At 43.3% G+C, this 141,998-nt stretch overlaps 2 protein-coding genes and 1 pseudogene across 7 annotated transcripts; 2 read left to right on the top strand and 1 right to left on the bottom strand.

Moving 5' to 3' along the window:
* The first annotated feature begins 17,223 nt into the window (after positions 1-17,223).
* Positions 17,224-18,174, top strand: LOC308439714 (small ribosomal subunit protein uS2-like; annotated as a pseudogene). The gene has a single exon. The product of its transcript is annotated as a small ribosomal subunit protein uS2-like (transcript).
* A 23,193-nt stretch (positions 18,175-41,367) lies between these two features.
* GRSF1 (G-rich RNA sequence binding factor 1) lies at positions 41,368-57,111 on the top strand. Of its 3 annotated transcripts, none has more exons than XM_080917405.1 (10): positions 41,368-41,856; positions 43,684-43,840; positions 44,799-44,954; positions 45,799-45,942; positions 46,640-46,775; positions 50,463-50,647; positions 51,815-51,936; positions 52,676-52,811; positions 53,332-53,407; positions 55,888-57,111. In XM_080917405.1, exons 1-9 carry the CDS (start codon positions 41,506-41,508, stop codon positions 53,379-53,381), a joined length of 1,437 nt encoding a protein of 478 aa, XP_080773531.1. In that variant the 5' UTR covers positions 41,368-41,505; the 3' UTR covers positions 53,382-53,407; positions 55,888-57,111. The 3 variants fall into 3 exon arrangements, with proteins under 3 accessions (XP_080773531.1, XP_080773530.1, XP_080773532.1); XM_080917404.1 differs by having other exon boundaries at positions 41,380-41,856; positions 53,332-53,421; XM_080917406.1 differs by lacking the exon at positions 41,368-41,856 and adding an exon at positions 41,926-42,120.
* A 7,636-nt stretch (positions 57,112-64,747) lies between these two features.
* RUFY3 (RUN and FYVE domain containing 3) lies at positions 64,748-138,025 on the bottom strand. 3 transcript variants are annotated; one of them, XM_080923067.1, is made up of 18 exons: positions 137,592-138,025; positions 98,662-98,835; positions 97,253-97,370; positions 96,262-96,363; positions 91,888-92,011; positions 89,184-89,245; positions 88,118-88,183; positions 85,505-85,574; positions 83,645-83,737; positions 81,365-81,448; positions 79,029-79,196; positions 77,625-77,722; positions 73,799-73,918; positions 72,573-72,669; positions 71,082-71,146; positions 68,365-68,392; positions 67,306-67,374; positions 64,748-66,008 (listed from the first exon to the last, which is right to left on the bottom strand). In XM_080923067.1, exons 1-18 carry the CDS (start codon positions 137,905-137,907, stop codon positions 65,856-65,858), a joined length of 2,007 nt encoding a protein of 668 aa, XP_080779193.1. In that variant the 5' UTR covers positions 137,908-138,025; the 3' UTR covers positions 64,748-65,855. The 3 variants fall into 3 exon arrangements, 2 of the variants coding, with proteins under 2 accessions (XP_080779193.1, XP_080779194.1); XR_013975164.1 differs by lacking the exons at positions 64,748-66,008; positions 67,306-67,374; positions 68,365-68,392 and having other exon boundaries at positions 71,101-71,146; positions 73,799-73,938; XM_080923068.1 differs by lacking the exons at positions 64,748-66,008; positions 67,306-67,374; positions 68,365-68,392; ... (1 more) ...; positions 72,573-72,669; positions 73,799-73,918 and adding an exon at positions 76,113-76,238.
* Between the last annotated feature and the right edge of the window lie 3,973 nt (positions 138,026-141,998).

Below are 141,998 nucleotides of genomic sequence, written 5' to 3'. Positions count from 1 at the left end.
TGTTGCTATGTTAGTGGCATTTAACTACTAAGCCATCTACCAGGATCTAAAGTTTTTATTTTATTTATGTGCATAAAAATAAGTGTGCACCTATGTGTTTGTTTATGCACCAGGTGTATGCAGGTGCCCTCAGAGATCAGAAGATGACAGTCAGTCCTTGGCATTAGAGTTATAGTTGGTTGTCAGTCTGATAAAGGTGCTATAAACCAAATCTGAGCCCTATGCAGGAGGAACAGTATCTTCAACTGCTGGACTATCTCCCTAACCCCCAAAGTTTAGGGTTTTTAGGAAGTTATTCTGTCAGCTTATAGAGCATGGGCAGGAGAAAAAGTAGCATCAGAAGAAGGCAGAAAAGACAGGGTCCTCAACCTGTAATCCAAGAGTGCTAAGAAGTCAACAAACATGATATAGATAACAATACAAATTTAGAATGATTTTAAAATATTGAACATATGCAGAAGGCCATAGGTTAATATACTAAGTCACCACACTGCTCATAATCAGCTTTGAACCCAATGAGCATTTCCTGTGGAAGTCACCGTTCCCTGTGGAGAACTGACTATTGGTATCCAGCATTTCTGAAGCTGTAACTTCTGAAATTTTTCAGTCAGTTCTCAGAAACTGAATTTATTTAAGATAGCATTGTTCATAGAAATAAGGAAAGAAAGGTGATGTAAAGACAGCTGTACTTGAAATTGGTGGGTAGGGATTAGTGGAAGAAAGGAATCAAAGGTGGCTGGGGTCTTTTACTTGGGTGATTAGTGGGTAGCGCTGCCATTTGTGATAGAGGAGATGTGAGTCAAATTAGGAAATACAACCAAAGACTCCATTCTGGACATGTCCACTTTGAGGTGTCTGTTGGGCACCCAGGTCAAGTTTTGACCTTCCTGTGATACCTAGGAGAAATCTGAATCCAAAACATCAATGTAGGAGACTTCAGTAATTGAACGGCTTTTAAAGTCTCAGAAGGAGCTTTAATAGGAAATTATGCCAGGTAAAAATAGACCAAGCAAGTGTTAAACATCTGTGTTTCTTCTTTCTTTAATTCTCTTCCCAAAATAGAAACAGTCTCATCAAGCCTCTAGATCTGATTTACCAACTCAAAAACTACAGGTGAGAAAAGGATGTTAAGTTTTTTTTTTAATTAAAATTATACCACATGCAATCAGCAAAATTCAGAATGTGGGGGAACTGTGCCAGACCTGATTCCATCAACAAAAGAAAGCCATGGAAGGAAAAACTAGTGGTCAGCTTTCTGTTACTGTGAAAAGATATTTGATAATCAGCCCACTGAGACTGAATTGTGTTCCTGTAGTCCTTGCCTAGAGAAGAAGCTTCTTTCTGTAGTAGAAAACAGTTAACTCATAACTGGTTAAAGAACTGAAAAACAGTGACTGGTAAATGTTCAGCCCAAGTGAGACATCTATAACAACTCACCACCGTACGTATGTAAAGATAAATTCATTCTGATTTTCCTTCCCAGCCTCTGCTCGCAGAATAACCACTCTGAGATTATTATTGAATGTGTTGGTCACAAGCTTTGGCTCATTTCTGACTAGCTCATAATGTATTTAACCCATTTAAACTATTCTATGTCTACCACTTGGTGAGTTACCTCCCCTTCAGTCCCAGCCCACTTCTTCCTTCCAGTCATCCTTACCATCTCCCTCAGCATCTCAGTTGAATCTCTTTTATACTCTCACTAGTTCCCACAATCCTCTCTGTTCCTGACAGTGTCCCACCTCCTATTTCCTGCCTCAGCTCATCTGCCATAGGCTTTTTTATTGACAGATGCTTGCAAGAGATTCTCTCTGCACACATGGCTCAGGAAACAAGGACTAAAAAGGATATAAGTGCTGGAGGGTGGGAAGGAATGCTGTGAAACAGTCTCCGGACATGACAGAGCCTCTGCGCTTGCAAACCCTGCAGCCTTGATTGCCGGATCATGCTATATGATCAAGCCTACATCAGTCAATCAACATTTCAGATGGCAGTGCTAACTGTACTCAGTGGGTTCAAAAATGAAGACAGGGAAGTGGAAAGGGGATATAGGGAAGGTAGAGTCCAGAGGAATTAGGGAATTGGGGTTAGATTTGCTCATGATGCATATATATAGATTTTAATTGTCAGTAATAAAAGATATTTTCATAAAACCGCTAGAAGTAATGATGCTTTTTGAACTAAAGGAATCATTATTCATCCCACACTAGCCAGCTTTGTCTGCCTTTATCTAAAGATAATCTTTCAACTACAAAACTAAAAGTAAACACTACTAATGTCAGAGGGAAGAAATGCTTATTTCAGCTCAAATTCTTAAAAATCCTTAAGAAGCTGTTCTCTTTTGATTCAGAAATGTGACCTGCTTCTGGAAGAATGGACATGGAAACCGCAAATCTAGAAAGAAAAAAAAAAGATCTGGTGACAAAGCCTTAGGAACCTGATAAGATGCATTGTGTCCTATAGGAATGTTTTGAATGTATAAATCTAGATAGATGTGGTAAATATTTACATCTAATTAGTTCATTACATAAGACTAGTTTTGCAGCTACCATTTATTGAATACTTCTATGAGCCAATGGCTTTAGGTTTTCACACATTCTATTTCTTTTTTTCTTTAATTTGGCTCATGTGTTGCTTTTCCCCTTTTGTAAACAATGGAAGACTAGATCACAGCTAGTAAGTACAATCTGAGCTTAGGAAACTCCATTTCTCCCACTCCCCGGCTCCCAGATAGACTCAATGTAAATGAATATATTCTAAGTAGCTTTGGCATGTTACACAATTCTTCTTCTTATAGCCTGACTTTGCTTCATCAAAGATAAACTGCAAGTATAAAAGCTTCTGAAGACAGTCATTTGATCTAGAATGGAGGCTTGAGCTAGAGGCTCAAGAATGACTACTGTGCAGACGTGGAGACCTGAGTTGGGTGCTCAGCACCCACATAAAGCCAAGCATAGTTGGTCTCATGGCGCATGCCTTTGATAACAGAACTCAGAAGGAAGAGGCATACAGATCCTCGGAGTCTCAAGCCAACCCTTGCTACATGATGAGATCCTGTCTCAAAACAACAACAATCAAACCCAGCAAACAACAAAGAACAAACATGGGTACATTGGTCATGGTCTACATCCACATCAGTGGGGCAAAGGAGGAGAAAGGAAGATTCAGGAGGTTGGGGGCTCTCTAGCCAATCCAACTAAAATGACCAGCTCCCAAATAAGTGGGAGATCTCACCACAAAAAGTGAGGGGAGTGGGCTAGGAAAACTAGTATTGACATAGGACCTGCACATGTGCACACATATGCAAGTACAGCTACACATGTGCACACACATTCAACACACAATGAAGCTCAAAAGGTTGCTGTCTCTTGATGTATTTATTAAAAAAAAATAAGCAGAATAAAAACTTATTTTAAATAAATCTTTGCTGAAGATGGAAGAAAACAAATCTCTTAGTCACAAACCTAATAAAATACTTCTATTTGAAGTCGTTCTTTCTTTGCAGATGGGGTCTGCGTATAGAATGGCTATATTTTAGGAAATAAGACACAATACATGTAACAAGTATTTATCGGTTACGAGGGCCTTCTATAGAAAAGAAGGGGCATGTATGAAAGACAGATCCCTGTGGGTTGTCCTGAAGCTGTTTGTATTTTAATGTTAATTCCACTTCCCCAAGAAGGGCTGCCCAGTCACGTACTCAAGAGGTGACATCATCTGAACCTTCCCATTTTAATTAGAAAATAAAAATAAAAGAAAGTCAGTGACTGGGTGGGGTGAGGGAGGTGGAGAGAGGATTGGTCTGGGGAGGTCAGAGGCAGAGGCCGAAACATGGATGTCTGAAAAGGCCAGCTAGATCCAGGTGGGATTGGTTGTGTTATAAGCTATGAACGTTAAGGATTTCATGGGTCTAATATCTCATATGGAAGGGCAGTTTGTATCGTTGTCTACTTGATGTACTCTTGTTATTTAGAGGGTTTATGGATTGAGAGTTGAACACATAAACCTGTATGAAAAGCTCTTGGGCTGTAGAGTTATGTTTGTATGGAATTTGGGGTGAATAAACAACCCGGGACGGAGGCAGAAAACAGGCAGTAGAAAACCACCAGGGAAGGGAGTTGTGCAAAATCAGTGAGACCCGGGTGACATCTTGGACCAAGTGAGGAGTGAGACCTCCGGTCATTAAAGAGATAAGCCCTTTTTATTTTTTAATATTTACTGCAACATATCCCCTGACTCATGAATCCTATAGCTAAAAATAAGTAAATAAGCATAATTTAAAATTATATTGTAGGGACTGGAGAGATGGCTCAGCCGTTAAGAGCACTGGCTGCTCTTCCAGAGGTCAGAGGTCCTGAGTTCAATTCCCAGCAACCACATGGCAGCTCACAACCATCTGTAATGGGATCTGATGCCCTCTGCTGGTGTGCCTGAAGACAGCTACAGTGCACTCATTTAAATAAAAAATAATTTTAAATTTTAAAAATATATTGTGAGAGAAATGTAACTTTAATTTGCCTGATGTAATTGTCATCTCCTAGACTTTCTGCCTTAATCGGTTAACTTAGGCCTAGTCTTGGAAGCTTCCAGCCACAATCTAATCTAAGCATAGGATGTTTTCAGTCTCTGAGACATAAACTGCTGAATCAACTCATCCTTTCCAGTTCTCTCTGAGCTCTGGCTGGCTAGGTCAAATCAGCTGATTCAACGTGGCTTCTCTTCCTCTCCCTCTCCTGAATTGCCTTGCTTGGCTTTGCATTAACTCCAGCAATCTGTTCTAGTCTTCTGGCTCATTCTGTGTTCACCAGTCGCTAGTTCTCTCTCCAATCTGTCTGTACAATTGTCTTGGTAAAATCTGCCTTCGGCCTCTCTGCACTGCCCCTTAAGTATCTTCCCTGTCCTCTCTCCTTTCATGAGGGCTGGACTTATCCTATCTTGTCAAATCTTTCTCTGATTCATTGCTTTCTCTGTCACTCAATTAGACATCACTTTCAAACATCCTTCTACAAACTAACTTTACCTTTATTATTTGGGATTAAAGATGTATATTAAGGGTGTGTCCATATCCAGCCAGAGGGATTAAAATGTGTGCTAATCTGAGCCACACCACAACTAGAAACAGCTTTTTTTTCCCAGTAAATAACACAATGTTGGTGTTCATGGTGTGACCAAGAAAAAGAAAAAGGGTTTTCTTTTTTCTGCAACAGAAAAAGGTTTGTGTTTATGTATGATTGTGTATTAAAGGGATATCTCTTGCCAGGTATGGGGGGACACACCTTTAATCCCAGCACTCAGGAGACAGAACCAGGTGGATCTCTGTGCATACTAGGCCAGCCAAGGCAACATAGTGAGATCTTAAATAAACAAAAAATGTCTCCTGTTTTGGTGATCATAGCTTTGGCTCCTGTCTCCTGTTTTGATGACCATAGCTTTGGCTCCTGTGTATTCAGAAATAAATAGTACATCTACCACAGATGTGACTCTGTGGTAGAGGGTTTGCCTGGCATGCCAGGCCCTGGGTTTAATCTGTAACAAGCTCTAAGAAGACTGGATACTTTGTGTGTTTACTTCTCACATTTAAATAACAGCTGCCTTTATTGGATTTATTGGAGAGCATGGTAGCTCATGATACCTGCACCTTAGAGGCAGAGGCGGGCAGGTGTCTTAGTTCCAGAACATCAAGAGCTAAACAGAGAAATCCTGTCTAGAAAAACCAAAAAGGAAAACATTACTGCTTGAATCTATAAACAGCATAACTTAATAAAAATAAGTTATAAATAATAAGCTACAAATACAAAATAAAAAAAGTAAAAAGATTTTTCATCATACTATGGTGTTTTGAAGCACACAGAGAAATTGATTCCACTCCCCCACTCCACAAGAGTCAGCTTCACAGGACTTTTTAGGAAATGCTATTTTTAGCCCAAGTTTGGGATATCAGTCCATAGGACATGGGAAGAGCTTTCATGTGAGCCAGAATTGTACTCAGTGGTAAGCCCAAGCCTAGATCAATCTCAACACCTGAAAAAAACAAAGTTACCACAATCTCAGGGTGGATGACATCACCTGCTGACCTGATTGAGAGAGAACTCCTGAACGTGTTTTCTAACTTGACACTCACACTGTGCCCCTTGCACAGTGGCACACATACCCTCCCCCTACACACACACACACACACACACACACACACACACACACACACACACCTTAAAATGTAAGATAAAATGGACCTTGTACTTTTTCAATAAATGATGACTTTCATTTCTCTGTCAAAAAGTTTAGTGTTGGTCAAATCTGTCTTCCCCACAAGAAACAAAAGCAATTACTCCTTTAGTATGTGGCATGTAGACGAGAAGAGAGAATCCTTTCAACGTTATCCAGAGTCACCTTTCACAAATGGGCAGGTCATTGCCAAGACCCCAAGTCTAATATTAACTTTACCAGCTGTGCTGCGGCTTGGGCTCGGGGACTCCGCTTGGTTCACTTGCTATTTCAACCCAGTCTATCTGCTTGAAGTGCATGTTGTGCACAGGACATGGTAACTAGGCAGCTCAGATATATATGGAGACTAAGCAAGTCTCTCCTTGAATCTCAGAAAAGCCTGGAAACGGTGTGGGGGATGGAGGAGTCACAGCTGAGTTTGCCAGAAAGGGGCTTAACTTTTAACCTTGTGGAAGCTTACCAGAAAGCAGACAGCTGATAGGCTGTCAGCGATCAAGAGATGCAGATGGCATTTCAAGGAGGCTCTGTTTTTAAGCCCATCATCTCCTGGAGGTCCTGTAGCCTGAAGGACCATATATAGACATACAGAGCATCCCAACTGGGTGCCACTTAAAAATACTGTAGGAACCAGCAGCTGTTGCTTTCACCAATGGCTGAGTAAAACCCCACTTGTTCTGAGAGCAGCTCCCCGTTGTGTGGTGTGCCCTGGGTTTGGGCTGTTTCCTCCTGCTCACTCTCTACCTCAGAATCACAGAAAGCAACCCCCACCCCAGGGCGAATGAAAGGAATTGGTTATGACAATGTAAGAGTTTGCATAAATATAGAGAAGGAAAGTGCCACCTTCCAGAGACAAAGCCTAGGTTATATAATGAGTTCCAGGGCAAAGAAAAGAGGGGGTAGGAATTGGGAAGGGGAAGGGAGGAGAGGGGGAACTGGGAAGGGAAAGGAAGGGAGAGGAGGAGAGGCCAAATGAAAAGGAAGGCATCTCTGCCTGTGAGACTGCTGGAATCCAAGGACCCCAGACACTTCCTCAGGACCATTTGTTCTCCCTCAGCAATGGCCGTTGCTACACCTGCTTCTTGGCATCTCTGCATATTTTTGTGTTTGTTTGTTTGTTGTTGGTCATAGTCATAACCATAGCAACCGGAAAGAGCTATAATCCTTAGACCTGGAGATGACATTCATTCCACCTTGTACAACACAATTACCCTGCCCTGACCCGTAAGAATCTGATCCCATAGAGCCAAACCATTTCTTCTACCTCAGCAGAAATACCTTCGATCCTCCCAGCTCTTACCATGTTGAGGACTCTAGGGTCTCAAAGGGCCAGGAATCCCTCTGATGTGCTTTATAAAAGCAAGGATATGTTTGGTAGAGAGTGGTACGGTGTGGAGGTACGGGGCACCTCAGCGGACCCCACAACCCAGGTACCAGGGTGTGTAGTATAGAATAGAGTTTATTTGGAGGCATGGGGAGGGGAGTTGAGAAGGGAGTAGAGGCAGAGAAAGAGAAGAGGGGGGGGAAAGGGATGGGGAGAGAGAGAAAGGGAGGGAAAGAATGGGGGGGATTCAGAGCAGAAAAAGCTGAGAAGCCAGATAGTACTACTTGGCTGTTGCTAGGTAACTGTTGGGCACAGCCTAGAAGGAAAGCTAAGGTGCTAACGCCCTTCCTGTCAGCCTCCCTCCAAATCAAAGTTATCCATTTTGAAATCTGATGTATTTTCAATTTTCTATCATTTAGATGCTATATTCTCTATTTTCCCATCCATCATTTACTTTCGAAAGAAAACCTTAGCTAGACCCAGTGGCAGACACCCATGATCCCAGCATTCCAGAGGCCAAAGCAGAACAGTTACAAGTTTAAGGCCTAGATCACACAGCAAAACCTAATCTGAAAAAACAATAAAGGCCCCGTTCCTTGCCTACTGCTGCCCTTCAGAGATCTGCCTGGCCCCTCGACAGGGCAGACAGTAAACTGTGGGACACAGTGACATATTGCAGCTTCCCCAGCGAGATGATATTTTTTTGGTTTTGCTCTTGTATTTTTAATTTTTATTTTTTGTTTTCTTTTGCAATGGAGGTTCCAAGGCATAGGGAGGCTATGGAGGGACAGGGAGATAAGTGGGGTTGGAGTACATGATATGAAATTTACAACGAATTGATGAAACATTATTTTGTTTTCTAACACTTCTAGCTTCCGAATGTAAAGAGGTCATCACAACATGACTCCTCAGAACAGGACCTTATACATAGGACTGTAGGTACCCAGCTGGGACAAGGGATTGCTTTAATGTGACTAGGAAGGAGGAGAGAAAAAAATTTTTTTTCAAATTTTCTCTTGCTTTTTTTTTTATGTTCTTTTTAAATATTTTTATTTAATTTACGCATCTGTGTATGTGCCTGAATACACGTACACAATATGCTTACAGAGGTCAGAAGAGTAAGTGGGGTTCCATGGAAATAGAGTTACAGTTGTTTGTGAGCTAGCTGACATGTTCGAGGATGTGAATCCGGGTCTTCTGAAAGCGCAGCAGACACGTGCTCTTAGCAGCTGAGCCATCTCTGCAGTCCCATCTTTCTATTTGTGTCTGTGTTGGGGGCGGTGCCAGTGCACTCAGAGACCAGCTGGCAAGCAAGCTCCTGAGATCGTCCTGTCTCCATCTCTTCAGCGCTGATGTTCGAGGAGACCGACCACAGCCAGCTTTTCACGTGCCGAATAGCTAAACCCGGGCAGGTCCCCATGTTTGTGCGACAAGTGCTTTGCCCACTGAGCCATCTCCCCAGCACAAAGAAGCAATCTTAAAAAATTAGTAGATCTCCAGGTGTGGAAAATTCAATGGCAAATAAAGGCAGAAGGAAGAACTGAGAATGTATAAAGCCCCAAAGAATAAAATACTTCCCGACCCAGGCATGGCAATGCACACCTGTAATCCAGACAGGCAGAACTGAGTTCAAAGCCAGCTGGGGCTACATAGAGCACATTCCAAGAAAACAAAGACACAAACCGTGTGTAGACAAAGAAAATACTGCCCACTACAGCCATGTACATATTAATGTGAACTCTCACTCAACAAATATTTCTTTTCCATGCGTTTATGTGCAGTGTGTGGATACATATGTGTCATACAGTCAGCCTGTACATGTGTACACATGCATGTAGTGTCTGGAAAGGGCATGTGTTGTTATATCAAAGATACCATCTACACTCTATTTTATTTTGACCATCTACACTCTATTCTATTTTGAGACAAAGTCTACCACTGGCCTGGAACTATCAAGTTAGGCCAGGACAGCTGGCCAAAAAAACCAAGGATTTACATCCACTTCCCCAGTGCTGGGATTAAAAGTATACTCAGGTCATCCATCTGTCTATCTGTCTGTCTGTCTACCTACCCTTTCCTCCTTTTTTTTTTAATTCCTTGATGTGGGTTCTACCTATGAAGCTCAGATCTTCACGTATTTTTATTCTTAACTGTGTATGTGCATAAGTGAAGCTCATGGAAGACAGAAGAGGGTGTTGGAACCCCTAGAGGCTGATATGGGTGCTGGAAACTAAAGCTAGGTGTCTGCAAATGCAGCAAGCAGCCTTACCACTGAGCCGTTTCTTCAGCTCCATGTCCTCATTTTTGCCTCTCTCCAGCCCTCAAAAAACATTTCTTAGCCAAGCGTGGGTGGTGCATGCCTTTAATGCCAACACTTGCTATGTAACTACAAGTAGATCTCGGTGAATTCAAGGTCGGCCTGGTTTACATACCAAATTCCAGGCTTCGACGGCCTGCATAGTATGAGACTATCTCAAAAAGAAAGGATGTATGCACATGTGTGCATATGTACATATAATGCAATATTATTATATATTGCACGTTACATATAATATGTGATATTATAATATAATATATATACATACATTACCCCTAACTCCTCTCAGACTCACCCCTCACATCCTCACTTTACCCACTTTGTGTCTTTTTTTAAATTTATATGGGTGTTTTGCTTACATGTACGTCTGTGCACCAAAGGCACGGCTGGAGCCTTGGGGGGGCCAGAAAAGGCGTCAGATTCCACAGAAGTAGATTTGCAGACAGTCCTGATCCACCTGTGGTTGCTGGGAGTCAGACTCATGTCCTCTGAAAAGGCAACCAGTGCCCTAAACCAGTGAATCATCTCTCCAGCCCCAATCTTAAAAACAAAGACAGCTCTTGGCCTCTCCTGCCCTTGTGCTCTTGCAGCCTTGCTCTACCATTTCCCTTCCCCCCTCTCTCCCACGTGCTCATGGCCGGCCTCTACTCCTCTACTTCTCTCTCTCTGCCTCTACCACCCTCTTAACTCTCCCATGACCTGAATAAACTCTATTCCGTACTAAAAAAAAAAAAAACAAAGACAAAACAAAAATCCAATTTGAGCTGCAACATACTCATGGTAATGCAGGTTATTCGGTAGAGCTTGGTTGACCTATCAGAAGCCACACCCTTAAAGAAAACTAACCCTGCCTCCCCCAGAAGCCATTACTGTCAATAATATCTCTGGGGGAGCGTGGCCATAAAATCATTTCTCTTCCATGGTGGAATGTTGTCTGGCTTGAGTTTTGCAGACATCCTAACTTGCTTTGCATCTATGAGCACAGTGTCATGCTGGAAATACACTGTATTGTTCCATCCTCTCCAATACATACAATCTTTCTACCCCCTCTTCTGCAATGCTCCTGAACTCCACGGGTAGTGAGGAGAGAGATGGCACGTTTGAGGCTGAGCACATTGACACTTATTCTCGGTACTTTGCCTAGTTATGGGATTCCGCATTAGCCATTACCTACTACACAAAAGAAACTTCTCTGATGGAGTAAGTCTGAGAGCTGATGGATAGGTAGTTACCAGTTTAGAGTGCAGTTTGATACTGTGTCTGTTTAGCAGAATAATGGTATAAGGTTCACCACTGGGGCTTGTGAGGTCCTCAACAATGGATTCTTATCCGGATTTACAGAACCAGGCATGTGTTTCCTCCTGTTGAGGGAGTCTTAGAATCCAATCAGAAAGTGGTTGGTTACCCTAGTTCATGCCACTATTGCATAAAGGCACACCTGGCACACCAGTCACTATTGTATCCCACCTGGCTCCAGCTGGGTAAGACAGCTGATGACTTTTCTCCCCAGGAAACATGCAAAGCACTTTCTAGAACTATAAAAGAAAAGCTAGCCTACAGAGAGGAAACTTTCTGGTCAATACCAGTTTGATTTCTGCATGTCCTGGGACCAAAGTGGATGCTGTCCTTAGCAACAGGGTCTTACCATCTAATTCTGATAGGCAACACCCTGTGTTGTTTTGGGGGGTATCTTTAGATCACCCCTTAACCAACAACTCAAGGAGAGATATCACACAGCTGGCACTGAACTGTTCATCTGGCAACCTGTGGTTTTTTGGAGGAGGATTATTGCTTGTGTAGGGTAACTCCATTGAAACTCTTTTCTGTGAAAATATAGTGGCTGGAGATATGGCTCAGAATTTAGGACTGCTCATTGCTCTTACAGAGAGAGGATGCAAGATTCATCTTCAGCTCTTCTGTGGAAGCTCCAGACAGTCTCTAATTCCTGCTCCGTGGGATCTGTGCTGTCTAGTTTTGTGTCAGCTTGACACAGCTACAGTCATGTGAGAGGAGGGAGCGCCAACTGAGAAAAATACCTCCATTAGATCTGGCTGTAGACAAGCCTGTAGGGAATTGTCTTAATTAGTGATTGATGGGAGGGGCCCAACCCATTGTGGGTGATCCCACCCCTGGGCTTGCTGGTCCTCTGTTCCATAAAAAAACAGGCTGAGCAAGCCAGGGGAACAGGCCAGTAAGCAGCCCCATTCCATAGCCCCTGCATCAGCTCCTGCCTCTATGCTCCTGTCCTGTCTGTTCCTATCCTGACTTCCTTCAATGATGAACAAAGATGGGGAAGTGCAAGCCCTTCCTTCCCCAAGTTGCTTTTGGTCATGGTGTTTCAAACATGTAGGCTAAATAAATAAATAAATTTTAAATAAATACTTTATAATTATTTACTTACATATATATGTGTATATGTCTGGATATGTGCATGTGCTTGAGGTTAGAGGTATTCCCAGCCTCCCAATAATAGTCCTCTTGAAAAGGGGGGGAAAAAAGCTAGCCGCCTTCCGAAATATATTTTCAAAATGAAGAAAAGGGGGAAGAAAAATAACATATGGGGTGTATAACACAGCGGAATAGCTTTTTCACAAGGCCTTTTAATCCCTCTTCTCCCTCTCTCTGCATTAACCCTCTCTGCATCTATACCTATGCTTCAATGCTTTTCTCTTTTAACACTGAGTTCTTGTCCACCCAGGAAACCACATAAGATTAGCACAGAGTATAATCTCCCCTTCTACGTGACTGTAATTCTCAGCTAGAGAAGCAGTGTAGTCATTGCTGCATAACAAGCTAAGGGAAGACTCATAGTCAAACCCCTCCCTGCTCCCAAACCAAGGTCACCGTGTTAGGTAGGGTTACTACTGCTCTCTAACCAAAAGCAAGCTGGGGAGGAAAAGGTTTACTTGGCTTACACTTCCCCATCACAATTCAGCATCTAAGGAAGTCAGGAGAACTCAAGCAGGTCTGAAATCTGGAGGCAGGAGCTGACGCAGAGGCCATGGAATGGGGCTGCTTACTGGCTTCTTCCTCTGGCTTGCTCAGTCTACTTTTTTATAGCACCCTGAACCTCCAGCCCAGGGATGGCCCCACCCACAATGGGCTGGGCCCTTCCCCATCAATCAATTGTTAAGAAAATGCCCTGCAGCTGCCCTTATGTCCAGCTCTTATGGAGGTGTTTTCATTCATTCTTTCTTTCTTTTGTTTGTTTCTTTTTAAAGATTTATTTACTTTATTAAATTTATATGTACACTGTAGCTGTCTTGAGACACACCAGAAGAGGGCATCAGATCGCATTACAGATGGTTATGAGCCACCATGTGGTTGCTGGGACTTGAACTCAGGACCCCAGGAAGAGCAGTCAGTGCTCTAACCACTGAGCCATCTCTCCAGCCCCTGGAGGTATTTTCTTAATTGAGGTTCCCTCCTTTCATTGTCAAGTTGATGTAAAACTATCCTGCATAATCACTATAGTATCACAAGACTCTTTTGGCTTCCCTTCTCATATAAAGTCTAATAAATACTGTAAAAAGAGACAAACCCCTTCAGTGGCCTTTGTGCTTTGTGACAGGGACAGAGAAAGGATTCCACCCTGTGAGTGCTTTTCCCACAGCATCTGCTGATCTGGATCCCTGGTCTGAAGATCTGTTCACATCCGAATCATACCCAGTGAGTCAGCTCTGCTGTATCCCACTGGCGGAAGTTCAAGAGAACTCAGGGGTCCTGTGGTAGAGCATCCAGAGTGATGAATAGTGAGAGTTGCTAGGAACTTTACACACTCCACCTCAATAGTCCATTGAGAGCGTTTGGCTCCCTTGACATAACTGTTTTAGTACAGGCCAGAAATCCTTGTCATCTGTGCTTCTGACTGAGGCAAAAAAAAAACCAGACAACCAAGCCAGGCAAACAATTGTGAGAATAGAAAGTAAATATTTCATCCTCACAGTGTAGAAAAGTGAATTAAATAGAATGAGGACACATGCATTCACCCCGGTACTTAGGAACTGGAGCTTCACAAAGGTCAGGAGTTCAAGGTTATCTACAGTTTCAGGCCAGCCTAGATTAACTACATGGCATACTGTCTCTGACAAGAAAAGAAACAAGCACATAGATTTATTTTTAAAAAACGATTAAAATCACCTTTCAATGTAATTTATCATCATACTTCTGTACTGTTGTCTGAAGTTGCCTGCCTATGGAGCCAAGGCTGGCCTGAATCATCCTACATCGCACAGGTTTGGCCTCAAGCTCATGCTCCTGCTTCAGTCTCCTGAGTGCTGGCATGGCAAGTCAATGCCATCATACCCAGACTGCAGCAGTTTTTAAAAAGACCGACAAAAAGCTGTGGCTCTTCACTGTTCAGTCGGCCAGGCTTGGAACGTGACTCGGGCTATAAAATTGGCATTACTTATTGTCCAGGCAGATTCGAGGAGCCTCAGGTTGGTCTGTTGCTTACTGTGGGGCAAGTGGACTATGTCATCAGACAGAAGAACTAGTAAGGTTGTGTGAGCTTGGACCCTGGAGTCTCAGAGACTTGAGATCCGCAGGAGTTGAACTCTCTGTCTGTTGATTTCTATACCTGCTCTGGAACATGTGACCACCATACTCCACTGAGAGGACCCTTACAATCAGTCACATTGGGAAAGCACCTGGAGTCCGTCCCCATGAAAATAGAGCATCATGGGCTGGAGAGATGGCTCAGTGGTTAGAGCACTGACTGCTCTTCCAGAGGTCCTGAGTTCAGATCCCAGCAACCACATGGTGGCTCACAACCATCTGTAATGGATCCAATGTCCTCTTCTGGTGTGTCTGAAGACAGCTACAGTGTACTTACATGAAATGAATAAATACATCTTTTCCCCCATTTTATTGGATATTCTCTGTATAAATAAATCTTAATAAATAAATAAATACTACTAAACTTATAAAAGTTTCCTCCATTAAAAAGGAAATAGAGCATCACCAACATCTCAGACTCAGCCACTAGGAAACACCTACCCTTAAATCCCACCCTACCCATCAACAGTTAGACAGCCCCTGTCCACATGGAATAAAGCACACACGTTTCAGAGGGTGGCTGTCTTACTGAGCTGTAACACTTGGGGAAGAGTTCTCTCACTGCTGGACCTTGGACCTGCCTGGCAGGCCAGGCTCACGCCACAGCCACCAGTCTTGCTGTATTTTTGCCACCGATGGATAAAACCAAGTGCTGAAAAGATCGTGACGATAAATTAGTGCCACACACAGGGGATTCCAATATTTTCTCGTTACTCAGATTATCTTGTTTTCTGGTCAGTTGCTTGGGGTGACTCAAGCTGACTCAGATGAAGTTATAGGGACCTCTATTTAACAGAATATGATAGAGGATAAAGAAGTAAATGGGGGGAAAGCCTATTGGAGTTATTACTGAGACCACAGATACTAATTTGTTTTCTCTCCATTGAAACATGAAACCAACAAGTTTTCTAACTTGGTTTCTAGCGCATGCAAGTAATAGCAGCAGCATGAGTGCCACATGCTAGCAAGAACACACCATATGAAGAAGCCACAGGTAAGGGCCTGAGACGCCGAGGTAGAGCTGCACCTGGTGGGGTATGCATGCCCGGAACTCCGGCTACTTGGGACCCCTAAGGCAGGATCGTATGTTCCAGGACAGCTTAGAGAGACACTGTGTACAGATTAAAAAAAATAATAAAAGAGCAGACAGCATATAGTTCAGTGGTGGAGTACTTGGCTAACATGCATGATGCCTTGAGTTCAATCCGCAGTTCCAATTAATAAACAAAACACCAAGGAAAAGTAAGAGGTTGTGACCACAATCTGAATGGCCCCTGTAGGCTCGCGTTTTGAGCACTTAGTCCCCAGTTTACGGCACTGGGATGAAGGGTGTGAGTCTTTACTACACGGGACTGGCTGCTGGAAGTGACCACTGGAACAGAGCTCCGGTTTCTTTCTGGTTCTCAGCTAGTTTGCTCTGCTTTCTGCCCTGTTCTCCTGCTACTTTGAACTCCGGTACCTGCCCCACATGATATGACACTCCGTGCTATACACCATTGCTCCCATGAGTCATTTCTTCCAGCGTCTTGTCACAGTAGTGACTAAAGAAGCTGAGATTCCATAGTATGAAGACAGCATACTGATTTGGAACATCCCACACGCTTACTCGGGAATTGGCTTTACCTTCCTTCCTCATTGGCCATCTTAGTTTTCCTAACTACAAAACAGATAATAACGGCTTTCTTAACACAGTGGTAAATCAAACAAAAGCAAAAAACAGTGCTTGGACATAGGAAAATTTTAATACAGGTTGATATCTCTTTATTAACTTAACTGCTACTAATACAAACTATATCAACCTAGGAAAGTTGCTTAATCACTTTGGAAGCCATTACTCTTAACTTATAGTATGTGACTGGGACAGAAAAGCTCAGTAAGAGTATATAAAACTATTTCAAGCTGTTATGTACTCAGTATATTTTGGGCAATTTTTAAATTAATACTTTTAAAGATTATTTACCTTATCTGATGCGTATAGTGTCAGATCCTTTGGAACTAGAGATGTAGATAGTTATGAGGCACTGTGTGGCTGACGCCAAGCAAACCTGGGTTCCCCGGAAGAATAGCCAGTGTTCTTCAACACTGAGCTCCAGCCCCCTCAATAATTCATTGTATTCTTAAAAGAACATATCACGGATGAAATAGAAAAAAGCTGAAGTTACCATGGTTACCAAAAGTTCTCTTAAGTTATCAAAAACATGCTCTGTGCTTAAACTAACTTATTCTTTCCTAAACAAACATTCACTAAGAAACCTCAGTGCGTTCTCTGCTAATCTAGGCTTTGCTGGCCTTATACCTGTAAGGACTTCTCATTACACGAAATACTTTCAATACAACCCTTTAAGTTCTATGATCTAGTTGAGAAGGAAAGAAAGCAATGTGAGCAGAGGACGTGCAGGCATCATAGTTGATTTCTATAGTCACTCCAAGTTCAAAGAGGAGAACGAAGGCAGATCTGGCCAAAATACGTTGAATATACGCATGAAATTGTCAAGGAATAAATAATTAAGGAACCTCACACACGAACAAATGCATGGACATGTGCACACGTGAACATGCGTGCTTGCATATATACATGCACCCACACACAAGCATACACACACACACTAATAATAATAATAGTAATTTCTTTTCATGGGCCACTGAGATGGGTCAGCAGGAAAGATGTTTGTCATCAAACCTGATGAGTTCAGTCACTACAGCCCACATCAAAAGGAGAGAATCGATCCTTTCCACGCTACCCGGGGACGGGTCCATACGGCGTTGTTCTTGGTTTCCATTGTAACTTAAAAGGGAAACTTACACAATGTCCGGAGCCCTTGATGTCCTGCAGATGAAGGAGGAGATGTCCTCAAATTCCTTACTGCAGGAACCCACTTAGGTGGCACCAACCTTGACTTTCAGATGGAGCAGTACATCTACAAAAGGAAAAGTGATGGTATCTACATCATAAATCTGAAGAGGACCTGGGAGAAACTGTTGCTTGCAGCTCGCGCTATTGTTGCCATTGAGAACCCCGCCGATGTCAGTGTCATCTCTTCCAGGAACACTGGCCAGCGAGCTGTGCTGAAGTTTGCTGCTGCCACAGGAGCCACTCCAATTGCTGGCCGCTTCACACCTGGGACCTTCACTAACCAGATCCAAGCAGCCTTCAGGGAGCCAAGGCTTCTAGTGGTGACTGATCCCAGGGCTGACCACCAGCCCCTCACAGAGGCCTCTTTTGTCAACCTGCCCACCATTGCTCTGTGTAACACAGACTCTCCCCTGCGCTATGTGGACATTGCCATCCCATGCAACAACAAGGGAGCTCACTCAGTGGGTCTGATGTGGTGCATGTTGGCCCGGGAGGTACTCCGCATGCGAGGTACTATTTCCCGTGAGCACCCATGGGAGGTTATGCCTGATCTTTACTTCTACAGAGACCCAGAGGAGATTGAGAAGGAGGAACAGGCTGCTGCTGAGAAGGCTGTGACCAAGGAGGAATTCCAGGGTGAATGGACCGCACCAGCTCCTGAGTTCACTGCTGCTCAGCCTGAGGTGGCTGATTGGTCTGAGGGTGTGCAGGTGCCCTCTGTGCCCATCCAGCAGTTCCCCACAGAAGACTGGAGTGCACAGCCAGCCACTGAGGACTGGTCAGCAGCTCCTACTGCGCAGGCCACTGAGTGGGTTGGAGCCACCACTGAGTGGTCCTGAGCTGCTCAGCAGACACCTGAAGAAAGGAAAAAAAGGTGGAAGGAAAATAAAGTTTCTAACAGAAAAAAAAAAAAAAAAGGAGAGAATCAACTACCACAGTTGTCCTCTGACTCTACATACGTGCCATGGCATTCACATGAACATGTACTGTGTACATACAAACAATAAAAAAAATGATGTTTAGAAAGCATTTGCTGCTTCCTATGGGTCAGACAGCATTCTGAATGGGTGTGGAGTCTGTTTTCTGCTGCTTCAACAGAATGCTTCAGACTGGGGATTGTATAGACAACAGAAGCTAATTTATCTTACAGCACAGGAGTCTGAGAAATTCAGGTCATAATGCAGCAGAAGGGCAAGTGAGGACAGTCAAGACAGAAAAGAAATGTGGCTAGACCTGTCCTTGTATCAGGGACTCACTCCTACCCTGCTTACTCCATGCACAAGGGCAGAGTCTTCTTACGCAATCACCGCTTAAAGGTTCCCTCCTCTTAATATTGTTGGAGGGGAACGAACTGTCAACATTCGATTTAGAGGGGACTTCCAGATCATGTCAGCAGGCTAGGGAAATGATGATAAACACAGGTAGGAAGTGAGGAAGATATGGGAAAGACAGGCAATTTAGGAAAATAAGGCGAGGCAGGTCGTGGTGGCAGATGCCTTTAACTCGAGCTCTCAGAGGCAGGCCGATCTCCATGAGTTCAAGGCCAGCCTGGTCTCAGAGTGAGTGCTGAGGCACAGAGGAACCTAGTTGAAGAAGAGGAGGAGGGGGAGGAGTAGAAGAAAATAAGATGGAGGCTTTGTGTGATTTAAAAGATTTGACCGATACTTAGAGTTAGGTCTTTGGGTTTGAAGAAATGGGAATAAAGGGCTGGGCATGTGGACATGACAGTGCCCACCTTAAATCCTAGTTCTCTGGAGGCAGAGCTGGTAGTGAGACACCACCGCACAAAAAGAAGAAGAAGAAGAAGAAGTAGGAGTGGTGTGTGTGTACATACATGAATTCAGTCAGGGATACATAGCTGGTGGGGCTCACCATGTCAGCAGGAATCTAAGGGCAAGAGCTATTATTCAGATAGAAATTAAGGGATTCCCTCCAGTTAGAAACCACAAATTACAACAGGCATCACAGGCATCTTTTAGCAGAGAACCTTGGCCTCCACCCCAAGTAGCGTTTCTGTGAATAGATCTAACTGTTGCTGGGCTCCAGTTTCCACTGACTTCAAAGCCGATGCCTGGGCAGGAGGATCCTGTTCACTTCCTCTTCAGAAAGTGAGCCATACTGAATCCTACCAACACCACACACTGTGATAGATTCTCCCCAAATGCAAAGGGGCATTGGATGATAAACAGGCATAAAACAAAGTGCAGCCGAAGCAAAATTTTAAACATGGAATGAGAAAACATCGAAATGTTGAACAGGTGAAACTGACAAGATCGTTTCTCCCATCTACAAAAAGAGGTGAATAACCAAACACTGCACAAGGTAGGAGTGTGTTAGGCATAGTTAGATGCTAAGATGCTCAGAAGATGGCTATAAACTTGTTAAAGTTATATTGGTCGGACTTTATTGAAAAAGAATTATCCTGCATTCTTCTGGTTTTTCTCCCTGAATACGTATTTCTTCTACTTTCTTGCATAATAGAAAATATAGGTATTCCTTAGTATTTAGCATAGTGGTGCTAAATCAACAGTTTATTATCTCTTACATATTTCTTTTATACCTAACAAATTTGGTGGATTACTTTATTGCTTAAGGTAATGGATTTTTTTTCTTCCATTTTTTAAAATGAAACATATAATTTGACAATTTCTTACAAGCATAGAATGTGTTCTGGTCCCCTTTATTCTCTACCATTTCCCAAGCCCCTCCCACCCACATCAGCATGCATTCCTCCTCTGTCTTCCATGCCTTGTTCTAGTTAACCAAGGCTACACAGTGAGATCCTGTCATAAAGCAACCAGAAGAAACAAACCGATGAAATCAGTGTCTCCAGCTCTGCCTCATTACTTAGCAGTTGTGTACTATCCTGTTTATACACTTTGGCTATGTTTTAAAAATTGTATTGAGGTCTTCAACGTACAGATTTCTGAGTGTTTTATGTGCCAAAGAAGTAAGTGCTATTCATGAGTATTGCCCTTTTCTCCTAATTTGTAGATTTTTAAAATTCTATGATTGGGCTAGGGAATGGCTAACTCAGTGCATCCTGATCACTTGTTTTCAAACCCCCTCTTCCATGTGCATCCGTAACCCCCGTCTTCCTCCCAGTTTTGTGCCTTGTTTTGGTTTTTATTTCATTCTGTGACCCACTTTACTCACCAGAGCAGTGCAGCTGGGCACAGAGCGATCCAGGGCACACAAGATACTAGTGGCTATGCCACTGAAGACAATGGGAGGGGACTTTAACTAGGGCAAGCATGGGGACTCTGTAGCCAAAGCTGGCCTGTAATTCCTTAAGTAGCACAGGCTAGCCTTGATGTCATAGAGACATGAATTTAGATCCCCAGCACCCACATAGAAGGCAGAGCATGGTACTGCGTGCTTGTTACCCCAGCTCTAAGGAGGCAGAGACAGGAGGGTGGGCGGGGCACTTATGTCCAGACAAAGTGGTCCAGTTGGAGAGCTCCAGTTTCAGGAATAAGGCAGACAGTAACTAAGGAAGACACTGCACTGATGTCAACACATGCATACGGGTGCCATACACACACACACACACACACACACATACACACACACACACACACATTCACACATGCACACACACACACTCACACACACTCACACACACTCACACACACACACACACACACACATGAACAACTTTGCATACACACAAAATTCTGTAATATTTCCACTGTTGTTGGAAGCATAGCACAAATATCTTTGCACCCACAGATCTTCAGAGAAACCAGGACGGTTAAGCAGGCAGTGGGAAAGATGAAAAACCTGTTCTCCCATCTAGAAAGTTTTGAATTGTAAGTGATGAACAGCTCCCACAAGCTCCCACTGCCAAGACCAGAGGTGGCTAGTAGCCAAATGACTTCCGCACTATCAATATGACAGAGAACCTTAGGCCCTTAAACTAGTACAGGTAGCTTGTCTCCAGAGCCCATCCTCTTGGAAGAAATGACACTAGCCTAGGTCGAGTTTTGATCTAGTTAAGCTTCCTTGTGCACCAGGAATTTGCTACATCACCCTGTATGCAACCTGCAGGGGCCCACTAACATTATTATTTGTGTTTATCAATATTTTGTTTTCATTAGAAAAAAAACTTTTTCCTAATGAGATTAAGATTATTGAAAAGTCTCTTCAAGGTGAGAATGTAATTTGCAACAATTGTTTACCAAGCATGTATGAGGCCCTAGCTTTCATCTATAGAGACAAAAGATAGAAATACATACACACACACTTTCTCTCTCTCATTCAATTTTTATTTTTGTTGTTGTTTTGTTTCTTCAAGACAGGGTCTCACTTTATAACCCAGGCTGAATTAACTCATTAAGTTGCTCAGGCTGACCTTGAACTCATGGCAACCCTCTTACCTCAGACTGGAAAATGCTCAGATTGCAGATGTGATTCACCACGTCCTGCTATTTTTCTCCTTTCTATTTTTTCTATTGCCCTACTTCTCGGTCAGGTGTTCAAAGACTATAACTTTATATGACTCCTTTCTCCCTATGCTCCTCCCTTCTAGAATTATCCGAGTCGAGTTTGCACATTTCAACCTTCCTGACAATCCTATTTTTAAATTTATTTTAAGTTAAATTTAACTTAGCTTTGGGCGAACACACATACACAGGGATGTGTATGTCTACTGGCTGGTTTTGTGTCAACTTGACACAAGCTGGAGTTAATCACAGAGAAAGGAGCCTCAGTTGAGGAAACGCCTCCATGAGATCCAGCTGTAAGGCATTTTCTCAACTAGTGATCAAAGGGGGAAGGGCCCAGCCCATTGTGGGTGGAGCCATCCCTGGGCTGGTAGACCTGGGTTCTAGAAGCTGGTTCTTGGCTGAGCAAGCCAGGGGAAGTAAGCCAGTAAGTGACATCCCTCCATGGCCCCTGCATCAGCTCCTGCTTCCTGACCTGCTTGAGTTACAGTCCTGACTTTGGTGATGAACAGAGATATGGAAGTGTAAGCTGAATAAACCCTTTCCTCCCCAACTTGCTTCTTGGTCATGATATTTGTGCAGGAATAGAAACACTGACTAAGACAGTATGTAAGTATTATCTGTCTCATACATAAATTAAAATGTAGGGCCCAATTGTGAGAAAACTGGTGGTGTTTGGTGCCCTGAGGTTTTGTTAGTTTTTGCTTAGTATAATGATCTCTAGTTTCATCCATGTTTTTGCAAATGTCAACCTTTCGGTTTCTTTTTTTATCTCCCCACCCCCTTTAAATTCGATTGTGCCTTGGGGCCACATGTTCTTGATCCACTCATCAGTTGCTGGGCATCTAGGTTGCCTGTTTCCTAGCTACTGTAATCCAGGCAGCAATAAGCATCTAGACACACATGATTCTGTGCTGTGTTGACTTGGGCTCTGTGTATAAGCAGGAGTGGTACAGTTGGGTAATTATGTAGCTCTATTTTTAGTTTTTTGATACACATTCATGCTGACTCCCACAGAGGCTTAACCAGTTTACTTTCCCACCAGCAGAGTTCCTTTTTCACACATCTTCACCAGCATTTTCTTTCAAAAAACAAAGCAAAAAACAATACTAGCCCATGCTATCTTCGTTGGGCAAAGGATGACGTTTGCATTTGCTTTGTTTGCAAAATGTCAGGAATACTTTGTTCACAATGTGTGGACGGTTCCAACTAGGAAGGAATTGTTGACAAGGTTGACAACAGCTGCTTGAGAGAAGATATACAAGGGCCAATTTATATTTTAATTAGGGCATCATTTTTGTAGACATTTGTAGACAAGCACATGATATCCTGGGCTCTTAAGCCACAGTGTCACAGATGCTGGGATCCCAGGTATGTGTACCTTACCCTATTACAGAGCACTAATATTTTCACACAATGTTTTCTCATTTATTTAAATCAATGCGTATTTTTTAAACGGGGATACTGTAATGTGAAACGATTCACATTGATTTTGAGTAACACTTGTCACAGACACCAAGAACAGTCTCTCCCGAAAGCTGGCCAGTTATCTCTCATGTTCCCCTCCCCTCAAATTATGAGTTATCAGTCAAACCATCTACCTTCATTATCCTGGCAGTTTTACTGACAAGTAATCTGGATAACCTTGCAGTTGGCAGCAGGACAGACGAAACTAAATCACCTGACCTAACTAAGGCCAGTGAGGGCAGAACACAGCTATAGTCTCCGAAGTTCTCCGAAGCAGCCTTGAGTCTAGCTAAAATGATTCACTACATCTCCTGAAGACAATTTTGGCCCTACCCAGGAATTACTTTTAACATTTCTTTGACATTTTTCTTCTCATTGATCTATGAGAGTTGATACAATAATCATTTATGAATGGTGTCGTTAAATAGAATTGTTACTCTTTGAGAACAATTTCCTTCAAGGAAAGATATGTTATAACTATGTATTTGTTGCCATGGTGACTTCTAGCTTGTTATCTCTTTTAAGTTATTCAGGGTGGTTAATAAACTTTAGAGACAAGCTGCATAAGCTGGGGCTGAGCCAATATTCACTGTTGACCTTGAGTGACTTCAGGCACACTTGCGGACAAAATCCAAAAGTAATAAATTTTCTAAAAATTTATATTTCTTTAAAGGTTTGGGGAGATTTTCTTTTTATTTTATGTATATAAGCATTTGCTCAAATGCATGGATGTACACCATGTGTGTGCAGTGCCCAAACAGACCTGAAAAGAGGCTGTCAGATCGTGGTTGTGAGCTGCCGTGTGGGTGCTGACAAGTAAACCTCTGGAACAGCAATAAATGCTCTTAACTGCTACATCATCTCTTCAGACCCCCGTTTTTCATTCTTTCTTTCTTTTTTTAATCCTTAAAACACCATTAGAAAAGAAAATAGGGTGAAATAAAATGAAAATGAATTTCATATATTTCAGTCCTGCACTTTTAAAGTTAGAATGCTTTTAGTTTTGATAGGAAACTTTGAGTACATTAATAACCATATATAAATAGTAAATTCTTATTTTTAGAGTTACTTTTCAAATAGCGTTTACTCAGAACAAACTTTCCAGCTTTATGTTTTCCCATAATACTTTTAGGTTTTCATCTTCTTAAAGTAGACTTTTCATCTAAAATTTTCCTTTAAATAAGTAGTTCTTCAAATGAGGTGATTTTCTGCCTCCTAGATATAGCTGTGAATTGTTAATCTGGTTTGAGCTCCCTCCTGGAGGGTGAGAGTCCTCAAGCTTCTAGCCACCCGCCAGAGCTCTGTGTGTTCGCAAATGAAAGACATACATGCACACGTATGCAGCATTATTTTTACTATGCCTTACTAGCTCAATGACTGGGCACTTCCTGACCTCCCCGCGGCTAACACGCGGCTGTTGGCTCTTTATTACTTAATTGAAAACCAATTGCGGACAGGGACCCTCAGCCTCGGGACATGCAGATTTCTGTGTGATTTGGGGAGTCAAACTAAGACAAAGCGTTAGAACCAGTCCCCGACACTTAGAGACACTGACAACGTCTAGGAATACTTTCGTTTTTTTTTGTAGCTGAGATGAGAGGTGAGAGACACATGCGCGAGTTGATAGAGAACAGAGATGCTGCTTACTAAGCCCTTTCTCCTGTAAGCTGCCTTGGTCGTGGTATCTTATCACAGAAACAGAAAAGTAACTGATAACCCCCTTCAGCCCCTATCTACTGCCTCTGACTTTCTTCCTACTCCCTAGTCTATACGGTCCCTGACTCTCAGGGATGCTGTTGATAAACACTGTCCTATTTAATATGGTAAATTGAAAAAGAACTTTCTTGATATGCGGTTTAATATTATATGATGCTGTTCCCCACTCCCTTAAAGCAGATTCTTCAATAAGAAGACGCCCTGGATGAGATGAATTCTACATGAGCTAAACAGTCCTAGAGACAAACTCTGGACCTACTGCTTACTAGGTTAAACTTCAGATGCAATTAGATTTTCTTATCATAAAACCGAGACAGTGTCATCTGAGTTACAGGCTGAATTAAGTGAGAATATAGAGTACTGGCAGAAATTACATGCAGATCATAAAAAATATTATTTCCTTTCATTTTTGAAGACTCTGGGGTCTGTTCCCAATTTTGGCCCATGTTCTCATGCGCTTCTGTGATTATATAAACTCTCTTTGGGCAGCTGTGGCCAAACAGCCACAATTGACCAGAGGCTATCACAGGGAACAAAGGGCTACTTTTACTTCTGTTCAGAGTAACCACACAGTTCTCCCAGGAGAGACCAGCCTTCGGTCTCAAGAGGGATGCAGATGATCAGGAAAAACTTAGGCAAATAATAAACAAAAGAACCCTGTGACAGTCACTGTAATAATCCGTGACAACTTATTCTTTCTGGAGATTGCCATAGCGGACAGGGACAATGGAGAGGCTGTGTTCTTAGAAAGAGATTGAGCTGTAGGTCCGTCTTCATGTGTATGCATGCATCCCTCCTTTGCTGTTAGGTGGGCCATTTGTGAATACAATCATTGACTTTGCAACTACTCTCAGAACCACCTGCAGGATGTGTTTGGGTGTGTGATTCTGTGTTACCATCTATAGATTCATTCTTTTTTTTAAGATGTATTTATTTTATGTATATAAGTACACTGTAGCTGTTGGAATTCTGTAAACCCCACTTCTCAATTACCTGGCAGTAGCCAGGTATGCTCTGCCCCAGTGACCTGACACTATAAAATGGGCTGCTTGCCCCCTCCTCTCTCTCTTGGCCTCTCTTGCCTCCTGGCTCTCTTGCTCTCCCAACTCTACCCCTTCTCTTCCCCTTCGCTTCCGCCCTCTCTCTCCACGTGCTCATGGCCGGCCTCTACTCCCCTATTCCTCTCTCTCTCTGCCTCTACCACCCTCTTAACTCTCCCATGACCTGAATAAACTCTATTCTGTACTATACCATTGTGTAGCTGGTCCCTCAGGGGGAAGGAATTCCCAACATGGACCCCCCAGAGGCATCTCCCTTGCCCCCAGGCCTTGCCGCACCTCCATGGGCCACATGCCCCCGACTCTCTTTGTCCTTCCCCTAACATTGGTGCTGAAACCCGGGATGTCATCTCTCCACAACATTGGTGCCCTGTGACTTTTCCTTTCAGTGACTTTTCCTTTCAGTAGCTGTCTTGAGACACACCAGAAGAGGGCACCAGATCCCATTACAGATGGTTGTGAGCCACCATGTGGTTGCTGGGAATTGACCTCAAGACCTCTGGAAGAGCAGTCAGTGCTCCTAACCCCTGAGCCATCTCTCCAGCCCAATTCATTTATTTTTATTCTATGTATATGAGTGTTTGCTTGCTTGCGTGTATTTATGTGTGTGTACCACATGCATGCCTGGTGCTCACAGAAGAGGACATCAGTCCCCTGGGGAGTTACAGATGGCTGTACCTGGCCATGTGGATGTTGGGAATTGAATCGAGGTCCTCTGGAAGAGAAGTCAATGCTCCTAACTGTTGAGATTTTTAAAATCTAAGACTCAAGTATCAAGTTCATAATTAAAGATAATTAAAATGCATTTTAATCACATTTAGGGAGTTTACGTACTATTTAAATAGAAAATTTTCCTACTAGAAGACACATTTGCCGGGGACATTTTTATACTGTATATCTCCAGTGTTGACCTATTTAACTATCACATATATATTATATACACACACATATATACATAAAACCTAAGTAACTATCATATATATATATATATGTTAGACACAGCACACATATATAACATAGGTAACTATCATATAGTCAAAAGTTAATATTTTAAGAAATATTTCCCAGCACTGAGAAATTAGAGGCAGGCAAATATCTGAGTTTGAGGCCAGCCAGTTTCGCATAGTGATATCAAGCCCAGCCAGGGCTGCTTAGTGAAAACCATCTTGGGTAAAGGGGATGTAAAGAAAGAAATCTAAATATTTGCTGAGATATGCCTATGGATGCAACAGTAGCAATATTGTCACGGGGTAACCATCACTTCTTGGTTGGATTTATGGCCCACAATGTAAGAGATGCATGTGTGTACTATAAATCTGACCACGAAGTCATGGTTGAGGAGCACACAGCTCTCGGGGGTTAGCCTACTACTACTGTGTTGCTAATTGAACACCATATCAAACTGCCCTATAAATTTGTATCCCTGTACCCGTCCACTCGGGCGGCTCTCAGACCTTATCAGAGAAGTGCTTTTGTGCAGTGAATGCTGGTTAATACAGAAATTCACAACTAGCCAAAGTAGAGGGAATGAGTGTTAGAGGAATGCTCAGCCGTAAATGTGACCTATGTGTCAGCACACACAAATGTGTTAGCATGTACACATGCACACACATACACACATGGTTGGTGATCAAGTCACTATATTTTTAAAGAGATCATGTTACAACACGTTTACAATGTAAATTAGTTAACACATAAATGTTAATTGAGAACCTGAATGATGGGGTGACTTTTTGGCCTTGTTTGCTTTTTCCCAGAGCTCTTGTCTACACATGAAGATCTATAATGTCTAAGATCTGCTAGGTCAGAGTTCACGCCTGGTCATCTCTGTAGCACAGAGGACAACAGGAGCAGCCACAGGTCAGAAAAGTATCGAGCCTACTTCTGAAAAGTGCTTAAAAACATTTCATTGGTTTTGTAGCTTGGACTGACCCCATGCATATGTCATCTCGGAAGGTCTGAGATGGAGACTTCGGTTTCCCAAAGATCCCTGGCAAAGAGAAAGAGAGTACCATCCCAAGAAAAATACCTGCTTTGTAACTCATCCCTTCACTGTCCTCCTAAGGCTTGTGTCTGGCTGCAGAAAGAACAGAGAACCTGAGTACCTGCCACTGTGTCCCCACTGGTCCTTCTTTTTTGTCATGTGGCTCCTGAGTTGCTATTTTGAGAAAGGTTATATTTTCTACTTGAGATTTAGCTTTGTCAGACTTGAATGAAAGCTGGTGTGAACTGCAGTGACATTACTGTGCTTCACCAGGACAGTGAATGCTTTGTGCAATCTCTCTGGACTTCTCCAATTATGCCATTTTCTTAAGGAGAAAAGTTAGGGGCTGGATATCTCAGTGGTTAAGAGCAAGCACTAGGTGCTCTTCCAAAGGACCTGGGTTTGATTCCTAGCTCCTATATGGCAACTCAAACCTGCCTGTAATTTCAGTTCCAGGATCCGACATCCTCACCCAGACATACATGTTAACAAAGCACCAGTCCACATGAAAAAAATAAAATGAAAAAAAAATTTAAAGAGAAGAAAAGTTGAAGTGCTACGTCTTTCTACTTAGAAACAAATTTAGTTTGATATTTCATAGTAGGTACTGGCTCAATCTTACTTTCTAGTCACATTTGGATTGATTTCCTAAGATGTCTTGGAAAGCTAAACAGATAACATTGTTTAGAGGATGGAGAGATGGCTCAGAGGTTAAGAGCACTTCCAGAGGTCCTGAGTTCAATTCCCAGCAACCACAATGTGGCTCACAACCATCTGTAAGGAGTTCTGGTGCCCTCTTCTGGTGTATAGGCATACATGCATGCAAAATACTATACATAACAAATAAACAAATAAATCTCTTTTTTAAAAGATATATTTTAGGCAGTGAATCCTGATTATACTCAGCTAGGTTAGCTGCTGCTTGACAGCTCCAAGCCCATTTTTTTTTTAAAAAAGCAAACCCATGGGTTGGAGAGCTGTCTCAGTTGTCAGAGTTTATTACCCTTTCTCAGTACTTAAGTGGCTCACAAGCACTTGCAACTCCAGGGGGATCCTATGCCCTTTTCTGGACTCCCTGGGAACCCGCACTCACATGTGTGCAGACATATACCCTTAATTCAAAACAAAATAAAGCTTGGGGGGAGGGGAGTGATGGTATTGTCTTAGCTGTAATCAAACTTCAAAATCCCCAAGTTCAAAGTCTCTTCTAAAACCTTAGACAGTCTTAATCACAGTACCAGATGAAAATGGGAAACAATCTACATGTCTTCCCCTCGTACGAAACGACACAGAGTAAAACATTCCTATTCTAAGCAGTAGAAGACTAGGCCACATTGAGACATAAACCAGCAGGACAAACACCGAATTCTGGAAGTTCTGTATACAGCAGGAGAGGCCCATATTGCCGTCTTGTGTGTGTGTTTAATGGACTTGCACCGCCCTTGCCTGTGGCTTTGCCGCCAGTAACACTGAGAGCCAGCCCCTCCCACTTGATGTCTGAATGATTCTTGGCTCATGCTCTTTTCAGCACTCCCGGGTCCCCTTTAGAAGTTAGGCCTCATTTGTCGATTTTCCACTGAGGCTGCTCAGGGGCTCCTTCAAAGGGAATCTTTGACCCTGATACAGGCAGCCTGGCTTCTTCAGCTTTTCTTTAAAATCTTATTGAATGCTTCAGTGATCCTGTGTCTTTCAAAACCAGTGCCAAGTGGATAATGCCAGGTTTTGCTGAAGGCCCAGGGGTTTAGATGGTACCTGTGCAGCAGCCTGCCCACACTGTACTTTCACAGTTGAACCGGAATAAGCTCTTTCTTAGGCGGCAAGTACATCATTCCTGTGGGCTCTCTGTTTAAAGAAAGGTTTTTCCAAATGAGTTTATCTTTTTACAGCTCAGAGCCTTCAGTGCTTGGAGTCTCACCCTCCAGGTTACCCTTTCTGTTTGTGCTAAGGCTTAAAGTCCTTTTTATCAAGGGTGACAGATTGCTTGTTCCTCTGGGGCCATCTTCTGGGAAGGTCCGGTGAACATGTTTTGTTCTAGGGGTGCCTGTGATCGAACAAGAAGGGATTTATCTGCTGGCTATTTCCTATTGACCAAAGATCTTTTGCCATGAGCAATACTCTATTTCCAGGTTGGGCACCCAGCATCTCGTAGTCTCAGGAAAGGTCTGGATATGAGACACAAAGCACATGTGTAAAATGAACCGCTGGAGGGTGGGACCCACAGGAGACAGTGCTGATGTAGGCTCCGATGGCTGCTCAGTATTTACTGTGAGCTTTCCTGTGCTCTGTTCTGGGTGAGAACCAGTGGCCAAAGACCACACTGAAGCAGTGAAGGGGTATTTTGGCATTCTTTACTGTTGGGATTCTGTAAGCCCCACCCCTCAGTTACCTGGCTGTTGCCAGGTATGCTCCATCCTAGTTACCTGACACTATAATAGGGGCTGCTTGCCCCCTCCTCTCTCTCTTACTCTCTTGCTTTCTTGCTCTCCTCTCCACATTCTCCCCCCCCCCCACGTGCTCATGGCCGGTCTCTACTCCTCTCCCTCTCCCTCCCTCCCTCCCTCCCCCCCCTCTCTCTCATTCTTTCTCTCTCTGTTTCTACTACCCTCTTAACTCCCCCCATAACCTGAATAAACTCTATTCTGTACTACACCGTCCTGAGCTGGGGGAAGGGATTCCTAACATGGGTCCCCCAGAGGCATCCCCCTTACCCCCATGCCTCGCCACATCTCCATGGACCATATCCCTCCTACTCTCTTCATTTTTTTCCTAAATATTCTACAAGATGTAAGGATTCAGAATTTGTCCAGTGGCGATTCCATTAAGTCAGCTTGTTCTTCTATTTCTACAGGGTTCCTGCTAACCTGAAGTTTGATATAAAGGTTTTTATAAACTGGGAGCCTGTAAGAAGTTTCAGCAGACAAAGGCACTTATATCCAAGCCTGGTGATCTGAGTTCAATCTCCAGGACAAACACTGTGGAAGGAGAGAATCTCCTGAAAAAAAAATTTTTTAAATGTCACTTACAGAATAAACAAATGTGAAGAAGACTAAAGGGTTACACTAATTCACAATACACAATCTGCCTAGCACACTACTGATACTGTGAACTATCTTGTGTTAAGTAGAAAGTAGATTATCTTAGTCTACTAGTGGTGACAAAATTGGGGGCTGGACTTTGCAATCCTGACCATAACATCCAAATATATACCATGCTTTGTTCTTGTTTTTGAGGCAGGGTTTCTCTGTGTATCCCTTGCTGTCCTGGAACTCTCTCTGTAGGCCAGACGGGCCTCAAACTCAAAGATCCACTGCCTCTGTCTTCTGAGTGCTGGAATTAAAGGTGTCACCACCACCTGGCTCATACAGCATGCTTTAATATGAAGCATGAAAAAGAATGAATATTCACACAGCAGGAATAGGCTGCAGCTGACTTTGAAAACCTAAGTCTCAGTGACCAGAAGAAATTATATGATTAGATCATTTTCTTGAATTCTTATCTGAACTCTTACATAAAGCATTTTATAAATTGTATAATACCAAATATACAGGTGATAGTATTTTACATTAGCAGCCGATTAGCAAATTCTGTAGCCACTGAATTATTGACAAGCAATTAGTATGTCATTTAAAAATAATCTGATGGATATGGTGGCCACACTTTTAATGTCAGCATGCAGGAGGCAGAGGCATCTCTTTGAGTTTGGAGCCAACTGAATCTGTATAGAGAACTCCAAGCCAGCAAATGGTACATAGCAAAACCCCATCTTCAAGCAAAACAGCTAGGTAAATAAATAACTGCTTTATGAGCAGGTGCTTTGCCTGCATGTATGCCTTATACCATGTGTGCGCCTGACCTTGGAGGCCAGAAAGAACACTGGTCCCCTAGAACTGGAGTTGTAGATAGTTGTGAGCCATCATGTGGGTACTGGGAATTTAACTCAGGTACTCTGCATGAGCAGCTGTTGCTCTTATCCACTGAGCCATCTCTCCAGTCCCTAAAGGTCTTTTATTTTATTCACTTAAATTTTACTTTCGTTCCTAAAATTCACCTTGAGTATTTTGAACACTGCACCTTTAAGCAACAGGTTCAAAGCCCTTCCTAATCCTCAGACTTGGCTAAGCAGATTCACAAATGTCAGCTCCTGCAGCTGACCCCCTACACCTGCATATACACACTAATGTAGTATATACACTACATCTCTCTCTCTCTCTCTCTCTCTCTCTCTCTCTCTCTCTCTCTCACACACACACACACACACACACACACACACACACTGTCGCTGAAGTATACTTGGAAACTTTGAATGCCAGCAACACATCTCATCAGGTACCTAATGTGCCATTAAAAAATAAACCATAACATATTCCTCAGAGAGTGCTTGGCACAAAGACAGTTGTATGCAGCCTGAAGACACTCCCTGTGCTTGTGTGAAGTGGGAGTCTTGGTGGTATTTGTTTGCAAGGCATCATAGTTAACAGTTCCTAAATTTAGCTACATGTCAAAAATCACCCTGTAATCCACTCTGGATTTACTGAGTCAAAATAGTACAAAAAGAAATCCTGGAAATAGTATATTGAACAAACTCTGGGTCTTAATGCATTTAGTTAAGTGCCCTGTGCCTAGGAGTCTGGGCGCTCTCTTCTCTCAGGGGCCTTTTGCTGGTTGCTCTGTATTTCCCATGGTCCCCTGAGCCAGAATGAACGCTATCTGATAGGTCATTAACACCTTCCTGTGACTTAATGTGCCATTTCTTCAGAAATGCAAATGGTGGATTTGAAAACCTATGGTGGTAGAGTAGGGAGGGGTTGAAGGAAGAAAGGCTTTGCTCCTGGACCCACAGATGTTCTAGGGAATAGCTTCCTTTTACCTGTTATAAAATCAGCCCTATATACATTCATACATCACTATGCAAGGATAAGTTTGACAATGAGGCTGGAAATGACATCAATGAAAAAAATCTTAGTACGTGGGAGCTTTACTTGCAAGTTACTGAATAACCAACCCGTTCACCCTCCCTCCCTCTACTCCATCACAGACAAAACTCAGTGTTTTTCTTAAGGAATACAGGTTTGCTCCTGTTGGATTTGTTCCATGTAGACTGTGTCACCATCGAGCAGGGAAGCTGTAAAGGGGGATTAAGATGGATTAGAATCTTTCAATGATCTCTAATATTTTCCTACCCCTAGACTTTCTTACCGTCTGACATTGCCAAAAGAACCTCGTTATTTCTCCCGCTTGTGACAAGGATTAAAGCCCCACTGGCACCTCTGCTGGCTGCTCCATCCAGAAGCCTCTCCCAGGATGCCCGAGCATTTGGGAAAAACTGTTTCAGGATGCTGACTCCCTGACAGCACATACCAATTTTGAAATCCCTCTTCTGGTCTAGCATCTGCTTTCCCCTGAGAGTTATTGCTTCAGCCCCCCTAACTACCTTCGTCTCTTATCTTTTTTACAGTCCTTCCTCAAATCCATTGTGTTTCTAAATATACATGTTTATCATATAATTCACTTTTTACTTCAATAGGCAGCCCATCTTCTACCAAATAAAGTTCAAGTGCTTTAGACCAGGTTGAAGGTCCGCAGTGGCAGGTCACTTACCCCGTGTGACCAACACTACAATGACAACAAGCACACAGCCAGGCACAGGCCCTTTAATTTCCTACTTTTCACCAGTCCCAAATCCCTGCTAAAAACCATTTGAAATGCATTGAATGCTTTAGGTGCTCTTTCAGGGGGGGGAAATTCCCTGGGCTTTGAATAGCCCAGCTCTCTCCTTTATTTTGTTAATCTTTATTTCTTTACAATCCAACTTTGAAGTCAGCCTCTTGGCATCTTTCATTCCATAAGCATGTGAAATGCCCTTTCTTTTGAAGTCCAATGGCGGCCTAAGGAAACTTTAGTACAACAACTAATCACTAATTGCCTTCTGCGGCAGCTGCCTTCCTACCTTCCATACTAGACTGTAAGACCCTTGGGAGAAAAGACTGTTTCATTTACGAATTTCTCTCGTATGTACAGTGGTTCTCAACCCTCCCAATGCCGCAATCCTTGAACACAGTTCCTCATGTTATAGTACCCTCCAACTATAAAACTGCTTCTGTTGCTACTATTATGACTCGTGACGCAAATATCTGTGTTTTCCATTGTTCTTACAGGACCCATGTGAAAGGCTACAGTCAGACATACAGAATCCCAAGGAACGTGAGGCCTCCAGTTTCTGGATTTTCTTTTCTTTTCTTTTTAAGATTTTATTTAAACTATATGAGTACACTGTCACTATCTTCAGACACATCAGAAGAGGACACAGATTTCACTACAGATGGTTGTGAGTCACCATGTAGCTTCTGGGAATCAGGACCTCTGGAAGAACAGTCAGTGCTCTTAACCGCTGAGCCATCTCTCCAGCCCTAGTTTCTGGATTTTCAAAAATGCTATATAGTAGTAGATACTCCCTTTTATAACGCCTTTCCTAGTCATCTTTCTGGCGTTACTATTCTGCCTCATGAATCTTGTTTCTACATTCCTTCAAGGACAGATACAAAACATTTCTAACCAAACTATAATTAGTTCCTGTTACAGGATTACCAGCCGCTGTCCATGGAAGAGCCTGATGTGAACATTTGCCAGGTGAACCCCGATGGTGAAAGCCAGCTATACCCCCAAAACTGACAATGCCCCAGACAGCAGGAAGTAGCCTAAGAGACACAGCACCCCTACTCCCTTTCACCATCCGCTCCCCCCACTTTCCGTCTAATTTTAGATAAGAAAAGGGAGGAATGCTAGCATTAGGACCACTTCTGCAAAAATTTTTCTTTGAAATGTACTTAATCTCTACCTATAATGTGTGTGTGTGTGTTCCAGCATCTTCTCAAGTCCAGGTGCTTATTACACCTATAACAGCTCCAGAGAAGCAACCTACAGATGCTTCAACCTTTTCTCACAGACACAGATGCTTCTATTTGGACCCGTTTCTTCTGACCTATCCTCAGATGGTTCCACAGACCCTGGACAACAAGGAAACAGCCAACTCTAGGACTTGACAAACATCCCCACTCCCACTTTTCTAGGTTCACTGAAGAGATGTCTCCCCAAAGCAAGCGTGAAGCAGACAGAGGTTACAATGACCCCTATTCCTGCTCCACCCATTGTCATTAATTTTTTCTTTTTAATTAAACCAAAATTCAGGAATGCTAGGATCTTTCCAAATTCCACCCCACAGTTACCTGGCAATAGCCAGGTATGCTCTGCCCCACTCTCTTGTTCTCTCTTCTCTTGCTCTTTGTTCCTCCTCTCCCCATTCCCTTACCCCCCCTTTCCACGTGCTCATGGCCCCTCTACTTCTTTACTCCCTCTTTTCCTCTACTACCCTCTTAACTCCCTTCCCCATGCCCTGAATAAACTCTATTCTATACTGTCCCTCAGGGGGAAGGGATGCCCAACATGGGTTGGACAGAGGCATTCCCCTTGTCCCCATCCAGAGAACATATCCCCCTACTCTATCTTTTTCTGAACATTGGTGCTGAAACTCTTGGACATATCTTTTCTTTATCTTTTCATAAACACATCACTCCCACCCCCCACCGGCATGACAGGCATGCTGTGAATTGCTTCTCTAGCACAAATAGTGTGTGCGTTATCATTTCGGCAAGGAATTACCTCAGAAGAGAGAACCCGATTCCATGTGATGAAGTCGGAGTCACCATCTGTAAGAGAGTTTCAGTGAGAGACAAAGCAACCAAACTCTGTCTGGGATTGCTGCAAAGGGCCAGGTCACACTGGAAGGGAGTGTGTGTGTGTGTGTGTGTGTGTGTGTGTGTGTGTGTGTGTGGAGGACTACTAAAACACACCCAGTGTACACATTTAATGCAGAGACCTACAATGCCAGTAGATGTCCTCAGAGTCTAAGGAGTGTCTTGGACAGTGATTAGCAGTGTAGAATATGATTAAGGTTCCTGAAATTTTCTGGGGATGGTTCTTATGATGACTGAGCCGCCCGACTATCTTATGTCCATGAGAACAAAGCCAACAAAACCCAACCTAGCCCAGTGTGCTGGCCCACACTTTGAATCCCAGCACTCAGAAACATCAAGGCCAACCTGATCTCCATAGAGAATTTGAAGACCTGCTTAATCTTGCAGGTCTTTTTAGGCCAGCCAGGGTTATATAGTTACAGTCTGTCTCACACCAACCAACTAAACCCTCATTAAAAACGAACAAATGAACAAAGAAACAAAACCCAGAAGTTAGGCCTGTGGACTTCAGTCGGTCCCATGCTTAAATCCAGATTAAATTGAAGATATTGTAGTAGGTAGAGGGGCTGTGGGTGTCGCCCTCTAGTGGAGCATTTGCATTGCTTCAGCCCTGAGTTGAGCCTCTCAGGTAGCACTGGAGGTAGCAGCTCGCTTCTCCCTAACAAGAAAGGTAGTGATGAACTTGTGAAATTGTCTACAAGGAAACATGGTGGAGTCATACGCTAGCTGACTCATTGGAAATGGCATCCAACTAAGTAAAGGCCTTTGTTTAAATGATGGTATAAATTTCTGTAAACTCACTTCCTCTTGCTACTAGTGTCTATTATAAAACGAACCTGCAAACAAGATTCAAACTACAATGTGAGATTATTCTGAAACATGCGTTTGTGGGCTGGAGAGAAGGCTCAGTGGTTAAGTGTGCTTGCTTGAGCATGACGTCATAGTGTCTCTACATTTTGTACCTGGGGATAGATGGTTACAAACCACTGCTAGCCATTCCAGGAGATACAGGAGATGCAACTGCTCAGATGGGGAACAGCAGTCAACCCGTCTTGACTTCATGAACTTGGCTAGAAGGCACCATACCCCTCACTGAATCAGCATTCGCAGGCATCTCTGTTTTCTGAGACTGTGTAACTTAGCAAGTCTTAAGTCTCAAGAAGAAGAAACACCGGACGGACGAGATGCCTCTGTAGGAAAGGTGCTGGCTGCCAAGTTAGAGAACCTGATTCCTAAGACCCACATGGAGGGGAAAGAGAACGGACTCCAGAAAGTAGTCCTCTCACCTCCACACGCTGTTGCCCCCAACTCTGCAAAAAGAAGGAAGATGCGATTGAAAAAGCAAACGTGAAATACCCATTTACTTTTTATTGAAATTATTCTGTCTTGTCAGAACATTTCATTCAAGTAAGTATTCAACTGCTGTCTTTCCCAGAGGCCTGGTTCAATTTTAAGAAGCAGAGATGTGGCAGTATTTGGAAATGCACCGATTTGTCAGAAGTCAATCATCAGTAAGCGAGCGTTTTATTCCTTCACAGAAGGAATCCGAGTAAGAGACTGTTATGTGATATATTAGTAGTAAACATAAGCCAAATGACAAAGCTGATGTAAGGCACACACCAAACCAGCAGAGACTGATCTGGGTTTGTCCACGTTTTGCCTAGAGATATTACAAATAAACCACCATTCTGCTAACAATGGTGGTCCCAAACTGTAATGACAGAACCAGGGAACCTGAAGGGGGTGAGCAAGAGTGAAATCCTGTCTCAAAAAAGCCAAACTAAGGCTAGAGCAGCAGCTGTCAACCCTCCTAATGCTGGGACCCTGAATGCAGCACATCATGTGGTGGTGACCCCCAACCATGAAATTATTTTCCTTGCTATTTCATAACTGGTAATTTGGCTACCGTTATGAATTGTAATGTAACTACCTGTGTTTTCCGATGCTCTTAAGCTGCCTCTGTGAAAGGGTTGCTTGACCTCCTGAAGGGGTCAAGACCCACAGAGGGGAAATGCTGCTCAAGAGGAAGAGGTTTTTGCTCAGATAAAAGGGGAGGGGGTGGTGTTGGTGACAAAGGCATTTCTTTGTCTTGTGCTGGAAGTAACTGGTAGCCTCAATTCTTAAAGGTCTCCTGCATCCATTCTATGTAATAAACTTGCTTTAATCTTGGACGTTGGCTAGCACCTCAACCCAAGGTTGCACAGATGGGCACTGTTTCCTTACAGCGCCTTTTCCTTCAAGCCTTTTCCTGTTGCCACCCCAGGCTTGTTGCCCTGTGTGGGCCCAGGGGACTTTTAGTTTCTTTCAAATGCAAACAGGGTTGTGTAGGGTGTGTTTGTTTGGGGCCTTTGAGATGAACTCGGCTTCATTACACATCAGAGAAACATGCTCACCTCTCTGGAATGGAAGGGCACAGACAATAAAATGAACTCCTTTATTAGCAACCAGAGCAATTAACCCCCTCTAGCTCTCCCCCCTTCCCCGCAGCTTAATAACGTGTTCTGCAGAGCAGGAAGGCTCGACTGTTTTCTCCTTATTCTTCCTCAACTTTTCATCCATTTATTTACCTGCAAAGCAGTCAAGGAAGTAGGGTGAAAACCTGCTCGTGCAGTTGTGCAGTTAAGAGACTGCTGTAGGAGAGCCAGAAGACTGTTGTAGGAGCAGCTTAGAAGATGGCTTTGATGGGACTCAGCCTGCCTTGCTGCCCTAGGCTGCTTAGTCCTCGACTCTGCCCTTGCCAGCTTCACTCTTAAGGTCGTCATCACATTTAATCCAAACGGAACTCAATTTTTGACCTGTACTTCCTGGATTGCCTCACCTTTTGGGGGGCTTTCATCTTCATGTCTTCATCTCAGCTTTGTTCTGATCTCTGACATCATATCCCGAACAATTATGAGAAAGACTTCCATAGACTGGAGAGGTGTGACAGGGATTTAGAGTGTTTGCTGAAAACGCCCTCCCTGCCCCCCCCCCCCCCCCAACAGGGCCATTTATAGTGGAGTTTTTAAAAATATGGTTTTTGTTTTCTGAGACATTATTGCTCAGCCCCGTTGGCCCACACTTGCTATGTAATTCTGGCTGGCCTTAAACTCAGAGATCTCCTGCTTGTCTCTAAAGTGCTGAAATTAAAGGAAAGTGTTACAACTTTTAAAGTTTGGTGTTCCAAAACTGTAAGTTTCAATTTACAAAGCTTGTTATTTTCTCTGAAGAATCTAGTCCTAAGCCCATGTCTCTGCATTTCACCCGTGAAAGCTCCAAGTATACAAGGCACACAAAGCACTGTACCTGGATGTCTGTTAGACAGAGGGATTCGTCTCCAGCCTCCTTTCTCCTTTACAACCCTTCCAACTTCCTCTAAGCAAAAAAGGTTTTCTATTTGGGTCCTTGGTTTTAATACCGATTAAAACACTAAGAGGCAGGCTGGGTGTGGTGGTCCATGCCTTCCTTAATCCCAGCAGTTGAGGCAGGAGATCTCTTGTGATTGGAGGTCAGCCTGGTCTACGTAGTGAGCTGCATACAGTACAGCTACTTGAATGGTTGCTGCAACTATTTTTTTTTTTTTTAAAGAGGAGTTGGTTTGATGAATCAGTGGGGTAAAAACACTATGTAAAATTGACAACCTGGGTTCTGCTCTCTAGCAGCAGAGTAAAAGCCACAGCTAAGTCTGGTTCAGTGAGAGACTCTGAGAGAGACAGAGGAAGACAGCTGGTGTGACCTCGGGCACCACAAGCGTGCACACGCGCGTGCACTCACACACACACACACACACACACACACACACACACACACACACACAGAGGAAGGGGGAACGTAGGAGAAGAGAGCCTCAATAACTCTACAAGCTTGTGCTCTGGGATGATAATCTATTTTCTCTCTTGAAAGAAAATCATAATAAGGGCTGTTGAGATGACTCAGTGGGTAAAGCACTTGCTGCTCAGCCTGAGTCCCAGTCTGAGACCACATGGAAGGAGGGAAGCCATACCTCAGCCACCAGCTGTGGGCCTACCCCACACACAGTAAATACAAAGATGCAACAGAAAAAAAGAGAAACATTTGCTAGGACACACAATAAATACAAAGATGCACATAAGAAAAAGAAACATTTGATAAAAGCGGCCTGGGAATTTTTTAGCTCAGTGAAGACTTTTTAAAAAAATGTTTTTAAAATTTATTATACATAAGTACACTGTAGCTGTCTTCAGACACACCAGAAGAGGGCATCAGATCCCATTACAGATGGTTGTGAGCCACCATGTGGTTGCTGGAAATTGAACTCAGGACCTCAGGAAGAACAGTCAGTGCTCTAACCACTGAGCCACCTCTCCAGCCCAGTGGAAGACTTCTTACCTAGGGTTTGGAAGGCATCTCTGGTTGGCCGACTGACAGATGGGAAAAGGAAAACAAACAAACACACAAACACCTCTAGGGCAGCCTTTCTCAACCTGTGGGTAAGGCTCCTTCCACAGGTGTCAACTAGCATTTACAGTAGCAAAACTGCAGTTATGAAGTAGCAATGAACATAGTTGTGTGGTTGGGGGGGTCACACAATGTGAGGCCCTGAGGTACAGGATGGTAGCATTAGGAAGGTTGAGAACCACTGCTCTAGGATTTCTGTCTCACTGATGAAAGGAGGAAGAGCTTCTTCCACATGCTGGTAGAAAACGAACAAACCAATCAGGCTTTCTGTTCTTTCCTTCTCCGGTGGAAACATGTCTTCACCTGTGAAGTACTTGGATTTCTTAAATCTAAAAGTAGTCCAGAATAAACAAGCCAAAGCTTAAGCATAACAATCTTAAATATCTCAAAGTAACTTATCAGAATGTTACCTTTAAAAAGTCTGTATTGGGGCTGGAGAGATGGCTTATGGGTCAAGAGAGCTGGCTGCTCTTTCAGAGGACCCAGGTTCAATTCCCACCACCTACATGATGGCTTACAGCTGTCTCTAACTCCAGTGCCGGGGAATCCAATGCCACACCCATACATCAATGCACTAAAACTAGTCCAAAAGTCTGTGTTGTTTAAAGACGAATACCATAGGATGATTTTAGTTTCAGAGTTAACGTCTAAAAAAGTTTTAGAACTGGCACTAAACAAAAATTTCCACCAGAGAGCCTTCTATTGATCTCCTTGTTGGGGTGATTTAGGCGATTACCCTGCCACCAAGCTGCACCCGAATCACAGAGATTCCTCCCTACCTGACCCCCGCCACAATTGGTCAGCTTCTCTTTCATATTTTTACTCTAAGAGCTCCCATTTGTCTTTATTTTTATTTTTTGCCTTTGATAGATCCTGGCCACAGGAGAAAACTGCACAATCCACTCACTTACCTGCAAACCTTTACACCACGTGTGACTATATTGTCTCATTAAGAAAGGCTTTAATATATATATACACTATTATATATATTAATAAACAATTTATTTTTATATGAACATACAAATAGTATATATAAATAAATATATACAAATAAATATTTATATATAACATAACATCTATAAAAGACGTTTTAGAGCTAGGAATCACATTCCTTCCAGAAACATCTTCCGGTCTCTGTGGCCCGCAGACCTCAGTTCTAACCCGAGCAGGAAGGCCTGGGAAGGCTTTCACTCGGGAGGCTCCCAGGTCACCGTTACCGGCCGGGAAGCCCCGCCCCGAGGGCGGAGCCGCTCGCTCTCCTCCGCCTCCGAGGCTCGTCTCAGCCCCGGGTGCGCGCGGCGCATGTGCCCGGTGCCCCCTCCCCCGCTCTGGATTCCACTTCCCCTCGGCTCGTGCCACCGCGGGTACCTCCAGGCCCCGCGCCGCCTCCGGAGCCCATGGCCGGGACGCGCTGGGTGCTAGGGGCCTTGCTTCGGGGCTGCGGCTGCAACTGCAGCAGCTGCCGGCGGACCGGCGCCGCCTGCCTGCCCTTCTACTCGGCCGCCGGCACCTTCCCGTCCGGCGTGTCTGGCCGCCGCCGCCTGCTGCTGCTGCTCGGGGCCACCGCGGCTGCCGCTTCGCAGACGCGGGGCCTGCAGCTCGGGCCTGCGGCCTCCGGGAGACTGGCGGGTCCTGTCCCTGCGCCGCCCTCCGCCGCGGCCGCGGCCGCCGCGTCCTACTCGGCTCTGCGCGCCCCGCTGCTTCCGCGATCGCTGGCGGCCGCGGGCCCGGCGCGGGGTTACAGCCAGGTACGTGGCGCCGCGCGCCGGACCCTCGGCGGCCGCGCGCCCGCGTCCGTCGGTCTGCCAGCGCCTCGCGTGCGCGCCCGGGGGATCCGCGGCACGCACCGCACCCCCGCCTCCCTCCCGCTCCGTCCTCCTATTGGGCACGGGAACAAGGGACGCTCTCCCGGCCCCGGCTCTTCTTGTTTTGTTCCCTCCGAGTCTGGGCGGTTGGGCAGTGTAAGTGTGGCTGGGGTGAATGTAGAGGCCTTGTTTCCCGCCGGGCCCATGGTAGGTTTTGGGGAGGCCGCGGACGCCCCCCACCCCGCCTACCCCCTAGCCTTATGCCCGCTGGAAGTGAAGCTGAGAGGCGGGAGCCCGCGGAGGGTCGGGGCCCGCCGTGCGTGCGGTGGGAGCGGTAGGCCGGGCGGCTCGGGCCTCCTCGGTGGACGCGCAGCCCCGCGCGCACCGAAGCGTGGGCTCGCCTGGGGACGGCCCCCGCGCGCCCCTCTCTCGGTCCGCGGGCAGAGGCGGGCGTCCGCCTGGCTGAAGGTCACCTCTGCAAGTCCACTCGCCTTGACCGAAGGACCTTTGGTGCAGCGGGGCTCTCCGGACGCGGAGAGCTTTTGGGGGAGACCGTGGGAAACTGGGAGAGGACGCGTGGGGGGACGGGGGCGTCCGTGGGTGCGGATTTGGGGGCATCAGAGGTGACTCCACGATCTTTTTCGTTGTCGTTCTCCGTCTTTTCAGGGAGACATTGTAAGAATTCATATTGCAGAAATTTTTGTCCTCTGTATATGTGAAACATTTCTCTTTTGCGGCTTATGAGGGAGGCATCTGGGAAGGGTCTGCCCGCTTAGGACCTAATGCCACGGGCCATGTTCATCTTAATTCAGTTTTTTGTCTGCTTGAATTAGTGATATCTAGGTGGTTCGTCTGCATAGCTGACGTCTGCCAGTAGCTGAGCTAATTGATTTGAATCCCGGCCCAATACTTTCTGCTGCATTTTTTTTTTCCTGTAAAAGCCTGAGATGTTTATGGGATTCTGGGGAAGCAAGGAAAGTAGCAGTGTCTGAGCCCCCTGCCGCCTGTCCTTACTTGTTCTTACATCGGTCTTTTCAAGACATTTACCCATGTCCCAAAGCCCTTTTATTAAATTTCTTTGCCTGCCTAGTGAAGTGTCGCCCCTTCGTAGAGCCCAACACAGACTAGCCGGCTATCGCGCGTTCCTTTTGCTTTTGGCTTTTATTTTTACCGCTCAGTTTAGACAAATATGTTTGCTGTTCTTCAGATGCTACTACTTCCCCTCGCCTCAGATGGGAATGTCCTGTCTTTTATATCTCCCATCTTTATTCTTTTTTCCCCTGTAGTTTTGTTTTTAAATTTACAGTATTTTGTACTTTTATTATGACACTTAAGGCAGCTTGTTCTGTTTTTTGCCCTTGTTTCAGATAGTGCCTGGAGACGATGGTTTGATGTTGTGCTTTGAGTCTGGGGCAATTTTCAGTTAAACGGTATAATTTGTCACTGTATGGCTTCCTCCCAGTGTTTGGGAGGTAGCGCTAACACCAGGACATACTTGCATGCTGCCTTAGGATATGAAATACAGATCTAAACCAAAGCCATGCTGGCATAGCTAGCCTGTAGCCAGCACTCGGGAGGCGGGGGGCAGGATGGCCGTGCGTCTGGGGTAGCCTGGCCACGTGGACAGACACTGCTAACAAAACCAGAGGATGGAGAAGTGTGCTTCTCACCTCTGAAATAATCTCATCTGCATCTGTTTGTAGAGGTAAGCACTTTTCTAAGTAGGTTGTCAAAGGAATGTCTTTTCAATTCTTTTTTTTTCCTTGAAAGGAGTCCAAAACTACGTATCTGCAAGACCTCCCACCACTACCTGAGTACGAATTGAGCCCATCCAAGCTTGGAGAAGAGGTGGACGATGTTTATCTCATTCGAGCTCAGGGGCTCCCGTGGTCCTGCACTGTGGAAGATGTCCTTAACTTCTTCTCAGGTATATCTTACATGTGTTTTATTGGTTGGAGGCAGCTCTGAGGGTGATTACTCTGTCATACCACGGGCTGATGTGGATGCCACGTGTAGTACATATAGATTTAAGACTGAATAATGGAAGTAAGTAATGCTGAAATTACAGAGTGTAAAATCAGTTAATAATAGTTTTACTGTGTGCGTGACTAAAGGCCAAACCTGTCCATGGGAATTTGTAGAAGAGCAGCTGTTCATGCCATACTCTCATCCATTGAACTGTTCAATACTTTTGAGAGATTTCCCACCGTGTGGTCAGTTTTTATTGCTGCCATCTGACTGTGATTTTAAGCCTTCCTCTTAAAACTGATGTTTCACCTAATGTAAACATGAGGGTGTCTGTGTTGGATTTGCATAAGAAACGAGTAGTATAAAGTTGTCTTTGGTATAAGGAAAGGCGGAGGGGTAAGTAGATTGTTGTAATGATTACTTTTGCAGAAAGTACTTTGTGGATTTGTTTTAAAAGGAAGATGATAAAGAGTAAACACCAGTTGCTGTTTAATGGTTGGGAAATAATGAGCTCCTTCCTTTGTTTGCTTTTCTTTTTTTATGTGCCCCTCCTCCCCAACACTTTCTCTGTGTAGCCCTGGGTGTCTTCAAGCTCACTCTGTAGACCAGGCTGGCCTCGAACTCAGAGATGCGCCTGCCTCTGCCTCCTGAGTGCTGGGATCAAAGGTGTGCATGGCACTTACTTTTTTTACTTGGAACATTTTTCAGTCTGCCACCTTCATTAGCATTTACAATGGTTTGGTGCCTAAGTTTATGTACAGAATTTGGGAGAAGTTGGGGGGGGGTAATATGGTAAAAGTTTATTTGAAAACTGAAGAATTCGGTAGACATTTCTTGGTTCCTGCATTGTTGTGATGTGTATAATTGAGACAAACCTTTGACTTCAGTGTTAATGACTTTTAATCATACATTTTTAGACTGCAGAATCCGAAATAGTGAGAACGGAGTACATTTCCTTCTGAACAGAGATGGGAAACGGAGGGGCGATGCCTTAGTTGAGATGGAGTCTGAGCGGGATGTACAGAAGGCCCTGGAAAAGCACCGCATGTACATGGGGCAGCGGTATGTGGAAGGTGTGTGAGCTCAGGGCCTGACTGGGGCTCTTTAGACTTCAAACTTTTCAAGGCACTTAGGATAGAATCTTTAACAATGGTACAGTAATTAAATGTTACACATCTTAAAGATTTTTGCTTACTGTTAGAATGTAGTTTCATTATAGCATTTTCAAACAACATTTTAGGTGTTATTTTACAGCTTGTGAAAGTGAACTGTGTACCTGTGTATCTGTCTGTCTGTGAAATATATATATATACATATACATATATATATGTGTGTATATATATATATATATATATATATATATAGAGAGAGAGAGAGAGAGAGAGAGAGAGAGAGTGTGAGTGTGTGTGCTGGGGCACTGACTGTGACAGGAGGTGTCACATCCCTTATAGCTGGAGCTAGTAGGTTGTGCTACCTAATCTGGTTTCTGGAAATCAAACTTGGGTCCTCTTGGAAAAGCCGTCATCTATTCAGCTCTGCTCTGTTTCCTTTTTTTAAAAAATAGGTTTGTGTGTGTGTGTGTATGTGCGTGTGTGTGCACAAATATGTGGGATAGGATCCACATGGAGGCACTAGACGACAACTCTAGAAGTTTGAGTTTTTCCTTTGGGTTCTATCACAATTTGGAACAGCTGAACCATCTACCTGGCTCAATCTCAGTTTTTAAATCTATAGAATAAAAGCATTACCTAAATCTGTCTTAAAGTTGTAAGGATTAAGTAGTTTATGCCTAGAGCACAGTACATATTCAATGAGTATTACTTGTTAAATTCTTGACAGAAATTCAGAAAGATTAAAACTACTGTTTGAATTCAAGTAGCAGTGTATTTATCTTTGTGTGTGTGCTTTTCTTTGTAGTGTATGAAATAAACAACGAAGATGTGGATGCCTTAATGAAGAGCCTGCAGGTCAAGCCTTCGCCTGTGCTCAGTGACGGTGTGGTCCGCCTGAGAGGACTTCCTTATAGCTGCAATGAAAAGGACATCGTAGACTTCTTTGCAGGTAGGTGGTGGTGATGTCATGTTTGGACTTACAGTTTGTTCCCATCATTTTCTTCCTTTTGTACGTTTGAAGTGTTTCTGTCTTTCAGGCAGATCTTTAGGGATGTCAACTTTCAGAATAGGTTCATAACATTTGTTTAACTGTGATGAAACTGTTCTTAAAATTGTGTTCACATTTCTCCAAGACAGTAATTATTTACTTAAAACCATTTTGGCTGGAGATGTAGCTCATTTGGTGGAATGTTTGCTTAGTATTCAAATTCCAGTACCACATAAACTGTGTATGGCGGTACACACTTACAATCCTAGTACCAGGGGGAGATGGTGTTAAAGATCTGTTACCACATAAGGCTTTTATGTGGATACTAGATATCTAAACTCAGAAGAAGAAACATTATCTAACTTCTGGCTAAAAAATATACCTGTCAGTAACTTTGCTTATTTAAAAATTGTCTCCTAAAATATAACCAGTTTCCCTTTCCCCCACAAAGACTGAGGAAAACTCTGTATATATTTGTAACAGTCTCCAGGCTGCTGACAGGCACTGAGATTTTAGTTAGGTAGTTATTGTCTTTGAACCTGTATTGCTTTGAAATTGGGGAATAGTATCTAAATGTTCTAGTGCATGAGTATACTTGAGTACAATAAAGAAAGCTCTTGTTGGCTGCACTAATATGTAAGTTTTTTTTGTATCCTAGGACTGAACATAGTAGACATTACTTTTGTGATGGACTATAGAGGGAGAAGAAAAACAGGGGAAGCCTATGTACAGTTTGAAGAACCAGAAATGGCCAACCAAGCCCTTCTAAAGCACAGGGAAGAAATTGGGAACCGGTGAGTGAAGCAGCTGCCGGCAAAGGTGTCAGGTCATTTTGATGAGTGCGTTATCCCTGCCTGTCATGTTATTCAGTCGTGTTAAATAGGGACAACACAGTGAGCCACAGAATGCTCATCATTCAAATGAATTGGTCTGATAGGTTGAGTTCTAAGTGAAAGATAGTCCTGTAAAATTTAAGTCTAGCTGTGTTTGTTATTGAGAATGGTTTTTAAAGAAATTTCCTTTCATAACCAGCATTTTTACATCTAACAAAATTAGTACTGTCTTACTGTTAGTTATTTGCCTATAATCACATTTTTCCATTTGTAACAAAAATGTTTTTGTAATTGACTTGTGTGAACCAGAATCTAGAAAGTTCATACAGTTTTTTAGATGTTACTAATTGTATTAATCTAGAGCACATCTACTTTTTTCTAAGTCCCTCTCTGTTTTTTGTGTGTTTGTGTGTGGTGTATTCATGTGTGTGCAGTTGTAGGTCTGCTTGTCCACCCATGTATGATGTGGAGACTGGAAGCCAGAGGTTAACACTGAATCTTCCTCAGTCTCCCTCCACCTATTTATTTGAGATGGGTCTCATTGAACCCAGAGCTTGCAGAGTAGGTCGACCGATGGGCCTGCAAGCCTTTGGGATCCACCTGCCACCTCTCTCCCCCTCCCTTCTAGTTCTAAGGTTAAAGATCTGTCACCACATCTGGCTTTTCCGTGGATCTGGAGATCCAAACTCAGCCTGGTGCGTGTGCAGTAAGTACTTAGCCGTCTGAACTTTCTCCCTAGCTTCATCCCTATGATGTTAGAGAGCAATGAGGTAGGAGATCCTGTTGTATCATATCAGAGTGTATGTAATGAGGTAGATGTGTGTTTTAGTTTCATTTTTGGAGATCTAGTAAAAATGCATACTTTCATATCACTGTTCTGATACGTTCCTTGGAATTCCTTTTAGATGTACCTAATTTTTGCTCATACACATTATGTGTGCCTAATACCCAGGATGGTCAGAAGAGGATGTCAGATGCCCTAGGACTGTGTTGTGTGCTGGGAAATGAAGGGTCCTCTGCAAGAACAAGTGCTCTTAACTGCAGAGCCTTCTCCAGTTTAACTGCTGAGCTCTCTTCGGTCTGTTCTGTTGCCTTTTACTTAGCTCTTTTTAAAATTAAAAGCAAAAGAAGCCTTTTCAAAGATAGTGTATTTCAGGATTCTCTCTCTCTTTTTTTCTTAAAGATTGATGTATTCATGTATTTTATGTGTATGGGTGCTTTGTCTTCATTTACACCAGAAGAGGGCATCAGAGCCCATTACAGATGTTGTGATCCATCAGGCCCTCTGGAAGAGCAGTCAAGTGCTCTTAACCACTGAGCCATCTCTCCAGCCCTCAGGATCAAAGTTCCTTGGGTTTTTTTTTTTTTGGGGGGGGGGGCTCAGGTCTTTTAGATTATTTTATGTGTATGAATACTTTGCCTGCATGCATGTGTGTGTACCACATGTGTGCTTCTTGTTAGATCTGGAAGAACTGGCGTTATAAATGGTTGTTAGCCACTATGTAAGTGCTGGGAATTGAACCTGGCTCCTCTGCAAGAGTAAGTGTCTTGAACACTGGCATGAGTTTTCTCTGTAGCCTAGACTAACCTAGACCAGCCTAGACCAGCCTAGACCTTTCTAAATGGACCAGGCTAACCTCAAACATGCCATCCTCCTGCCTTTGCCTCATGAATATTATGTGTCATCCAAAGCAGTGGTGTTCTTAGTTGTCTATCTTTCCCGGGGTTTTCCAGATGGAACCTAAGGCTTTGAGCATCCTAGGGGAAGTACTGCATCAGTGAGCTGAACTCCAGCTTATGCACTGATGGTCTAACCCAAGGCTGGCCTTGAATTCGAACTAACTTAAAGGAAATTTTATTATGTATTTGTGTTTGTTCATTTGCATACACATGAGCCAGAGCTTGTCTGTAGACTCAGATGACAGCTTGGACAACATGGAGGAGCTGGTTCTGTAGTTCCATCACGTGTTCTGGAGATCAGAGTCACATCAGCAGACTTGGCAACCAGTGCCATTATACACTGAGCTGTCTTACTGGCTCCAAGCTGGCCCCTGATATTTTTGTTTCCACCCCCAACTCCTGGGATTATTATGTGTCAGTGTGCCTGATAGCATATATGAGTTTTTAAAAAATTTTCATTAGCCACTTGGTGAAGTTCTGGAGAAGTTCTTTGTAGATTTTAGTGTTTTGTATAGATTTGACACTGCAAAATTGAACTGTTGAACTCTGAGCCCTTGAGGTTGTGGAAATACAAAAACTGTATTAGTCTGCTTTCATTACTGTAAGAAATAGAGTAAGCTCACTTTATAAAAGAATAGACTTAGTTCCAGGTTTTAGATGAGTAAGTCTAGTGTGGTGTGGTTTTGGAATCTAACCCTTCCCTGTGATTGCTGGGTAGTTTAATGTGGGGATAAAAAACCCCAACAGCAGTTTAGTGCAGGGATAAAAAAAAATCACATCTTATGTTGGGAGGGATTCACTAGCCTGACTGCCTGTGGAGAAAGCAGATTCACCAAGTTACTTCCTGACCTCTACACATACAGTCTTACTGTTCACGCTCACACTATAATAATAAAGTTAAAAAAATACATCTTGGGAAAGGAAGCTGTAAGTGACTCAGGTTATGGTCAGACTTAGATTTTTCTGGTGTCCTGAGAAGTGATTCTGGAGAACCTGTGTGTTCCCTTCCATGGTCAAGTCCCCCAATGACCAAAACCTCCTAGTGTCTATCTTACCAAGAACCTTCTGAGGACAAATGGCAGACAGCTTGGGAGATCCCTCTATTTGTTTCTGAGACAGGCTCTCCCTGTAGCTCAGGTTGGCACAGAATTCACCGTGTAGCCTCTGTCTGTGAGCTTTTGAGACCTCACCCTTCTGGTGCTGGGGTTATAGTGTGTGCCGCCTTGTCCAAGTCTGTGCCTGGCTTCCACGTCCTTCTTCCAGATTTCTGTGTTTGTGTGCATGCGCATGCACCACACATGCGCGTGTATACACTTCAGTTCTCATTGAAGCAAAAGAGCACTATTACTATGTGTACATCTGTTCACACATTTTCTTTTATAAGTAGCTGCAATATGTTAGTTTATTTCCTTGGAATGGAGCTCACAAGACATGATACATGTAAGTACTGTGAGAAGTAAACTTTAATAAGCTCTTCCAAAAATATTTAAAAACTGCATAAATCAAAAATACTGCATACATAAAATATACACAAATGATATTTTGGGCCAAAAGTCTTAATGAGTAAAATTAGCATGTTGACCTATTCTGCTGAAAGAACGTTTACATAAAGTAGATGGATTTTTTTTTTTATTCTTGTCCTCATCTTTGAACATCCATGTTTTATAAGCTGTGGAAATATACCTGAGTATTTTGATTTAAAAAATTGGAGCGAGTGTGGAGTATGTGTGTTGCACGAATGGATGCATATATGTGTGCAGGTGCCCAAGACTCCAGAAGAGGATGCTGGATCCCCTTATGCCCGAGCTGTAGGTGACTGAGCTGCCCCCTGTGGGCGCTGGGAACTGAGCAGGAGGTCCTCTGGAGGAGCAGCAAGTGCCATCTCTAGTCACACAGACCTAATTATTTTAAGTTTGCCTGCTGTGCACTGTCTTTGTATATCCCCTTTGTCTTTTCATTTTGTTTTAGATACATAGAGATATTTCCAAGCAGAAGGAATGAAGTTCGAACACACATTGGATCTCATAAAGGAAAGAAAATGGCGTCTTCTCCTACTACTAAATATATAACTGAACCAGAAGTGGTATTTGAGGAACATGAAGTAAATGAGGATATCCGGCCTATGACAGCCTTTGACGGTGAAAAAGAGATAGGTAATGTCCTGGCTCTTCTGAAGGTTACCTTGTACCTTAGGTTTTGTTAAAACTGTTTTCATGGCCAGCTTGTATGAAATTGTGAGGTTCAGAACAGGGGATTGAGTTAAATAACCGGTATATACAAAGGTTTAATTGTTCTGTTTCTAGATAGAAGAAATGGTATTTTGTTTGCATTGTCTGTGAATCCACTTGGCCATGTGCATATGTGGATGTCAGAGGACAGCTTGCAGAGTTGATGCCCTAACCCGGTGTTGGCACTGCTGCCTTTACTAACTGAACAATCTGTACCGACAGCTCTTGTTAATATTTAAGTTATTGGAGTTTAATTTTTAATTGGTATATGTGTGTCTATACAATGTGCTAGTTCATGGAGCCAAAGTGGCTTCCCTAGAGCTGGAGAAGCAGTTGTGAGCCACCTGAAAGGGGTGCTGGGAACCGAACTCGGGTCCAGTGAGAAGTACATGCTAACCACTGAGCCATCTCCCCAGTCCTCTTTATTAGTTTTTGTTACTATTATTTGTGGTGTGTGTCTGTGTCTGTAGCACATGGTACCTTCAGAGGCCAGAAGAGTCTATGGGATAGACAGAGGGACTGTTGCAAGTGGCTGTAAGCCACCATGTTGGAGGGAATGGAACAGCCACCACTGCTGGAGCTCTTACTGGCTGTCTGTTACCCGGCAGGCACGCCATTTTGTCATGGTCGTTTTGTAGATTGTCAAAGGCTTGGTAGTGCAGACGTAACAAAGCAAAGTAAGATGTCAGTGCTTAGGCTGCAGTGGGGGTGATTCGGATGGAGAGCAGGCATATGAACTAAGGAATGTGGTCTGCTTCTGGACTTATTTTTTTGGGACCTTTGGAACTTGGAAATGTTTAAAACCTACAACTGAGACAGTTCCTCCTATTTTGCAATTTAATTAATGGCCATTTTATTGTCCAGTCACATGAGATAAAGTCTTCATTTGGGAATGGTTTGAGGTTCTTAGTGCTTTTAATGGTTGACAGGTGACAGCTGCTAAGTAACAGAAATTTCAGGTTTTGGCCTTTAAAGCCCATGTGCTCTCTGGTTCAAGATGAACTGAGGACTTTGACTTAAAGGTCATATCTAATTATATCTGCAGTGGCTCCGGAAGCTTTGTGTCCTTGACAGTGTTTTGTTCTTCCTCAGAGTTGCCTAAGGAGACGTCAGAAAAGCTTGCAGAGGCTGTGGACTTTGGAACTATGCCTTCTCTGCATTTTGTCCACATGAGAGGATTGCCTTTCCAGGCCAACGCCCAGGACATTATAAATGTGGGTGGCAGTAAGCGTCATTTCCATAGGTTTGAGCAATCTAAAATGTGACATGGATTAATTTCAGGGATGTTGGGAAAGTGTTTCTGGAATGTCCTTTGCTAGCATCTCCCTCCTTGCTGAAGCTTGCTCCATCTGTAGCTGTGGCACGTTATTTACACAGTGGTGCAGGAGCCCAGGAATTTGAGGGCAGCTTGGCCACTTACAGTGTGCCTTTGTATTATAATTGAACACAAAACATCAGGTTGTATGGAGCCAATAGTAAGGTGGAGGTTAAGTGATCGGGATAAGGTGCTTTGATCCACTTACTTTTAGTTCAGGCTCTGAGACTTGGGCTGACAGGACAGAGCAGTCACTGCATGTTCTGTGATGTCAGTTGAAAGTGCACTGCATACAACTGAACCTAGCTCAGCGACAGACTCTGGAGTGAAGATTGCTTGGGGATTTTGTTTTGTTGCCACTGGTAACATCTTCTAAAAACTATTGTGTGGAATTTTTGGGGAGAGGTTTCAAGAAGAGGGTGTACATGGCATGTGTTTGGAGGTCAGAGGTCACTTAATGGGGGTCAGACTTCTTTTGGGGATTAAACCCAGGTGTTGGGCTTGAGGTGGGTACGTGCTTTTACTTGCTGAGTCATCTCTCAGGCCATTTTCTAGCATCATGACTCATTGTATTCCTAGCTAGGGGAGAGGGGGACGCTATGGCTCATAATTCCGGTGTTTTGTTTGGCCTCGCTTAGTTCTTTGCTCCACTGAAGCCTGTGAGAATCACCATGGAATACAGCTCCAGTGGGAAGGCTACTGGAGAAGCTGATGTGCACTTTGAGACCCATGAGGATGCTGTGGCAGCCATGCTCAAGGACCGGTCCCATGTCCGTAAGTCCGCCCATTCTGCTGCCATGCTGCTTTGCTTAGGCATCTATTTGGGAACTGGCCTAGAAATTTTTTCCTTTGGCAAATTGCATTTTTTTTTTTAAGTACTACTAACTTGAAGGTAAAAAATTCAAATTTGTCTTCTGATTATTTTGCATATTTATATTCTGTCTAGTTTTTTGTTTTTAATTTTATGTATGTGGTTAGCCTTAGGTTGTCTCACTTTGTAGCCTAACCAGTGTTATATCCCGGGTTCTCTTTCCTCAGGCTCCTTAGCAGCAGGAGTAGGTGTAGGCCAGCACACCCAGTCACTATCCAATCTCAGACTGAAAGAGCACAAGTTCTCTTCCACTGTGCTCCAGCCAGCTGGGGATGTAGCTGTGTGCCAGCACACTTAGCTTTGCTTTTATGTTTAATTAGAGAAAGGTCAAAGGATCTGTACTGTTGTCTGAAGTGTGATTAAAAAGGCTTTAATGTTTTTCAGACTTTGCAAAACTAACTTTTTTTTTTTTTTAATATCTAGAACATAGGTATATTGAGCTGTTCCTAAATTCATGTCCTAAAGGAAAATAAGACTTGAACAGACCCCAGGAGATAAGGTAATTAAGCACAGGTATGAAAAAACTTGCAGTAATTAATGATCTACTGGTAGCATGGTAGAAACTGTTCTCTGTAATCAGACCTTTTCTATTTTGTGTGTTCTTCCTTCCACACGTCTTCTCCCCGTCAGCCCCCCGCCCCAACACTAGGTAGAAGGGAAGATTCCTGAGTCTTTCTTTTCATTTATCAAAGGGTAACCAACCCTCCCACATGACCAGTGACCAACCAGCAGCCTACAGCTCATCTGTATGGCTCTAGCATTTACACACCCTCTGAAAAGTTCCCAGAATTCCAGATGTGTCACGCAATTGCAGAAACTATCTGCAGTTGACAAAATGACGCCCCTGCTAGAGCATAAGGCAAGTCATAGCTGCTGTGGACAGTCTGAGGCAGCTCCATATCTCATATCTGAGATTAAAACAAAAACATGTTCTTAAAACATTTCTGTGTATTTTTTAAAGAAACCAAAATGCCAAATTTGTCACTACAGTTCTCTTTTCAGTAAAGATCAATAATGGTTGAGAATCATCAATATAAAAATTTTCTTAGAAATATGATTATGTAGTGGCTTTAAGCATTGTTTTTCTATAACATTTTTTGCATAATTTCTCACATCATGCTATTGCTAAACTAATTGAATAATTACTTTTAATCGTTGTAATTATAACAGAGAAAATGTATTTTACATTAGCTTTTTATTCCTTTAAAATTTAAGTACGTTTCCTCAGTTGTAAGTTATATACACACATACATAAGGGTTGTTTGTTTGTTTGTTTGTTTTTGGAGGGGTTATATTTGAGTACCGTGTTTACATCTTTTCTACCCCTCCTTCCCCTTGCAATTCCTCCCATATCCCCCTATCTTAGTCAGGGTTTTTATTCCTACACAAAACCTCATGGCCAAGAAGCAAGTTGGGGAGGAAAAGGTTATTCGGCTTTCACTTCCACACTGCTGTTCATCACCAGAAGAAGTCAGGACTGGAACTCAAGCAGGTCAGGAAGCAGGAGCTGATGCAGAGGCCATGGAGGGATGTCACTTACTAGCTTGCTTCTCATGGCTTGCTCAGCCTGCTTTCTTCTAGAACTCAGGTCTACCAGCCCAGGGATGGCACCACCCACAATGGGCTGGGCCCTCTCCCCTTGATCACAGTTGAGAAAATGCCTTACAGCTGGATCTCTTTCTTCAAGGGAGGCTCCTTTCTCTGTGATAACTCCAGCTGTGTCAAGCTGACACAAAACCAACCAGTACACCCCCCTTCCTCTCACATTAATTGCTACTTTATTGACAGTTGTTTTACACGTGTGTGTGTGTGTGTGTGTGTGTGTGTGTGTGTGTGTGTGTGTGGACACAAACACACAGTCTTCCTTTTCCTCCCACCCCTCTGTCTAGAGCCCTGCTAGTGTTGCCTGTGTATGTTAGAGCTGAGCATCTGGGTTGGATATCCCATTCTGAGGTCTCATCTCTGGATAAAACTGGTTCTCCCTTTCCACAGCAGTTGATTGCCTGTAGCTCTTGGTCTAGGGTGAAACCTTGCGAAATTTTCCCATCTGCAGTGACGTGTCATCTGTTGTCCTTACGCAGGCCTTGCTTAGGCAGCCATCCCATCGCTCTCCTATCTCTAGACACTTGCAGCCCAGTGCTGAGCCTCTGGCCTGGTCCTTTTCTCACACCCTCTTAAGAGGTAGGGCTTGTTGAACCCGTATCAGTTGGGCCGGTCACCCATACTTGTAGATTCTTTGCATTTTTCCAGCTGTGGGTCCCTGTAATAGTCCGTCTCCTGAAGGAAGTTTCTCTGATGAGGGGTGAGCACTATATGGGCTGTCACTGAGTCAGTTAATTTGGCACTGTTTGATTTTTCAGATGTTTAGTGGGTTTTGTGTGTGTGTGTGTGTGTGTGTGTGTGTGTGTGTGTGTTTGTTTGGCTTTTTGAAAAAGAGTTGGTTATATAGCCTGAGCTGTTTTTGAACTTTTAATTCTCTCAACTCTATCTTCAGTGCTGGGGTTACAGGCTTGTCCACTGCATATTTAGGCTAACTTAACTTGCAACATTTTACTAAATTTCTTGATATTTGTTCTCTTATATAAATATAAAGTGCCTTTTTTCTTCCATGTTGTATTTAAGTATATTCGTATCGCAGTCTTTTTTTTGAAAGTAGTGATGGATTCTTTAGGAAATTTAGCTGTTTTGACACAGGTAATACAGTTTGGACATAAATCTCTGATACGTTATAGCCACCAAACAAAATATTAGCTCAGTTCCCTGCAAAATATATTCTTGTGCTCAGTTCTGACGTATCCGGGGCTGTGTACATACACTGATGCCTAACTAAATTTTCTTACCTAAGTTAAATGATTTGTGGGATAATTTGCCCTAAATTGGGGAGGAGCTGGGTTTTCATTTTAAGTGTTGTGGAAACAGTAAAGTAAATGTGTTTCATTGTGAGTAAACATGCAGCACTTTTTTTGTTTCTTATTTCAGGATGAAGCAGGAAGCATCTCATTTGCACATCTCTCTGGGACGTGGGATAAAAAGATCCAGTTGATTGGCAGCAGCTGCTGGAGAAAGGACCTGTGCATCTTAGTGCTGTGTTTAGAAGGAGAAGGATTCCATTTGGGATTATGAAATAAGCTACAAATGTAAAATCCTGTTTAAGCAGTCCAGGGTATAATTGGGAAGGTCTGGTCTGTGTGATTAGTTTTCTGTGAGAGGATGTATTACAGATGTAAGATGATGTCCCATTCAGAGCTGCTCCTTAAATCCTTCCTTCCACTTGTCATTGCTGTGATCTAGAGTTCTGGTATAAAACTCATGGAATGATTAATGGTGTATTTTTACCAAACACTCACCAAAGCAACAGAAGGTTTCAGAACTTTAATAAGCCAGTCTGATTTGGTCAGATAGTTTCTCATTTTATCTGTATTTGATTACTTAGGGATAGAAGTTTTAAAAAATAGCAAACCACAGGTTAGTGAGTGTAAGTGTCCAGTTTTGTCTTTAGAGACACTGCCTTCTTAAGCCTCGACCTGAAGCATTTGATGTTGGTGTCTGTCAGTCTGTATTTTGGAAGTCAAGGCTTCCTTCATTTTTTTTTTATTTTTTATTTTTTTTTTTTTGACAAATCTCAAGGTTGTTAGGTTTGAAATCGTAATGTAACACATCAAAGCAGTGCAGACTGGTAAGGACATTAATAGCTTCACTTGAATTAAACCAGCTCTAGGGGAACAATCTTAAGTCTCCTCATCTGCTTTTCCAGTGGGGTGGCCATCCCATATTTTAGAACAAGTAGGGGTGCCTTGCTCGAATAAAACTAGCATTTAATGTATAATTGTGTGAGGGGTCTACAGATAGAGCTGTGTATATCTGTCACGTTGTGGCAGCACCTGCTTTAATACTAATTAGCTTGTTATTTAAATATTGGATAAAATGGCTGGCTTCAAAAATAGTCATTAATAAACTTAACTTTATGTATACCTGTGTAGAAGAATCAAAGTCCTGTATATTTTCTTTACATTGTTCCTGTTCTCAGGGTGACAGCTGCCACCAAGTGATAAGAAGTCACACTCTTCAGATTGAATTTTCTGAGCTTTCCGAGGTGGTAATCTGAAGCCGTGTATTGCTTAGTACATAGCCACTTGTGATTACCAGCTAAGGGGCAAAATTACTGTCCTGTAGACAATAAATGAAGGTTTGTTTGAATTTGGAGATTACTTAAGAGTGTTTGTTACTAGAATGTATGAGTCAATTTATTTATCAAGTTCTGATGTATTGATATGAGAAGAGATGGTTTCCAGGTGTGTTAAAAAAAAATCAGTAAAAAAGTGGTTTAGAGTTGGGGGTGGAAACATGTAAGCTTTTAATCCCCACAGTGGAGCAGTGGAGGCAGAAGTGGGCAAATCTCTGGGCCAGCCTGGGCTATGAGGTGAGACTGTATCTCAAAAACAAAACAAGCCATGGCTTAACTAGCCTAACAGTTACTACTTAGATGGAGATGTTCTCATAAGTAGTTGAACAGACCATGAGAGTTGGTGTCTGGAGTTATGTATCTATTAGGGTGTGAGCTTTTCCTCTTTCACAGCTGGCCTCTGTTTGCTGTGGAACAGATCTGTATGTGTGTTGGCATTACGTGGGTAAGCCTGAAGGGATGCATCATGGCCTCTCTGGAGGCCGAGTTCTCTAGAAAGCAGGTTGTAACACTGGGGAGTTAAGAGCTGACATTCTTCAGGATTTCTCATAACCTTAGACCACCGAGTTAGTGAGTGTGGATAGAAAAGTGTATTCACTGGAAAAGAATCACATCACTGAATAAAAGTTCATCATAATCCTAGCACTCAGGAAGCTGAGACAGGAGGATCACAAATGAGTTCAGCCTGAGCTATAAGAAATCTTGTGCTGTGCCCTAAACTTGTAACTTTTTAAAGGACAAAAAACCAAGGCAGGATTAGGGGGTATGGCGTGTGCCTGTGGTCTTCTGCTCTGCCCGACAAAGAGCTACAAGGAGAAAAACGGAAGAAAGTGATGGAAGAGACTGAAACCCAGTGTCTGTCCCCCTGTGGCTAAGATGCTCCTGACAGCTACACTGTGGGGAGAGGGGAAGGAGTGTAAGCCACTGCGTGTGGGTGACGCGCCATGACCCTGCTTGCTGGTCAGCATAGCATTCATTCCTGTTAGCATCCTCTGCTCAGCAGGGTCGGCAGGATTCATCTGGAGATTTTCATTGTACTTGCTACTATGTCCTATAATTTAACACACTATTTTGTGTGACTATCTGGGAATGGGAAATAATTCATCTTATTGATGGAAGTGTGAAGTTCAAGTTCCACAGGCTTTGGCACTAGGACTTCTCTGACGTATAAATACTGATTTCCGATGAGAAATTATTTTTATAAGCTAGGTGCTGATTAAAGTGACTATAAACTGTATCTGTGTGAGTGCTATTGGGTGTGCTAGCTAGTGGGTTCTCTTTAAAGAGACCTGGCTGCACTGTCGTTCCCAGCCTGCTGGGGGTGTGTCTGGTAGCTCTGTGTTCTTGGTTCTGGGGTTTTAACCCTTCCAGTGTTTTTGTCTGAATTCCAGTTCTGCAATGGCAGTTCACGTCTTTGTACACTCACTGCCTCTGTATGTCATCTTGGAAGTTTGTCTAGTTGTTTTTGCCTAAGTTTAAGATTGATTTTCACTGGGGGTTAGGTGATAGGTCTTGATGGGAGCTGGATTGATGGCGTTTTGGTAGAGAACAGCAGTAAAGGGTATGCACTGGTGAGTCTGCTTCCCACTAATAGACTAGCTAGTTCTCAGACCTTCCCACTGCCAGCTTCCTAGGCAGACGGATTTCATCGTATCTTTAAGCAAATACTAGACATGACTTCATCTAAAATTACGGATTATGGTTATACAATACTGACTTTCTTATGGCATGTATGCGCACATGTGAGTGTGTGTATTCCATGTACAGTGGTACGTATAGTTCAGAAGACAACTTTCAGAAGTTGGCTCATCCTATGCTGGGATCCAGACAGTGAACTTCAGTTGTGGGGTTTGTGCAGCAAGTGCTCTTACCTGTTGCGGGAGCGGTCCTGCTCAGGGTTTAATAATGAAGATGGGGAGACATCTGTATAGAACAAACCTATCAACCTTTTTGCTGAGGGCAGACTCCTGGGCTAGCCATCTAGACTCCCCATGACTCCCTGTACCAATCTTGACCTGCGTTCACTGTCTTCCCTGTTCTCCCAGCTCTGCCTGGCCCAGCCCAGCCGCAAGCTCCTCTGTTACCAAGGCACCTTTAGCAAGTCTTCAGAGACCAAAGCTTAGCTTAGCGATGATTATGTTTAAATTGCTTCTGCTGTTTAGCTGTTACAATGCTGAAGTGAATTACCATCTACAAACGTGTCATTTTTATAGACCTAATTTCTCAGGGGTGAGTGGCACATCTTAAAGCTCTCATGGAGTAGTGTAGTGAACCCGTAAGGCTTTCTCCATAGCTTTGTCAGCAGGCTGCATTCTCTGCAAGCCTGGTGTGCAGAAAATGCCTGTCCTCTATAATTAAAACATTGCATTTCTTTTTTTGTGACATATCTTAGCTTTTCCCTATTTTTCTTTCTCCTAAAATAAACCTTCACTAATGGACAGTCACTCCATATAGCCAAAAGTTACCAGTTTATGATTGATTGTCATATACAGTCCTGTCCACTAATTTTTATTTAAATTTTTTAAAGCTTTATTTTATGTCTGTGAGTATGCTATAGCTGTCTTCAGATACACAAGAGGATGTCCGGTCCCATTACAGATGGTTTTGAGCCATGTGGTTGAACAGATGTGGTTGCTGGAAATTGAACTCAGGACCTGGAAGAGTAATCAGTGCTCTAACCACTGAATTATCTCTCCAGCCCTTTATTTTTTAAGACCTAGTGTCCCTGCAAGGTTTGGCATATGCCTCTAATCACAGCACTCAGGAGACAGACAGGATCATGAGTCTTTGGCCAGCCTGAGCCACACAGTGAGACCCTGTCTTGGTACAAATAAGCAAAACAAGAAATAGAATCTCTGTTGCCCAGGCTGCTCCCAAATCCCCGAGCTAAGGTGATTGTCCTGTGTCAGACTCTTGGAGCTGGAGCTATATAGGTCTATACCACCTCTTGGCATCTTCTTTTCCTTCTAATCTAATTTAAAAAACCTAGATTACAATTCATTTACATGCGTTTCAATAAGCACTTCTCTTAAAGGAAACTTTAGATTACTTCCTAAAAATGCAGTTATCTGAAATGTAAAATTAAAACTTTGAGCTATGACTAAATAGTCCTCACTAAAGTGGGCTTTATGTCTGCTTTGCCCTGAGATTTTTTTCCAAATGAAAATTTAAAGCATTCTTGGCATTTGAACTGCCAGTATGCTTTGTACTCAGACAGGGCTTGCTACCTGAACCACTCAGCAGTGTCTTTCCATGCTGGTCCATCTACCAGTCTTTCTCCAGGTGCCTTGTGCATAGTTGACTCCTTAACTCCTCAGGGTTTATGGTAAGTAGTTTTCTTGAAGGAGAATTTACAGGCAGGTTAGATGACAGTGTAGCCTTTGACGTTTGGTTGTGGTGCTGTGGTTCGGTTAGTGTCAAGAGCTGTAACATTTTTTTTTTCTTGTGCAGCTGGGATGTTTGGCTCATACATTACTTTTGCTTATTCTAGAACTTAATGCAGCCCACTCAGTGTGTATCCAGTAGTTGGGGGAATAAAGTTGCTACAAATAAAACGAGTAAGCCACTCTTGTGCCTTAGCTTTAATTTACTTTGTGATTAGACTATCTCAAGGTATAAGTCTAATTGCCCTGAATTTTATTAGATGCTGGCATACCTTTTTCCAAAGTGGTTATCCTGTTTTTCTTGTCTTTTGTGTGTGGTTTGAAAGCCCGTAGGCCAAAGATCTTTTGATACCAACTTCAAAACAAAACACCTTGGCTGTCCTGGATGTCACTCTGTAGACCAGGCTGGCCTCAGACTCAAGATCCCCTTCCTCTGCCTGCTGAGGGATGAAGGGCATTTGCCACCACCACCTGGTTTCCAACCATTTTGAATCAGTTTCTCCCACTGAGCCTAGAGCTCTCTGGTTGTTAGATTGTCTGGCTCCCAAGCTCCCAAGGATGCTCCTGGCTTCTGTCCTAGTGCTATGTCCCGCGCAACCATCTCGCCTGCAAGAACGACGCGGCACACGAAATAGGATCCTTCTGCGGTAAACTTTAATACTCTCGAGAGCCAGCACTTGTTACACGTGACGAAGAAGACCAAGAAGACAAACAAGACAAACAAGACGACGAGACCAACGAGACGACCAAGACGCCCCGAACTATCTAGCCCGTCCCCTTATAAAGGGATCAGTCCTTGCCTTGGACGCGGAGCCCCCTGATTGGTTGAAACTCATCAGGCCCTATGACGCCACGGGAGAGGCAGAACTCAAGGAGTGGAAAGTTACCCAGCACGTGCGCACATGACTTGTTTACTGCTAACTCCAGCCGGATGTCAGCACCATCTTGTAATGGAGAATGTGCAGGCGGCGCCCCACAGTGCTAGAATTAGAGGTGTGTATGGCCACACCTGATGTACACCTGAGTTTTTAAATGGCTGCTCTGGTCCCCTTATTTTGGGGGTTCATGCACTTCACCGAGTGGGCCATTTTCCGAACTTGTTTACTAATTTTCATGGAAAAATTATCACACAGTACATTCTGATTAGCTTCCCCTCTCAACTCTCAGATTCTCCCTTCACCTTCCCAAATCACCTTTTTGTCTTTTATTAGACTACAAACAGGTATCTGCAAAATAATAAAATTTAGAACACTAACGAGAACAGAAAACGGACACAAAAGTCCTAAAGAAAACAGGCAACATAGACACCCACACTCACAGACATAGAAACCTGTAAAAGCAAAATTGGAAACTAATCAATAAGCAGATCTCTAAGGGAAGAAAAGGTGAGATTAAAAAGCAAACAAAAAGCCAAAACAAAGCTTGAGAAACACTATTTAGAGTTTGTGTAGAGCTGGCTGTCTACTGAGTGGTGGAGGTGGGGGACCCTTTAAGTATGGCGGCAGAGTGAGACTGTTGGAGAATATTGTTTCTTTTACAAGAAGGTCTCAGTTGGAGAGTTTCTGGGTTAGGGATCTATTTCCCCTCTCAGCACTAGGACCCCATCTGGCTTAGAGTTGTGCAGGCCAAGTGCATGCTGCCATGGTCTGAGTTCATAGCAACCTGTATTTCTTGATAGGTTTTTCTCATCTGCTGGTTTTTCTTTGAAGACAAGTCTAATATCTGTATATTGTACTGAGTTTTCTGGTTGCACAGTTAATATTTAATGTTTATTGGAGTTTGATTCTTTTTTTCTCCTTTTCTTTTTTGGGGTGGGGGTGGGGGTTCAAGATGGTTTTTCTGTGTAGTCCTGCAAACCAGACTAGTTTCAAACTCAGACCCACTGCTTCTGCCTCTTGAGCGCTAGGATTAAAGGCTGTGCCCTACTACTGCCCAGCTGAGTTTGGTCTGTTCTGTGATAGCAGAATACCACAGATCTGAGCTGCCTTCAGATTTGTTATCCTGTCTTTAGCTTCCGAGTGCTAGGATGTCAGGTGTGTGCCATCACCACCATGAACAATGACTGAATTCCTCTATTGCCCCTTGTTGTTTCTGGGTTTTGTATCTTTATCAGGACATCTCAGTGAAGTGATTCCAAAGACAGTTTGTGAGCATCATAAACTCTGGGATATCGTTAAGAGTCAGGGTCACGGGGTTACTAGAGCCTTAAAACTGTTACTGGAGAGAAACTTTCCCTAGAAGGTATTAATTAGGTCATCTCCAGCACAGCAAATAGATGGGGACAACAACCATAATTGAAACCTTTAGGCAAACTTGAGAACGATTGTGATCACTGGGTGTGGTGGTGGTGGTGGTACATGCCTTTAGACAGCCAAGCAGGGCTACACAGTGGTGGAGGAAGAGGAGGGAGAAGAAAAAGATCTAGGGTATGTGGTATTTTATTGGGGTTTTGATTTGTTGCTTTGTATTACTGATACTGAGCTGCACGTGTGTATTGGACATTTGTGTATCTTTGTGAGAAATGTCCTTCCAAAGCTGCTTTACTTTTGTCATTTAAATACTATGTGTTCCAGGTATCAATCCTTTAGCAGATGTCTTGGTTTATTTACTATTGCTGTGCACATGACCAAAGCAACTTGAGGAGGAATGGGTTCATTCCACTCACACTTCCATAGAGCAGCTCATCATTGGAAGCAGTTAGGGAGGGCAGGAGCCGAGGCAGGTACAGACAGCACTCAGAATTGCTGCTCACTGGCTTGCTCAACCTCTCTTAAGAGCACTCAGGACCACAGCCCAGGGGTGAGACCACGTCCAGTGGGTGGGGCCTCCCATTTTAGTTACTGAGAAAAATGCCCCACAGACCAGTCTTATGGGGGTGTTTTCTCAATCCCTTGTCTCAAATGACTACAGTGTGTCAAGCACACACTTGCAGACATTTTCTGTTTTGGGGGTCTCTTCACTCTGCTGGACTTGCATTTGGTCATCTGCCTTAGGCATGCACACTACATGCACAACTAAACTTAGTGATTTATCACTGCTGGCTTTTCTTTAGTTGCCTATGTTCTTTCTCCAGTTTGGATCTTCCAGGTAGGCTTTGGTCAGCTGTGCTCATCTCATACAAGAGCTAAGTTTCCCCAACACTTTGTGATGAGTGGCACCTTCTCTGATAGGGGACCTTGTATTTAAAGGTTTATTTCTAGGCTGTCTATGCTTTATGACACTATCATTTTGACTTTGTTACTGTAGTCTTAAAGCACTGAAATCAACCATGGGACCTTTAGAGTTATATTTTTATAGAGTTGACTAGGGAGTTCCTTGAAATACTAATTTTAATGAAGTTTTTTTTCCCCGATTTTGGTAGAAAATTTGGATTTTATGGATTTTTTAAAAAAAGATTTATTTACAAGTACACTGTAGCTGTCTTTGGACAAACCAGAAGAGGGCATCAGATCCCATTATAGATAGTTGTGAGCCACCATGTGGTAGCTGGGATTTGAACTCACGACCTCTGGAAGAGCAGTTAGTGCTCTTAACCACTGAGCCATCTCTCCGGCCCAATTTATTATTTTTTTTTAAAGGACCTTCCTATGCAGGTCAAGCCTGACTTTGTGACTCCTCTGCCTTAGGCTTTAAATGTTGGGCCTGGCTCCTGTGGTGTTTCAGTAGTGATGTTTTAGCTTATGAACATGGCTAATTTCATGTGGAAGAAAGATCCTGGAGTTTGTACTGTGTAAGTTGCTGCCTCTAGTTAATCTCACTTTTATTTGGTTACTATTTGGATACTGTTACTAAATGTTAGGAAGCAATTTTTTAAGAAAGATTCCCTAGGGATAATTCTATATTTGCTTTTGGGATGGGGGGGTATAAAATAACACCCACAGATCTTTGGGGCTGCATGGAAAGGCAGAATGACTCTTCCTCATACTAATGAGAACTTTTCATGTTGCCCCTATAGACGGTGCCTGAAGCTGCTCGCTCCTATAGGTGACTAAAACCAGTATGAACAAGGATAAAAAACGTTTTCCAAAAAAGAAAAGGATGGAGGCTCAGTCGTTAAGAGCAGTGGGTGCTCTTGCAGGGACTGAGGTTTGGTTCCCAGCATCCAAGGACAGCCCCCAGCTGTCTACCTCGGGTTCCAGGGGAGCTCACCTCTGGTCTGCATGGATACACAGAGGCAGAACTCAAAGAGAAAAAGACAACCCACACAACGGGTTAGAATTACTGATTTTATTTCTCCCTGACTTTTAAACTTGAGCTTCACCAGCAGGTCAGACTTCTGAAATAATGCCTTTCCCAGGCTTTCACCCTTTACAGGAGACAGGATTTGTTGCCAGTTTCACCTCAGAATCCCAAACCTGCATAAAGTCATGTTTTCCCAAGTCTTAATTGGAATCAACCCAGCAACATAATCATTGCTATTCAACCATTTCTGTCCATATTTTATTCAGCGTACTCCCACTTTTCCGCAAGGGTTTATCACAAAGATGTTTGAATATTGTCTTTTTCAAGAATCCTGCCTGTCGCTTCTGATCTGTAGCACAGAATATGGACTTCTCAGCAAATAAACAGTGTAAGAGTGTGCTGATTGTCCTCAGCCTTTAACAAATCCGAGCTGATGATATGTGTACCTGGCTTAGCTTTACTTTAATCTTCTAATTGCAAGACAGAAAACCCCTGTCCTTTGAAACCTGTTACTGTCCTTTATGACTCAAGAGGGGGCGACTGGGCAGGGGGCAGTGCTTGCCCTGTGGGAGGGATTCTGAAGGGTGCACACACTTCTGGAGCCACTGCTGGGAAGCAACCGGTGTTCTTGTTCACATAAAGAAGTCATCTGGTTCTGAAGTTATGCATTATGATATTGTTATCAGTACATTCAGAATTTATATTACTCTTGATTCCTTTCCCTGAGCTTGGGTTCACAGTTGGGTAAAGAGGTAGGTCCTGGGAGCTGAGGAAAGCAGCCGTACCGGAGTGGAGCGGCACTTGTTTTGTCTGCCTTCAGAATGTGTATAATGCTCCCTTGAGGGCTGCGGTGGAAAGGGGGCCTCACTGGCTCGCAGCACTTCTCCCCTCAGCCAGAGCCCAGCTTTATCACTTCATACAATTAAAGATGCCCAAAGATACGCTTATAAGTTCTCCACAATGGGCTGGTTTAGGTGTTGAGGGAAAGGCTCAGCAACTTTTATTTACACACGCATTAGAGAGGATGAGCTAAGGTCAGAGCACCACCAAGCTCTGCCTTCCCCTCTGACACCAACCTGGTTTACTTCTATCTTTCCTGCCAACTACAGTTGGTTCTAAGGACTGGGTTCCAGGGCATCTTTCGTCTAACACTGCCGAGGCCTGGCATAAACACTGTAGCCTGCTCTTGGCCTCCAGTCTTAGGATGGGCTGGATGGGCTGGTGGAATACTGCTTTATCAGCTGCTCATGACAAGGATTACACACTCGCTCAGGCTTGATGCTTGAAGGAAGAGGCAGCTCATTTGTGGTGCAGGCATTACAGAAGGTTCCTCCACAGTTCTCACACGTGCTCTGCAAGAGAGGAAGGAGGAAGATTAGGAGAGGGTCACAAGACCAAGCTAAGGACAGAAAGGGTCAAACAAGGAACTGCTCGATGCATAATCAAGTATGGAATGGCTGCTGTGTGACAAATGACCCTGACCAGACAGGTCACAAGGGAGTACAAGGTCAGCTATTAGATCTAAATGAAGTAGCATGGGTGTCCCAAAAGTCAAAAGACAAGGAGCCCCTAGTCTCTGGAGTACACTTCATACTTTTGGATCCTACTTTTGGGTAGGGCGATTCTAAATGCTAGCAAATATCTGAGTGTACTGAGACTCACTGAGGGAGTCTTAAACAACCAGGCTTCAAAAGTGTTCAGTGTCAACTCGGTTCCCAGAGCACCGATAAGCGTAATGCTTCCCTCTGGTACTCAGCACTTCTGTGTTGCTAACTGCCTGTTTCTAGGGAAGCTAGTCTCCATAAACATTCAGAACCTCCGGCAACTAAGCAATGTGCTGCTACAGTAGTGCCGTCAGGGAACCCGCAACAGGACCACAGCGGTTCTGCATAAAAAGCTTCAGAGAATGACTCCGGTGAACTTTGTTTTGGAACATGTATGAATTTCCAACCATGTTCACTTGCTACTTGGTTCTGCAAATCTGCTACAGCAAACTGTAATTTTGTTAAGATCCAGCATGATGTAACCAAGAATTTGGGCACATTTCTTATAGTTCTTCAAGTGTTTGTTTGTATATTCCTTTGAACATGACGGATACTTCTGTTAAAAAGGGCCAGTCCCAGCCAACCAGGATATTTGTTCTTCCTGATCTAGTCTGTCACTTTCCCTATGCTGACATGGATGGGACCTAGTGGGAGAGCCCCTCTCTTCTCTTCCAGCACAGCAGCCTGAAGGAAGTGAGGCAGCGGTCTGCTTTGTTAGCACTCCTCGGTACACGGACGGGACGATGTGCTGCAGCACTGGGCTGGGATGTGGCTCATTGTAAAGCACTTTCCTAGTCTATGCCAGGGCCTGGATTCCATCAACACAAGACAAAACTAAACATACACTTAGGCCAGGTCTCACACAGTTATAATAGAAAGTAAAAACAAAATGACGGAAATATATGCTCAATAAACACTATTCAATCTGTATTTCCTTATTTGTCGCAAATTATGTATGTACTTCCTGCATTTCTTTAAAGAATAGGTGTCTGACAAATGCTCACCCATTGGTTTTCTAGTCCATTCTTGGCAGCAGAATAAACAGCTAAGTCCTATTTACTCTTGGCAAGGAGCTGGTGGTGCCATCTCTGAGGGAAGCACTCACCTCTGTCAGGCTGTCCTCTTCCTGGCACAGCTGACACACCTGTGGCTTTGCAGAGAGTGAAGGCTGATCCTAAGACACACAGTAAGCCAGTTACCTCCCTGAGCACATGGAACAGGAACACTTTGGAACACTTTTAAAAGCTTCTAAAATCAGATCACACATTGAAGGGGGAGAAACAAATTACCTATCCTGTTACCTCAGCTCTGAAGTTTATTTAAAACAACAAGGAGGCATTCCTGGTCTCCTCCTTGCTCCATTACCTCAGTGAGCATGAAAACACCAGCTTCCTTTTAAACCGTACAAGGTGAAGAAGTGACCCATACATGTCTTTCTCATGGGGCTGCTATAGTGTATTTTCAAGGTGTTTTACAATTGTTTCTCTAGGTCAAAGTTTTTTAAAAAGTTCAACAGTGATCAAAAGGGGCTGGAGAGAATGCTCAGCTGTTAGGAGCACTGGCTGCTCTTCCAGAGGACCAAGGTTTGATTCCCAGCACCCACATGACAGTTCACAACAGTTTACAACTGTACGTAACTCCAGTTTCAGAGATTCTGAAACCTTTCTGGCTTCTGTGGGCACCAAGCATGCATGTGGCACACACACAAACACAGGCAGAACACCCATACACATAAAATAAAAACAAAAAACAACATAAAACCTTTTTAAGGTGACAAATTTTTTTCCTCTTTCTGTTTTAGAAAATGAGAAGGGCAGGGAGTTCAGTTCACCAGAGGTGACCTCACGTAGGGAATTGAGAAGCACTGTGGGCTCAGCCGGTCTCCTAAGCCAAGTGCTCCGAGCTCCACCACGGGCCCCCAATCACGTCAAGATTCCCATTTACAAATCGGTTACAATTTGCATTTCTCTCTTTTTTAACCACCCAGAAAATAGTATTTTTATTTTCCAACATTCAAGAGTCCATGTTAGATTATTAAGAAGATGCTACACAGAGGGCTGTGTCCCTCTGTCTTCCTCCCAAGATACCTTGTTTACTGGCTAGCCGTGGCACACTAACTTTGTTAATTAGGTGCAAGACATTTTAAAACAGGAGTCTTTCTTACTTGTTCCTCTGCAGGGTGAGTCAGCAGCCTACAAAGGAGAAACAAAAAGGGTAGCAAGTGTTACATTACTGTATGTTCCTGACATGTCTCAAGAGATGCTGGAGACAAACACTAGTTAAACAAGCAATGCCTCCGTCCTTATACACTGCTGGTAACAGCATGAGTGTTAATTGGCCTCCAACGTTCTAGACATTTTAGTTAAATCTTTTACTAGACTCTCTCTGATCCTTAATATATATCACGGTTCTGATTCACAACTATATATGGAGTTATATTTTACCTTCTCTTTTTACAACCTAGAAGATGCCATTTGTCTTGTAACATGTAAATCATAGATGGCTCATTAACCATAGTTTGAAAGCTTTACTGTATCTGACACTAGGGAAAACTACCCACTGTCATGTGCTATGTATTTGTCTTCTTTCCTCAAATACTCTTAAAATGGAAGCTTTAGGAAACTAATCCGGGAAACAAATAAATCAGATTTTCATGAGACCCATACAAAAATCCTTTTCAAACAGGTTGAACCTTTTCTTCAGAAGAGTAGCAAAGAGCAACTCCTGTTCAGCAAAAGTGCAGCCCAGTTACAATGTATCATGTAACCTTTAGCTGAGAGGCGAGGGACTAGACTATGGTGACCAAGGTCCTAAATGTTCCCTGTTAACACTCCTGTATCCTGTGCTTACAGTTCTGAGACAGGTCCTGGAGGTCACCACAGTGTCACCAAGATAAAGGAATTAAAGAACAGGGATCAAGAGCTGGATCTCTGTGGGTTGACCCACCCAGTGCTGTACTGTAAGCTCTCAAACAGCCATGGGCATATAGAGAAACCCTGCCTCACAAACAACCACACACCAGGCCTCACTGGGCCAGAGCAGATACCTTTTAGTCTTTTCAGCTGCAAAGCAGGGACTTGGTGATTCTATTTTTGTGATGCTAATTAAATCTGAAAGGAAATAATGAAGGGAAACCCATTTCCCAGGCTGCAGAGCCTAGGTCAGAACTTGGCACTTGATGGACATTCCCTAGTAAATTTTTCTAGTAAATGACTTAGCCTGAAGGACTCTGAAAAGTTCATTTTACAGCCTTTCCATCCTTGGTGCATCTGCAGATCTACTATACTAGATGGACAAGCACTTAGTCCTAGATTAAGCCATGTTCTTTGGGAGTAAAATTAAACATTTCGGGATCACTGTGACCTTGAAGGCAAGGAAGGAATACTTAAGACTACGTGCAGTTTGATTTATAATCCTCACTGGGCTTTGTGGCTGACTTTCCTACAGCTTTGCTCAGGAAAGTACACTACAAGATCCCTGAAGGACAGATGCCCCAGGTGGACACCATGTTCTCTCAAATCACATTGCTGTTCCTTAAAGAGACGCTTTGTGCTTTTTTAGGGCACTTTGAAACTCACAGCAAAACTGATGTTAGTCCAGCCTTCCCACACACCTGTATTCCATTTCTGCCCCCATGTCAGCACACACCCCACAGTGGATCTGTGATACTGACAGGCCTACACTGACCACCACCACCAGTCAGTCTGAGTGGAGCTGGGTGGTGCTGCTGGCGGCGGCAGTGGCACACACCTTTATCCCAGGCAGACAAATCTCCAGGTTTGAGCCCAGCCTGGTCTACACAGTGAGTTTTAGGATAGCCAGGGCTACACAGAGAAACCCTGTCTCAAAAAGCCAACCCGAACCATCCTATCCTAAGCCAGCAAACGTCTACTCCAGTTACATGTAGCTGCAGCACATGCGATGGTGGCAGACAGAGCACCTTCACTGCCCCAGACGGTCGCTGTGACCCACCTGGCTATGCTTTCTAGAATGCTACAGTGGGACCTTCTTTGTTCCCAGTAGCTTTATGTAATGGTTCTCTCTATCACGGCCAGGTTACTGTCACGAAGGCAGAGCCTATGCTCTTCTTATTGTTTTCCAGACAGTGTTTCTTTGTGTATCCCTGGCCTTCCTCTGTAGACCAGGCTGGCTCTGGCTGTAATTAAAGTCACACACCACTACCACCCAACAAACCTATTCTCTTTGTTCTCAGCCCCAACACAGGGTTTTCTGTGTAGCCTTGGCTGTACTGGAACTCTCTACAGACCGGCTGGCCCCAAACTCACAGCTCTACCTGCCTGTCTCCCTGCTGTGATTAGAGAGGCCTGCGCCACCTTACCCAGATCAGAGGAAAGTTAAGAAACAGGAATGGAGGCAAGTTGAGATCCTTAAGGAGAAGAACAAATAAGACGTAGGGAGTGAGCACATTTACCTCACACTTGGCAGGTGAGTGGAAACAAATCACAGTAACGACCATATGCATTTACGAGCATAAGAACCACAGAGCTTCGTGTTCTTTAGATCCCAATTCCATAAAAGTTCACACACACACACAGACATATGCGATATTGTGATAGGGTATTAAGTATGGCCCTTGTTGGTGCTGAACTGATCTCCTGCCTCACCTGTGTAATGGCTGAGACTGTAGGCGTGAGGGCTACAGTTAACTAATCTAAGTGGTAATTTAAGTTAAGGAGAATCAAGGAGAATCTGAGAACAGGCTGTCTGCCCCCCCTCCCTGTGATCCAGCTGGTACACTGTGTGCTTTAGTATCTGCTAGCTTTCCCTTTAACTGCCTTTCGACTTCATAACTCAGTGTCCGTCTGCCAGGAGCTTCCTCCCACCACTCAAATGACTTAATAGCCTAATAACATCACACACCTGTGGTTTTCTTCCAGCGGCCTCTTTAGTGTAACGTTTTCCTCCTGAACTCTATGCTTCCCCTCCTGCCAAAAGACAACAGCGCAATCATGAATTATTCAGGACCCTAAAAGTGTGATGACTCACAGGCTTCCTCTAGGTCTGGGCTTGAGAAGGAAGTTCTCGCCTTACCTCCTTCCCCGCCTCCCTCCCGCCATTTCTGTTTTAGAGAAAAGACTTAACTTTCAAAGCAGTTTTCTCATACTCTACACCAAGTACTGAGTAGTTAATTTTGATACAGTTTAGAAGTAGATATTTCTGGAGCATTTTTGTTTGTTTGTTTTCTGAAATTCACATAAAATCCAAAGGAATGGCCTCTTTAGTGGGCTCAAGGTAAGTTGGTTCTTGGGAAAATTATTGACTTTTCTTGAAAAACTGGTAAACCCAGCACAGCTTATCCAACTAGTATCCTCACAGCACTCACATAGCTGCCCCACTGCCAAGGACCCCAGCCTGGCCTCAAGCCAGTTTCCTGGTGGGAGGGCAATGGACCCAGGCTGGTAAGGCAGCTTGGGTAGTTTCATCACACGCACGTGCACTCCCCCCCACCCCACTGCCTGCTCTGAACTACTGCCCACCTACTTTGAGAAGCTGACTACAATCTTGCGGCAGTTAAGTGTCAGGGAAGAAAGAAGTCTTATTTAAGGCAAATTAGGACTAAGAGACCTATAGCCTGCTTGGGAAAGTAAAGCCAGCGGGGCAGACCTCCTTCCACCCTTCGGATTCCCATGCACTCAGCTCACACTGACAGCACAGGGCACGAGGCTGTCGGCACACTACACCCGGTGGTGTGTGTAGTGTAACTACTTTCTAGTCATCATTCCTTTGTACTGCAGCAAGTTAGCAGCTTGATCCCTAGAAATAACAAAGGAAGTCCCCATGTCGTCGTACGCATTAATACACAGAAAGGCGCTTGCTCCTCTGAAAAAATTGTCTCCTGCTTTTTAGCCTGCATCATTTCTAGAGGCTGGTCCTGTAGATGCTCTTGTAGAGCTGTGGCTGCCCACCCCTGCAGGTGCTGGAGACCTTTCAAGACTGCTGTTCCTTAACCATTCTACATGACATTCCCTTCTGTAACCCCAGCTTCTTTTTCAAAGGACCTCCTTGCGATCCACCTGACATATAAAAGCCCCAAGAAGCAAGTCTACAGCTCAGGAGATTCTGTTGAAGGGACTTGGGAGGGACTGTTATATACACCACGTTATTACCATGTGTATCAGGACTCCAAGAAATACATGTTTATTCTGATATCAGAATAGTTTTAATAGACATCAAAAGAAAAGAGTCACTTTTCCAAACTGTTCTCCTCGCTCCAAGCAGCCTGCTTGCTGTCTGCACCGTGTAGACAACACGGTGACTGAGCATGTGGGCTGAGAAAGACCCGCAGAGCCCACCAGGCTGGCTCATAAGATGTAGGGGGGGATGAAGCTAGTGAGCAGAGAGCACGCGTACCATTCGGGGTTCCGGCTTCTGGGTCCCCTTCCCTGGGGCACCCCTGTTCTGTGACTTCCTCTCCTTTTCTTGTTTCAGTTCTAACTCCAGCTGAGTCCTAGTTGGGTGGGAGAGAGAGGACGAAAATTCTGATTTCTGTATTCATATGCGCTGAAGAGTGCCAAGCCTTTCCCTCAAAGCTCAGCAAGTGAGAAAGTTCCCAGAAACATAAGGACAGCTGAGCTGTATAGCAGAGCACAGCAGGGACGCCATGACACCTGAGGCCAGCTTACTCCTTCTCTGGCAATTCAGAAGCATGGCAGGAGCACCCTGGTCCAAGTCAACTTTTACATTAATCCCTAACCAAGAGTTGCAGCTTCCCGGATGAAAACATACTGACCACAAGCGAGGGAGAGCATTGTTGAGTTTTCAGTGAGACATCACAGGAAAGGGGAGGCATTATACCTCCTTCCTATTATTGGTCACTATCAGCAGTTACGGAACTAAGTTTCCACACAGCCCACCCCCAAGCCCACTCCGGTGTCCTTGGTAGCTTTGAGATTCACAGCCATACTTCTTGTAGACCTTAGCCCCACCGTGGGGCCTTAGCCCCACCGTGCATCCATGACTTGAGAGATGGCCCAAGAGTACTTAGGGTTTAGTAAGAGAAACAGGATTTTAAACTAGTAGCCATTTACTAGTTTAACAGTATGTCCTGAGACACACTGAACCTCTAAGCTGTCATTCCATCCGAAAATAGGGGCCACAGCATAACCTGTTAAAAGGACTGATGTTAAGACAGTAGGAACATCTGTGTGAAGTGTTCTGAAAAGTACACGACTCACTGTAGGAATGTAGAAGACATTAATTATTATTATTATCATTAACATCGTATTAGACATTAGTGACTAGATATTTGGGAACTTGGTCTCTAATTCTCTTTTTAAAATAGTTTTTGAAGACAAGAGTGCACTATGCACAGCCTAAGCAGGCTTTAGGCTCTTCCTGTCTCAACTGACATTTTAAGCCTGTATCACCAGGTCCAGCAGCCAGCTCAGAATTATTTAATCATAGGGATGCTGAGTGGATTTTGGAACATTCAGACGTGCGAAGCTTTCTAGTTCCTACTGTTCATAAAGGACACTGGCAAGACCAAGGCAAGATGACTGAGGACCTGACTCCCTCCCTGCAGTTTAGGTCTGCAGTACCCACCACAGCACCTTGCTGGCCAAGCTGCCCCTGCTCACCGCTGCCTGCTGAGTGCCTCCACTTCCAGCTGCAGACTGTTGATCTTGTCTCCGAAGTCCTGCTTGAAGAGCCGGTTGTCCAGCTCAGCAGACTGGCGGCCTCGCTCAGCCTGGCGCAATCTGGATGTGAGCCACATGAACTTGTGATAAAAAACAAAAGCCATGGTGGGGGGGGGGAGACTAAGTTCACAAACATAAAGTAAAACAACCCAAGGAGGAAGGTATGATGAGACAGAGGGGAAAATGCAGGACTCTGAAAGAAATTATAAAGGGGAAAAGATGGAGAAGAAACAAATTCTAAAGAAAAACAAGATGAAGGTGAAGCAGGCAGAAGCGAAGCTCATTTTCTGTTTTTTCTTTTTTTTTATTCTAGTACTACAGTTTACAGTCATTAGATGGTCAACAACAACACATCACGTTTTAGAAATCCATATCCAGAGCCACCCTCAAGTACAGAGTAATTGACGTCGAAGCCACTGTCTTTCTTTCCTAACACTGTCTGCACACACAGCTGGAGCGTGCAGGAGCAGCTCCTTCTCTTGTGGGGTTACCATGATTCCCTGATCCTCCCTGTGCTGCACGAAGCCGGAGGACCTTCCCCAAGCCCACCCTGTGAAAGTCTGGCAGTCTCTTTCCTTTCCATCCCTATCAGGCGGTATGTGACCAAACAGATCCATCAGCACTGGGACTCCTAAGACTCCTGACCATGTTCTCTGGAAGATTCTCATGGATGCTTTCTTCTTATGTTAAATGTCTTATAACTTTGCACCTATAAAGAATCATGTTTTAGAAGGTGAAATATTTGAGGCTTTCTATAATAGAATTTAGAGGCATGCTATGTTTACTCTAACTTTTATGGATTTGATTATTCTTTTTAGATGCTTAAGTAAAAGGCAACTCCTCGCCATAAAAGGCTGATGAACAGCAGAATGCAGTAGGAGCTTTATTTATACAGGTGCAAAATTGTAAGAATTAAAATGAGTTCAGGGGCACAGGGTCCTCCATGAAGTTGGCTCTAGCACAGGCCTTTTGACTTATAGAAACACATGAACTCTGTTGTCCTCTTGACTCTGGTTTGCCAAGGTAGAGGTTTTAAAGAGCTGGAAGCAAAGGGACTGTCTTTGCCTCTGTCTTAGCACAGGCTATGCTGCATAGCCCGCCACGAGGAGGGACAGAAAACATGGAACCCAACTGGATGGAGCAAAGGCTCAGGTATATAAAAGCCTGCCTTCCCAAATGAAAAATAGTTCTGTTTCTTTTAAAATCAAAGTATGTATAGAATTATTTACAATGTAGCGCCTAGAAAGGGTTAGACCTGTGGTCACTTAGAAAAGGCCCTGCTAGTATTGCTTGTGGTTATCGAGGATCTTGATTTTGATATTAAACAATAATCTTAGTATGTTATTTACTTTTCATTTGGATTTTTTTAAAAGTAACTAGATTAGTTTCCCAGAACCTTTAGCAAATTCTCACTAGGGAAAAAGTGATCAAAGCTCTTGGGCAAGTGTTCCAGGTAAAGACAACAGGCGGAAAGTTGCAACTCATGATTACACTGTGGCCTCACGAATTCCAGCAGGAAATACAGGACAGATGTGAACTTCATACTTGTATTAACGTCCTCTCTGAGCTACCTAAGTAGTGAGTAGGATGACGGAGAAGGGCAGAGGTAGGAGGTGACAGTGTTAGAGGGTTTCTCAAGCTTCTACACTGTGATGTGAGAGCGACCTAGTTACTACTGTTCCTAATACTGTAAGAATGGGAGGGGCCTGTCTTTCTTTCTGTCCAGCATCACTAAGGCAAAAACAAATCGCAAGCAATCTTGGTTATTGAGAACAGAACTGTAATGAAATATTAAATATTGATCTTGGGCTGGGGATTAAACTTACAAAAGGCAAGAGAAGAGAGGTCATGGCCTAAGAGACAGAGCTATTTAGAACAGTTATGGGTCACCAGGTGACACGTGTGCCATTCCACTGCAGGGAACAGGCTGAGTGTGCAGACTCAGGCACACCTACAGAGTGTGATTACTACCAAGCACACGAACACAGGGCTCCTTTCCCCAGGCTTCCTAAGATGGTCTTTTGATTTATTGTTCAACTCAGAAATATTTCTCAAAGTTTATTGGGTATTTAATGAGGAATCCATACCAAAATTTCTAACTCTGGGGGCAAAAGAACAGCAGCAACCACAACAACAAAACCCAACCTATATATCCACCTATTTTTCTTTTTCAAGTCCAACAAATTCAAGGTCAACTTTTGGTGATATTTTATATAGACTCAGAGCTTAAATGTAGGAATTTTAGATTTCTTCCTTTTATAGTTAATCTGTAACATCGGACTCATGAGGTGACCAACTGCAAAATATTTAATGATGTTTTGGGATCAGTTTATTTGCTGCACTATTTAAGGTCTTTGCCTGTTTCACCAAATCTTTTTCACTTAATAAAACAAAAATAAAAATGAGTGGGAAGGGTAATGAGAAGATGGATAAATAGGAAACAAAGACAGTAAGAAGATCAGTCAGACAAGTCATTATTTTGTTCTATTGGCCTCACATGCCAAGTTAAAACTCATGAGGAACAGCTTCAAACATTTCAAAAGAATTCATAATTTATGAACATAAACATCAATTTATCACATCATAAACATGTCAGCACTTATGAATGTCCAATTGAATACTCTGCCACATAAATAGATTTAAAAAAAAATCTACCAGTCACAGGAGTATCAATCACTCCAAAAGTTTCAACTGCATTTATAGGTTTGCAGTAAACTTTAGTATTAACATTAATATGCTCTGCTGTTCCGATACTCCGTCCCTGGTGCAGAATAATCTGAAACAAGCCATCCATCTGATTCACTCATTCATTCATTCATTCATTCATTCATTCATTCATTCATTCATTCACGTCATGTACATTGAGGAGCTGTGACAGAGTGGAAATCTAGTTCATTAACTCTCAGAGAGAAGACACTTCTGTAGACTGAGGTGAGCTGAGCTGCGGTGAGAAATGCCAGGATGGGCAGAGGTGGATAGAAAGCATCATTTCTGGCTGGAAAGAGGCACCACAGGAAGGCAATGTCAGGCGGTGGGTGACATCTGGGCCAACATGTAAGAATGTATTTAAGAAGGGAATAGGGTGGGGACGTTCATAACAGGCAGAACAATCAGAAGAGGGAAGGGAAGAGGAGGGCATGGTCAAGGTGTGTGAAGGGTGATGAGCAGCTCTTGGAGGAAATGTCATGTGACCTTGGCTGCTACAATCCATTGATCAAAATATGTCAAGAAGACCTATTTTGAGGAGAATTACAAACACAGTTCAGTAGGATAGTTTCATGTTACAGAAGATGAAAGCTCCAGACTCCATGTGGGAAGTCAGAGGAGAGACACTGAGGTGTTAGTGGAAGTCACACAACTATTCAGGAAGAATAGAAGAAGATAGAAAGGACATGAATTACAAAAGAGAGACAGAGTCATGATCGATGCCTTTCAGTATGAAAATATTTAGAAACTTTAGTGACAAACTGTATAATTTACAAACAGTGTTTAGAGAGGTCCCACTCTTTAACCAAGTCTAGCCTGAAACTCACTATATAAAGACCATTTTTTAACTTAAAAAATTAATTACAATATAACAACATAGTTTCTGGCCTCCTTTCTCCTCTCTCCAGCCTCTCCTGTGTCCCCTTTACACACACACACACACACACACACACACACACACACACACACACACACACACACACACGACTTAGGTTGGGTAGATTCCCTGTGCTCTCTCACTCCCACTATGAGAGGCTCACAACAGAGACAGCACATTTACCTTTGCTCCAGCTGTTTAATGGTGGCAGCCATCTGATTGGTCTTTTCTTCCAAGCGACTGTTTAACTCACTTTTCTGTTTCACTCCTAGGTCTGAACTCTGTTAAAAAAGAATTATAAAGACTCATACTATGTTTTATCTTTATAATGATGGCAAAGGGGAAATAAATGGAAGCGCTCTCTACATATCTGTATCAGTTAATTTCCAAGGGGGGAGGAATAAAAGCCAAGAAGCATTTTTGCTAAAATAAATATTGTTGTATGAAGCTTGTAACAGTATCAGAAGATTCATGAATGAATCATGATTTAGTGCAGTTTACAGTTCAGCTGACACACTGAACTGCAGAGTGTAAGTTATAGGACACACACATTTATATTAAACAAACTAAGAATCTATTTAAATATTATATGAAAGAAAAATACAATATAAAAGTAGAAAGAGAACTAGGTGTGGAGTGGAAAGTGGGGGGCATAAAGATGAGAGGAAAGAGAATATTGGGAAGAAAAAAAACAAGTATTACATGCCCAGTTATGTGGAACCCGGATTTAAATATGTATTATTTATCTAGAAAATTATACATAATATTTATATTCAGAAAATAAAAATAAATATTAAAAAAAAAGAAAACGCCTTATTCTGAGCAGGAGATGTGACCAAGTGGGCATGGCCACATTCTACTCTTACGGACAACCTGAATTCCATTCCCAGCACACAGTGGGCAGCTCATGAACCCCTCTACCTCAAGTTCTGGGGCATCTAACACCTTTGCCTCTGAGGACCCTGGACTCAGACCTGCACACAGACATAAAAAGAGGGAACCCTACATCCTGAGGCTGCCTTCGAGTCTCTACTGCTGTGATAACACATCATGACCCAGTGCTGTGGAGAAAGTTTATTTCACCTTCTCAGTCCAGCACTGGCAGAGTGAGAGCAGGAACCTGGAGGCAGGGACACAAAGCCATGGAGGAAGGCTGCTCCCCCTGGCTTGCTCAGACTGCTTTCTTACAGCCCAGGTGGCACCACTCCCAGTAAGCTGAGCTCTTGTCAGTTATCCGTCAAGAAAACGCACCACAGGCTTGCCCACAGGCCAATCTAGTGGGCATTTTCTCAGCTGAGGTTCCCTTATCCAGAATGATGCTAACTGTGTCAAGTTAGATATAAAACTAGCCAGCAGGGGCTGCTTAGAGGAAAAAGAAAAACTATTTCGCTCCCTTGTTACTATGTGAAAGGTGCCCATGATTTTCAAGAAGAGCAGCAGAGAACTGTAGGACAGTCTGAGTATTAGTGGGCAGCTGGCTTCCTAAGAAGACAAGACTTTCTCCTGTGTGGAGTGAGTCTACACAAGAGGCGTGCTGCTGGCAGCACCAGGAGTTCCCAGAGAGCCTACTCCTTGTCTTTCATCTACCTGCAGCTTAAAGGCAAGTTCATGCTTAAGAGCCCGGAGATCATCCAGCTGCTGCCGCAGAGACACCAGGGCATCCTGCTTCTCACAGACATCCTTCTCCAGCATCTTCATAGCCAGCTCCATCTCCTGTCTCATGCTGATCTGCAGCTCCAGTTCCTTTTCAACATCCTGCCCCAAAGACAAAGAAACTGCTTATCCTCTTTCCTCAAGTAAATGGTGTACACTTGACCAGAAAGGACAAATGAGATGCCTCTGTGCTGAAGACTTAAAGGGTATTAGAGAGACATTAATAATAACAACTTTTAGGATTAAGAAGAGGAACATCTGTTTGGGTGTTTTGATAGAGCTGAGACTCTGGTCTATCTGGTAATAGTTCGGTGACTGGGGGTGGTCAGTATGGCAGAATGGAGCTGTATCACTGAACAGGAAACTCCTTGGTTTCTACCACAGTCACAGCAGCAGTATGTAGCAGACACAGTCTGGAGTTCTGCATCTAGGCCATGCCCAAGGCACACCTTAGTTTCCTATCTCTTAAAGCGTGATACGACCAACAACTTCCAACTTTTCTATCATGTGTTCCCTCTAAGTAGTTATGATAAAAACCAATCACACTACCTCATGCTGACATTATTCCTAGGATACTCCTTATGAAAATCATTCTAACACCTAATTTACAAACATGAAGACAGTAAACATTTATTATTTGAAACACTTTAAAAAGGGTGACTTCAGAAAATCTCAATTTCCGTCACATATTCTTAACCTGAAGTAACTTCTTGGTACAAATTAAGTCGCCCCTCATTCTCAACTTTGTATACTTAGAGACACTGAAGAGCTTTTAGTGGGTCCTGTGGTTTTGCATATTGTCTGACTTTCAAAAGCTAATATGCAAATACTAGGATTACTAATATTACTAAAATTAATAATCTATTATAGGAATAGCATTTCTTCTTAGAAATATTTATAAATATATTTATGAGTTACATACACATGTATCTACACATGCATATATATTTGCATATATATTTTAATTTCTTAAACTATCTTAAGTCCAATAAAAGATAATTTTTCCATTTATGTCTAAGATGAAGAATAAATTCAGATATAAAGACTAAAATTAAAAGTATAATTCTCAGGGCTGGAGAGGTGTGTCAGAATTAGAAGCACTGACTGCTCTTCCTGAGGTCCTGAGTTCAATTCCCAGGGACCACATGGTGGCTCATAACCATCTGTAATGGGATCTGATGCCCTCTTCTGTTGTACATGAAGACAGAGCACTCAGATACACAAAGTAAATAAATAAATTGTTAAAAATTATAAATCTCTGGGCAATGGTGGGGCAAGCATTTAATAGCACTCTGGAGGCAGAGGCAGGTGAATCTGTGAGTTTGAGGCTGCACAGAAAAACCCCTTCTCTAAAAGGAAGGAAAAGAAAAGAGTGCTAGTCTCTGACCCGTGATTAGCAAGGGGAAAAGACAGATTACATGCAGCGGTGAACTGTGAGGTAGGGTAAAAACTGCATAGTTAAAAGTCTGAACAGGCCAGTTGTGGTGGTACACGCCAGTACGGTTTGCCGAAGGAGGCAGAGGCAGGAGGACCAAGAGTTCGAGGCCAGCCCAGCCTACATGTTTTGGGATGGTGAGATGGCTCAGTGGTTAAGAGCACTGACTCCTCTTCCAGGGGTCCTGAGTTCAATTCCTAGAAACTATATGGGAGCTTACAATCATCTGCAATTCCAGTTCCAGGGATGTAATTCCAGTTCCAGGGAATCTGACACCCTCACACACCAATGCATATAAAGCAAAAAAAAAAAAAAAAAAAAAAAAAAAAAGTCTGAGCAGAATACATGTGACTTCTGAGGACTACAGATGGGAGGGTTACAAATCTGAGGCCAGCCTGGGCATCACAGCCTGGGTATCACAACCAGGCCCCGTCATATTCTATGAGCCAATGTTCCTACATTCCACACTAAAAGTAAAAGGATACTGACGGACAGAATTGCTGCTGAGAATACCTAGGACACAAATTCAGAAAGCTTTACAGGGAGTAAGGGCTAAAAGGGGCTGGGCATGGTGGTGCACCTTAATTCCTGCACCACAGAGGAAGAGGAAAGCCAGTCAGAGCCACACATCAACAGTGAGACCCTGTCTCAATAAAAACAACAACAAAACAACAACAACAACAAAAACCCATATGTGGGCAGGGATAAGAAATAGCTTTCCGGGAGTGGGGAGGGGGAGCAGGACCGTGAGGGCCCAGGCCTTGCTCTCTCAGATGAAGCTTCCCTGAGCCCAATCTTTCCATGTGGCTTAGCTCCTAGAACTTAGGTAATTTACCAGGCGTAACTGTGTCTCCTCCTTTAGATGCTTTCTGGCTTCGCTCAGAGCTTGCCCTTCTGCAGTTCTGTCTTGCTTAGGACCCTTGAAAAGGTAAAGAAGGGTACATATTTAAGGATTTAAACTCTATGCCAAATTACATGATACAACTAAGAAACTCACATTGAATATATTTAAAGGTTATGTTGAATAGGGTTGCGGTTTGCTGTATCCTTAGTTAAGACTTTACAATGAATTTACAAAAATAGGTGGTGGAGTTCTGAAAATCAGTCCTGGAACATAACTATCCTGGCTGTATATGATGCGAAGATACCTGTAATCTTAGCACTTGAGGCTCAGGCAAAAGACTGCTTTGAGTCTGAAGCCAGCCTGGGTTATAGACTAAGACATACCTAAACACACGCACATACGCATGCACACACATGTGGACACACACACAGAAACAGGAAACAAGGGAATGAGTTCAGTGCAGGTGGTAGAGGGCAGCTCGGCCTGCATGAAGCCTTGCGTTCAATCTCTAGTTTATAAACAGGAACAGTGGCTCGGACCTTTAATCCTGGCACTGGGCGTGGCAGCAGGAGGATTAGGAGTTCAAAGCTATCCTTGGTTACACACCAAATTCAAGGCCAGCCCGGGTTATAACAGACCATGGTTCAAACAAACAAAACAAAATCAGAACAAAACATAGGGGGCTGAGAGATGGCTCAGTGGTTAGAGCACTGACTGTTTTTCCAGAGGTCCTGAGTTCAAATCCCAGCAACCACATGGTAGCTCACAACCATTTGTAATGATCTGATGCCCTCTTCTGGTGTGTCTGAAGACAATACAGTGTACTTATAATAAGTAAATAAATAAATAAATAAATCTAAAAACAAAACATAAACTCTGATATTATTCACTGCAAAATATGAGTTGGTCCAGAGGTTTGAATGGAATTCACATGCACTATTTTGGGCTGTTCAGAGATCACAGCTAAAAGGAAACACTCCACTAAATAATTTTTTCTATGTATTAAGCTGTTCAGCGATGCTCATGATTAAAGTCAAATACTAGTATCACTCATAGGAAACTGCTTTTATTCCATTATACCTCCTTAAGAATACCAGCAGGAGCAAGAAAAGATGCCAGTGAATCACAGAACAAGCAAGCAATCCATACTCATGGCTGCTAGAAGATCTATCAGTTAGAATATCCCCCTGAAGACATGCTGTCACAATTTAGAACAATTATAGAACTAATCCACTGAAAGGCCCAAGGGCATTCATTAGCTTACGCCCCCTAAAGTTGAACATGCATATGCTCACTTAGAAGCCTAGTACTTGAAAGGCAGAGGCAAGGTCAATCCTGGTCACACAGTGAGCCTCTGTCTCCAAGAATAACAACAAAAATAAAGTAAGATAGAACTGAGCAATGTAAAACAGATTTGCAGAACTACACTGTATAAAGCTTGGTCCTTGGCGTGGCAATGGAGGTGTGTGCCTTTAATCCCAACACTTGGGAGTCAGAAGAAGACAGAACTCTGAGTTCAAGGCCAGCCTGGTCTACATAAGTAGTTCCAAGACAAGAAGGGCTACATGAAGAAATCCTTGAAAAAAGAAAAGAAAAGAAAAGAAAAGAAAAAGAAACAAAGAACAGCCAACCAAGCAAGAAATAAGCTTGGGTTTTGAAGGTATTTAGAAAATTCATTTGTATGCTGACAGTTTCCCACTAACAACAGATAATAAGGTTACTCATTTTTAAGAAGCAGCAGTATAAAACTCATGGTCTATTTATTATCACAGTTAACAATATGTCTATGTTCTGCCTGCATGTATGTCTATGCACACCTGAGCTCCTCATGCCTCCAACAGATAGATGAGGAGGAAACTGGATCACCTAGGACTGAACTGTAGTTACAGACAGCTGTGAGCTGCCATGTGGGAGCTGAGAATTGAACCCAGCGCCTCTGGAAAAGCAACAACTTTCTTAATCACATAGCCATCTCTCCAGTTCCATTTTAACCACTGATCACAGTGCAAGCCATTAGTGCACACAAACAGGAACTTGAATTAGTCTTTCCTGGTACAGCCACGTCACAAGTCTCTAAACAAACGTGAGCAGTGGGGATGCTCAGGAGCTGTCTCAGAGCAGAGGGCAAAGAGCAAAGGGTGAGAACCTCTTGACCTGTTCTCAGTTACACACAGCTACCCAACAGTGCCCAGGACCCCACCAGACTCCTCCCTGTGGCTTACACAGAGCCCTTCCTCTCCACAAACATCTTAGAATCCGCCAAGGATTTACCTTCCGGTTGGATTCCAGTAGATAGGAACTTTCTTCTTTAACTCGTTCCATTTCTTCTTGTAGGGTAATAATTCTGTTGTTGGCAACAGCAAGCTGTTGACAAAACAAAACGAATTTTAATTCTTTTATTAAATAGAATTGATGATCTAAGACACAATTTTAGGCTTGACTATTTTTAGGACTCTAGAGCTAAAGGAAGCTATCTGTCACACACTAAGATTTTCCTTATCCTCCAGATATGAACACCTGTGTCCCCAGCATTCTGAAGGCTGGGGCTACTAAGTACTCTTTAGCTTCAGCTACAGAATGGGATTCTGTCTATGAAAAATAAATGTCCTAATGAGGAACATAGGAAGTAAAGTAGGTAAAATAAAAACCACCTCATATTGCTTTTGTAAATGTTAAACGTTATTTTATGTATGTGCATGTGCTTGTGTGTGTGAATGTACACATAGGCCAAGGCTTGCATTGGGAATCTTCCTTTAGGTGCCTCGCCCTTACTTTTTGAGACAAGGTCTCTCCTTGAACCTGAAGCTTACATTTTGGCTTAGAATGGCAACCAGTGAGGCCCCAGGATTTGTCTATGACCAACCCTGAGGGCTAGGGCCACAAACACAGGCCACCATGCCCACGTTTTACCAGGTACTGAGCATCTAAACTCAGGTCCTTATGTTTGGACAGCAAGCACATCATTCACTCAGTCACCATTGCTGCTATGTGACCCTATTCCTACTCCTCAATGCTAAGAGTGTTTACTTCAAGAGCATCTCCATGGCTACCTTCTAAATACATTTAGTAAGACACACTGCCTGAACAAGGGTTTATAAAGTATTACTACTTCCTGTCATGGGAGTTGTGTTATAAACCTTCCAAAACCTTTTTTAATGTAATTCCAGCACTTAGGAAGCTAAGGCAGGAGGAGTTTACGTTTAAGGACAGAGCATGCTAAAGAAGACCCTGTTTCAAAAAAGATGTACACCTATCTATCTATCTATCTATCTATCTATCTATCTATCTATCTATCTATCCATCCATCTATCTGATGTTCCCGATGAGTGCACTGGATTTATTTAAACCGAGTTCATCTCACTGTACATAGGAGGGCAATCAGAAACACAAATGAGCTTCACAATCTGGATCACTGCACTTAAGATCGTGATGAAAACATCTACTTCTATCAAACACAGGCTAAGCCTCAGATTTAGTCTAGTAATCAGATGTCAAGCACGAGTTTCTCTTCTTACTCTGTGGACTTTCCTGAGAGCTTTCACATTTATATTCCTTCCTAATCTCCAGAGTAACTGTGGATTAAAAGAGGAAGTCTGAGTGTCCTCATGTGCCAGCGGGGGAGCCGGGCTTTCTCAGAGGTCAAGTGACCAAGTGAGTCAGGGGCACATGACAGGAAGTAGCACATCTCAGCAGCAGGGCCATGGGTCCTGACCAGTGCTGCTGAGTCAGACATATTCAAGAGCAAATAGGGGTCATGTAGGGGTCAGGAGCTGGCCAGCCTGGAACACAGCAGGGTTTCAGAGAAATCTGTCTAGAGAGGTGGCAGTAGGGTGGCTCTGTCCAGTTATACCACATCAACAGTGCCAAAATGCTCACTGAATCCCGAGCACCACGGCGTACGTTACACACTCCAGGCTCCTCCGTCAGACTGCTCACACAATTGGCTGGGTAGCACAGCGATATAGTCCCACTGGGAAAATCAGGTCCTGACCACACAGCCAAGACCAGCAGCTCTTTCCTACAGCAGTTCTTATCTGAAGTCAGACCCTTCATGTCCAAGGAAACAGGAGTGTTTGCTCTCACTAATGTACTATTACACTGTAGAAGTCAAATCATTTCCAAAACACTTACTTCCTCTGTCAATTTGGTGTTGGATTTTTCTAATGCATCCACTTTTGCCTGAAGGTTGTTTACAGTAGCACTATTAAGAGAATAAAAAAAAAAAAACAAAAATATTAAGTCTCTTTTGAAAAACAGGACACGGCTTGTACTTGCCTTCCTAACCCTACCATACATATAACCATATACCATAACATTCTACATCAACTTTCTCAAAGTTTAAGTAGTACATATTAATTGCACACTGCATTTGTGATTATTAATACATAGATACATGTTTTGATCATATCTGTATTCTAATACTCTCTTAAACACAGACAATTTCTGCCAGACTTGTTTGCTCTAAGACAGCATAAAAGGGACCGTGACCTTCGATGCTGTGTCCTTGGCACAGGGGTCTGTATTCAGTCCTGTGAGTGAGATCTCAGAGTGCAGGTGAGACATGATGTTTTCTAAGCTCTCCTAGCTCCCTGAGACATCACAGAGTGTGCACAGCAGTTACTCCTGCAGAGTCTCCCTGCTCTCTGCCGTTTCCCTGTTTCCACAGCTTTACTTACACATGGAGAATGAGACACAGAAAGGTTAACAAAGAGTCGTGCTTATACTGGAATGTCACATATGACTACAACTTTGCTTGATGTCACAGAGGATTATGGTAATGCTTATTTCCTGGTCCCCAGAGAAAATGTGCTTAAGTTGTTCTTGAATTTACTAGTTGGAACTATGACTACTCAAAATTTATATTGATGCCAAGAGGATGCTAGGCATGAAGAAAGGAAATAGTGTCCTTGTCACCATCCTTTCTGTAGGTACCATCTGAAACATGAATATCAATATGCCAGCTCCTCTGAGATAAATGACATCAGTCATTATAGCATGATAGAAAATAAAATATATGTGTGTGTGCATATATATATATATATATATATATATATATATATATATATATATATATATATACCACCAATATCAAGCACTACTGTGGAAAATCCCCAATCTCAGGTGCTAGCCTTCCCAGCTAGATTAAACATAAACCAGCACCAGCTTTCAGACAGTTGAGACAGATCTAGAAGTTGTATGTAACAAACTGCAAGGTTACAGAGAAACCCAGGGCGTGGGTTTGGCTTTAAACTAGTCCCAGGTCAAAAGTCAAAGGTAAACTGACAGTAACAGCTGCTGTTGGCGATTCCTTCCCAGCAAACTGACGATAAACACATGCAGTCGGTTACGACTCTTCCATCTTAGATGCAGCCTCACATCCAGGCTACCTAGAGCAGCAACTCTAGACCACGGGGCTAAACCCAACAACTGCAGTAAACATTTCTTCCCTGGCTCCCTTCCCTACAGGGCAGAGCACTGACTGCCTTTGCAGCCAGCTCTTGTTACTCAGAGAAGGGCAATACTGCAGCCTTCCATAAAATGACCAGGAACTGTCTCGGGACTCAGGTCTTTTCCTTTCCCACTGGGATGTATCTTCTACTTGTTACTGATACAGAGGGAATTCCCTCCTCAGCTTAGCAGCTGTCAGCATTTGTGCCTTGCCTGCCTGGTGTTTTTTCTTAGGTTCCAATCAACAGTGTCTGAACTGCCTTCTGAGGGTTTTTTTTTTTTTTTTTTTTTGGTAACATGTATGGGTATTTTGTGGTATGTATGTCTATGTACCATGTGTGTGCTTGTGCCCAGAGAAGCAAGAAGATGGCATCAGAAGCAAGCCTCTGGGACTCGAGCTACAGACAGTTGTAAATTCTTATTTGGAGAATTGAACCTGGGTGCTCTGGAAGAGCAATCTGAGCTCAAAACTGCTGACCCATCTCTCCAGTCCCTGGACCATTTTAAAGTTACTTTTTTAATGTGAGCAAAGACGTGCAAAGCATAGTGTACTCTGCCTCTGTGCATACAGAAACTTGTAACTGTTCTATAAGTCAATTAGGAATAGCTTTTATGCTGAGTGTGGGACACACACCCTTAATCCCAGCACTTAGATCTGGAGGCGAGTAGATCCCCGTGAGTTCAAAGCCAGCTGCCCTCCTTACTTAGCAGGTTCCAGGCCAGCCAAGGCCACATAGTAAAACCCTGTCTCAAGAGAGGGCTGGATGGTAGTGGTGGCAAACGGCTTTTATAACAGAACTTACAAAAGTTCTATAAGCTACAAATTAATAATTAATCACTATGATTAAGCTGATTTTAACACAAGAATATCAAAGTAATTCTAGCAAGTTTGAAATACTCTGGTGAGTACTTGGTAAATTAGTGGTAGTGAAGGGTAATATATCAGTAAGTGTGTAAGTGAGAGACACAAGGGAACAAAACATGGTTAAAGTATTAAAATAGTGAATGATTTACCCAACACCAGTAACGCAGAAGGTGGCTTGATCCATGGCTAATATAAAGCATACAATACATATCGCATGTTGTATAATTCTTAACTGAATCTACTTGTTTAATCTCTAGTTACAATTTCATGATAACTTTTTATTGCCTTCCACTGCTTAGCTCTATGACTGGTAAATAGGAATTTTCTATGTATTTGGTGAATACTGACTCAACCGGTCCTTACTGCTCACTGTTTTATGTTTCCTTTCTCTGTCATTAACCCCCAATAAAAGAATAGTATTCATTCTTTACTTCAGATGTCTGTTGAGTTCTTCTACATAGTTCTTCTGGTCTAGAATCGCAGTAATCTGTCCATCCCTGGAGGAAAAATGGTGGAGAAAACAGTTAAGATGAGTGACAGGAATCCCAAGACAGCCCCACCCCAGCTTTCCATAAAGCGTGAGACTACGGGGCACTGCCACTGAACCGGAAGTCACACTTGGTATACCATGACTCTGACATATCAACAAGGAAGATCTCATGGAGAAAAAAACCTACACTAATAAGGCTTCTATATGGGTAAAGACAGATTAAGCACCGTGTACAGGCAGTGCCCTCAGGTCTCCTGAAACTGGAGTTACAGGCAGTTGTGAGCACCATGGGCTGCTGGGATTTGAACCCAGGACCTCTGGAAGAGCAGTCAGTGCTCTCATCCAGAGAGATGAGAGATCCAGCCATCTCTCCAGCCCAGTTAGAGTTTCTCAGCAGAGTCTCACGATGCAGCCCTGGTGGGATGGGAACTCAGACATCTGTCTCTGCCTCTTGAGCGGTGGGAACAAGGGAGTGCACCATCATGTCTGAATTGTTTCTTTTTGGGAGTTTCTGATTTCCAGGTTCAGCCTGCCAGGGCAGGATGTGGGTGTGGCACAGCAATGTCAAGTATGTCTACATTTTCAAGATCACTTCAAGCTATGGGGAAGTGGCTGGGCATGGCGATGTCACACTTTGCATCCTATTGCTGAGGAGCAGAGACAGCAGGTTCAAGACCAGCTTCATCTACACAGTGAGCCCTAGGACTATCTGGACTATGATATGGGACTATAGATCAGAAAAACAAAAAACAAAGCAACATGAAGAAATCAGATTGATTTTCTGTACTGTTATCATCTCTGCCCTAAAAAACACCTAGCAAGAAAATCATTCACCCTGAAATCATTCTAATAGGCCGGATAATCAGATATTTCTGTCATTAAACTTCATTAAAGCTATAAAATCAGACATTCTTCTGCCAAATCTGCTATGACAATATTGTTGTAAGCTACCCACGGAAACATATGTTACATCAGAGACAAAAGAAATCCCTTGTCTTCATACATACCCTGCACTGCCTTTACTGCTGTTTCCATCTTTGAGATACATTGAAAAATCTATGACTCCAACCTACAGAGAGAATTTTCAGACGTTAATAGGAAATACGGTTCTGTTGCTCTACAGACATTCAAAGAACAAGAACCTGAGAACCACCAGGAGTTTCCGATGCACACTAACACTCTCCTATGAATGCATGGTGAGAGAGAACTGAGGGCGGTGCAGTAGCAAAGCCTCCCCCTAGCATGTCAAGCCCTTACTTGTTACTTCTGTGTTCAGCAACACGCAGGCACGCATGCACTGCACCAAAAGTAACAAAAGAGAAAGGAAAGACAATTCACGACAGTCAACAGAATCCTTTACATAAAGAATAAAGTTTAAGTTTCTTTCTGCTACAAACTTTTAATTTTCTTCTAGAAATAACTCTTTAAAATTTAGTTATAGAAGTAAAAAAAAAAAAAACAACAGAAAAACCAAACAAGAACCCAAACCCAACAACACAAACAGCTTCCCCCAGCTTGCAGAGCACTGGGTGTCACTGTGAGCTTTGCAGCGTCTTGTCCTTCCTGCCCCCTTGCTCTTGCTTCTCTGTACTTTCCTATCACATGTCACTTCTTTCCCTCCCCCACGGTCAGCATGTCTTGTCCCCATTTGTGCTACACCCATAAAGTCTCACTGGCACGACTGCCTAAGCCTAAGCCGGAACTGAATAGGATAGCCACAAAAGATGTGTCAAAGTGGACAGGAGAAAGCCCAACAGAAACCCCGGCCCCACACGAGGAACCACAGGCATCTACAGGAATTCTGAGAATGGGAGAAATAAATCTCCAGAGAAGACCACATTGAACTTCATCCAACCCTAAAGCTCAGCCCTGAAAACATACATACAAATAACATGGAACAGACTGAGCAGGTTAACAATTTAAAAGGGGAGGTGTGGGATTTAAAAGAGATCAAAGGGGGGATTATTGAAGGTCTGGGGGTGGAAAGGGAAATGATGTAATTGTACTTTAATCTCAAAAACATAATACAAGGTTATATCATAATCCAAAACAATAGCTATTCCCTTGTGTGTTTTAGAGAATCAGAAAAACAAAAGCAATTTTCAATCCCCACACTCTTAACATCCCCCAGAATATGACCACTGCTGACACTCTGGTGTCTGTTTCAACTTTACTGAATGACATCTTCATTTTTTAAAATAGCCACTTTACACATCTTACCTCTTAAAAAAGAAAGAAAAATCTAAAATGAACAAGATCCCCTTTCCTATTTTCCCTGAGTAAATGAAAGGAACCCATCACATGATTTCTTACATAAGCAGTGAGAAGCAGTCTCGGGGAAATTATCTTTATTACTGGGCAATTAATTAACTCAAGTGTGGCTCTGATCATCTACAAACTCCTTTATTGCTCACAATAGCCCCATTAACTACTCTTTTACTGGTACATCAAGAAATGAAAAACATCAAAACAAACAAACAAAACTCCCAGTCAACCAACCAAAACCCCCCCAAACCATCAAACCACCCCTAAAGACAAAAAATAAACAAACAACAGCAACAACAAAACCCCAAAACCAAAAAGCCCCTACCTAACTACAAGATAATAAGAAAGAAGATCATAAGAAAGTAAGAGATAAGAAAGGCAGACTTTGAAACTATGTAGCTGGGTTTCAGGGCCTTCACTGTGAACTACTACGTTACCCTGGCTGTTAATATACAGCCTTATATTAAAGGAATTTGGAAAAGACAAAGATATAACTTTTTTATATTGACACTGAGCTGCAGAGGAATTTGAAAAAGTAAAACCGATCCTATGAAGGATTCATCAGTAACCTTGCTTAGGAAATATTAAGCAAAAGAAAGAACGTATCTAAAGAGCATGGCCTTTAATACAATAATCAGTCAGGCTCGCTAGAAACTGACAAGGAAAACTATCCTATAATTGAAGCTGTGTGGAGTCATGAGGAGGAGTTGGGGGAAAGACTGAGGGACCTGGAAGGGACAGGGACTCCCGCAAGAGGACGAGAAGAGTCAACTAGCTCTTGGGGGCTTCCAGAGACTGAACCACCAACCAAAGAGAATACACATCTGTAGCAGATGTGCAGCTTGGTCTTCATGTAGGTTCCCCAACAATTAGAGCTGGGGCTTACCTTGACTTGGTTGCCTGCCCATTCCATATCAGAGAACATGCCTAAGAGGCTCTAGGGAAAATCAGAGGGTCAAGTCCTCTGTGTACTTATCAGGTAAAGCGTAATTCTGACAGGCGGGCAAGATTTATTTTGAAAATAACAACACTGGTGTAGTTAATTCAGGCAATAGCTATACTATGTAAATCTCACATCTGCCCAAGTGGCCAGATTTACAGCCTCTGAGCTCTGTTTAAATTGTTCAAGGTGTAACCTGTGACCAAGATCTGAAGGAGATTTAAGGACAATAGCATATGTAACTTGTATAAGTCTAGGGCCCATATATATAAATTGGTAACACTTTCTCTTCAAGGCTGGTCCTCTTTGTGCTTAGCTAGAAGCAGTCATACAGTATTAGACCTTTTTCTTTATTAATCTTAGGTGTGTAAAGTGGGAAGGTATATTAATTCTATAACATCAAAATTAAAGGAAATTCTGTTTATGATGCTCACACAATGTCTTCTAATGTGGCTAGTGTGAGCCAGAACCCAGAGTGACCCTTGCTTATGTGAGTTCTTCCATACCTGAGAGTCCAGGTCTTCTCCCTTCATGCAGAAATTGGCATCGATGACATTCAGACCCACCAGGAGACCAGCAATAATAGCTCCTTCTTCTTCCATCATGAGGGCATTGGCTTCATAGAATTCACTGCAACAGAGACCCACAGAGGACTGTTAGACTGAGACCCCAACACTCGAATAGGACACAAGGCAGAGAAGACCCCTCGCTGCATTGCTGAGCATGGGCATGTCTGAGAGAACTTTATATACGTAGACATTTTTTGATAATGGGCACATGAGTAAATCCTCTAGGTACTGGGAGCTACTGTCTGTCACTGATGGAGTACATGACGCATCATGGGACAATGCTGCAAGCTTTAATGTGTCTTTTAAAAAGTCTTTTCTTTAAAAATTGTTTTTTTGAATATATTTTTAAAAACATTTCTTTAATAAATACCCTAAATACAAATTGTTATATATATGTTATATATACATGGATATACACATGCACACACACAGAGGGGAGGAGAGGGGAGGAGAGGGAAGGGAGAGAGAAAAATGAGGTACTGCTAGAGATTAAACCCAGGTCTTTATGAAGTCCTCTAGCACCAGGTCACAAACAGCCCTACATCTGCCTACCAAATAACATATACAATAAAGAGTCTGAAGGCAATCTCAGATTGATTTATAAAAAAGAAAATTAAAAAAACACATGTGAAACTTTTCAATTCTATCTACCAGTGACTTAAGATGTTTAATAATTTATGAAACATATATGCCTTTGTAATATGTGTAGCATATCATATATGCAATGATGTCATTATAACTAACAAAAAAGCAATAATACTATTATAATTAACTTGAAAACAGTTTCTGGTTTAAAAATATCTATTTCAACATATAATTTCCCATAATTTTGTTTACACTGATTTTATAGTATCCCACTGTATTATGTACCTATGTAGCAAAAACTTCCCTCTCTCAAACAGGCTACCTAGGCTTTTACCACCACAGATCCCAGAAACAAAGAGCAAAGCCAAGCCACCAAGCATCTAGAAGATTAAGAATGGGTAGAAAGTCTTCAAAACCCAAAGATGGCCAAATCCACCCATACTATCCAAACAGTCACTGTATGATCTAACAATTACATTTCTTAGCATTCACTCAAAGAAGCTTATTACATCCTCATGAAAACCTGCACAGGGATGCTGATGGCAGATTTATCTTAAACAACTGGAAGCAACTAAGGTATACAAACTTATAAAGGATGGAGTATTATTTGCCATTAAAATGGGCTATTTAAACCATGAAGAATCCTGGTAAAACCTTAAGTGTATATGACTAAGTGAAAAGGCTATGCACTTATGATTCGAACCACCTGATATTCTAGAAAAGGCAAAGCCAAGGAGACACAGAAATAATTAGTTACCTAGAGAAATGACACAGGCAATAAGTAGATGGACCCCAAGAATATCAGAGCAGTGACACATCTTCAGAACTCACAGAATGTATAGCACAAACGTGAACGCTAATGCAAACTACAACTTTGAAAGACAAACATGGCCCGTGTGTGTGTGTGTGTGTGTGTGTGTGTGTGTGTGTGTGTGTGTGTGTGTGTGTGCACATATTCAGGGTAGAGGATTTAAGAATCCTTTTCCGTACCTCATACTCTGTTGCTATAAGTCTACCACTTCTCTAGACAGTCCACTGAAATGCTTTTAGAGGTCAGCCTGGCCTAAATAGTAAGTTCCAGGCTAACAGGGTTACAAAGTAAAGCCCTGTCTCAAGATACAAACAAACAAAACAAAGAACAAAACCAAACAGGGTTTCCAAGTTTGGGCATGGCATCTCAAATTACAACCTTAGGACTTGGGAGGCACTAACAGGAAGATTACAAGTCCAAGGTCAGTCTATCTGCTAAATTCCAGGTCAGACTGAAAACACAGACACATAGATACAGACAGACACACAGACATAGACCAAAACATAAACAAACATAGACACAGACACACACCAATACATAAACACAGATACAGACACACACCAATACATAAACAAACACACAGACAGACACACAGACACAGACCAATACATAAACAGACACAGACACACACAGACACAGACAGACACACAGACACAGACCAATACATAAACAAACTCAGACACACACATTTGTTTTGAGACAAATTGTCAAAGTCCAGGCTGGTCTTGAACTAGTTAGGCAGCTAAAGGTGACTTTGAATTCTTGCTTCCCTTGCTCTTATGTCCTGGAATCATAGGTGTGCCCCCAACATATTCAGCCACCAGATGTATTTTCATAAAGAAAACACACTCATTAAACTAGCACACAGATTAAGCAATTTACATCAGAAATTCACAAGCCACCCCAGCCCTTTCTACTTGGCTCTTACTGCTTGCTCTACGTACTAGAATAGTCTCTTTTCTGTAAGGCAGGAAGAAATTTTGTGCAAGTTTCTGAGTTTTATGCAAACGCAACAATACATGTATTTTTATGACTGATTAGTTTGTCTAACATTATACTCAAGAGGATTAATCCACGTTGCTAATATGGCTGCTACATGTTACATCATACATATATATGATTTACTTATCTATTCTATTGTAAATAGTTTATTACGAACATTGTAATGACTATGAAAACTGTTTTAAAACTCTAAAAGTTATATCCATTTGTTTGTGTGTTGCACAGGTTTGGAAGTGAGAAGACTGTGCAGAAGTTGGTTCTTTCCACCACAGGAAGCCCAGGGGCTGAACTCAGTCTCCAAGTTTGGTGGCAAAAACCTTTACTTACCCACTGAGCTATCTTGCGATCCTCTGTGAGAATTTTTGTTTGTGGTTTTTGTGTTTATATAGCTTATGTATGTTAGCTGACCAGGGTCACTGCACTGGAAGATATGCTGTGATTAACTGTGTAATAGACATGGCTGCAGCGATCACAAACACATCAACATTTTCTTCGTGAACTTCCACTGGACAGAGTGCACTTCTATTGGACACATGGTAGCTAGGCCACTGCATGGAAACTCGCAGAGGATTGATTCATGCTCATCTTTCAGACAGTACTAGGTAGTTCGTTAAGTTCCTGTTCCAAGTAACTGTCCCATCAGCAAAGCCACTTCACACCCTCACCAACACGAACGTTACTTGTTTTTGAGACAGAGCCTCACTGCGCAAGCCTGATTGTCCTGGGACTTGCAGAAATCCTCCATCTGCCTCCCTGGAGTTAGAATTAGGTGTGAGCCATCTTGGTACCATCTGCCTTTTCATTTTGGTTAGTAAACAGCAGTATCACCTTGTTTTATTACAACCATCCATCCATCCATCTGTGTATGGGGGTGTGTGCCACTGCATGTGTATGAATACTAGGAGACAGTTTGCAGGAGCTGATCATCTACCATATGAGTTCTGGGGCTTAAACTCTGGGTATCAGGCTTATAGGCAAGTAACGCTGTCCACTGTGCCATCGTTCCGACCCTCACATGTACTTTTACAGCAGCATCTTCTATGTTTACTCCTTAGTTTCCTTCTAAATCTTAATTTTTTTGTCTATCCTCGTAGGTTTGTATTTTTTTACTTTAGTAGAATTATTATTATTATTATTATTATTATTATTATTATTATTATTGGTATTATTTCTTTGAGACAGAAGTCTCTCTACCTAGTCCTGGCTGTCTTGGAGCATGCTGTGTGGATCAGGCTTGAACTCAGACATCCTCTTCTCTCTACCTCTGAAGGGCTAGGATTAAAGGCATGTGCCACCACTGCCTGGCAAAAGAGATGTTTATTATAATCATCATTATACAAATACCTTATATACCTGTTCACCAAAGAATACATAAAGAGACTCCCACTGGCAGGCACAGTGATGCCTGCCTTTAGTCCTAGCACCTGGGAGGCAGAGGCAGATAGCTCTCCAAGTTTAAGGCCAGTCTGGTCTACAGAGTAATTTCAGAAAAACTGTTTCAAAAGCCAAAAACCAAAACCAAACATCCTCCCTCTATGGGTTGTGTGTCGTTCTTAATGTCATGGTTGTATGCATATTATGTAACATATGATTGTAATGTAATGTATGGACAAGGCTTTACTATGTATCCTAGGCAACTCATGATCCCTAAGACTCTTTAGTGGTCCATAATGAATGTCAGCCTCGTGTCCTGGTGGGCCCGTGCACCGTTTCTCCTGGCCTACAGAGGACCATGTGCAGTCACAGACGCAGATGATGTCTGTGGGCCTGGGAGTGAGCAGGAGCTGTGGCACAGAGATCTGATGGGATTGTCGCATATGGAGTGTTTCCGAGTACACAAATGCAGTGTCTGTGGTTGGCTTTGCATGATTCAGCAGAACTCATCAAGAACAAAGTTCAGCTGGCCTTCATACCTGAGGAGTTCCTTCTTATTGATCAAAGCTTTCATATATTCAGAAAGCTTCTTTTGCATTAATGCCAACCGAAGCCAGGCTCTTCCTCTGCCAACTGGTGTCCTGCAAGAGCACAGAAAGCAAACAGCTCAGAGTGCAAGTAAAGGCGGCAGCGCTGGGGTCAGCATGGGACAGACTCATGTGCTCCCACTGAAGGGCTTACAGTACAAACACAGATCCCCCACCTATTCTTGCACAAGTGACCGTGTGGACCATCAGACTAGGGTATCTGGGACAAGTGCTCTAGCATCTGAATTAGTGAGTAAATGTGCCGTAGTCTGAAGACCAGAAACACTCTGCCCCACCTAGAAATGTCCCATCAGGATGGTATTTGAAAAAGCCAAAGTTCACAGTGGATTATGGAAGGTACTCCTAAGGACACAGGCCGTTAACATTTTTTTCCCTTCAAATTTGAAGGCAGGCCTTATGTTCTGGGGCCCAATCACGGCTCTTAAGTCCCCTGGAACACATTTGTTTCCCCAAATCAAGCCAGATATAACATCTCTAGATCAAGTTTCTTTTCTTTTCTTTTTTTAAAAGTATATTTATTTCATGTATGTGAGCACACTGTAGCTGTCTTCAGACACACCAGAAGAGGGCATCAGATCCCATTACAGATGGTTGTGAGCCACCATGTGGTTGCTGGGAATTGAACTCAGGACCCCTAGAAGAGCAGTCAGTGTTCTTAACCACTGAGCCATCTCTCCAAATTTCTTAAGGCTTCTCAATTTTCACCCAAATTTGTAATAAGAAGGAGATGTCTGGTATTGTTAACAGGAAGACAACCTCTCTGTAAGTCTCCTTCCAGAGCAAACATTTCTTAAAAGAATACAAGCTGGTCCCTTGGTGTTTGCATGTAACAACATTACACATCTGGATCTTTATAAAAATGTGCACAGTATCGTGAGCACTATTCTTCAAGGAGAGAAAGAGAATTTAACCTGAGACTTACTTGAGTCCTGGAAGATCTTTTACACTTGCTGTTATCTCTGCCGCTTCTGGAACAAGCTTTTCTACCAGCTCCAGAGGCCCCCAGAAGGATTTATTTTGTCCAAGAAAAGTTTTCTTGGCTAAGGCAACAAAACAAAACAGTGTTTTTAATGTTCTTTACAACCTAAATACTCCTGTGCTACATACACATGAAAACATTTATACACAAATTCACATTTTCTGTCTCCTTCTCTGTCTCTGTCTTTCTCTCTAATATGCTTTCTAGGTAACCAATCCTAGGCTATTAGTTTAAAAATTGTCCATGCAGGCCGGAGACGGCTCAGTGAACAGTGTATAGTGTTTGCCATACAAGATTTTGGAACCTTAACCCACGTAAAAGGCAGGTGGGTGTGGTGGCTGCCTCACGATCTCAGTACAAGGGGGACTAAGACGGAAGCCTTGGGCAAGCTGGCTGAGTCTGTGAGCTCTAGGTTCACCCAAAGACCCTTTGCTAAGAACTTAAATGAATAAAGAAAATATTCAACATCAATCTTTGGCCTTCACACTCAGCCACCCATGTATAAACCCAGATATACACATATGCAGATATCACATAATATAAACACATGCAAAAATCATGGTTTCTTAATACATAAAATTTTTCCAAAAACATAAAAAAAATTCCATACTTCCAAGACAGAGTTCTTCCCTTTTAAAGAGGAACTTGTGATCATGGCTAAAGAGATGGCTCAGCAGTTAAAAGTGCTGGTTATTCTTCCAGAAGATCCAGGTTCGATTCCCAGCACCCACACAGCAGCCTACAGCAGTAACTATAGTTCTAGGGGATCTGGAGCCTTTTCCCATCATTCATGGGCAGCATGGGCACCAAGCACAGACATGTGCATGGGCACACATGCAGGCATACATCCATGTACATAAAAATAAAATTGAATTTAAAAAGCCCTATAATATTTAATGAGTTAGTACTTACAACCATGTAGTATGAGTGAGGAAAATAACCCAATGATAAGCTGAGCACTGCAAAGGAAGGAAGGGAATAAACAGGCGACTGAGACCAAGGCCTGCCCTGGAACTGCTTGTGTGGGAAGAGCCAGGACCCCTGAGACAGCACCTGTGCCCTAAGCAGGTAAGTACTTATTCCAGGTAGACCAAATTCTGTCAATCAGATGCTGTGCTTAATGATGAAGGTCCCTCCAACTCTAACATCAAATGACAGCTGTACTCTTATGTACTAGAAGTCAGTTAAGATTCTGCGCCTATACTGGCTAGTCTGAGCCCACAGAAACCTTTGCCCCTGCCTCCTGAGTGCTGGGATTAAAGGTATGAGCCACCATGCCAAGCCCACTGATAGCATTCATCCACTGCCTCCGTGGCAATGGCCTTCTTTCCAGCTCTGAGGCCACAGCCCACCTTTCAAGCCATGCTTCAGGCAGTGTTCCATCACCACGAAGAACTGCTGAAGAGGTGCGTAGTCTGAGTCCAGGGTCCGCCCCAGGTTCAGAGCGGATTCAATCAAGCCCTTGATGCTCAGCTTTGCCATGTTCATCAGGTTCATGCGTTCGTTAGCCATGAGATAGTTAGGATCTGCAGGGAAGAGAATGATGGTCCTTAGTGGAGAACGCACACTAAACAGTGCAAGTTCACCACTGTCTGCACGGGGCGAGCAGGCCTGCTGCTGACTTGCCATGAACCAAGAAAGTGCAAAGCATTTTTTGTGTCTTATTCCTTCCTGGCTATGTACTTGCTGTAGAAAAAGATGTTAGTTTCCATGACTAATCCTTTTAAGAGCAAAGCTGAATTGTTTTATCAACCCATAAGCCTTCAGTGCCTCTGATGCTTTACCGATCTTGGCCATGTGGCCCAGCTTCCGCTGTGCTCCACGAGCACCAGGCTCAGCAGCCACTGTCACACCCTCTGCTTGACGGGATGGAGATCCAGGGTGGGGAAAGGATGACGTGCTCACACATGCTACTGCACGTGCACTATTTACTTCACTGGCATCAATACCAACCACCTCTGTGCTTGCTAGTTTTTATGTGTAGTTGATACAATGAATCTCTACTGAGAAGCTGCCTCCATAAGACTGGGCTGTAGGCAAGCCAGGAGAGTATTTCTAGGTGACTCACTGGCGAAGGCCCAGCCCACTGTGGGTGGGAGCACCTGGACTGGAGACACTGGGAGCTCTAAGAAAGCAGGCCGAGTAACCTATGAGGAGCAAGCAAGTAAGCAACATTCCTCCAAGGCCTCTGCATCTGCTCCTGCCTAGCTGGTTTAAATTCCTGCCTTGGCTTCCCTCAATGAACTCTGATTCAGGATATGTAAGCTAAGTTATCCCTTTCCTCCCCAAAAGCTGCTTTTGGTCAGTGTGTGACCCTAACTAAGGCAATCACTGTTAGTTCATAGTAAGTTATTGGTTTAATGTGGCACAAGAAATTCAACTCCCAAGTTCTCAACAGTCCGCACACAGAGTCTGGCTCTCATACCAAAGATACACTGTTTGAGAATAGGGGCCCAGGACCACATTCTATTTGACAGAACACAGAAGGTTCAGGTACTGTGCCTCTTACAAGTGGGATCCTTTATCCCTGTCCCCATCGCCCCCAGGGACAGGGTTTCATTAACTAATAGCAATCCTTAACCTCAACTCCAAAGTGCTGGGATTACAGTCATGTACCACCAACTATACCCAATTGTGCTCTAATTGCTTCTTGTAATAAGCTATGGATCTGGTCTATAGCACCGTGGCCAATGACAGAAGCAGAGTCCAGAATGCCTTTGTTCAACTCCAGTCTACTTGTAAGTGGACGGATGGGTACAGATGATGCTGAACCTCCAGTCCTAACAAGATTATCTAGGTTCTCACTACCTCAGCACTGCTGCCGAGGTGTTTCCCCTTCTTTTTAAATCTATTTATTTTATGTGAATGAGTGTCATGCATGCATGTGAATACTCTACATGTATACCATGCCTGTGGAGGCCAGGAGAGTGTCAGGTCACATGGAACAGTCGTTATTGTGAGTCGCCATGTGTATGCTGGGAACAGAAGACAGGTCCTAAGTGGTGACAGCCTGTTTCCTCTTCTCTTTAGGTAACAGAGCAAGGACATAACAGTGTTGTGGTCCAAGCTTCCAGAACCCACAAAGGAAGGATCTGGATGTGTGTCTGCCATGAAAGCTATGTGTATGCATTGGGATGTGCATATGCTGTGCACATAGCATCAGCACATGTCAAACATGTGAACATAAATAAAAGCTGCCCAGAGATCTAGGAAGCATTTTAATACTGCCCAGGAAGACCAAAATCCTGCTAAAGCTACACTTATAATTAAAATAAACAACACAAAATAGGCTACTTAATCATACAATGTTTTCATTCATTTCTACCTTTACATTTAAGTCAATAAAGTAAAAATGACCAAATCCTAAACTAATTTACACTAGCTTTAGAGGTTAACAGACTTACAGCCCTAACTGTGAAAATCCTGATTTACTGTAGTGCTCTCTTAGCTAATACAGTAATTACCGGGTCAAGTAATTTTTAGAGATAGTGTCTCATTATGTAGTCCAGGCTAGTCTTGAATTCACAGTCCTTATGCCTCTGCTTCCTGAAAGCCAAGACAAGAGGCACCTGTGCACCACTTGGCTTAGGTAACATTTTATAGGAAAAACTATACGTGAAAGTTGAAATTGGCCTATACTCCCACACTGACAAATGTTTAAGGCTATCTTCAGACATCTCTTTCTTTTTTGTGTAAAGGGATGTTCTGTGTGCATATGTGTCTGTGTACCATATGGGTCTTTTTGTGTGCCTAGTGCCCACAGAGGCCAGAAGAGGGCATGGGATCCCCTGGAACTGGAGCTGTGAGTTGCCGTGTAGGTTCTGAGAATTGAACCTGAGTGCCCTGAAAGAGCAGTCAGTGCTCTTGACTGCTCAGACATCACCTATCCAGACCCAGCTGAATCTCTTCATTCACTGTAGAGCAACTTGTTAAGGACAGGGACACCAGCACATCCATGCTCACTGCTGCTCTACTCCCAATGTCAGGAACATGCAACAGTTTAGCTGTTTATCAACTCATAGGTGGACAATGAAAATGCTGCACATATACACAATGGAATTTCACCCAGCCACAAAGAAAAATGAGGTTATTAAACGTACAGGAAAAAGGGTGAAACTGGAAAATATTATATTAAAAGAAGTAACTAGGCTCTGAAAGACAAAACATGTTCTCTCTCCAATGTAGACCTAAGCTATTAATTCCTATGTATGTGGGAGTGAATACACAGAGAGATCAGGAGACCAGAAAGATGTCCATTAAACGGGGCACTTCTTTAGGCTGGGCAGGGCAGTAGAACGCCTGTGATATGAAAGGGAGGGAAGACTGCAGGTAGAAAGGGTTAAGTGGGGAGGGGGCAGGGAACTGAGGGATAGAAAAAAGTGGGAGAGGGTAAACCAAGGCCACAAGGAAATCTGATACTTGATTATACTAATAAAAATTAATTAACGGCAGCCCAGGCTCAGGGGACACTGGGAAGAGGAGGTATAGAGGGCAGAGAGACGGTACAGGCTGTCTTCTGAAATTACCTGACCTACATGAACTCACAACAGCTCAGATCATCTGCACAAGACCTGACAAGATCAAACCAGATGAAATTCTGGTGTAGATGGGGTAGGTGATCTCCCCATCCCTTACTGAGGTGCTACTGGCAGTTGATAACTGCAGTGGGGACAGGAGTATTTATTCTTGTTTAAAGATGTGGTCACTAGTAGTATTCCTATGTTCCAATGGATGCTCCCACACCCTACACATATGGGTGCCATTAACAACTGTTCTTAGTGGGTTATAAAAACAGTAACCAAAACAGTCTAGGTGTGGTATGGTACATACCTTTCATTTTAGGACTTTAGAAATAGGCAAATCTCTGTGAGTCTGAGGCTACTCTTGTCTATATAATAAATTTTAGGTTAGTCAAGACTACACAGTGAGACCCTATCTGGAAAAACAAGTTGACTGGGCATGATGATATACACCTTTAATCCCAGCACTTAGGAGGTAGAGGCAGGCAAGAACTCTGAGCTCAAGGCCAGCCTGGACAGAGCTAGTTCCATGACAGGCAGGGCTACACTCACACTCTGTGCTACTCCTTCTGATTCAAGGGCAGGTGTACGTCAATAAACTCTTCAAAGACTAGACTTGTGACTTCAACCCTTTCTGAAAGACTAAACACTTGACCAAGAACTTATGTGACCCTTACAGAGCAGTAAACCTTGAAATGGTTATGGGTAACTATCAGGAATACAAGAGATATTTAATGTTACGTTACTTTGCAGTATGTTAACTTAAACCTAATTCCAGGAAAGCTAAACTAATTTGTGTTTGATAATAGTTACTCCTTAAGATTTCCTAATTATTTGGAAGGTCGAAGCATTATTTTGGTGAGCAGGCAGTGCAGGCCTGTAAGCCCAGATTCTCGGGAGGTCATAAATTCAAGGTCTCTCTGGGCTAGAGTGGATTCAAGGCTAGCCTGGGTAATTTATCAAGGCCTTTTGTCAAAATAAAAGCATATTTGTTTTAAAAATTGAAAAGGGATGGGGGTGTAGCTCAGTTCTAGAGCACTTGCCTAGCATTTGTGGGAATCTAGGCTTAATTCCTGGTACTGAGAAAAAAATAAAAGAATTATCAAAAATTTTACCCCTAGACAGGGTCTTATTATGTATGTAGCTCTGGCTGTCCTGGAACTAGCAATGTAGATAGTAACTTATACAGGTCCTCTGCCTCTGCCCCTGCCTCCCAGGTGCTGGGAATCAAGGTGTGAGCCCCCACACCCACTAAGAGTTATCTCAGTGAGAAACAGGACAGTTGCTATTCAGACTTTTCAAAGGCACCTAGGCACTCTCCGGAGGTGAAAATAACAAACAGGAAGGAACAACAACAAAGGAATGCTCACTCAACTGGAGCTCAGTGACACTTGAATGAGGTTCTTGTGAACTCTGGCTGTAATTGCCTGCCTTGGAATATATAAAATTAGGCATTAACTGAGTTGTTCTTTATAGTGAAAGAAATAACTGAGTGCACAAAACCACCTTAATGGAAGAGCATTTAACTAGCATGGGGATTCGTACTTATGAGAACTCTGTATCTGTCCTCATCAGTTTCATGCCCCAGAGAGAACCTGATTATTTACAGTCCCACCTGTGTGCTCCACAGTGCTGTGCCACCACACATCTCTACATGGCAGGACTGAGGAGAAACGTACTTCACTACTGCTATTTCTGAGTGCACTCTGTTAACGTAGGTGATTGAAAATATTTAATCATAAATCTATTCAATATAATCCAAAGATGGACTTTGCTGAAATTTAGCTCTTTTAGAATGTTTACATCCATTCTTATTGGTATCAACTATTTACCTGTGTAAATTAACGTCTGGTTTTATGGAGGAATCTTGTCTCTCTGAAGCTTAAATTACACTGTAGTGTAATAACAGTGAGAGGGCTGGACTAGCTCTATAAGTCCTTTGTCCTGTGGACACAGCACACATTCATATCAAGCCTCCTTGTGACACACCATGACGCTGGTTCCTTAGGGACTCTCCCAGAAAGATCCACAGAATATGGAGAAATGGCCATGTCCCCCTCCAGAAAACCCTGCAAATTACTCTGACATCAAATGCCATGAGCTCTGGTCTGGAGCCTAAGTGTCAGATCACAGAAAAGCTGTTAGGAGCTTAGAGCAGTGGTAAATCAGCTTCTGTGCTTTCACCTGGAGTGACGAGCCTGGAACCTGCACATGCGTCCAAGCTCCAGAGACACTGACCTAGAAGATTCTTCTGAAAAAAAGTACTGACAAAAATGTATTATATAATCTTATGCAAAAAATGCTTAAAATCTTACATTTATCTTTGTTTTGTAAAATAAAGTTGTTAAAAAGAAAAAGAAAAAAAAAAGATTCTTCTGTCTTTAGTATCTCAAAACCTCATGATTCTCAAAAGGCAAGTAACAGGAATATAATATAATAAATAATATAATATGTAATATTATATAAATATACAATAAATAAGATATAGTATACATAATATGTATTATGTATATCACCAAAAAGCAGAATGAATGAGATTAAGTAGAGAAGAAATAACTAAATAGTGGGGAAAAAACAAACTCAGAACTTAAGAAAAATCAATGAAACTCAAAACTGAATCTTTGGTAAAGATCAACAATATTAAAGCCAGAAATACTGGCTTTAATCACATGCCTGTAATCCTAGTACCCAGGACCCTGAGACAAGAAAATCAGGAATCTGAGGTCAGCCTGGGCTATCTGGCAATTTCCTAACTTAAATGTCATGTGACAAGCTGCCTCACACTCTAGGTGTCACACTTTCCCTGCCCTGACAAGCTCTGTCCCTTATTACACTGTAACCCCAACTAATACTTCTTCTTCTAGAACAGCAATAAGAAGAAACACTGACAAACACTCATCCATTGACCAGCGCAAGAGTCAAATGACTGAAACCAAAAAACAAAACGAAACAAAACAAAACAAAACAAGAACAAACCACTGGGCTCACTGACCTTATAGAAACAAAAGAAATTGTAAAGGAAAAAATGTACGCTGATATGTTAGATTACAGGTGAGGCAGGTGACTTGCTGGAAAAATACAACTATCCAAACTACCAAACACAGAGCCTGAGCAGACATGTAACAACCAAAGAACTGAATTAGTAATACAGCAAAAACAAAATCCCACTGAGAAGACCAGAAACAAGTGACCTCCTTGTTGAAGTTTAGTCAATCATTTAAAGAACTAACATGTATCCTTCACAATCTATTCCACAAACAGAAGATGGACCTTCCAGCCTGCCATGCCAGTATTCCTGAAACAAAAAAGGAAAGGCAGACCTGCACTATAATGTTCCATATGGATGCACATGCATCCAAATTAATAAAAACTGTGATTTCAACAGATGCGGACAGAGCAGCCTATGTCCAGCAACCTTTACTTTTTTATGTAACAAACTGGGAAGAGAAGGGGAACTCTGTGGCCTGGTAAAAGGCTACGAGGAAAAACTCCTAATATACCACCAAAGGGGAAGACCGACGGCCTCTACAGACCGTGGACAAGACACACACGGCCATTTCTAAATAATACTATAGGAGAGCTTACCTAGGACAATTACCAAACCAAACCAAACCAAACGAAACCAAACCAAAAGGCATCTAGATTAGAAGGAAGAGGTAAATGTTTTCAGAGAATATGGTATTAAAGATTTAAAGTATCCCAAAAAATACAAAGAAGAAGTATTAACTAGCAAGTATTAGCAAGTATAACTGGCAAGACTGCAGTTACGAGATCAATACAGGACTTTTTTTTTTTGTGATATTGTTTTCTGCAAGTCACAGTGATCTAAAATTATCAAATGGAAAATTCCAGAAACAAACGACCAATAGGACTTAAACTGCGTGCCTTTCTATGCAATATAATGTAAGCATATTCCTTTTCTTGCCCACAATGGAAACTGAATCACCCCTTCTGCAGGCATCCCCATGCCACATAAGCTACATGTCTGTCAGTCACTCAGAAGCTGCCTTCGATGTAGACTCACAGCGTGTCTATTACTTATTAATGGCCATTAGCTACAGTGATAATGCTAGAAATTCAGACGTGAGACAGTCTACTGTAAAGTGCTTTTGTCAAGTGAGAATGTCAACATTCTTAGTTTTATAAGGAAAAAAAAAACTATGCTGTGTGTGCACTTCAGTATCATAAAGTAATGAGGTCATGTCAACATAATCTTTACTAAACTGTATTATTATAATTGTTATTTGTTATTAGTTATTGTTAATCTCTCATTCTGCTTAATAAGTGAATGTTTTCCTTCAGAAGTATATAGGAAAGAAAATTACACTGCATATAGAGTTTAGTATTGCTACAGTTTCAAGAATCAACTGTATATTTTTGATATCTGGAATATATTTCTTGTAGATGAGAAGGGACCAAACTGGCAATCCACAGCTTAAAATAAAATTTAAAGAGGACTTTACTTACATGGTCCCCAAAAGAAAATACAAATATATCGACAAACGAGGTATAAGCTTTGTGCACTGAGAACAAAATGTGGAACTGAGAGCTTAAAGCATCAAAACAAACAAGCATGCCATGTCAAGGCATTTAAGACAAAATCTAAGACACAACACTCCTTGGCTTAACACAGACCCAAAGCAATCCCTATCAAAATCCCAAATGTCTCATTTATAGAAACTGGCAAGCTTATCCAAAACACCTATGAAAATGCAAGGGAGTAAAAAATAATCTAGAAAAAAGGAAACCAGAGCTGTGGATATCAAGGCTGAGAGGAGCTGTCCTTCACCACAGACATGTAGACTCGTGAAATGAATCTCAGAGTCCAGAAATGATGAGATGTTTGTGATAATGTCGAAGAATTAAAAATCAAAACAAGACAAAACAAAAAACCCAAACCTCTGGGGCTGGAGAGATGTCTCAGTGGTTAAGAGTATATAGTGCTTTTGCAGAGGACCCAGGTTTGATTCCCAGGACCTACAAGTACCTCATACCCACCTACAACTCCAGCACTAACAAACCTGATGCCTTTGGTCTCTACAGACATGTGCATGTGTACACATACATATGCCTACACCCATACATGCGCACTTGAGTGTGCATGCACAAACTTTTATAAACATCTTTAAATTTTTAACTAAAAAAAAACAACAAAATTTAAGAGCTAAAATTAAAAACTCATCATAGAAAACATAGATCCACATTTCTCAAATTTTTGTAACCTTGAGCTAAGCAATGTTTTTAAAGATATGAGACCCAAAGTACATGTAACAAAAGAAATAATAGAAGAGCTATATTCCAATTTATTTGAAAATATTTGTGTTTCAAAGAATTCAATCATGGAAAAAAAAAGATGAATGTATTGGGGCTGGAGAGATGGCTCAGTGGTTAAGAGCACTGACTTCTAGAGGTCCCGAGTTCAAATCTCAACAACCACATGGTAGCTCACAACCATCTATAATGAGATCTGATGCCCTCTTCTGGTGTGTCTGAAGACAGCTACAGTGTATATAAGAAATAAATAAATCTTAAAAAACAAAAACAAAAAAAAAAAAAAAAAAAAAAAAAAGAGGAATGTCTTGATTCTAGCACTCAGGAGGCAGGGCAGTCAGATCTCTGTGAATTCAAGAACAGCATGGCTTATACAGAGTTTCAAGCCAGTCAAAAATACATATAATAAGAGACACTGCTTAAAAACTAAAAACAAAACAAAAAAGAAGGGTGGAAGGGAGTAGGGAAGAAGGAAAGGAAGAAAATAAGGAAGGAAAGAAAAAAGAAAGCACTTGAGAGATGGCTCAGACTTCTGCACCTCAGATATGGCAGCTTACAAGCATCTGTAACTCCAGTTCCGGGGGATCTGATGCTCTCTTCTAGCTTTGTGGGCATTACTACACACACAGTGCACATATATGCTTGCAGACAAAACACATGTATAAACCAGTGATACGTTTCTAAAGGAAGAAAGAAAAGGAAACTAGCTAGCAGTAATCATGGGTTTAAAGATATCACAACCAATCTGTGCATTGCTGGTAGAAATATAAATGTTACAGGTGATTTAAACAAATACATTTCTCAAAAATGCTAAGATATGGGCTGGAAACATGGTTAAGAACCATTAGGCTCATTGGTTAGGAACCCTGACTGCTCTTCCAGGACTTGGGTTAGAGTCCCAGCACCCATATAGTGGCTCCTAACTGCCTTATGATGTCCTCCTCTGGGAATCATGTACACCTGTGGTACAAAGATAGTTTCAGGCAAAATACCAATACTCATATCCATCACACACACATACACACACACACACACACACACACACACACACACACACACACACAGAGAGAGAGAGAGAGAGAGAGAGAGAGAGAGAGAGAGTCAATTAAAAGCTGCTGAATTATCATTCTATCTAGAGTTCTATTTCAAGGCATTTCCCCAATATAAAACAGTATGGACACATTTTGTGTTTTCACAGAAACATTCCTTACAATTAGACCCCAGATGGTAACATGTCAAATACCCACCAACATAATATGGACAAAACATGGAAAGTTTTCTGGCCACACTACTGATGGATCTTGAAAGCGTGTTGAGAGGCTACGAACAGACAGATGGACACACAGCCCAGGATGTGTTTTCATGGAATACCCAGAATAGGCAAATCTACAAAGACAGAAAGGAAGGAGTCTGCGGCCGGCAGGGACAGTGATGTAGAGAGATAGGGAGTGGTTGGTAATGGGGAAGGAAGTTCCTTCTGAGGGAGACGAAAACAGAAGACAGTGGTGACGGCAGCACTCAGCTTTGTGAACACAGTAACAGTCATGCTGTATTGTAAAATGGTAGTCTTTACTAGTGTTTGAATTATATCTCAAAAAAACTATCATTAGAAAAAGCTAGAGAGATTCAAGAGGCAGTGATGTGGAATTTGTCTCATCTTGATGCAGACCCATTGAAATAGACACTACAGATCCAACACTATGAAAAAAAACAGGCTGGATTCAGAAATTGCTGCTAATTTTGACAGCTGTGAAACTCACAAATCTGTAAGTAAAATTTTAAAAAAGTCATAGAAAACCTTGATGTAATCTTACAGCATTGCCCTTTATCTTTTAAATAATAAAGTCTCCTTCAAATGTTCTAAGGAGCACTGTACACACAGGAACACTGCACTATTCACAGCTAAGCACAGGGACTGCTTAGTGACCACCATGGCACACAAAACCCAAATCCGACACTCCTTCTTATGAAGAACAATGGGAAGGTGGTTAGGAAACTGAAAAGAAAAAGAGGAAAGGAAAGAGAAAAGAACGAGCTGAAAGATGCTGGTGTGGCACGCACCTTCTGTATCAGCACGCACTTGCTCCACCAAATCTGTCAAATCCTCCCAAGAGTCTTTGCAAACGGCAAAAAGAAAGGAAAAGAAAGATAAAATGTCATGCAAGCCAAGAAAGGAAAGCGCTATTAAAACCAAGCCTGGGATTCTTTCATTAACACAGACATTAACAGTGAAAAGGGGCTGGGGACACAACCAAGGAGGCAGGGGCATTACAGTGATTACTCAGTGTTTTTCTTCAAGGTTTCCAACTCTGCCGTCTAAGTGTACACCACATTACTCATCCATCACTTCACTAGAGCTGAAAGCAGGGAAATTTGTTTGTTTGTTTATAGAGTCAGGACAAATCTCATAATAAAAACGATTGACTTTAAAATAATAATAATAATAATGATAATAATAAGTCTAAACACAAGTTCTAACTTTTGCTCACACACCAAAGAGAAATGATGCTGTTCTATAGACATGTAAAGTTGGCCATTTAAAAGTCAATGCAGCCGGGTGACCTTCATGAAGAACTAGCTAGCGGGGTGCTGGGCAGTTTCTGCAGGGCACAGTGGACATTTAGATTAAATAATGAAGTCTAAAGGGAATGCAAAGTACAACGTATTACCAAATGAGATCAGAAAAACTTAGGAAAACTACTTCCAGGAATCTCCCCCAACGCCCCCCCCCACTTTCTTCCTTGAGGGATTCCATTTTAATTCACATGTATTTGCATGTCTCTGTGTTTATGTCTCATGTGCTGGTGCCCACAGAAGCCTAAAGAGGGTGTCAGAGTCCTGGAGCTGGAATTACAGGTACCTCAAGTGGATAGCTAGATGTGGGTGCTGGGAGCCAAGACTCTTAGAGCAGTGAATGCTCTTAACCCTGAGCTTTCTCTCCAGTGCCCAGAGACCTTTAAAAACTGTAGCTGTGTACAAGCAAAGACCCTTAGAAAGTGTGTCGTCCAGAAAACAATGCACAGTTCCAACGCTGCCCCTTTAAGTTCATGGTGAACTGGGATGAAGGCACTTTATGTGTGGATATATCTGATGTTGTTCTAGTTATAACCCATGGAGTATATCATGTGCTGCCACTGTACATGGAAGGGCACCACCGTTCATGTAAACGTGCCTTGGATCAGCCATTCACATCACTGTTGGACAGATTCACTCTAGGATCTTGCCAGTCAACAGGATGAACATCTGGTCTTACCTCTTATTCTCCAAAACTATATCTTAGTAAAATGAAATCTCTCCTTAATAAGGCAAAACCATAAAGCTCCTCCAAGACTTGTGCAGATCTGAAATGCAGTGTCCACCAAGCATCTGTCTGGTGTCTCTTTCAGTGGGTAGAACAGTTTCTCCCAGCCTTACCTCCCATCTCTAACAAGACTCATCTCTGTAGCTCAGGCTTGCCTGGAACACCCTCTGTAGCTCAGGCTGGCTTTAAACTCAGGACAATCCTTCTGCCTCAGTTTTTTGAGTGCTGGATTATGGGGTGGGATTTCAGAAAACACCATCATGATCAGTTCTGGATTTTTTCTTTAATGATGTCTGGCAGGAGGTGTCTTCCGGCAGAGGTCAGGAGCTGTCTCAACTCTAACTTCTTACTCAGCCTAGACATCTACTCTACTGCAGAATAGCTAATGGGCCGGGATGTGGTTAGCATGCATTCTACCTGCCCACAAAAGAACAGGTATGCTATTCTTTTATGACCCCAATCCTAAATGTTGTGTAAAGGTTTTGTTTTGGGGATAGGATCTCATACTATGTAGACTATAGATTCATCTGCTTCTGCCTCCCAGTTATGTGATCAAAGGTGTGTGCCACCATATCCAGCCTTATAAAATATTTCAGTTGTACAATATGTTCAAATAATTAAGATAACAATAACAGTATTTAATATATCCCTTCAAGTATAACACCTGTACCTGATTTTTCTAAAGGCATTGCCTTTTTGCCTCAAGCATGTTTTACCTGCTGTGAACAGCTATATTAAGCTATATAACAAGAAATGCACATTTATGCTCTAGAGAGGATAATAAGCTCAATGCCTGTGCTGGTTACTGTTTGTCAACTTGACACAAACTAGAGAAACGTGGAAAGACAGAGCCTCAGTTGAGGAGCTGTCCCGTAAGATTGGCCTTTAGCAGCTGCCTGAGGGCATTACCTTGATTAGAGATGGATGTGGGAGGGTCCAGTCCACTGTGGGAGGTGCTCCTCCTGGGTAGGAGGCCCTGAGTTATGTGTGAAAGCTGGCTGAGCAGGCTAAGGGGAACAAGCCGGTGAGCAGCATTCCTCCGGGGCCTATGTTTCTCTAGGTTCTTGTCAAATACACTGCCTGACCCTCCCCTCCCTCTTGTAGGATACGGCAGGCATTTTCCTACCTGAGCGGGTCCTGGTTAGTATTTTTTACAGCAACTGGAACGACACTGTAAACAGGTCTGGTTTAAAATCATCTGCTATGGGCTGGGGGCGGTGCTGCATGCATTTAATCCCAGCACAGAGACCCCCAGGACAGCCAGGAATACACAGAGAGACCCTGTCTCAAAAAACGAAGAAAACCAAAAACCCAGAAAGAACGTGCTACAGATGCATAACTATGGCAGAGGACTGTGAAAACGAGAGTCTGCCAAGGGGAGGTCCTGACACGTGCTGGCTGCACAGCTTCCGTTCCCATTTCTAAGGCGGACCAGAAGGAAACCCAGCATTCTCATGGCCTGTGGAGTATGTGACTGAGAGCAAACACTTAGATTGCATGGTTAACAATTGATAGAATTTAGTAATCTCATTTTAAAAATGATTGTTATTATATATTACTGTGTGTACATATATGATGTATGTGTAGGGATGGATCCTGAAGTCAGGGATTACTCTTTGAAGTGAATTCTTGCCTTCTGGGAATTGAACTAGGGTTCCAGACCTACCTGGCCATTGCTTTTCCTATTGAGCCATCTTGCCAACCCTATAATATTCTTTTTACTAATTTATTTGTTTGTGTGTGCATGCATATATGTGTATCTGCTCACATGTGAGTGCATGTGTCATGCATGCATACATGTAGGATCAGAGGACAGCTGGTTGGAATCAGGTCTCTCCTGATATGTGGGTCTCCAGCTCAGGCTGCCAGGCTTGGAGACAAGAGTCTTTATTGGAAGAAGCATCTTAATAACAGCTTAAGATACGTATGAACACATACATCATTAAGACAAGAAGTTAATGCTAGAACTGTGTGAGGACCCCAAACTAGGAAGCATAGTGGACTAAACTCTTCTCTTGCCTACTGCTCTTTCATGAGAAAGGAATAGAGCAGGTAGGTACGGGCACTGTGGATAGTTAATCACAGCACTGTAAGCTGTTTGTCCCTAAGCTATACAGTAACACAGCAGCAACAGTGCATGGGTGGATGCAAAAACTTGGCTTTGACATTAAGACCAAGCCCCAGAAGACAAAAACCAGTCCCAAAAGCTATGCTGAATTTCATATGTAAGCTGTGTCATGTGTGGTATGCATATAATAACTTGTAATGTGCAGCTTTTCCTAGTAATGGTAGCGACACCTCTGTCAGAAAGAACTGAGAGCACCCGGAGCAGAGTGCAAGCTGGACACCCCCATGACACATTACATGCACTCATGCAGACACACAAAAAACACAGACAGACAGGCACATACAAACACACACATATGAAATTGATATTTTCTTCAAACACACAAGGGAAGCAGGCATCATGGTACACAAACACGCCTATAAGCACAAGTACTTGGTAGGTGGAAGCAGGAGAACATGGCCAGACACTGTCACAAAACAGAACCAACAAAGCAAAACCAGACCATTGTTAAGGCCCCAATGAACGATTAGCACAGGTCCATCAGTGGAGAGTAAAGCGGGAAGGCTCTGCAAAGAGCCACAGGACTGCCGGAGCACCCACTGGAAGGACAAGAAGCCACTCGGAGACTCAGAACCAATCTACCCACAGCAGCGGTGCCATAGGGGCTCAGCCCCACTCCTAGAGCAATCCTGAACCCTGCTTTTGGGACTGGCATACAAGTAAAAGCTACTAACATTTCCCACCCAAACTACGATTTTACAGAACTCCAGAGGCTAAACTTACCTAGGAGGGTGACCTGCCACACTGCTCTCCCCGCAGAACAGGAAATGAACTTTGTCCAGAGCACTTTGCCCCTGGCCTTCTTGCCTGGAGCTCACAAAGACTGCCTTGTGCACACATAATCACTACTCTGAGAACCTGACAATATAAATCTAAGACAAACTGCCACTGAGGATGATTGCAAAAGATTTGCATGTGTGCGTGTATGGGTATGCAGGACAGAGGGCGACGTCCTCTAGTCTTTTCTTGCCTCCGTCTTTTCTGAGACACTGACTCTCCCTGAACTAAGAGCTCCATCCATCCATCCTCCCATCTTGGCTCTGCCAGTCACACCCAGATTGAACACAAATTCTAGAGACACAAACTGGTTCTAGGCTCAAAACATAAGCACGTCATCCACTGAACCATCTTCCAGCCCCCAGGCTTTATTTTCTGACCACTCAACCGCTCAGGAAGGCAGCAGATGCAGGATGGGGCTCCTCCTATAACCGCAGCACCTGGCTGGAAGAGAAAGAAGGAGCAGCTTTGTTGGTGCCACCGCCTCGTCCCTACTGCCCCCCGAGTTAACACTGTGATGAATGCATCTTGGTGTGCACATCCTGGTCACTGTGACATTTAACAAAATGTAGAAAAAATATCGGAAGTTTGAGGATGGAGAGATGTCATGGGTTCAGGTACCCCCCCCCCCCCCGTAGCCACATGGTGGCCTACAACTGTCTATAATCCTGGTTCTAGGGGATCCGATGTGCTCCAGCCTCTTTGTACACTGTAGCCAGACATATATGCAGGCAAAACACTTGCATGCATAAAATAAGAATTAGAACGAGATCTGAAAATGGATGGAGAGTGAAGCTTCTGCTTTCAGTCTCTGCTTGTGCTCACATGACTCCTCCCCAGGAAGTCCTGGGCACAGTGTCATGACTGGATGAATGAGTGCCCAAGTTCTCACAAGATTCTGTGGGGGAAGAGTCACTTTCCGGAGCCTAGAGAGATGACTGAGAGGTGAAGAGCAGGTATTGCTCTTGCAGAGGAACTGAGTTCTGTCCCCACGCCCCATGTAAGGCGGCTTCATCTCCAGCTACAGATCTGACACCCTCTTCTGAACTCGAAGAGCAACTGCACTCACATACATACACACCCAGAGATGTATTTATTTAAATATAATTTAAAAATAATTTTAAAAAGGGATTTGTGAGCCAAAGGGGTCAAAGATGCCATAATGAAACATATAGAATCAACTAACCTGGGCCCTAGGGGCTCAGACTGAACGGCCAACCCTAGAGCAATGCATGGGGCCCAACCTGGGCCATCTGTACAGAAGTTACAGTTGTGCAGCTGGGTCTGCATGTGGTCCCCTGAAGACGGGCTGTCTCTGACTACACTGCCTGCCTTTGGATCCCTTCTCCGAAGATGAAGATGCGTTTTACTGCAACCTGACATGCCGAGGATGGTTGATATCCACGGGAGGTTTTCCCTTTTCTGAGGGGAGGGGAGGGGAGAGGGAAGGCCTGGGAGGAGAGGAGGGGAACTATGATCAGGATGTAAGATGAATAATTTAATTAATAAAAAGCAGAAAGTGGGAAAAAGTGATCTCTGGCTTGGAAGCCAACACCGTTTGCTGATTAGGTGCAGGTGTGAAGAAGTAGAAAGTACAGAAATCACTTGTGGTTTCACTACCCAGAGATAATCAATTTTCCAATTTTCTTTTGCATGTTCACGTGTGTCTTTGAATTAAAGTCTGTGGTGCTGGCACACAGGTGCCTACGTCACGTATGTTAGGTCTTTCAATGTCAGTGTGGAAGTCACCGGTGGGCAACTACACCCAGGTTTCTTGCTATTTCTTAAGAATGTTTAAGTAAAAACATTTTTAGAACTAGTATTTAAACCTATAAATTTCTAATTCTGAAATGTGCCTTCATGTTCTTCCAGCCTGAGATATTTTTGCTTGTGACTTCTTTGATTAATGAATCCTTAAAAGTCTGCAATTTTAGTTTCCAAATGTGTAATTTTTCATATTTATCTGGTGATTATAAATTTAATCATTTTTATCAGAAACCAGAACATATTCATATTATTTTAAGATTTTACTGTTCACTGATACTTTGTGATAAGTTAAAACAAAAGGCTCCCAAAAGATACTCATGTCTTATTGTCAGGAAATTATAAATACTGCTGTTTTATCTGGAAGTAGTTTCTACTACACTACATTGTCTTCTGAAGTTCTGCTAGCACAAGGCAGAATACTGTAATATACATATAATATAAAATTTTTGCCTGGGGGCTGAGAAGATGGCACAGTGATTCAGAGTACTTGCTGTTCTTGCAGAGGACCCAGGTCTGGTTCCCAGCAGTCACATGGCTTCTCACAGCTACTCAAAACTCTAGCCCCCAGAGATCTGACAGTCTTTTGCCCTCCATGAGCTTCTGCACACATACAGTGCACATAAAGTTACCCAGGTTCCCATACAAACACATAAATACATAAATAAATCTTTAAAATATTCTTTGCCTATATTGATGATTATTTTCTTAAGGTACAGTCTGGTATGGTTGCTGAACTATTTTCATAGGCCTTTGATTTACACTGATAAAGTAATTTTCAAAAAGGCTGCTGTTCCTGGGCTGGAAAGACAACTCAGCAAATGAAGGCATTTGCTTAGCCTGGAGAACTGAGACTTGAGTTGGATTTCAGAACCCACATAAAGGTGGGAAAAGAAAAGTAACTCACACACCATCTCCTACAGGATAAACACACACACACACACACACACACACACACACACACACAAATAATTTTAAAAAGCTGTTTCAACATATGCTTCTGGCAGAGCCCATGTCTTCCATCAGGACTGAATGCCTAGCAGCTCTATAGTAAACCACATTCCAATAGGGTAGGTTAAAGTAGACACGAGCTAAATTGTTTTAAAGTAAGAAACAAGCAGAGGAAAGGTATTCTAGTAATATTTTCTCATAAGTGTAGTGGGGCTGAGGGGATGGCTCACTGGCTGTTCTTATAGAGGATCTAGTTCAGTTCACAACAACTTATACTGACAGTCCTAGAGGATCTGATGTCTCCTGACCTCCTATAAAACACACACTGGGATATGTACTGTTTTCATTGAAACATGTGATTCTCCGGTAAGATGGGGCTATGCTCACGTCTAGGGAGAATTAGGAGCATAAGCAACTAACATCACCGTGCAGTGGCACACACCTTTAACCCCAGCACTGGGGGGTTGGGTGGAGGAAGGATGGGAGAGGCAGGAAGATCTCTCTGAGTTTGAGGCCAGCCTGGTCTATAGAGTGAGTTTCAGGATAGCCAAGGCTACACAGAGACCCTGTTTTGAAAAGAAGAAGAAGGAAGAAGTACTTAATGTCAATGGTGAGATCTTGGCACCTGTCCGCTATTCCCTGGATGACAAACCCTTCTCTGTCACCTTGAGAAGATCAGCCCATAGTATATTTCCACTGGCATAAACACCTATTCCAAGCCTGCATCTATTCTATCTTCTGGGAAATGTCATCAGTGCTGTCTGCCTTTGAAACCCACGTAACTGTTTCTAAGAAAACGGATGTCCTTTAGACAAGCCACAGCTCACACTTGCTTCCCAGGAGCCTCTAATATCTTCAATGCACCTCCATCTCACTGTGAACATGAGGTCTGGGAGAGTAAGGTGACGTTTAGCCCCAAGTACTAAGCTTTGCCTCAAGGGATGCCCAGTACTAGTGACAAACTAACAGACAAAAACATACACTCCTGGTCTGAAGTCATACAGCCACAGGTTATTTCCTACAGCCTCTCGCCATTAGCCAGTACAGATGTTACGCATCTGGCCAGCAAGGCCAAGGTACCTGTTGGAGAGTGCCTGCTGGGGCCCTGATTCTGCAGGGTCAGCCTCTGCATGTGCCATCACACAGCTCTGAACATCAACCCTGTCAAAGGAACATAGGCTCATTTCTCAACGTGTCCTGAAGATGTAATTCTGCCTGAGCCATCCAGGGCTGCACAGTGAGATGCTGCCTCAAAACATGTAAGTAAATAATAATAATAATATTATTATTACTTGCAAGTGAATAAATATGTAAGTGAATTAATAATAATAATAATAATAATGAAGAATCCCATCATAGTATGTTTCTTCTATCTGTATTTGAGCAGGGTGTTTTAATCAACAACCATGCAATCCTAGTACTCAGGAGGCTGAGCCTCCTGCTGTTGGTCTCCCACTGCTGGGACTCTGTGTCTGTGCCTCCAAACCCTCCCTGTGTGGGTGCTGGCATCTGCGCCCAGGCCCTCACACTTGTGCTGCAAGCATTAACCCACTGAGCAATCTCTGCAGCTCTAAACAGAGACATTTAAAAATTTTTCTTAAACCACACAAATATCCCAAAATGATACAGGAGGGTACGAATAAGGAAGGAAAGGACCATGAGCTTAAATTCAGAGATTTCACTTACATCACATACCTATCCAAAACCAACATCTTACAAAGTAAAGGCAATAAATCTAAACATATTTTCTCACTTAAAATAGAACACCACTTCAGACTTCTGACCTAAAATTAATTTAATCTCGTAACAGATAAAACACAAAGGCTCAGGACTTCCTGTAAAGATTCTCTCTCGACACCAAAGGATTTGTAAACATACGTTGGCAGCTAGGTAACCAATGACAATCGGGTAAGCTGGTAAAAACTGGGCTCACAGCCACAGCCAGGGTGTTGTTAACACTTGGAAAAACAATGTTTCTGGTCTTCCCTGTGTTCCACTTACTGGAGTTTCTGAAACCAACTTTGTTTCTTGTTTGTCTGACTCTTGAGCAAGAACACAAACTTGTTTCAAGAAAGCTCCTCCAAGACACCCGGATGCAAAGGAGCTTCTTCTATCTCAGGAAGGACACAGTCTCTAAATTACTGTAATCATGCATTCAAAGTTTTTTGCTTCTGTTCCTGAGAAGACCATAGCACTTTCATGGAGGGGCGAGGAAGCCCTGAGTCAGCGTTTGACTTGGGCCCAGCTCAGGACAGGGAAGGCCTTTGTCTGTAAGTACAGTGTTTATAAATGATTGACTAGCAACTGCAGCTCCCTCCTCCTGGCTGTTTACAGCCTGGCTGCTCATCTGCAGACACCTTCCCTCTCCCAGAGACGGCTAACTCTCCTCTGCTGCACACAACACAGGCAGAGGTTCCAGCGGCTGCAGTAGTTGCTGCCACTTGGTTAGAGCAACCTCCTTGTGTGTACGTGTGTCTGTGCCTGTCCGTCTTTCATTCCCCTCATGGCCCTGGTCAGGTTTCCGGATCCACAGCATGATAGTTTTAAAAGTCCTTTACTTTGAACTTTGTAAAATGTAATTTGTTTTTGTGCTCACTGGAGTTTGGGCTGCATGTATGTCTGTGAGGGTGTCAGAAACACTGGACCTGGAGTCACAGACAGGCATGAGAGCCATGTGGGTGCCGGGAATTGAACTGGGGACCTCTGGAAGCGCATCCAGAACTCTTAACTACCGAGTCATCTCTCCAGTCTTAATTTTTAACTTTTACTATGCTTCTAGAAATGTAAAAAAAAAAAATCAATCAATCAATCAATCAATCAATCAATCAATCAAAGACCATTCCTGACAGTTAAGTTCAATGGCAGTGTGGTATGGTTTTAAATCAGCACAATTCTACAATCAAGACCCTTGAGAGGTGGAGGCAGGAGGATCATAATTGGCAGTCACCTTGAGCCCTGGTTCTGTGGGGCTGGCTGGAAGGTTAAACAGGTGACATGACAATGCTCCCTTTGTCGGCCACAGTCTTTGTCTTACTCTTGCATTCTTTAAGGTAAACACCTGGGGTCCTCATCCCCAGTCCCAGAGGCTGCTCAGTCATCAGGGCAGCTCTACTACTTCTCAGGTGCCTCTTCCTTCCCTGGGCGTATCCTTCTTACTTTAGACTGCAAGTGTTATCTTCCACCTGGACCATTTCCACAGTCACGGCTAGAGTCCCTGGGGAGCTTTTATCTTCCTGATCCACCCACAGTGCTGCTCCTCTGTATTAAGTTCATTTTATCCCTAGGTTTAAAGGCCCAGCAGCTTTCTCTGGGTGAAGCCCAGGTGCTTTTCCAGTCCCCACCCTGCTGAGCCACACTGTCCAGCAGGCTCCTTATCACCTGCTCTTCCCTGGCAAGGGACAGCTCAGAAGGTACCATTTGTGAAGTGAAGCTCCACATCCATGTGGTGATCCCCTAGCTCTGTCGCAAGCCCTCTCCTGTGCAGAAGCACTCCCTGGCCCTCCCCTCTCCGCTCTCATGGACTCGGTCCTCTGCTCCGACCACTAAAAGCGGCTAGTTTTAAAGGAAAGCACACATAAGATGAGGGAGCATACTGAATGCCAACAAGCACAGGGAGGGAATCCAAGTGTCTGTCCACTAAGCACAGGGAAGACCTTTCCACATGGCAGCCTCCCGGGAAATATAGAACTGTTTCAGGAAATAAGCCTTGGAGAACACATCATCTCCAGAGAGCAATTCTGCCCATTTTTCTTTGTGAAACTGAAGGGTCTCTAGGATTTGAATGCTTAGACCTTTTCTGTATAACTCAACTAGGACACAGTCTAGGCATCACAAGCTCCAGTTTCTTAGTTACTCATATAACCACTGACCGCACAGTTAAATCTAATAGGTGTCAAGGGTTTTAGAATTAAAGCAGACATTTCTTGGATCGAAATGGCTGTTTAGACACAGTCTGTGGAACAAGGAAACAAACCTCCTGGTTTTCTAGAATATCACATTCCGTTTCCCTGGCCTTGTACTTTAAAAACAAATTTCATGTGAGACAACTGTTTCTCTCACCTGATTTAATGCAAAATGCCCACCATACTGTTAGGACTTCTGAGCTCCAGGGGCGTGCCGTTAACAGTGCACCTCCCATGCTGTCCTCCCTAACTACCATGTTCATGTCTACAGCAGCCCATTTCTCAGTGAAGATTCAAACGGTATTATTACACACGTTTACACGTACCTACAGCAAACCTGTGCTCACCACACAACTGTTATGCAGGAGGCAAGCATATATGCAAAGTACTGAAAGTATTAAAGATTATCTTTGGGAAACTTGACCTTATAACTAAGGTCGTATTTCACAGTACACCTTCCAAAATGAATGGGGATTTGCTTTCAAACAAAGCATGCCAAGGGCACTAGCTAAAAAGCTTCTTGGTAGCCCTTTCAGACTGCACTCTTCTTCCCCAGAGACTGCTAAAGCTTTGGAGGCTGTGTAAACAGCAGTGGCCCTGTCCAGACTTTCAGCTGATGGCTTCCGACCCTTGTGCACACCGTGAAACACAGCTAACAACCGACAGAATCAGGGACAGATGCCAAACAGCCTTAAAACTAGTAAAGCTCTGCTCAGAAGAAATATACAAATGCCTGCTTTTGTCTGGGGACTGTAACGCTCTCTAAAACCTTCTCAGGGCTAACTCTGACTGGGAAGGAGAACACTGAGTAAATCTGAGTCATGACAGGATTGCACGCAAGGTCGTGCACGGCATGGAGCCACTTCTCCTAACTCCAACCTGATGTACAATCCACTTGTCCTGCAGATATGCCGAAGTTCCAGGCAGATGTTCATAAAGGACTTCTTGCAGGCTCGTGTTTTTATCTTTGTTGTCTGAAGGAGAATAAACTGCTGAGAAGCCATCATATTTGCATCTTGGCAATAAGGAATTTAAGGAGTATAAGCTAAAAACGTCTTACAGCTTAGGAATTGTTAGAAAAAGTCAAGAGATCACAGATTCCTTGCAACTGTAAACACAAGCATCTAAGCATCTGTGCATCTATCGTACATATTTACAGAGACAGTGGAGTGACCGTTTGCTTAACCTCTATAAGACATGCGCTCTTCAGAGCTCATATTCCTGGAGCACTGAATTGAAAATCGCTTTTCCACTTAATGCTATTTAAAAAGACTAACTTTTTCAAATATTTTCTGGGTGCCATGCTTGTTTACCAATGCCCCATTGACAGGACACTCCTCTATCTTCTCCACTGTGTGTGTTATACCCCATAACAGTTGTGTTTTCCTAATTTACTCTTAGGAAAGCACTGTGATTTCTATAGCAGTTTAAAGTAGGAACACAACTGACAGCTCTTTCCCTGTCTGTCAGGAACCAACACTGAGATGACCTCAGACCTTCCCTTTGAAGGGCTTTGAGACAAAGAACTGTCACAGAACAGAAGCATCTCGAAAGGAGGCCAGGCCATAGGGTAGGGAAAACTCTTTTCCCTAGGAAGCAGACAAGGGGTGGGGGTACCCGGAAGCTGAGCAATAGACAACAATAAAAACCAAGAGGGTCTTTCCACCTCTGACCCTCCCAGTCCCTGTAACAATGAGGGCGCTGCTGAGACTAGGCACTAGCGCTGGGATCTGACCGTACCTTCATGGGTGGGCTCGGGGTCAGGTGTAAGGGAGATGTCATCCAGCTCTCGGAGGCAGAGCCATTCTCCGTCCATAGACACTCGGAATTTGCAAAGGTAGATGGTCTCCATGGCAGCCTGTGTGATCTTGTCAGTGGTGGGGGTTGGCATATCAGTCGGAGGCGTCAGGGCAGACATGATGAGTCAGCTGTGACCACAACACACACACACACACACACACACACACAAATAAATAAATAAGACCTCTGCACCAAAAAAAAAAAAAAAAAAAAAAAAAAAAAAAAAAAAAAAAAAAATCTCAAATCCCAAGCTTTTAAATAAAGCTTTCAGAAAATGGTATGGGAGAGATTAAAAAAAGAAGAAAAAAAACAAAAACAAAAACAAAGAAAGACAACAACAAAAATACCTTCTAGAACAAACTGCTGAAAACAAACAATTCTATCTCTCTTTTCTTAATAGCAATTCCTAATGGTTAGCAAGATCAGTCGGTGCCGTCCTCTACCAGCGTGCTCTCCTTTTATCTTCCTTTTCCTTTATTCCAGCCAGGCTATCTATAGGCTTAAATCCTACACACCCAAATGCTGCCTTAGCTGGCTTTCAAAAATTGGTCTTGGCATGAATAAGTGAAAAAAATCCTCCTTCTTTGTGCAGAAAGAATACAAATAAATAAATAAATAAAGCTATATTTTCAATTTATCTTAAAAATTTTTTGACCAGCAGAAATCACTAAAGGATCTGCTCAGATGAGCCGGGTGCTGAGTTCTAACAGGATTGGCTGTGCGCAGTAAGCAGGGTGTTGACCAAAATGGCTGACTAATGAACTGAACTGAAAATCCAGGCTCATGTGACCAGCTGCTCTGAGCACTGGGCAAGCAATTCCCAGGATGCTTTATAGATGCTGCTGATGCAGGGGGAGCAATTAGGCTGCTCTGTCTCATCCTGCACAACCCACTTTCAGACTGTGCTAGTCAAACACAAACTCATGAGCAGACCTAACACAATGCACAGATCCTCATCAATTTGCTACACTCTGGGATAGAGGGCGGAATAATGGGTAATACTGTGGAACAAAAAGCAGTTAGTCCTTTACTAAGCACACACGTCACCTCTATGATTGTACAGTCAGCTATTGAAATTTACTATGCAGAAGACAACATTTTAAGAAAAGCTGAAAAAAAAGCTGCAGTAGTCTTTTAGGCAATTATAGTTTGGGCTTTCAAAATAGGAAGGACTAACCTTTTAAGATAGGACAGGAAAAAACAAACATATAAACACCACCGTAAACTATCATGAATTCCTCCCTGATCAATGGCAATGCCTTCCCTTCTGATACTGATATATTCATCAGGCTTCTGCCTCAACACAAAATATATTTCTCTAAAGAGAAGTTCAAAGAAAACACGTTGCATTAAAAAAAAAAAAAAAACAAAAAAAAAACTCAACTCTTTCTATCCTGGAATATCCTGAAGACACTTCATTAAATTCTCTTAACCAATATGTGTGCACAAGTGTGCAATCCACTGTGATGTTATTTATGCCCCCCCCACACAATGCCAGGAAGTAGCTCTCTTCCATGGCAAGAAAACTAGTTTTGAAATATTTAGTGCCCAAAAGAGATTGGTTTTTGTTTTGTTTTGCTCCTATTTAAGGCTTTCAGTTTAAAGAACAAATACACCTCTTCATGGAATTGAACCCAGACAGCTGTCAGTCAGGGCTATGGAGAGCGAGCGAGCGAGCACTTGCCCATTCAGGGACTCAGCTACACAGCAAGTTTGAGGCCACCAGTCCATCCTAGGCTAACATGAGACCTTACCTTAAAAGGAGTAATGGGTGGCGGCAAGGGGGAGCAGAAAGGCTCCAGGTCAACCACAGAGTTGAAAATCAGAGCACATACATAAATACAATTGAATGTTTTAGATCCAGGGTCCAATACAGTCTCCCATTATTCGCAGGGAATACATTCCACGTTTTCTGGTAGATCTCTGAAACCAAGGATAGTTGTTTCACACTGTGCAGAGTTAAATGTATATACATTAAACGTGGTAAGAGGGCTGGAGAGATGGCTAAGTGGCTAAGAGCACTGACTGCTCTTCCAGAGGTCCTGAGTTCAAATCCCAGCAACCACATGGTGGCTCACAACCCTCTAATGAGATTTGATACCCTCTTCTAGTGTCTGAAGACAGCTACAGTGTACTTATATATAATAAATAAATCTTAAAAAAAAAAAGCATGGTAAGAGATCAGTAACTGCTGGGTGTGCCTTTAATTCCAGGCAGACAGGTGGCTCCCTAACTTCGAGGTCAGCCTGATCTACAGAGCAAAGTTCCATGACAATCAGGGTTACACAGAAAACGCCAGTCTCAAAATACAAACAACAAAGAGATCAATGACTAATTATAAAATAGAATCATTGTAATATATCATAATAAGGGTTAAATGAATATGGCCTATTGCAAAATAACATTTTTCCCCTTTTCCTTTGAGACAGGGCCTTTTGTATTATGTAGCACAGGCTGGCCTTGAACTTCTTACTTAGCTGATGACTTTAAACTTCCTCTTGCCCACACCTCCCAGGTGATAAAATGCTAGGCTTTGCCACTACACCTGGTTTACAAAGTACTGGCATCAAGACCAGACTATGCATGCTAGGAAAGCATTCTCCAAAATGAACTACATCCCCAGACCCGCAAACATCTTATGCTGTAGAGCTGAGTCAGCCAGGAAGGTGCTTGTCTTGGGAGCAAAGGACCTGGATTTAGTCCCCAGGGCCCAAGTAAAGCAGCTGGGCCTGGGCGTAGCAGTAGGGAGACAGAGACAAGCCAGCTCCTGGGGCTTGCTGCCAGTCAGTTTAGCTTAACTGGTGAACTCCAGGCCTATGAGAAACTGTCTCAAAAAAAAAACCAAGGTGGGCTACTCCATGAAACAACATCTTCTGTGGCTCTCACATGCTCAAGTGTACTGCACACACGTACACACCTTATGTCCCTGAGCTTATGTCCCAGTGACAGGAGATGACAGTGCCCACTGAGGTGGATCACGGAGGCATTGTGACATCATGTTAGATGACAGCACAATGAGCTTCACAATGGCTGGTAATGGGAGGTAAGCATCTGCAGTACGGATCCTACTCAGAGGTCCAGACCCTGAGCTCAGGGGCAGAAAGCTTCACAACACTGTTTAGGATGCTGTACAGTTTAAAAGCAATGTATACCTTATTTCTGGAATTTTCAACTTAATGTTTTCAGACTACATCTGACCCCAGATAAGTGAACCCCAAGTGAGAAATCATGGCTAAGGGACAAATACTGAACCTCAGCGCTGACTGGTCACAAACACAGCATGCTATCTTTTCATGAGCCTTTACTAAGCCCAAGAGGAGATCAGGACAGGTGGTAACACGCCTGTTACACGCCTGTACAGTAGAAAGGCTTAGACTTAGAGCAAGAGGATTGGCTAAGATCCCTTCCGGTCCCTCTCTGAAGCCCATTCTGTTCTGCTAGAGGGCATAAAGAGGGAGCCCAATGCAGCTACAATTTTTGCTAGAGTCAGAAAACCCCTCTCCCTGCTTTATCTATTGTCTGTGGCAGGCAGTTGGGTAAGAGCACCCTTACCATCAGCATGAGTGGCACCCACCCATCAGATAAACACTCGGATCAGACGATCAGATAGACAGTACCAAGTCATCATAATTGCTTATTGTTCAGAAGCAATGCGATTAAGTTAGTAAAACGCCTCTAAATATTTCAAGAGAATTCTCTATATTTGCAAACACATTAGCTTTACATAAAAAGAAAACATTAAGCCATCCATAAAACACACAAATCCTGATTTTCAAATGGATTTAGAACATTGGATTTAGAACAATGGATTGCCTCTATTGGTTCAAGGTACTAAGTTCATTCTCCATCATCAAAAAAAGAAAAAAGAAAAAAGAAAGAAAAATTACCTTATTCTCACGTATACACTAATTACAAACTGCACTAACTACTGTTTCTCATTTGAACCTGTCAGTGAGCACACACTTGCAGATGCTGAGGAGAAGGGCTGAGCAGGTGGATCCCCAAACACTACAGACTGCTCTTCCTGCTCACACAGCCGGGATTTTCTACACTGGGTGACTCCAAGCAAACATGATGTACATCTCAGTTGGAAGTTACATTTCTCTTAAAGTAGACTGTGGCTCACACTCAGATGTGGCTGTCATAAGACAGATACTGACTTGTTAGGGCTAATGCCCCTGTTGTGCAGTATGGAAAAATTATTCAACGAGTGACATCACTCACCGAATTCTTGTTTTCTGTTACGGACTTAACAAATGCCACAGGGAGCTGTCCTAAGTGTCCTGCCAAGCAGACATTGGTATGTCCTCATACACACAAGGCCAGGGGGCCGATCTGCTCCCCCCGCCCAGTTCTGTCTAGATGGCCCCACTGGAAGCTGTTTTCTTTGACACTCTTCAACTTCGGTACTCAAGTATGGCCCTTGGAAAGATCCTCAGTATGAGCTTCAAGTCCCATATCTGAAGAGACTTTTTAAAAATCAGGCTTTTCAGTTCACACCCTAAAGTCTCCCAAACCATTTCTTTTACCTGGATACGACAGTCCCTCAACTTACACATTTGGGCCAGGTTTGAATTTCACGTACAGATTTTTTTTCTGAGAAAGAGAGAACCCAGGGCACATTTTTTTCCTGTTGTGTAGTTAGGCTAACAAAAATCCCCCAGACACCATGATGGAGGCCTCAGGTGGTCCCTCTGCTATGACAGTGGGGAGAGAGCTGGAATCCACTTTGCTTTGTCCTTTTTACTCAGGGAGATATGTAAGTTAAGAACATACGATATACGAATAAGTAGGAAACAGGTAAACAAAGGGAGAATCATCTTGTAAAATGGAACACTGCATTATTTGAAACAGGCACTTCATGAGCCAAGGAGTGGTGGTGATGGCACATGCTTTTAATCCAGGCACTTGGGAGGCAGAGGTGTGACTTTGATGCCTGGTCTACAGAGTACATTCAGGGACAGCCAGGGTTAGGGTTGCACAGAGAAGCTAGGTCTCAAACGACAACATCACAACACAACACAGAACAAAAAACACCCCCCAAAAGCAGAACTACTTCACCTCACAATTTTAATTCTGCAAAGAATTAACCAGCCTCTGTAAAATCATTGCTCAGCGAGAGAAAGGGACCACCGACTTCAGGGGCTTCGCACTCCCTCTCTCCCGACTGCCTCTGCTTTCCAATGTAACTGCAATAGTAACTTGTTTTATGTGTGTAAGGAGTTTGCTTGCACCCATCTATGGTATGTGCATCAGTTTAGTTCCTGGTTTCTGAGGAGGACGGAAAAGAGCATCAGATGCCAGGATCTGGAGTTACAGATGGTTGTAAGCTGCCGTGTAGGTGCCGGGAACCAAAGCCAGTCCTCTGCACGAGCAGTATTCAGCTGAGCCATCTCTCCATCCTTGTGTGCCTTCCCTCTAAAACGCCTCTTCTGGATTTTGTGCATTATTATCTTAGAGCTGGGTGTGGCTGCATTTACATATAAACTCAAGCAGAAAGACCAAAATTTACATAGTGAATTTGAGGTCACCCTGAGTTTCATAGTTTTTTAAAAAAGAAAGTATTGTCTTACTTTAAAAATCAGATCACAAATATATGAATAACTGATATATATTTACTTTTGGTTCTGATGAGTTTTATAAAAAGCATTTCATAATATATATAGCTCCCAAGCTCTTTACTCAGTATGACATTGTGTGTGTGTGTGTGTGTGTGTGTGTGTGTGTGTGTGTGTGTCACTCCTTCATGTGGAAGGTTTCTTATTGGCTTGGAGTTTACCAATTAAGTAGGCTGTCTGGCCAACAAGCCCCAGGAACACACGTGTCTCAGTCTCCCTGCCAGGTCCAGCTGTTTTACACAGGCCCTGAGGATTGAATACAGGTCCTTATACTTGTTAGGTAAGTTCTTTACTGACTGACGTCCACTGCCTAACAAGATGTCTGTATAGGGGCCCAAGGTCAATCTTAGGTGTTGTTCATAAGATGCCATTCACCTTGCTGGAAACAGGGTCTCTCCTTTGGCCTGAAGCTCAGCAAATAGGCTAGGCTGGCTAGACAGAAGCCCCAGGGACCCACCCATCTCTCTCCAGTGCTCATAGTATGAGCTACAGCCTTTTTACATGGATTCTGGGAATCAGAACTGGGTCCTCATGCTTGAGTGGCAAGTACCTCACCACTGAATTACTTCCCAGGCTCCCCCTCTTGCTGTGTTTTGGAGACAGGGTTTCCTGCATTTCAAGGTGGCCTTGAACTCACTATGTAACTGAGAATAACCAGAACTTATCCTCTGGAGGCCACCTGACAAGTTCTGAGATTCCAGGTCTGTAATACCACGGCTGCTTTATGCTCTGCTGGGGATGAACTCAGGCCTGTGAGTCCTTCACACGCCCAGCTGAGCTCCTTCTCTCTTCCATCCTTTACTTAAGATGGCTGTCTCCTGCTTTTTCTTCATTCCTAATCTGCACAGAATGGCATCTTAAAAATCATCAATTCTGTATAACTAAATCAATTTGCGGGTGCTCATAAAATTCTGTTTCCTAATGCTTCTTTCTGGGCTTACAGTTTTACAACTTAAGAAAAATATTTTTCTGATTTTACTATTAGCTTAAGAGGGCATCTTGAACTAGTCATTGTTATGGTACTGCAGTCGAAGGCCAAAACTGATTATTTCACACAGTCCTTTCCCTCTCAATATCTTTCTTCCCATAACCCAAATCTACTAGGTTTCTCTGCAGTTGTCAATTTCTTCAATCTGAGGTTTTTAATAATACGCCTGTAGGCTTGTTGTCGGTCTGTGGATATTAACCACAGATGACAATAAGCAATTATAAAATGACTATGCCCAGAAAGCTGAGTTATCATTGTTTTGTCAAAAGCAAATACCAAAGGACTACAGGGTCTCATCGTTCTTTATTAAAATTAACCAGTTTAAGGGCAGAAATGACGTCTATGGGATGCAGACCTGATGTCACGGCTCAGTGGCAGCAAGTACAGGGACAAAGCTGTCAGCAGCCTGTGCTGGCTGTGGGAACTGCACCCTCCCTGCACCTCAGTCTGCTCAGCTGTGAAATGGAACTAAGTTACCAGCTTTCAGAGAACACAGCCCCAGGAGAAGAAATTCACCTGTTTTGCATATTATTTATAGATGTTGCTCAAAATAGTGCCTACCAAATACCAGTCTCAACAGACGCTTATTGGTGTAGAAATATAATGCTAAAGCAACTCTCCATACACTAAATGATATTTTCCACTGTTTTAAAACTTCAACCTTCAAGTTTTTTCAGTTCTACAAAATCAAACTCAATGTATATCTTAAGAAACAAGATTCTAGCCAGGCAGTGTTGGCACATGCTTCTAATCCCAGCACTCAGGGGGCAGAGGCAGGTAGATCTCTTGAGTTTGAGGCTATCCTGGTTCCAAAGCAGCAAAGACACACAAAGAAACCCTGCCTTGATGCTAGTGGGCTTTTCCCTCCCATCCTCCCTTTTTGCAGGGGTCTTGCTAGGTGGCCTAAGCTGGCTTCCTCTTATGGTCCTCCCCACCCCAGCTTCGCAAAGTACCTTTCCCAGTATATATGAAAGTGCTGAACAAAGAACAAGAATGAAACAACAACCATAGGTGTTTAAAAAGTTCCAAAGACTGTTGCATGTAATTCATTCTTAGCAGATATGATCTTAATGAGTGGAGAAGAAATTCTAGAGGGCTGTGGCCTGAAAAGACAGGCCCAATCTAGGCCAAGATTCCAGATGCAGAAGGGAAGGAGAGGTTCTTGGTAGAGCATGCTACCTCTGGAAGTATAATGTTCCCAGGGAACCCTATGGCTACCTCACAGAAACCAAGCAGCCTTGCCCAGTTGTTCATCCCTCCCCTTTCCTCTCTTCTGAGACAGAGTATCACTACTCAGCTTTGACTGGCTTGGAACTATATAGACCAAGGTGGCCTAGGACTCACAAAGATCCACTTGCCTCTGCCTTTGTCCATTTCTTCACTAACAAATGGGAAACACAGTTAGCTACTTGAGAATTAAATAAAATGACGTAAAGAAAATGCTAGCGCGGCCCTTGGCTCGGAGCAAGCAGAGAGCAGCATCACTGTTACAGTAAGTGATTCTGCTTCTGAGAATGCTCAGAACACAACATGACTCTCCTCTTTACAAGAGTGACTCGGAAGAAAGCTAAAAGGAGATGTGTAGAGGGAAGGGTATATGCGATTCGTTTCCCGTTGTAAGGAAGGAAGAGTGACAGGTCGGGATTACCAAGTAGTACACTGTAAATGGCAGAAGCAGGCCTGTGGAGAGTCCCTAAACAGATTCCACAGAATCACATTCTAAATGACTTCTGCTTTCCCACGACCCTCGTTCCACCAGGCTCTTCTTGTACATGTGAAAGGATCCCAGCTACTCCTTCAAACTACCCCACGTCTGCCCCGTCCCCAATCCTTCCAACATAGACTGAATGTCCAGTCCACTTGGTATCAAACAAGGCTGGAGCCAGGGAGTTGCTAAATAGGCTTTACCAAGAGGAATCCACCCTGGGAAGCAGCCTGGGAAGTTTAGACAGTGGACCCTTTCGGCACCGTTCATCACAGTCCTGCACACCTGAACCCAGCTGAGAAGGGTGAGGCGAGGGAACCGTGAAGCACAGCAAGCCTCTTGCTACAAACACACGCCACAACCATTCCGATTCTGGTATCTGTCAGTCTGAAAGCATTTCCTCGTACAGTTGCTTTTGTTTCTTTCTGTGCAGTGACTGAATCCAGCGCCTGGTGCATGCTCAGTGTAAGCTCTACCCCTGAGCTCTACCCCAGGCCCATTCCAATTTAAACCAATTCTTGAATGCTTACAGTTATAGTGCACTGACTTCTCAAAACAAATTTGATGACCTATCTATGACTTACTTAGCATTATGGGAGAAGTTTTGATATTAATAATGTTCAGGTAGCAGTATACTATTTGTAACATAGAATCGTTACAATGAATGTAAAATTCACTAAAATGAGATTCTAAACCTGGTTGTGGTGGCTTATGCCTTTAATCCCAGCAGAGGCAGGAGGATCTTTGTGAGTTCCAGAGCTCAGAGCTATATTGTGAGCCACCCCCACCCATACATACACACACACACACACACACCAAACACACAAATAAATGCAATGAATTAAAAATGCACCCGAGTACCCCTGTCTTGTAACCTCTCCTACTCTTGGGAGTTTTTCCTTACTTTTCCCTATGTTTAGCTGGGATGTGGTGATACTCTGGGAGGAGGCAGAGGCAGTCAGATTTCTGAGTTCTAGGCCAATCTGGTCTACAGAGGGAGAGTTCCAGGACAGCCAGGACCACAGAAAGACCCGGTCTTGAAAAAACAGAACAGAACAAAACAACTACCAAAACCCTGGAACTGTTGTCAATCACAAGTCTGATTTAACTGTCTCACACCGTAGTCCCTAAGAAAAAGTAGGGGAAGCAAGGGGAGGGAGGCAGAAGAGAGGGGATGGAACTGTTTGGAAGGACAGAGTGCTCTACATCTTAGACAACTGTGGAGACTGCAGTATCCAGAGGGTAAGCAGGAAGTGGAATGTGGAAATAAAGGAACCAGTGGAAAGGATAAAATGGGGGCTTGATTCAGCTGCCTGAACCTCCAAAGCTCAGGATATCCTGAGTCATTTCAGCTGTGCGTGGAAAGGGGCCACCGCATGCTGACCTCCTTTGGGTAGACCCCAATTCTCTGGTGGACACATTTTCCCTCTTTGGTATGGGTGCATTTATATGTTATATGCCAAGTGAAAAGATGGCATTTAATGGACCAGAAAATGGTTTTGCTTTGTGTGTGTGTGTTTTAAGATTTACTTATTTTATTTTTATGAGTACACTGTAGCTGTCTTCAGACACACCAGAAGAGGGCATTAGATCCCATTACAGATGGTTGTGAACCACCATGTGGATGCTGAGAATTGAACTCAGGACCTTTGGAAGAGTAGCCAGTGCTCTTAACCTCTGAGCCGTCTCTCCAGCCCATTTTTGCTTTGTCACCACAGTTGAAAATGAATGGAACAATGAACCCTAGTACTGCTATGTTAATCCACAAGGGACTATGAAGAAGCCAATCTTTAAAAAGTCTCGGCCAGGCGTGGTAGCACATGTCTGTAGCCAACCGCAGTGTTCAAGAGGTACAGGCAGGAATGGGTCAAGTTCAAGCCAGCCTGGGCTAGAGGAACCCATTACTAAAACAATTCAACAAAACAAGTCACCAACCAACCTGTTTCCAAAAACTACCATGAAGGTGCATGCTCTGATCTGACTGTTCCTCTAAATCCTAGTTTAGGCAGACAGTCCTTATCTACAAAACAAAATGCTTTTACCTTTTCAAAATGTAGAAAAGCATATAGCAGATTTGAACTGTAGACAATATATACTCAACTCCTAATTAGGTATATTTTAAAATGACTACAAGCAATTAAAAAACAAGAAATGGGGCTAGAGAGATGGCACTGCCAACTCCTGCAGAAGACCCGATGCCCTTTTCTGGACTCTCCGGACACCCATGTATGCACATGGTTTAGACATACATGCAGAAAGGATACCCATACGCACAATAAAAAATGAATATATTTTCATGGAAGACAAACTACTACATATATATACACATATATATGTGTATGTATACATATATGTATATATATCTGTATACACACATGAAGCTATAAACATAAAATTGGTTTGCTGTGCTTCTGGGACATATTTATAAATCTAAAGGTTCTTTGCACACATTCTAGATTTGCAAGTACATGCAAGAGAATTTAGTTCATCTCCAGTTCATTAATTATGAGCACCACTCAGGAATCCAGGAGCCAATCATGGTCCTCATTGTTGGGTATTCTTTGAAAAGGGTACTCAGCAGTGTCTCTTCTGAAGCTCTTCCCCCGCCCCTTTTTTATCCCTCTTCCGGCTCCTTCTCATTCTCAACATAGGCATGCACAAATACAGGACGGAAATGCTTTCTTTACGGGACACATTTTGTACACAGCTGTAATTGGAAGAAAAACGACAAGAGAGACATGGGATGCTTGTTTGACATTGCCTTAAACATGACTTTTGTTGTTGCTATTGTTTCTTTCTGAGACAGGGTATAGCCCTGTGTAGCCCTGGCTGTCCTGGTATTCACTATTAGAATAGGTTGGCCTCAAATTAGAGATCCTCCCGCCTCTGCCACCCTAGTGCTGCTAGAAGTGCAAAGAAGCATACATATTTGCTGTATCCTTGAGAGTTAGATAAAGGTAAGAATTACTGGCCAGGCAGTGTGGGGCTCACTTAAGTCCTGGCACTCTCAAGGCAGAGGAAGGTAGATCCCTGAGTTCAAGGCCAGCCTGTTCTACAGAAAATTACAAATAGAGGTTGTGGGAACAATGTTCAGCCTTCTGACTTTACTACACAACCTTGCCATTTATAAGGTTTGAAGAACCAATTAACCAACCAACGAACAACAAAACAACTAGGCCAGCAAGATGGCCCAGCAGGTAAAAACAAGCCTGAAGACCTGAGTTCAACCCTTGCAATCCACAATGCAATGCATGAACCAATACCCCAAAGCTGTCCCCTGGCCTCTACATGCATGGCCATGGCCCATTACACACAGCTATACATACTAGACTACTTGTCCCCTTTTGCTATGCTAAAAATCCATGACAAAAGTGATGTCCAGGAAGAAAGGGTTGCCTTGGCTTACAATTCCAGGTGAGAGACTATCACTGTGGGTCTAGGGGGGAACCTGAAACAATTAGTCACAACCCTCAGTTAACACAGCTTCTATGTTCAGCATGCTCTCTATGCTTAAAAAGTCCAAGATCCCAATGGGAATGGCTTCCCCACAACGAGAAGGTCCTCCTATCTCTATCATGTAGTAAGGTAATACCTCACAGGCATGCCCACACGCCAACCTGATCTCCACAGTCCTTTACTGAGACTCTTTTCCCAGGTGACTCTAGATTGGGAGAAGTTGATCATTAAAGCTCATCGTGCCCCCTCCAAAGTTAATTTATAACTTTGTGCTGTTTACTCACAAGATCTGTTTTGTTTTAACAGAAAAAGGAGGGCATTAACAGTCAGCTGCAAAACAGCTGATCCGAAATCACAGAAGCTCATTTATCTGAGAGAGAAAAGATTCCGTGAAATATGACCACAGACACGTGACTGTATGAAAAAGTCCTGAAAGTTCGCCCAATTCAAAAGTGTGGCATCATGTGACATTGACCATGGTGGGGTGGTGGTAGTGGAGCCCACAGAACAGAAAGATGTTTTGCAAGTTGAATGCTTGCATCGCAAAACATGTGAGCAAAGGCAGCAGATCTATGTGCTATTTGCAATTTTTATACAATCAATTTTCAAAAGTACAGTAGAGAAAATAAAGTTTAAAGTGAGTATATAACCAGGCATGGAGGCATGTGCCTTAATCCCAGCACTCAGGAGGCAGAGGCAGACAGATCTCTGTGAGTTCTAGGTCAGCCAGAACTGCACAGTGAGACCCTGCCTCAAGGGGAAATAAAGAATTAGGGTATAAAAACCAAACAGACTAACAGGAAATATTCAGAAAGGAAGAAGAATCCATAATGGCCTATCAGAAGCCTTCTTTCAACTCTTTATAGGCACGCAGCATATGCTATTTTATGCCACATGTCACCCAAACCCTAAAACCTTTAGGCTAGGTTACCTCTTCTGTTTGGATTTTTATTTGTATTTATTTTTTTGTACTTACACTGTCGTTGAACAACAAAGCTTCCCAATTCACGTTATGTTAAAAACATCAGCACAAGACAAGGTAGTGGGGTGGGCCTGTCATCCTACTCAAGAGGTGGAAACAAGAGGGTCAGGAGAGTCACATCATTCTTGGTCACAGGCAGAGTTGACAAGAGCCTGCCTCAAGAGAACAGGCATGGAAGAATAGTCACAATTGTACAAACAGAGCAATACGATCACAACAGTGTTAAGGTTGGTACATGATACCCATGTTTGGTACAGCATCAGGAAGTTAAAATTGGGCTGACGGTGTGGCTGCACACACAAATCCCAGCATCTGGCTAAGGCCAGAAGACAACTTCAAATTCAAGGCTAATCTGGACTGTCTGGAAAAACCATGGGTAAAGAAGAGAAGAAAGGGTTCTAAGCTGTGCTCATCTACCACACAGTCACTTAGGGTCGAGTCTGACTTCATGTGCTGTCCTGGTAATAGAAATGAAACCAAAAAGCCAGGGCTGGAGAGATGGCTCAGCAGTTAAGAATAAGGGTTGTTCTTCCAAAGGACCTGGGTTCAATTCCCAGCACCACAGAGCGCTGCACAACTGTCTGTAATTTCAGTTCCAGAGAATCTGACACCCTCACACAGACATACATGCAGACAGAACACCAATGCATACAAAACCAAAATAAATAAATAAATAAATATTAAAAAAAAAGAACAAGAAGCCTTTAAAACCCAGCAGTCAGGAGTGTTCCAGTGATACAGAACATTACAGAAACCAGAGTCAATACTGACTCTGCAGGGCACTGAGGAAGTACTTCTCTGCATGTTTTTGACATTTGTATGGATTCTAAAGCAACAATAAAATCATGCAGAAATAAAACTCAACAGAAATACTTTCACTGGCTTTGAGGACTGAATCATGTATTTAGTGGGCTGGAGAGCTGGCTGAGTGGCTAAGGGTGTGCTGATGTTCCAGAAGGCATGGAAGCTGTCTGTTACTCCAGAGGGATCCAATCCAATTCAAGATAAAATAAAACCTTTTTAAAAGTATGGGGCACGCTTTTAACCTCAACATGTGGAAGCAGAGGCAGGTGGATCCCTGTGAACTCCAGGTAGTGTGTTCCAGGACAGCTATAGCTACGGATGTATACATCGAGACACTGTCTCCCCTCTCCCCCTCCCCCAAAAGGACGTAGCTAGTATGTTTGGCTAGAATGCACTGTCAGTAACTAGTCTGTAAAAGCAATGGAGGCAGGAGTTATACGTTTTATTTCTTGAACTATTATAAAATAAGTTAATTCTAAGATGGTTGTGTGTTAACATTCCATAGTCATGCTAGCACTGTATGACCACGGTATACCAGCACACTCATGATCGTGGTGGCTGAGTGTTTGCCAGGCACGTGCAAGGTTCAACCCCAGGGACTTAAATCTTCCCTGCCTTTCGTGATCACGCTTAGCTCCAAATTTCTAGTAATACTTAAAAATAAAGAAAACTAATCTTTACTGAGCAGAAAAAACAAATTAACTGGGACTCAAATAGTCCCTACAACTGATGCTAACCAACAGATGAAAAAAAAAAACTATGTCAAGTCATGTACAGTTGTTGCATGGAGAACTGTTGTTAAAAGGGCGCCTCCTTCATTCTGCAGTGATCTGGTTATAACAAGAAGAATACACGGAAATAGAAAAGGAACAAAAAAGAGGCCGTACAAAGCCTATTCCTTAGAAATGAAAAGTATTCGGCATGGAGAATCTGCTTATTTTTGCACCCTCTGCTGCACAAGAGAATTCCGATCAGAACTCTCCCATCTGGAGATTAGAGCACACAACTCAGAGAAGGTTACTTCTGTAACACTCAACCAGGTCAATCTAGGACCACGTTTTAGGTAAGAAGAGAAATCACACAGGACTTTCGAAGCTGCATCCGTAGTTCCTTCCTGAGAACCCTACACACTCCTTCTCGGCTTTGGACCTTGAAGTTTGATTAAAAAGCTCAGTCATGGAAGACAAGGAATCTGGGTCAGGCTTCCTAAAACTGTTACTGAAAACAAATCGTGTAATTAGTCTAATCTTCAGCTTCCCCAGCTGAGAAGGGTGGAGTCTATTAAACTCACAGAGACTTGATAGCCGTGATAATCGTGGTACTTGTACACAAGGAGACATTCAACAAATGTTTATCTTTTCCACTGGGTTGGATGAAGAGGCAGAAAAAGCCAAGTCAGTTTCTTGGCAGCAAAGAGCTGTCAAATCAAGATCTGAACCAGCGAGCTTTAAAAACAAGGTGGGAGGGGAGCCTCACTTACCGCACCCCCTCCCGCCCCGGGAACTTTCCTCCCCTCTTCAAAATTCCTAACTATAGCTTGGTATTTGGCATCTCCAGCATCCTTTCAGTTGTCAGAGGTATTTTCGTATCCTTAAGTTCTTGTCTTTTTAAACCATTCCTGATACTCCAGCCCTCTCATTACATACACTCACAGACCTGCTCAAGGCCAACAGCAATAAACATTTGTTGCCTAAAACAGCACCGATGGGGATTCTCTGCTTTTGGGGGGCTAGAGTGTGGTCACCACTTTAAGGCATGGAAGCGTCTTTCTGACAAAAGACACAACACTGGGAGGTGCCCTTCCCAAGCCACACTTTCCCTTCCCTTCCTCTCGGGCACCTCGGGACCATTTCTTTTCTCACTTGGGTGGGGTGGGGGTGGGGATCACCACTTTCACTCTTGGTTTTGGGGAACGCGCTTAGAAAAATCTCCCTAGCCCGGCCGAGGCCGCAGGGAGGCGGCGCGGCAGCCACACCCACTTGGCCACCGCTGCTGGGAACCGGTGGGGGCGCGTCAGCCGGTTCGGGACGCCAGCTCCGCGGTTCCTCCGGGAAGGGCGCCAGTGCGCTGCGCCGCCGGTCGGCGCCAGGGGACGCCGCGGCCCCAGCACGTGGAGGCCGAGGGGGAACGAGCTGGCGGGGCCGCGGCCTGGGGCGACCGAGGAGCGGACACCGCCGAGGGCCACGGCCACCGCCCCCGCGCGCGGACCCCACCCCCAGCCCGCGCGGTTCCGAAACCCGGCGAGAGGCGGAGCTCCACTGAGCCGGTCCTGCTCGGCCGACCACCGCGTCCCCGTCCCCGTGCCCAACACTCACGGTGCTTGCCACCGCCGCTGCCGCCGCTCGGGTAGCTCAGCAGGAGGAAGGGCAGCGGGGAGCCGGGCGACGGCGGGGTCCTCCAGGCGCGCTGCGGTGGCGGGCGCGCAGCGAAGCCCGCGCCTCCATCGCCCGGGTACAGCAGGAAGAAGGGGGCGGCCACCGGCGAGTCCGGCTCCGAGGGCCCCGCCTCGTCCTCCGGGTCCGCGCCGCGGGCGGCAGCGCCGCGCGGCTCCTCGGGACGCCGCTCCCCGCCCCTCTCCGGGTCCTCCCCGCAACTTTCAGCAGCCGCGCCGGCCAGCGGGGACTCTGCCATCTCGTTCGTGGCTTCGCGGCGCAGCCGCTTCTCCAAGCCAGAGCCCGAGGCTCGGGGCTCGGGTCGGATGCTCCACAGTCTACCGTCCGCTGTCCGCCGCCGCCTGGGCTCCGCGTTCCGCCCGCCCCGCCGGGGCCCGGCCAGCTGAGGACCGCCCCGCCCCGACGGCGCGGCCTGCCCCGCCCCCGCCCCGCCCCCCACCGCGGCTCCCGCCCCTAGGGGGAAGCGTCCTCCTCGCCCGCCCCTCACCTTCCGCTGGGCTCCGGGCGAGCCGATCCCTCCGGATCCCGGGGCCCAGAGTGAGCCCGGCCTGGTCCTCCGCCGCCCCGCTGGATCCTGCCGGTCAGGTGCTTGAACGGAGCGGCGTCGTCTGTGTGTAACCGCCGACTTCGCGGGTCACGGGAGAGACAGGCGCAAAGATCTGGGCCGAAAAGGCCAAGGCTCGTTTTTTTGTTTTTTTTTTTTTAAAGGACGCCCCCCACCCCTCCGCCCCGAGTATTAAACTACGGTTTGCTCTTTGTACGTTAGACCTTCAACGGGTTGACTCACGGTCTTGATTCAGGAACTTTATATAGGATTAAAGTACAGGAGACAATAGTCTTCCCACCGGTTTTTTGTTCATCGGGGCGATTTAGAAATAGTGTGTTTGCTCTTACTTCGTTCTCCGGTTTTCAGAACTGCAGGTGCGTGCAGGTGGGTTAAACCAGCCAATTCAAACTCTCTAAGACACTTGTCTGTTACAGGTAGACAGTTTTCGCTTTCCTAGTGTTTGTCTTTTGTTAGTAAGTTGGCCAGCGTTATTTTATTTCAATATTTGAATCAGTATGTGCCCAAAGTAAACATTTTTCCCCCAAAAGAAAATTTCCAGTTTTTTGTTTTAATCGAGGGGGTGGGTGGGCTCATTCGAAGCCCTGGGTAGGCTGGTTTTGACATTCCTGCCTCGGCTTCCAAAGGTGGGATTTACAGGCTAAGCCGTACTGCACGGTTCCTCTTTGGGTGGATTGCTCGCTGATTAGCTTTGAGTCGCAGACTCCCGTGGGCTCTAGAAGAAATCACTGTCCTTTTAAGTCTTTTCCTCCGCTCTACGTGACGCTTTCCACAAAGAAAATCTTCCATTTAGTTTCTATATACTTGAATTGCTACTAGAAATTATCACGGGACTTCTTTAATGCCTGTCTCTAAGTTTTTAAACAAGGAATATTTGAAAAGGAAGTGTTTACGAGAAGCTAACTAAAGCACCCTTAAAAAGTAACCAGTAGCTTTCAGTTTCTGGTGTTTCCTTGACACATTGATATTAGTCCTGCTGCCTAAGTAATTTGTCCTCTTGTGTAAAATTACTCATAGAGATTTTTTGGTGAAGGTTAAATAAGAAACCTAAGTAAATCCTTTACAGCACGGGCTAACAAGATTGACTAGTTACTACCTACATGTGATCATTTTGACTAGACGATGTTTGTTTTGAGACAGGTCTCACCATGCAGGCCAGGCTGCTGACCTGATATTCGCTGAGACCAGGCCGAACTGAAACTCACAGAGCTCTGCCTACCTCCAGACTGCTCCGATCAGAGAGGTGGGTCAAGCCTTTCTAACAACAAGCAACTTAAAAAAAAAATCAAATAAAAGCAAGTTGAATTGGAATGAGTTTCCATCATCTCTTTTGGTATTCTTGGGAGTGTGTTGAGTTTTTTAAGATGTATTGTTTACCTACTTAATTGATATGCATGCCTGTGTCTGTGTTTGAGTGTGTTCCATGTGCCTGGAAGGCCAGAAGACAGTGTCAGACCTCCTGGAGCTGGAGTTACAGGCAGTTCTGAGCTGGGAACTTGGGTCCCCTGCAAGAGCAGCAAGCAACACTTTTAAGTGACAGTCCATCTCTCCAGCCCCTTGTTGTTGTTTGTTTTTTAATTAAGAAGGCTGGGGGTGGAGGGGAGCAGGGGGTTGGTTGGTTACAAACTCTTGATCTGGGATCTTTTGAATGCTGGGATTACACGCATGCACCTATATAATCCAGCTCATTAGAATCTTTTGGGGAGGTTGAGAATCTTGATAAAGAATTTTGTCTCCTAGGAATTGCAAATTCTGTTAAATAGGAAAAACCGATGCTTATGGTTTAGTTGGGCTTCTTCGTTTGTTTTCTCATCTAGAAACTCTTTCAGAATTTATTCCTGTCAGATCACATCCTGGAGATGCTTGCCGTATTTCAGGAGCCTGTAGCTCAGAGAGAACAGCACACACCTGAGATTTCAGCACTTGGGGAAGACTAGAACAGGTTGGGGGGTCATGATGGACAAGGACCAACTTTACAAATGGGGCTGCTGTCATAAGGAAGCAAGCAGACATTCAAGTCTCAAGATAGAACAGATTTTCCATAGATCATAGTTAAAGGTAGTCAACAAGGGCAGTCACCAAACTCAAGACTGAAAGAGCTTCTAGCCTCATCTCCCTAGTGAGTGAATGGCAGGTGACAGCCCTGTGAGAAATGGGTTGTTTGTAACCCTCTATAAAGAAAGAAAAGAAATGCTGTCCAGCTTAGACGCCAGGTTTCTCTTTGCTAAGCCGAGGTATCATAGCAGTAGGAACGGTGACATGCCGTGGAATTCTGCATCCGATTGCTCTCTGTGCTCCTGTTTTGCTACCACTAATTAAATGACATCGGAATGAATACAAAGGATCAGCTGAGACATGAGTCTTTTAAGATGTATAGGCTATTTATGGACTTCTTGCCTAAAGGTGGATGGTACGCCAAGTCTCCAGTTTTCATATGCTTTTAGGGTTTTGATCAATAACATAATCACAGCTATGCATTAGCATTAGTGATCTACGTAATGGGCTGATTCAGCTGCTACACACAATTACAGAGGCCAAGATAATATAAACAAACCAAACCCATTCCTTCTGGAAAGGGTACAGAACATCTCCCTACACTTATAAAAAATGACAAGGTCTAGTCACTGTAATTAAGATCTAGCTTTGTTTTCTTGTGAAATAAAGCAGAAGGTGCCTTCCGTTTTTAGCCTCCATGTTTGAGTTTCAAATACTGTGATCTTAGGGATAGATATGTATAGTGCACCATATAAACACTTTTAGAAATTAATGCCATGGAAGATAATGTATTTTTAGTATAAGCTTCTTAGTCTGTGAGTCAGAAGAGCCAGCGCTTGAGGAGAGTTGATAATCTTTCAGTATAATACATAAATTATTCTGTTTTTATATAAAAAATCAAAGTGGAGTTTTAAAAAGTTTTTTTTTTTTAATTTATTCACTTGACGTCCCACTCACTGCCCCCCTCCCGGTCCCCCACTTCCACAATTCTTTCCACTATCCCCCATCCCCTTATCTTTTGGGACTCATCCTCTCCCACTGAGGCCAAAGTAGGCCAGCTGGAAGAACATATCCCAGGACAGGCAGCAGCTTTTGGGATAGCTCCAATGATGTGTTTATAAAAAGATAGATAGGGAATATGTTCTATGGAGGTGTGGGGAAAGGGGGTGCCTTTGGCGGGCCCATGTTGAGGCATCCCTTCCCCCTGAGGGGACCAGCCACATACTGGTGTAGTATAGAATAGAGGGTGGTAGAGGCAGAGAGAGGGGCAGGAAGAGAGAGAAGGAGAGTTTAGGAGAGTAGAGGCTGGCCATGAGCAGGTGGAGAGAGCGGGGAGGGAATGGGTCCAGATTAGGGAGAGTAGAGAGCACAAGAGAGTGGAGGGGGCAAGCAGCTCCTTTGATAGCGTCAGGCATACCTGGTCATTGCCAGCTAACTGTGCGGCAGAGCTTAGACAGAATGCTAACACCTGCTCCATTCATTAGAGACCCACATGAAGACCAAGCTGCACTGCTGCCTATGTGCAGGAGGCCTGGGTCCAACCCGTGCATTCTCTTTGGTTGGTGGTTCAGACTGAGAGCCCCAAGGTCTAGGTTAGTTGACTCTGTTGGGCTTCCTGAGGGGTTCCTATCCCTTTTAGTGGCCTGCAGTCCTTCCTTCTACTCTTCCATAAGAGTCCCCAAGCTCCATCCACTGTTTGTCTATAGGTGTCTGCATCTGACCCAGTCAGCTGCTGGGAGGAGCCTCTTAGAGGATTGTCATGCTAGACT

The sequence above is a fragment of the Micromys minutus genome (genome assembly GCF_963924665.1).
Source record: "Micromys minutus genome assembly, chromosome: 1".
NCBI lineage: Eukaryota > Metazoa > Chordata > Mammalia > Rodentia > Muridae > Micromys > Micromys minutus.
The sequence above is the reverse complement of the archived record's forward strand: the minus strand, read 5'-3'. Positions and strand labels throughout refer to the sequence as shown.

What these genes read in the sequence shown, in the direction of transcription:
- GRSF1 (XM_080917405.1), top strand. Translation starts at nt 41,506, where the DNA reads ATGGCCGGGACGCGCTGGGTGCTAGGGGCCTTGCTTCGGGGCTGCGGC. An exon ending in TGACGGTGAAAAAGAGATAG is followed by an intron (nt 50,648 to 51,814) that starts GTAATGTCCTGG and finishes GTTCTTCCTCAG; the next exon opens with AGTTGCCTAAGGAGACGTCA. An exon ending in ACGCCCAGGACATTATAAAT is followed by an intron (nt 51,937 to 52,675) that starts GTGGGTGGCAGT and finishes GGCCTCGCTTAG; the next exon opens with TTCTTTGCTCCACTGAAGCC.
- RUFY3 (XM_080923067.1), bottom strand. Translation starts at nt 137,907, where the DNA reads ATGGCAGAGTCCCCGCTGGCCGGCGCGGCTGCTGAAAGTTGCGGGGAG. An exon ending in ACACCAAATTGACAGAGGAA is followed by an intron (nt 83,738 to 85,504) that starts GTAAGTGTTTTG and finishes TTTTGTCAACAG; the next exon opens with CTTGCTGTTGCCAACAACAG. An exon ending in CCGCTGGAAGAAAACCACAG is followed by an intron (nt 68,393 to 71,081) that starts GTGTGTGATGTT and finishes TCTCCTTTGTAG; the next exon opens with GCTGCTGACTCACCCTGCAG.